Raw genomic sequence first — 144,179 nt, 5'->3', positions numbered from 1 at the left:
GCTCAGTGTATATTTGATACTGGAAATATGTGTTGAATGACCAAATGTTTTAGGAGGAAATGACAGGTAGTAAGCACCAGACAGAGGCAGGTACAAATTCTGGTTGTACTTCTTACTATAGGCAAGTTAATTATGCTATCTGACCTTCAGTTTTCCCATCTGTATAATGGTACCAATCTTACAGTGTTGTGAAGATTAAATGCAAGAGTATTTACAGCATGCTGATATGGTCTCTGGGGTATAAAAGGCATCCAATAAATGATAAACATTGTTAGATTGTAAAGCATCACACCTCCAGGGTGTTTGCAATTGAACAGAGCGTTTTAAAAGGAAATAATTCTACTCTTGGTGTTGAAGGAAATGAGGTATGAGGAAAGGGCTGTGAGTTGGAAGAGAGTTAAATGTGGAGCTTGAATTGGGTTAGAGCAGATAGTTTGGGACCAAGAAAGTGAATTCCAAGGTGAAATTGGAGTCCTGCTCTGAAGCAGTGGGATGTGCCTACAGTTAAACAAGCTATGTAGAATCAAGGAGGATGGCTCTGGGATAGTCTTTTAAGCTAACAGAATCTTGGTTTCTTCACCTAAAAGTGAGGGAGTTGGATTGTTATGTTCAGTTCAGTTCAGTCGCTCAGTCGTGTCTGACTCTTTGCGACCCCATGAACCACAGCATGCCAGGCCTCCCTGTCCATCATCAACTCCCGGAGTCCACCCAAACCCATGTCCATTGAGTCGGTGATGCCATCCAACCATCTCATCCTCTGTCATCCCCTTCTCCTCCTGCCCTCAATCTTTCCCAGCATCAGGGTCTTTTCAAATGAGTCAGCTCTTCGCATCAGGTGGCCAAAGTATTGGAGTTTCAGCTTCAACATCAGTCCTACCAATGAACACCTAGGACTGATCTCCTTTAGGATGGCCTGGTTGGATCTCCTTGCAGTCCAAGGACAATCAAGAGTCTTCTCCAACACCACAGTTCAAAAGCATCAGTTCTTTGACACTCAGCTTTCTTTATGATCGAACTCTCATGTCCATACATGACCACTAGAAAAACCATAGCCTTGACTAGACGGACCTTTGTTGGCAAAGTAATGTCTCTGCTTTTTAATCTGTTGTCTAGGTTGGTCCTAACTTTCCTTCCAAGGAGTAAGGGTCTTTTAATTTCATGGTTGCATCACCATCTGCAGTGATTTTGGAGCCCTCCAAATAAAGTCTGACACTGTTTCCACTGTTTCCCCATCTATTTCCCATGAAGTGATGGGACTGGATGCCATGATCTTCATTTTCTGAATGTTGAGCTTTAAGCCAACTTTTTCACTCTCTTCTTTCACTTTCATCAAGAGGCTCTTTAGTTCCTCGTCACTTTCTGCCATAAGGATGGTGTCATCTGCATATCTGAAGTTATTGATATTTGTCCCAGCAATCTTGATTCCAGCTTGTGCTTCTTCCAGCCCAGCATTTCTCATGATATACTCTGCATAGAAGTTAAATAAGCAGGGTGACAATATACAGCCTTGACGTACTCCTTTTCCTATTTGGAACCAATCTGTTGTCCCATGTCCAGTTCTAACTGTTGCTTCCTGACCTGCATACAGGATTATTATGTAGTCTCTATCATCTCATGGTTCTTAGATAAACTTACATTGAGATAGATTTTAGAGGTTATATTAATAAGTCTAACAGATCAATGACAGGACTAGAATTGGAATTCTGTCTTCACACCCTCAGAACTAGTACTGGAGGCAAAGGATATTTCATTCCTTGTGCAGTGTTCACATAATTAGCTTGAAAGTGTTTGGGGGAAGATGTGGTGTGAGCTAAGAATCCTTTTCTCTTAACTAACTTGCTGCTTTCCACGACACGTATTACCATTAGATTGATGGAAAAAATATTGCTTCTGCCCTTATGGTCCTCAGGCTCAGAAATTCACTGGAATTCAGTCTTGAGAAAGACAATGCCCCGTGGTTTGTATGCCATCACATATAGGAAATAATACAATCATTAAAAAATAATCATCTTGAATTTTTGATGGCTCTCTACTTGTTTGCAATTTTATTATTCATAGGTGTTAGCTTTGCAATTACAAAACATGTTGTTGGTATTTTGGAGCAAATTCTGACATCAAATTTGGTTTGCCAATAGATGGGATGAACATGTCAAGAAAAATAGAGGGCGATGACAAGGGATAAAATCCCATTTGGTTTCTATAGCTAATAATCTTGTTCACAGCACAAGATATTTGAACACCATAATATGATTTCCACATTAAAAGCACGTTCCAGTCTATTCAAAAATTAAGTAAATAGAACAGAGGCATACAGTTCTTCTAATCCACCAATGTCACAAATTTAATGATTTTAGCAGCTTAAGGAAAACAGGGATTGTTGTAAAACTTCACATTTGAATGTGTTATTGCCTCTAACAATGATTGCTTGTCATTTATCTGACACTAAAGGTGTGAACTGCACATTACAGGAGTCAAAGGTTTTGCATAAAACAAAACAAAGCCTCTTTTGCCAAGGCTTACACACTGAGAGTGTGCAAGTGACTCATAGGAATGTGTCAAAAAACCAATGAGACACAAGGGGCTAATATCTCTAGAGCTGGCCTTGAAAAGGATGCATTTTCCATAAAGGCTAATCAGGAGTGTATATCTGTGAACTACTGAAGCTTCTCTAAGATAAAAATAAATTGTAGAAAAATCTGGAATCTTTTTTGTCCACCAATCATTCATGGTACAAAATTGTCTCTGACATCTATTCATTTCTGCACAGTTCCTTCCAGCAGCTTGCAAAGCTTTGGAGGAAAAATGGAAAGGCACACATTTTAATCTCTAATTTATCTGTGGAAAAATTAGGCTTTCAAGCATATTTCTTTGTAAGTTAGTAAAGAGTTTGTGATAAATCTTACATTCAGCACTGTAGGATTAGAGCTAATAATATGTAATAAAATTTGTTCAGGATATCAAAAAATAAAACCGTTATTTTGATTGGGTTTGATTACTAATTTGCAACAGCAGTAGAATCAGTACCCTTCATTTCTGGTACTTGTCTCTCTCTCTCTCTTTTGTGTGTATTGTTTGGGTGCACCACATATATATATGTGGTATATGAAGCAGACTTGCAGTCCCGCAGTCAGTAAAGTTTTAGCGATGAGGTTTAAAGCATGGGGTCTTCATTAGCTGCTTTTCTATTAACACTGGTTATATTCCTATTCCTGTTGGCTACTGTATTAACACTTGTGATGCTAGAAATTTGGTAAATTCCTGTTTTGCAAATATGCCTGCCTTCTATGGCTGTGTGACAATGGAGGAGGACAGTCTTCATACTGAGAATTATCTCATACTGGCTTGTCCACTGTGCTGAAATCATTGGCCTTACGTATATTTGTTTTTCAGTTGTTATAGAAATAAAGCATGGTAACAGAAAGTGCACAGATCAGAAGAATTGCAAGTCTGTATCTGTTAGTCACCGCAACAGAATTTAAGTTTCTTCAGTTCTCTCCTACTTAAAATGGGATGGTTAACATTTCGTGAGCTGTCATAGGTTTAAATAATGAATGTAAAGCATCTTTACATTCAGCAAAGAGCCAAGTCATTGGAAAAGACCCTGATGCTGGGAAAGATTGAAGGCAGGAGGAGAAGGGGATGACAGAGGATGAGATGGTTGTATGGTATCATCAACTCAATGGACATGAGTTTGAGCAAACTCCAGGAGATGTGAAGGACAGTGAAGCCTGGTGTTGTGCAGTCCATGGGGTCGCAAAGAGTCAGACATGACTGAGCGACTGAACAACAACAAATGCATCTTATTTAGGACTTAGTATTTAGTAGATATTTAGTAATTGGTCTCACTTTATGTCCATTTCTGTTTGGCCTTCATATAGATACTGAAAAGTAAAGGAGAGTTCTGAGAAGTGATATTCTGGGTTCTCCCCTGCCCCCAGACAAGGTTAATCTCTATTTTCCAGATAGATTCCAGCTTCATTTAAAATGCAGGTGTATATATGACCCAGCCATCCCACTACTGGGCATATAGCCTGAGAAAAGCATATTTGAAAAAGATATATGCACCCCAGTGTTCATTGTAGCACTATTTACAATAGCCAGGACATGGAAGGAACCTAAATGTCCATCAACAGATGAATGGATAAAGAAGATGTTGTCCATATATGCAATGGAATATTACTCCGCCATAAAAAGGAAAGAATTTGAGTCAGATCTGGTGGCTTAGATGATGAAGAGTCTGCCTGCACTGCAGGAGACCCAGGTTTGATCTGTGGGTCAGAAAGATTCCCTGGAAGGAAATGGCAACACACTCCAGTATCCTTGCCGGGAAAATTCCATGTATGGAAGAGCCTGGCAGGCTACAGTCAGTCTGTGGGGTCACAGAGAGTCAGGCACAACTGAGCGATGTCCCTTTTTTTCTTTTCTAGTGAAGTGGATGAACCTAGAGCCTGTTATATAGAGTGAAGTAAGTCAGAGAAAAATAAATAGCATATATTAACACATATATATGGAATTTAGAAAAATGGCCCTGATGAACCTATTTGCAGGGCAGAAGTAGAGACTCAGACATAGAGAATAGACTTATGGAGACAGTGGGGAAAGGAGAAGGTGGAATGAGTTGAGAAGAGTAGCATTGGTGTGTATCCATTACCATGTGTAAAATGATAGCTCGTGGGAAGTTACTGCATAGCACACGGAGCTCAGTCTGGTGCTCTGTGACAACCGAGAGGGGTGGGATGTGAGGGGGGAGGGAGGCTCAAGGGGGAAGGGACATGTGTATACCTATGGCTGATTCATGTTGATGTATGGCAGAAACCAACACAACATTGTAAAGCAATTTGTTATTCAGTCGCTCATTCATGTCTGAGTCTTTGAAACCCATGGACTGCAGCTTGCCAGGCTTTACTGTCCTTCACTGTCTCCTGCTCAGATTCATGTTCATTGAGTTGGTAATACTATCTAAAGTAAAGCAATTATCCTTCAATTAAAAATAAATTATGAAATAAAAAACAAAGCGGAGGTAAAGTTTGTGATAAAATGATAAAGAAATGATTGTTTTATGTCAATTATACCTCAATAATAGTGGATAAAAAGGAAATAATTACAAGTGTGAAAAAATGGACGCATATATTGTTAACTAAAAGTAAGTGCAATATGTGGAGAAGGCAATGGCACCCCACTCCAGTACTCTTGCCTGGAAAATCCCATGGACTGAGGAGCCTGGTGGGCTGCAGTCCATGGGGTCGCTAAGAGTCGGACACGACTGAGTGACTTCACTTTCACTTTTCACTTTCATGCATTGAAGAAGGAAATGGCAACCCACTCCAGTATTCTTGCCTAGAGAATCCCAGGGATGGGGGAGCCTGGCGGGCTGCCGTCTATGGGGTCACACAGAGTCGGACACGACTGAAGTGACTTAGCAGCAGCAGCAAGTGCAATATGTAGTTATGGCTATACTGTCTATTTTTGCGGTGGTCTGACTAATTCCACAGACCATTATGAGAATTGTTTGCATTGGACAAGGACATTGGGAACCTCATTTTCCTCTGGCTCCCAGGGAAAGATTTCTGGTTCACTTTGAAATGTATGTATTCAGACGTCACACCTCAAACTCTTAGCTGTTAAGAACGATGATTTCCCAACAGTTGTTCTTTTAACTTGCAGGTACTGCTCCCAGTTTTCTTCTTTCTTTTCCTTCTTGAGCCCCTCTCATGGTTGAATTAGCAAATAGAAAACCAACAGAAACAGAGAAAGGAAGAGATACAATAATATAGAAAATAGTGCCCATTCCATTCCATTAAAGATGATTATTAATTGAAAACATCACAAGCTCCTGATAGCAAAGAGAATTTTTTTTTATAGTACTTCAGGTTTTCTTTTTAATAAAAAATTTAAGAGTATTTGGCCTGGAGATAAAGGCATAGTTTGAAACTCAAGTGTCATTGGTTGAAGCTTCCACAGCCACCTCAGCAAAATGAATATGATACATGGGCTGCTTTGCTTCAGAAAGCACATGAGTTGAGAATACTTCCATGTTTATATGAATATACTCTACATGAATTTATACCTCTTGAATTCTGTATACATGGTACTTTGGAGATAGACTTCAGACTTTGTGTCTAAAATCATAGCAGCAGCTAGAACACCAAGAAAAAACCCTGGTGTTTATTTTTCCGTGATCTTGACACACAGGATTATGAGTAGACGTGAAAGCATGGACCCAGCCGTAGACCACCACAGGCAGCCTTTGAAAAACAACCTAGCAGAAGTTTCATTAGTGACTTGGGTGAGTGACATAGTCGAATTCTCAGTTGGATTGGAGGTTAATGAAAACTGAAATATGTGCCTTTAGTTTCCTTTAAAAGAAAGAAGTGGAAGTGAACATTTGCATACCCCCTACCCACATCACCAACTCAATGGACATGAATTTGAGCAAACTGTGGGAGACAGTGAAGGACAGAGAAGCCTGGCATGCTGTGGTCCATGAAGTTGCAGAGTTGGACATGACTTAGCGATTGGGCAGATCACGTACATCCCACTCCCAACTTCTGCCGTCCAATGTGATGCTGTTAGTCTCCCTCCATGAGGGAACCCAGGACAGCAGTGGGTGAGCTGCTGGCACCTGGTTTTAAGACTAAGAACTTTAGAGCCAGAGGATCCCTCTAGCCACCTGCTAGCTCTGACAGAGTTATTTAACCTGATTTTGTGCCTCACTTTTCTCATTTCTAAAATGGTGCTTAAAAAAATCCCAGCTACCTCACAGGGCTCTTGTAGAGGGTTAAGTAAATAAAATACATACAAAATGCTTAAGTTAGTGCTGGGCATATAGTAAGTGCTATTTAAGTATTAGCATTGCTATTATTAGGAGACTGTGATGAAGGTTTTGTACTAAAAGATAATCGAGCTGAGGGGAATATTAAGGCTTTGTGCTTGAGAGTCAGTCTGATTAGACCAGCTTAGGCCACAGCACATCTCTGAAACACTCAGTTTGCATAGATCTTAGCTCAAATCATGATACTCCTCAAGCTGGGGGTGAAACTGCATTCCCTGGAACCACATGAATAATGAGCTTCAGTGAAGAAGGAAGGGAGGAATGGGTACTGGAGAACCAGTAACAGTGTCTGTAATAGGAGATCTTCGTGCCTGGCCTTAGGTAGCACTTGCTGAAGTTTTTGACTCCATTCTGAAAGAAGAGGAAGGATCATGATGTATGATACGGGGACTTTACTGGGAGACGTTCTTGCTCAGCTCCACCAACACAAAGATACCCCTCCACGTGAGCCCCCACCTCTGGAGTAACTGGGGGAGCAGGTGAGGGTGTTAGGAACACCTGTTTACTTGCCTCATTCCTGGTAGCCTGAGTAATTTTTTGGAATATTCTTCTAATAAATATAAAAAAACCTAAAAGAACACATGAAAAAGCCAGGAAACTTGGGTGGAAATATCTGGGAGTAGAATTCTCAACGAAGATTCTGGAGAGGTAAGAGAAACAGGAATGAGAGAAGTAGGACCCAACCTGGAACCCCAGCTCCTTCATGCAGCAATGTGATCCTGGACCAGCCACTAATTCTTTCTGAGCCTTGTTCTCTCATTCATGAGATAGGAGTAATAGCCGTATCTTCTTAATAGGATTGTTATGAAAATTAAATGAGATGATGTAATAGATACCTTGCTGCACAGAATAAATGCTTAGTTAATGTTAACTATTATCATCATTGTGGTTATTATTGTTATTCTGTTGGCTGCAAATACAGTAGGGGCTTTGGGATCCAAGGCAAGGAGATGTCCTGGCCCTTTGGAGATAGGAAGTGAAGCCCAGAGACATTGGGTACAGGCTTGAGACTCAGAAATTACTTTGAATTTCTTTATTTTCTGTACTGAGTTACAATATGTTACATTGTTTTCTATCAGGGAAACCTCCCCCACCCCCCATTCTAGGTTGAGTAATTCCACTTGAGTAGGAATTCTTAGAAATCAATCTTAAGAAAATGATCATAGGCTTGCATAGGGATTTAGCAACAGGGATATTCCTTGCACTGTTTTGTTTGGTGGGGGTCACCAAAAAGTTGAAAATCACTTAAAAAACTCCCAACAGTCCAGGACTGATTAAATTGAACAATATTTTAAGAAGTACCAGTTTTGACACTTTTGGCTGCAAATAGAATATCCTCCCCTCTTCTGCTCCTTTAAAAGGGTGTACAAGAATCCTCCTGTCAATGCAGGAGATGCAAGAGACACCGCCTTGATCCCTGGGTTAGGTAGATCCACTGGTTTAGGAAAGGCAACTTGCTCCAGTATTCTTGCCTGGAAAAATCCATGGGCAGAGGAGCCTGGTGGGCTACAGTCCATGGCATTGCAAAGGGTCAGACACAGCTGAGTGACTGAGCATGTGTGCCTATGCATGTGTGTGCACACGTGCACACACACACACACACACCCCTGAAGACATTATCTAAATAACAAGTGCAGAGGTAGGGCTGGTCCCAACTGTGTTATTTCAAGGTGTGGTTTAATTTCTCTTGATTTAATTTCTCTTGTGGTTTAATTCCTCTTTAAGCTACGCTGTGTTGGCTTCACACTTAGACTGGTAGCCAGATGGCTGTACCATTTCCAGCATCCCTTCTAGAGAGAACAACCTCCAGGGAAAGGAGAATCCCCTCTTCTTTTTTGGAAGCATCCAGCTGATCCTCCCTCTCCTGTACGATATACACAATGAAAGGAAAAGCAGATATAAAACTAAAGGGCAATTTTCCTTGTCTCTTTTTCAAGAAATATTTGCCCATTCTTTTCTTCCAGATGAACTTTAGAATTAGTTTATCAGTTTTCATAAAATATCCTCTTTGATTTTGACTTGATTATTTTGGATTTACAGATTCATCTGGGGGAGAAATGGCCCTACGTGTTATTTTAATTTAGAAAACACAAAAGTGGTAGCATTATTTATAATCTCGAAAAGTGGGAAAGAGTTTCCTATCTATCAACAGGAAAAAGGATGAATAAAACATGGTATAGTCATACACTAGAATATCATATATCAGTTAAAAGGAATGAACTGGCAACATAGGATAGTGCTTAAAGATATGATATCATGATGTGAATTACAAAAAGCGCACAGTACAAAACTCTCTGTGGTTCACAAATACATGCATATGTATGTAAAAACCATAAAAAGGTGTTAGAAGGATGCGTCAAATTCATGATAATGGTTGCCTCTAGGGAGCATTGAAGGAGAATGCAGAAAAGGAGACTTCAGCTGTATCTATAATGTTTTATTTCTTGCATTTAAAAATATTCAAAATGTAGTAGCCTCTGGGGGCAGAGAACTGGATATCTGGGCAACAGTGGATAGGAGATGCATACTCTCTTACCTTTTATGTTTTGAAGCCATGTGAATGTCTTACCAACTCAGCATAAAAAAACAAACAACCAAACAAAAAGACTCTAAAACACATGACAATAGGCTAACAGTGATCTATTTTCACTGGGACTTTTATTCTCTATGTTTTTCATATTTTAAAGATTTCTTTAAAAAGAGAAAAGATAGTAACTTGCACCGAGGTGATGGAGCTGGAGGAGGTGAAGGTGGTGGCTGGTGGCAGCTGAGGAAGAGGTGGAGGTGTGGAGGGTTGGTGCTTTGTGTCCAGTGTGATATATGTTCTCACATGCCCTCTGCATGAACTTTGCATGTATAATAAGCTTTCCCCTGTTGTCCCCCAATCCAGACACTTGTGTGTGAGTTTTGAAACTTGAGGAGGGACATATTTTAGAAGCATGCTTTGTACTCAACTGTGTCCTTAGAGTGGTTGATACTTTGGGATCCAGTCTCACTGGTTTCCTCTCTATACACTGGCAACATCTCATTCTTGCTAGGATACTTAGTCCTGGGTCATATTGGACAATGATGTGAAAACCACAGTTTATTTCACTTGCTTTCTTGACTTTCCTCCCCTTTTTCTTCCAAAAAAAGAAACTCTAGGTGTATTCTCAAGAGAAGAACAGAAGCCTAGAAAAAGGACTACTTCCCTGGGGTCTAGTGGGAGACAGAAATGCCAGCAGCTTGTTGTTTTTTTAAAATTTACTTTATTGAAGTATAGTTGATTTACAATATGTTAATTTCTGCTGTGCAGCAAAGTGTTGAATTATGCCTTTAAATACATTCTTTTTCATATTCTTTTCTATTATGATTTACCGCAGGATACTGAATATAGTTCCCCGCACTATACAGTAGGACCTTGCTGTTTATCCATTCTATATGAGTGTTCATCTGCTAGCCCCAAACTTCCAATCCATTCCCCTTCTGTCCCCCGCCCCCTTGGTAACCACACATCTCATCTCTATGCCTGAGTCTGTTTCTGTTTCATAGATGAGGTCATTTGTGTCGTATTTTAGATTCCACATATAAGTGATATTGTATTTATTTTTCTGACTAATTGATACTTCGCTTAGTATGATAATGTTTATGTTCATCCATGTTTCTGCAAATGGCATTATTTCATCTTCTTTAAAATGGCTAAGTAGTATTCCATTGTATATATTGATATGTTCTTGTTTAGTCGCTAAGTCATGTCTGACTCTTTTGCAACCCATGGACTGTAGCACACCAGGCTCCTCTGTCCATAGGATTCCCCAGTCAAGAATACTGGAGTGGGTTTCCATTTCCTTCTCCAGGGGATCTTCCTGACCCAGGGATTGAACCCACGTGTCCTGTGTCTCGTGCACTGGCAAGTGGATTCTTTACCACTGCGCCACCAGGGAAACATACTGATATATACCACATCTTTATCCATTCATCTGGCATAGATTGTTTCTGTGTCTTGTCTATGTGAATAAAGGGCACGAGTATCTTTATGAATTATAGTTTTGTCTGGATATATTCTCAAGAGTGGAATGCTGGATCTTATGCAGCAACTCTGTTTTTAGGTTTTTGAGGAACCTCCATGCTTATTTCCATAGTGGCTACACCAATTTACGTTCCCACTAACAGGGTAGAAGTGTTCCCTTTTTTGCAAACCCTCTTTGGCATTTGTTACTTGTGGGCTTTTTAATGATGGCCATTCTGTGAGGTGGTACCTCATTGGAGTTTGTTGTTTTTTCTTTTTTTTTAAATTTTATTTTTTTTATTTTTTAAATTTTAAAATCTTTTAATTCCCAAACATGAACCCCCCTCCCACCTCCCTCCCCACAACATCTCTCTGGGTCATCCCCATGCACCAGCCCCAAGCAAGCTGCACCCTACGTCAGACATGGACTGGCGATTCAATTCTTACATGACAGTATACATGTTAGAATTCCCATTCTCCCAAATCATCCCACCCTCTCCCTCTCCCTCTGAGTCCAAAAGTCCATTATACACATCTGTGTCTTTTTTCCTGTCTTGCATACAGGGTCGTCATTGCCATCTTCCTAAATTCCATATATATGTGTTAGTATACTGTATTGGTGTTTTTCTTTCTGGCTTACTTCACTCTGTATAATTGGCTCCAGTTTCATCCATCTCATCAGAACTGATTCAAATGAATTCTTTTTAACGGCTGAGTAATACTCCATTGTGTATATGTACCACAGCTTTCTTATCCATTCATCTGCTGATGGACATCTAGGTTGTTTCCATGTCCTGGCTATTATAAACAGTGCTGCGATGAACATTGGGGTTCATGTGTCTCTTTCAATTCTGGTTTCCTCAGTGTGTATGCCCAGCAGTGGGATTGCTGGGTCATAAGGTAGTTCTATTTGCAATTTTTTAAGGAATCTCCACACTGTTCTCCATAGTGGCTGTACTAGTTTGCATTCCCACCAACAGTGTAGGAGGGTTCCCTTTCCTCCACACCCTCTCCAGCATTTATTGCTTGCAGATTTTTGGATCGCAGCCATTCTGACTGGTGTGAAGTGGTACCTCATTGTGGTTTTGATTTGCATTTCTCTAATAATGAGTGATGTTGAGCATCTTTTCATGTGTTTGTTAGCCATCCGTATGTCTTCTTTGGAGAAATGTCTATTTAGTTCTTTGGCCCATTTTTTGATTGGGTCGTTTATTTTTCTGGAATTGAGCTGCAGAAGTTGCTTGTATATTTTTGAGATTAGTTGTTTGTCAGTTGCTTCATTTGCTATTATTTTCTCCCATTCAGAAGGCTGTCTTTTCACCTTGCTTATAGTTTCCTTTGTTGTACAGAAGCTTTTAATTTTAATTAGATCCCATTTGTTTATTTTTGCTTTTATTTCCAGAATTCTGGGAGGTGGATCATAGAGGATCCTGCTGTGATTTATGTCTGAGAGTGTTTTGCCTATGTTCTCCTCTAGGAGTTTTATAGTTTCTGATCTTACATTTAGATCTTTAATCCATTTTGAGTTTATTTTTACATTTTTCTAATAGTTAGTGATGTTGAGCATCTTTTTGTGCCTGTTGGTTATCCCAACAGCTTGTTTCTTGAGGCCAAGGAGGAAAGAGTCCACTGAGGCAGCAGGTTGGTAGGAAAAGTGATAAAGATGAGAAAGAGAGTTATCTTTTGGGAAAGTAGAACAAGGTACTCACTCCTGGGAGTTTTAATTAGTTCCTGAGGATATCTTTTAATATTTGAAGGAGGCAAAGGTGAAGATTAGAAACCCCTGGGCTTTGCTTCTTTAAACACAATTCAGCTCCGAGGCTGTGATGTAGGGTTTTATATCTGTTATGATAGTAATTGGTTGACTGTACAGAGCAAGAAGTGGCTTTTTTTGGATCTCATTACAGATGTAATTTCAGAGCTGTGGAACTCTGAGGATCCTTGTGCCAGGGTTTCAGGTGCACTTCCATATATATTCACAGTATGACTTACAGCCTCTTCTATCTTCATCTATTCAGAGGTGGCAGTCTCTATAAAACTGTGGGGGTGAGACACGAGCAGGAAGAAACACAGATGTAGCAAGAAGCCATGTCCTTTGTCTCTGCACCCTCTCCAGCATTTATTGTTTGTAGATTTTTTTGATAATGGCCATTCTGACCAGTGTGAGGTGATCCTGCCTTGTGGTTTTGATTTGCATTTCTCTAATTATTAGTGATGTTGAGCCTCTTCTCGTGTGCCTCTTGGCCATCTGTATGTCTTCTTTGGAGAAATGTCTGTTTAGGTCTTCTGCTCATTTTTTGATTGAGCTTTTGTTTTATATTGAGCTGCATGAGCTGTTTGTATATTTTGGAGATTACTACTTACACTGTTGGGAGAATGTAAATTGATACAGTCACTATGGAGACCAACATGGAGGTTCATTGAAAAACTAAAAATAGAACCATGATATGACCCAGCAGTCCCACTCCTGGGCATCTACCCAGAGAAACTAATAATTCCAAAAGATACACGCACCCTTGCAGCACTATTTACAGTAGCCAGGACATGGAAACAACCAAAATGCCCATCAACAGAGGAAAGTATAAAGAAGATTATGGTACATATACACAATGGAATATTATTCAGCATTTAAAAGGAATGATATTGTGCCATCTGCAAAGATGTTGATGGACCCAGGGACTGTCATACAGAGTGAAGTTAAGTCAGAAAGAGAAAAACAGATTTGTGTATTAGCACATATATGTGGAATCTAGAAAAACGGTACAGATTAAACTATTTGCAAAGCAGAAATAGAGACACAGATGTGGAAAACAAATGTATGAACATCAGGTGAGGAAAGGGGAGGTGGGGTGAATTGGAATTGACATATATACACTGCACTGTGGCACTGGTGGTGAAGAACCTGCCTGCCGATGCAGGAGACATTAGAGATGCGGGTTCAGTTCCCAGTTTGGGAAGATCCCCTGGGGAAGGGCAAGGCAATCCACTCCAGTATTCTTGCCTGGATAATCCCACGGACAGAGGGGCATGGTGGGCTATAGTCCATAGGGTTGCAAAGAGTCGAACACAACTGAAGTGACTTAACACACACTTATTGTTGTTCAGTCACCTAGTTGTGTCTGACTCTTTGTGACCCCATGTACTGCAGCCCGCCAGGCCTCCCTGTCCCTTACCATCTCACCGAGTTTGCCCAAGTTCATGTCCGTCCAACCATCTCATCCTCTGTTGCCTACTTCTGCTTTTCTGCCTTCAATCTTTCCCAGCATCAGCGTCTTTTCCAATGAGTCAGCTGTTTGCATCAGGTGGCCAAAGTATTTATACACACATGTATAAAACAGATAACTGAGAACCTCCAAAGAAAAGAAAAGCCATGTCTTTTGTGAAACAAAGACAGCAGATTACTGGTGGATAGCATGAGGAGGAAAGATGAAAAGGGAGAAAGTGGGTGCCACAGACTAAATGACCCTGATGCTGGGAAAGACTGAAGGTGGGAGGGAAAGGGGACAAGACAATGAGATGGTTGGATGGCATCACTGACGCAATGGACATGAGTTTGAGTAGGCTCCAGGAGTTGCTAAAGGACAGGGAAACCTGGTGTAGTGCAGTCCATGGGGTTGCAAAGAGTCGGACATGACTGAGTGACTGAACTGAACTGAACAGACTAATGTGTCCCCCCAGCCAAGTTCATATGTTGTAACCTAATGCCAAATGTGATGGTATTAAGGGAGTGGTGGTCTGATTAAGGATGGTGAATAGCTCATGACGTTGGAGCCTTCATGAATGGTATTCAGTTCAGTTCAGTTCAGTCGCTCAGTCATGTCCGACTCTTTGTGACCCCACGAATCCCAGCACGCCAGGCCTCCCTGTCCATCACCAACTCCCGGAGTTCACTCAGACTCACGTCCATCAAGTCAGTGATGCCATCCAGCCATCTCATCCTCTGTTGTCCCCTTCTCCTCCTGCCCCCAATCCCTCCCAGCATCAAAGTCTTTTCCAATGAGTCAACTCTTTGCATGAGGTGGCCAAAGTACTGGAGTTTCAGCTTCAGCATCATTCCCTCCAAAGAAATCCCAGGGCAGATTTCCTTCAGAATGGACTGGTTGGATCTCCTTGCAGTCCAAGGGACTCTCAAGAGTCTTCTCCAACACCACACTTCAAAAGCAGCAATTCTTCTGCGCTCAGCCTTCTTCACAGTCCAACTCTCACATCCATACATGACCACAGGAAAAACCATGGCCTTGACTAGACAGACCTTAGTCGGCAAAGTAATGTCTCTGCTTTTGACTATACTATCTAGGTTGGTCATAACTTTTCTTCCAAGGAGTAAGCGTCTTTTAATTTCATGGCTGCAGTCACCATCTGCAGTGATTTTGGAGCCCCCCAAAATAAAGTCTGACACTGTTTCCACTGTTTCCCCATCTATTTCCCATGAAGTGATGGGACCAGATGCCATGATCTTCGTTTTCTGAATGTTGAGCTTTAAGCCAACTTTTTCACTCTCCTCTTTCACTTTCATCAAGAGGCTTTTTAGTTCCTCTTCACTTTCTGCCATAAGGGTGGTGTCATCTCCATATCTGAGGTTATTGGTATTTCTCCCAGCAATCTTGATTCCAGCTTGTGTTTCTTCCAGTGCAACGTTTCTCATGATGTACTCTGCATATAAGTTAAATAAGCACAAAGACAATATACAGCCTTGATGTACTCCTTTTCCTATTTGGAACCAGTCTGTTGTTCCATGTCCAGTTCTAAATGTTGCTTCCTGACCTGCATACAGATTTCTCAAGAGGCAGGTCAGGTGGTCTGGTATTCCCATCTCTCTCAGAATTTTCCACAGTTTATTGTGATCCACACAGTCAGTGCCCTTATAAAGGAAGCCCCAGAGAGCTCTTTCCCTTCCCATCATGAAAAGACAGCCATCTATGAACCACGAAATGGGCCCTCAGCAGTCAGGCCCTAAGACCCTGCTGGGGCCTTGATCTTGGACAGCCAACCTCCAGTACTGTGAGCAAGAAATGTTGAAGCCACTCAGTCTATAATATTTTGTCATAGGACCTGGCACTGCCTAAGACAGTGTGTCTCTCTGTTCTTTATTGTTTGTTTTGGCTCTTTTTATAGTACTAGGAAATGTGTTTTTCTGAGGTGCATTCTTCCCACCATAATTCAGATGGACGTTGCTGCCATGTTTGAAAACAACTTGAAATGATAATTGGTGTTGTTCTGCAAACACTTACTAAGAATGACGAAACTATTTACATGTTGGGGATACTGTGCCAGAAAAATTACTAAATAAATTATATTCTTTCCCTTCCACAAAATCAGAGTTACAGAGAGCAATTTATTAGCCATTTTCTTTGGCAAGGAACTTGAGAGACAATGCCTTATTTCTTTAAAATTCAAATTAATGATCTTAGACATTAAGTTTCCAAGGGAAAGACTCTTTGAAATGTCTGTATAGTATCTGGGTGTTTTTGTGTTGAATTTACTTTAAGTATAATCTTTACAATTTGATTTCAATAATGTAAAATGTATAGAATGGGAAGGCTGTGGGGACAAACACTAAAATGTTTTTCATTAGTTTTCTTTGAACATAGATGTTCTGGTTGATTTTATATTTTCATGCTTCTATTTTTTCAAGTATTTTGCAATTTGTATTATAACTTGAAAAATAAAAATAGCTGTTAACAATCACTCTGTAAGCTTTTGTTTGCCATATGATTGCAAAAGTTTAAAATATTTATGAAGCAAAGAGACTGCAAATTGAAAACTCCAAAATGTTAACAGTGATTCTTTTTTTTCTTTCTGAAGTAGAAAAGGATAGCTTTATTGCTTTGCCAGGCAAAGGACTCCCACCTTGAAAAACTATGTGTCCCAACCCAGGAGAGCTTGATGAGTTTTATAACAATACTTCAAGGGTGGGGTGACAGTGGTTCTTTTTGAGATATAAATCTTTCTTTATTTTAATTATTCCATAATGAACAGAAACTACTTTCATAATAGAAAAAATTTATTTTAAGAATGAATTTATTAGACTTGATCCAAAGAAATGCCAAAAGGGTCAGGACAGCTTAGCATTTTCTCTCTCACAGTGGCATTCTGGAATCTTTTTTGAAAGGACATGTTTTTCCCTGATATCAATCTCAGGAGGTTGAAGGACATACCCTAAACACCTCTGGCTTTCTTTAATAACTGATTTGAATGTATTATCCTCATATTTTTAGAAATTCTTCTTGATTCTCACTGTGACTCAACTTGAAGAAAAAAATGCATTTGTGCCTAATTTTAATAAAAAGTCTTAAGGGAAATATGGCTGAATTAATTTCCAGTTCCTTGTTACTGGAGTGCTTTTGTAGGGATACTGGTCATATGTATTTACCCTGAGGTCTAGTCTCAACTAGAATGGAAAAAGTGTCAGTTTCTTGCGGGGCCTGGAGGCTGACCACCACTGGAGGGAGCAAAGAGTGAGAATGCAGATTTTTGCTGAAAAGGGAGGTAAGTTCAATGTTCAGAAAGCAGTGTTAGTGTCAGCTCCAAGAGGGAAATTAGAAAAGAAGAAATGTTAGAATACAGGGTTTAAACCAGTAAACCTTATCCCAAATTTAGTTATGCCATGTATATAGCTTTGGGCAGGGCACTTAATTTTTTTGACCTTCTGTTTCCCCATCTATAAAATAGTTGTGACCCAGGTATTAGCTGAGGTTATCCAATTTTTGGCCCTAAATAAGTTTGGCTTCTGGATAAAGTCCAATGCCCTCTCTTAGCAGTTAGAATTAGAGACTTGAAACTATTAGCTCAAAAAATGGAAAATTTTTTTTCTTTCCCAATGAAGTCCAGTGATGGACAATAAAGAGCTGGCATGCTGTCTCTAACACCTCAGATTCAGGCTGCTTCCAGGTTTTCCCTCTACTCTTTCTTGGGTTCCCTGTCCTCATGGCCCCAGATGGAATCCCAGCCGTCACACCAAGCTTCAAGCAGCATAGAGGAGGAAAAGAGGAATAAGAACATGGGGAAAAGGATGTATACTATCTATCTGTTAGGGGAGTGGCCATTACACAAGGCAGTCCCCTCCAAAAGAGGTCCTGTGATGCCAACTGGTTAAAAGAATCCTTTATTCATTCTTCCTCATTGGAATAATAATCATATTCCTCTTACAGTGTGACTGTAGCATATAATTCAGGGCTCTGCACAATATCACATAGCAGAAAATCAAGATTTTTATTAATAACTATATTCAATTCAGTTCAGTCGCTCAGTCATGTCCGACTCTTTGCAACCCCATGGACTGCAGCATGCCAGGCTTCCCTCTCCATCACCAACTCCCAGAGCTTGCTCAAACTCATGTCCACTGAGTCAGTGATGCCATCCACTGTCATCCCCTTCTCCTGCCTTCAATCTTTCCCAGCATCAGGGTCTTTTCCAGTGAGTCAGTTCTTCACATCAGGTGGCCAAAGGATTGGAGCTTCAGCTTTGGAATAACTCCTTCCAATGAATATTCAGGACTGATTTCCTTTAGGATGGACTGGTTGGATCTCCTTGCAGTCCAAGGGACTCTCAGGGGTCTTCTCCAATACCACAGTTCAAAAGCATCAATTGTTCGGCACTCAGCTTTCTTTATGGTTCAACTCTTACATCCATACATGACTACTGGAAAAACCATACCTTTGACTAGATGGACCTTTGTTGGCAAAGTAATGAATCTGCTTTTTAATATGCTGTCTAGGTTGGTCATAGCTTTTCTTCCAAGGGGCAAGCATCTTTTAATTTCATGGCTGCAGTCACCATCTACAGTCATTTTGGATGTGTTAGTCATTCAGTCATGTCCAACTCTTTGCGACCCCATGGACTATAGCCTGCCAGTCTCCTCTGTAAATTCTCCAGACAAGAATATTGGAGTGGGTTGCTGTTCCCATCTCCAAGGGGTCTTCCCCCTGGGATCAGACCTGGGTTTCCTGCATTGCAGGCAGATTCTTTACTGTCTGCGCTATCAGGGAAGCCCCAGTGATTTTGAAGTCCAAGAGAATAAAGTCTGTCACTGTTTCCATTGTTTCCCCATCTATTTGCTATGAAGTGATGTGACTGGATGCCATGATCTCAGTTTTTTGAATGTTGAGTTTTAAGTCAGCTTTTTCACTCTCCTCTTTCACTTTCATCAAGAGGCTCTTTAGTTCTTTTTCACTTTCTGCCATAGGGGTGGTGTCATCTGCATATCTGAGGTTATTGATATTTCTCCTGGTGATTTAGATTCCAGCTTGTGTTTCATCTAACCCAGCATTTTGCATGATATACTCTACATATATGTTAAATAAGTAGAGTGACAATATACAGCCTTGACGTACTCCTTTCCCAATTTTGAACCAGTCCATTGTCCCATGTCCAGTTGTAACTGTTGCTTCTCGACTTGCATGCAGATTTCTCAGGAGGCAGGTAAGGTGGTCTGGTATTCCCATCTCTTTCAGAATTTTCCACAGTTTGTTGTTATCCACACAGTCAAAGGCTTTAGGGTAGTTAATGAAGCAGTAGATATTTTTCTGGAATTCTCCTGCTTTTTCTATTATCCAATGAATGTTGGCAATTTGATCTCTGGTTCCTTTGTCTTTTTAAAATCCAGCTTGTATATCTGGAATTTCTCAGTTCATGAACTGTTGAAGCCTAGCTTGGAGGATTTTGAGCATGACCTTGCTAGCATGTGAAATGAATACAATTGTGTGGCAACTTGAACATTCTTTAGCATTGACCTTCTTTGGGATTGGAATGAAAACTGGCCTTGTCCAGTCTTGTGGCCACTGCTGAATTTTCTAAATTTGCTGGCATATTGAATGCAGCACCTTCACAGCATCGTCTTTTAGGATTTGTAATAACTCAGCTGGAATTCCATCACTTCCACTAGCTTTGTTCGTAGAGATGCTTCCTAAGGCCCACTTGACTTCACATTTTAGGATGTCAGGCTCTAGAGTGATCACACCATCATGATTATCTGAGTCATTAAGATCTTTTTTTGTATAGTTCTTCTGTGTATTCTTGCCACATCTTCTTTATATCTTCTGCTTCTCTTAGGTCCATACTGTTTCTTTCCTTTATTGTGCCCATCTTTGCATGATATGTTCCCTTCATATCTCTAATTTTCTTGAGGAGATATCTATAATAACATTATATAAATAGCTACATTAGTTGCATTATTATTAAATTCACATTAGTAGATTAATGCTAAACTATAACTCTCATTGTTGTAAAATTCAGAACAGGCTGGGAATAATCTCAAATGGCCATAGATGTGCTCTTTTTGGGTTCTGGATGCGTGGCATGGGGGCCAGGCCAGCTGGCCAAATCAAATGTTCAAGTCCAAACCTGGCAAACATGGCTTTAAGTGACTCCCTATTCTTTGTCTCATTTAGTTTATTTAAGGGGTCTAAAATATCATTCATGTAGATATTTCTTTTACGGGCAATTAACAATAATTGCTCAGAAAATCAGATTTGCTGAGAGTTAAATCTGGGCTGGGAACTGAGCTAAGCAGTTTCTAAGTGCTGTTGTATTGAATTCTCACAATCCTTGGAGAGAAATGCAGTTAGTCAAGTCTCATATGTGGAATGGAGGGTTAGAGAGAGGAAGTCATGTTTTCAAGGTCACAAAGCTAGAAGGTCAAAGAGATCAAGAGCAAATCTTCATCTCTTAACCACTCTACTATATACCCATCTGTCATTGTCCTCAACAGGGATCATATCTGGTTTGTGGGTCTAAGGACACCATTAAATGTCATTGTTCCCAAATATAGACTGAGTTTAACTTTGGAAGGCCCAGGTTCTCCTGAGTATTGATGTGCTGGGTGTCCCCAGGCAGGTTCTTAGTACAGACACCAAGTTTAGTCACAACCTGAACTTTTTGTTCATTTGTACCACACTGTCATTTTTGAGTGGTTCAAAAAGTCTTATGTTGCTATTATTATTTACTCCAAGTACATTGCTTATTTCCAGTTATCAATTAGGTCTAGCATATTCTATGCATTTAACACAATTTCCCCTATTATCCCTTAAGCTACAGTTTTCAAAGAACATCTTGGAGGTGGGAACATCTTCGATGTATTTATTGGTAAAGATGATTCTTTATAATCTCTTTATTTTGAGGCTGCCTACCCGCTCATCTCCTAACCCCCAGCAAATCACTGATCCTTTAGCTGGTATCCTTTCTTTACTAAATATAAAACCAGAAAAAAACCCATGAAAAGATTACTAGCAAATAAACATGATATAAAACTACAAATAAACATGGAAAATAGTCTATCTGCCTGTAATCAAATAAACACTCTTTTGAAAATATAAAGAGGTAACTTGCCTATTATATCAGCAAAATGATTTTAAAATGATAATATCTAATACTTGTAACACTGGTGAAACTAGTATTCTTCACTCCAGTGAAAATGGCATAACCTTCTAGAAAACAGCATTTCACTATATGTGTGCAAGCTCAGTTGCTTAAGTCATGTCTGACTCTTTGTGACCCTATGGACTGTAGCCAGCCAGGCTCCTCTGTCCAGGGAATTTTTTAGGCAAGAATACCAGAGTGGGTTGCCATTTCATCCTCTGGGGAATCTTCCTGACCCACGGATAGAACCCAAGTCTCCTGCATCTCCTGCATTGGCAGGCAGATTCTTTACCACTGAGCCCATCTGGGAAGCCCCTTACTATGTACAAAGGGCCCTAAAGATGTTCACAGCTGTTGATCTAATAGTTCCATATCTAGGAATCTTTCACAAGAAATTAGTATAAAAGGGGAAATTTATATGCACTGGTATGTTACTTTCAGTATTATTTATTAAAAAAACCCTAAATATCCCATTATAAGAGGATGACTAAATAAATGTGATGTCATTAATTGTGAAATATTGAGCAGTTGTTAAATATATGCAGTTACATGCTTACAAACAAATATGTTAAAGAAAGGAAAAAAGTTTGTAGGAATACCATAATTATAACTCTGTGTAAAGATTAGGATAAATTGTTAAAGAAACTGACAAGAAAACATTCAGTTATACATAAAAGTTTATCACAACTTCATTTCCATAAGATGTTCCAGGATGCTAAATAAAGATATTTGTGAAATATGGCTTGTCATATTTGTTGATTATGACTCATCTTTGGGCATTAGTGTCATTCCTTGGAATTGGAGGCAAAGAACTGGGACTGTCTGCACAAAAATATGGCCATGGCCTGGAAGAACCACAGTGTGATGACAATAAATAAGTGTGTCAGAACTTGGACCCTATCCAAATTCTAGAGTTTTACTGACGCCAAAAGTTTTCACCAAGCTGGGATATTGCTTTGTGAAGGAATATAATGCTCTTGATAGACTGAAGCCTGACAGCCAGGTCAGTTCAATTCAGTTGCTCAGTTGTGTCCGACTCTTTGCGACCCCATGGACTGCAGCAGGCCATGCTTCCCTGTCCATCCCAACTCCCGGAGTTTACTCAGACTCATGTCCACTGAGTCGGTGATACCATCCAACCATCTCATCCTCTGTCGTCTCCTTCTCCTTCTGTCTTCAATCTTTCCCAGCATCAGGGTCTTTTCCAACGAGTCAGTTCTTTGCATCAGGGTGGGCAGAGTATTGGAGTTTCAGCTTCAGCATCAGTCTTTCCAATGAATATTCAAGGCTGATTTCCTTTAGGATGTTCTGGTTTGATCTCCTTGCAGTCCAAGGGACTCTCAAGAGTCTTCTCCAACACCACAGTTCAAAAGCATCAATTCTTCTGCACTTAGCTTTCTTTATAGTCCAACCCTCACATCCATACATAACTACTGGAAAAACCATAGCTTTGACTAGACAGACCTTTGTTGGCAAAGTAATGTCTCTGCTTTTTAATATACTGTCTAGGTTGGTTATAGCTTTTCTTCCAAGGAGCATCTTTTAATTTCAAGGCTGCAGTCACCATTTGCAGTGATTTTGGAGCCCCCCAAAATAAAGTCTGTCAGTGTTTCCATTGTTTCCCCATCTATTTGCCATGAAGTGATGGGACCAGATGCCATGATCTTAGTTTTCTGAATGTTGAGTTTTAAGTCAACTTTTTCACTCTCCTCTTTCACTTTCATCAAGAGGCTCTTTTTGGAATTGGCTTAAAGTAGAGAATGCTTTCACTCAAAGTTTCACCAAATATGCACCATGTCCTTGTGTTGACAGATCTAGTTAAGCCCCCCATTTAGGTTCTTGGTTTTTACACTTCTGAATCACACCTTCTAAGTCTTCTAACTCTTGAATTTTCCTACCACTGTCTTCTTACTCCTGATTTATTTCAGAGGAAGCAGAGAGATATATGAATGGCAATTTTATTGGCACACATTCTGGAAGCTGCAATCAGCATATATATATATATATATATATATGTATGTATGTATGTATGTATATATATATGACTCATGGCCAGAGATATTTTATAAATGATTCCAGTTGATACCAGATATTTATTTTCAGTTCAAGTCTCACATTGCAAACTTGTAACAAGAAACACATCTCATCTTGGAAAAGAGCTTTTGTAGCACATTAGAAAAACACATGCATTTGAGGAAAAAAGGAATCGAATACACCAGAATGACAATTGAGTTATGGTTGTGAGTTTGATGGTAAAACACTTTATTTTAATCATCTAAACTATACTTATGTTATTTTCTTTGGTCTAAGCATTAAAATAATTCTGGTTGATTCTGGAGAAATGAAAATACACCCTAATGTCTTCTAGTTTAAAAAAAACAAACATTTTTCGAAGTATGAAGGGTTGCTGTTACTGAGGACAATCCAAAATCTGTGCTATAGATTTTTTTTGTGTGTGTGTGTGCTATAGATTAAGAAACCAATTCTTAAAAGCATTTCCCCAAATTTTTTTGGAAGAAGGCAGCACCAAAAGAATGAATGGATCATTTCCAAAGGGGAAAATTTCATGAATCTGACTGTTTTCTGTGTGTGTGTTTCAAAAGCAATCATGCTTTCTCATAGGCTTATTTATGCATGTAATTATCTGATTTTCTTTTAAAAGAGTGTTCTGGACATGTACATACTACTATTTTAAAAATAGATAACCAAAAGGACCTCCTGTATAGCACAGGGAGCTTTGCTCAATGTTGTGTGGCAGCCTGGATGGGAGGGGAGTTTGGGGGAGAGTGGATACATATATATGTAAGGCAGAGTCCCTTTGCTGTACACCTGAAACAATCACAACGTTGTCAATTGGCTATACCCCAATACAAAATGCTGCTGCTGCTGCTAAGTCACTTCAGTCATGTCCGACTCTCTGCGACCCTGTAGACGGCAGCCCACCAGGCTCCACTGTCCCTGGGGTTCTCCAGGCAAGAACACTGGAATGGGTTGCCATTTCCTTCTCCAATGCAGGAAAGTGAAAAGTGAAAGTGAAGTCGCTCAGTCGTGTCCGACTCTTAGTGACCCCATGGACTGCAGCCTACCAGGCTCCTCTGTCCATGGGATTTTCCAGGCAAGAGTACTGGAGTGGGGTGCCATTGCCTTCTCCTCCAATACAAAATAAAAAGTAAAAAAAGAGAGTGTTCCAGTTAACTATTGTTACATCAATGCAGCATAAAATCTCAGTAGCATACAACAGTAAGCTCATGAATGAGTAGATTAGGTGGAGGTCGGCTCATGTGCGCTGGTCTCAGCTGAGTGTCACCTGTCAGGCTGCAGTGGCTGGAGTGGCTTTCTTCTCACTGAAGGTCTAGGCTAGATGGGTTTCACCTGCCTCTCATCCTCCCTGGAGCCATCCAGCTCCAGTTCTTCTCATGGCGACAGCAGAGGAACAAGATGGCCATCAGAAAAATTCATGGCTAGGCTTTGGGCTCTCTCTTCCTCTGCCACTGATGAAAGCAAGCCACATAGTAGAGCCCGACATGAAGGGCAGGAAATACATCAGGCCATTGTGAGGCCTTGGCAAGGGAAAAGTGGAGAAGCAGAACCCATCTTTCAATCTACCTCAAAGAAGGAGAAAGATGAAAGATAGTGCCATGAAAATAGAAAATGATCAAATGGTACACTAGGAACCATTTCTTTTCACCATATCACTAGGGTGATAAAAGAAGCAATCATTCTGCTGACTTTTCTTAGCCTAACTGGTTGTGTTAACTCTTTGCCCACTTTTTGCTCAACTTAGAAATTTAAGGCAGCAAATTACAGAGAACAGAGTGTATGTCTCATACTGAATCTTTCAGTCATTTTGACCAAAGCAGCAGAAATAAGAAGGCTTCTGAACACTGCCCCAAGTACAACTTTTAGAAAGACATATTGATTTCTTTTTTTCTAGTCTAAAGCAAGTCCAGCCTATGCCAGCCTCAGAGTACTTGAAGGATCTCGGTATGCCAACATAAGAATTGCAGACAATTGTCTGCTCTCAGATCAATGCTAGTGAAGGGAAGAGTGTCTGTGCCCTGTAGCTAGGGAATATGAACAAAAGGGCTTCATTGGCCTTCTCCATCACTGGATTTGACATTGATTTCCAATTTTTAAAAAAGGAACCCAAAGTTAGTTGACTCCCCATGGAGTCAAATATGAGAATGGAACAGCTGCTACCATAGCACAGACGGCAGTTTTTCAGAGGGTTTATGAAGGAAGTAGAAGACCTTTCCTCCCTGAGTGAACTGCTCGTTTAGGGTCTTTTCAGCAGTTTCTACTCCAGTCAAGAAGCTGCTAATACTTGAATTGCTTAAAACTCCAGGTTTAACAACAACTTAAATGAAATAAAAAAGGGAATAAATATCCCCAAATGCTAAGACAGACGTACATTTAACAAGTATCATAAATCTTCTTATTCTAAGAAAAGTGGATTTCAAATTCTGGTTGTGGTGCCGAGAGACTCATTGACTTAGGGAAGTATTTTAGCTTCTCTTCGCTTCATCCTTATCTGTTTCCTTATCTGTAAAGTGAGGCAGGGTACAATGTCACCGAAGAAGCTGGCTTCCTCCTGGCAGCATGAGGCTTACCAGCAATCTGGAGCTAGTCCTCTGTTTTGCAAGTAGAGAAACTTTGAAAAGAAAAGCCCACACAAGATTCCTTAAAAAAACTGGAAATAGAACTGCCATATGACCCAGCAATCCCACTACTGGGCACACACACCAAGGAAACCAGAATTGAAAGAGACACGTGTACCCCAATGTTCATCACAGCATTGTTTACAATAGCCAGGACATGGAAGCAACCTAGACGTCCATCAGCAGACGAATGGATAAGAAAGCTGTGGTACATATACACAATGGAGTATTACTCAGCCATTAAAAAGAATACATTTGAATCAGTTCTAATGAGGTGGATGAAACTGGAGCCTATTATACAGAGCGAAATAAGTTAGAAGAACACCAATATAGTATACTAATGCATATATATGGAATTTAGAAAGATGGTAACAATAACCCTGTATGCAAGACAGCAAAAGAGACACAGATGTATAGAACAGTCTTTTGGACTCTGTGGGAAAAGGCGAGGGTGGGATGATTTGAGAGAATAGCACTGAAACATGTATATTATCATATGTGAAATAGATCACCAGTCCAGGTTCAGTGCATGAGACAGGGTGCTCAGGGCTGGTGTACTGGAATGACCCTGAGGGATGGGATGGGAGGGGGATGGGATGGGAGGGGAGTTCAGGATGGGGAACACATGTACACCCATGGCTGATTCATGTGAATGTATAGCGAAAACCACCACAATATTGTAAAGTAATTAGCCTCCAATTAAAATAAATAAATTAATTAAAAAAAATAAAGACTGCACCTTAAAAAAAAAAGCACACACATAGTTTAGAAGGCAATCTCTGGAGTCTAGCTTGATGAAAATCCAACCCTGTCACTGGTTATATTGTGATCTTGGGCAAGTCGTGTGGACCCTCTGTGCTTCAATTTTTGCACTTGTTATGTGGGCAAAAATACTGCCTGTCTTATTGGTTGTTACATAACATTTGCAAAATGGTTAACCCAGTGGTTTGTAGTAAATAGTCAAGGGATGTTAGCATATATTTGTCTTCTTTCCTAGCATTCATTCCTATTCCCTTTCTTTAAAAGTGTATTAATTTTGGGACTTTTCTGGTGGTCCAGTGGTTAAGAATCTGCCTTCCAATGCAGGGACATGGGTTCAATCCCTGGTCTGGGAACTAAGATCTCACATGCCACAAAACAGCTGAGCCCTTGTGCCACAGCTAGAGAAAGGCTGTACACTGCAATAAAGACCCAGCACAGCCAAAGTTAAAAAAGAGAGTATGCTAATTTTGTTCTTGTGTCCACCCTGCCCTTCTCTTGACTTCAGCTTTTGGGTGTTTCTGATTATTTGAACCCAGGAATTTTCGAATTCTTATGCCATCAAAATGACTGGAGGGCTTGTTTTTTTTTTTTTTAAAGCACAGACTGCTGGTTCCACCTTATAGTTTCTGATTCAGTAAGTCTGGGGCAGGGTTGAGAAATTTTATTTCTAGCAAGTTCTCAAGTGGTGCAGCTGTAGCTGGTCTGTTTAACATTGCCTATGTGATTGGCAATGTGCTAACCTCTTTGTACATATCATACTATTTAAACTTCAGAGTAACCCAGTGAAGCAAGTATTCTTGTTATGTCCATTTCGAGGATGAAGAAATGGAGGCCCAGGTTAACTTGCCCAAAAGTAACCCAGCACTGAGAGAGTAGGATTTGAGCTCAGGGGTTTCTGGATTCTAATCCAAAGGCCAAATCATAGTGGCTTTGTCACACTCTCAATGGCAGGGATCTTCCTTTCCAGTGAGTGCTTTCCAGTCTATCCACAGCAGAGTGTTAGCCTACCAGGGAAGCTAGATTAATTCCAGAGGTGGCTGACTACACATGGTGTTGAGAAAAGTGTTGTTGTTCAGTTGCTCAGTCATATCTGACTCTTTGTGACCCCATGGACAGCACCACACCAGGCTTCCCTGTCCTTCACCATCTCCTGGAGTTTGCTCAAACTCATGTACATTGAGTCGGTGATGTCATCCAATCATGTCATCCTTTGTCATCCCCTTCTGCTCCTGCCCTCAATCTTTCCCAGCATCAGGGTCTATTCAAATGAGCTGGCTCTTGACAACAGGTGGCCAAAGTATTGGAGCTTCAGTTTCAGCATCAGTCCTTCCAATGAATATTCAGAGTTGATTTCCTTTAGGATTGACTGGTTGGATCTCCTTGCAGTCCAAGGGACTCTCAAGAGTCTTCTCCAACACCAGAGTTCCAAAGCGTAGATTCTTCTACACTCAGCCTTCTTTATGCTCCAACTTTTACATCCATACATGACTGCTGGAAAAATCATAGCTTTGACCATATGGACTTTTGTCAGCAAAGTAATGTCTCTGCCTTTTAATACACTGTCTAGGCTTGTCATAACTTTTCTTCTAAGGAGCAAGCATCTTTTAATTTCTTGGCTGCAGTCACTATCTGCAGTGATTTTGGAGCCCAAGAAAATAAAGTCTATCACTGTTTGCATTGTTCCCCCATCTATTTTCCATGAAGTGATGGGACCAGAAGCTCAAGCTGGAATCAAGATTGACAGGAGAAATATCAACAATGTCAGATGTGCACATGATGCTACTCTAATGGCAGAAAGTGAAGAGGAAATAAGAGACTCTTGATGACGGTGAGAGAGGAGATTGAAAAAGCTGGCTGAAAACAACATTCAAAAAACTAAGATCATGGCATCTGGTCCCATCACTTCATGGCAAACAGATGGTGAAACAATGGAAACAATGAGAGAATTTATTTTCTTGGGCTCCAAAATCACTCCAGATGGTGACTACAGCCATGAAACTAAAAGATCCTTGTTCCTTGGAAGAAAAGCTATGACAAACCTAGACAGCCTCTTAAAAGGCAAATACATCACTTTGCCTGCAAAGATCTGTATAGTCAGAGCAGTGGTTTTTCCAGTAGTCATGTACAGATGTGAGAGTTGGACCATAAGCAAGGCTGAGAGCCAAAGAATTGATGCTTATGAATTGTGGTACTGTAGAAGACTCTTGTGGAGAAGGCGATGGCACCCCACTCTAGTACTCTCGCCTGGAAAATCCCATGGATGGAGGAGCCTGGTAGGCTGCAGTCCATGGGGTCGCTAAGAGTCAGACATGACTGAGCAACTTCACTTTTGCTTTTCACTTTCATGCATTGGAGAAGGAAATGGCAACCCACTCCAGTGTTCTTGCCTGGAGAATCCCAGGGACAGGGGAGCCTGGTGGGCTGCTGTCTATGGGGTTGCACAGAGTCGGACACGACTGAAGTGACTTAGCAGCAGCAGCAGCAGCAGAAGACTCTTGAGAGTTCCTTGGACAGCACGAAGATCAAACCAGTCAATCCTAATATTCAACTCTGAATGTTCATTGGAAGGACTGATGCTGAAACTGAAGCTCCAATACTTTGGCCACCTGATGTCAAGAGCCAACTCATTGGAGAGGACTCTGATGCTGGGAAAGATTGAGGGCAGGAGCAGAAGGGGGTGACAGAGGGTGAGATGGCTGGATGGCATCACCAAATCAATGGACATGAGTTTGAGCAAACTCCAGGAGATAGGGAAGGACAGGGAAGCCTGGTGTGGTGCTCTCCATGGGGTCACAAAGAATCGGACATGACTGAGCAACTGAACAACAACATTCTGTGAATAAGTTGAATAAACAGGCTGACAATATACAGCTTTGTTGTACTCCTTTCCCAATTTTGAACCAATCATTTGTTCCATGTAAGGTTCTGATTGTTAGTTTTAAGGACTGTTTCGTCACATACTAAGTTCCAGTACATAAGCCTGGGTCTGTTTCAAGGCTCTTGCTCTGTTCCAACTGTCCACTCTCTCCCCTAACTCCGATGGCTCAGCGGGTGAAGAATTCACAACGCAGGAGATGCAGGAGACACAGAAGACTCGGGTTTGATTCCTGGGTTGGGAAGATCCCCTGGAGGAGGAAATGGCAACCCACTCCAGTATTCTTGCCTGGGAAATCCCATGGACAGAGGAGCCTGGTGGGCTACAGTCCAAAGGGTCACAAACAGTCAGTCATGACTGGGTGACCAGGCACAAACACAGTCACCTTGCTCTGTGATCTGACTGACGTCATTATCTCCTACAATGGGAGATATTATATCTCCCCTTTCATTTACTTCCTTCAAAATTTTCCTGGTTCTTCTTTGCCCTTACTTGTTCTATGTGACTTTTAGTATTGGCTTGCTGAGGTCTATGAAGAAACTTCTAGGAAGTTTTGACTGGAATGTATTGACTTTATGGATTAATTTGGAGAGAATTGCTATCTTTAAAATAGTGAATCTTTCTTACCCATGAATTTGCTGCATTTTTCACTTCTTTTTCCAGGTTTTAAAAATTTATATCCTTCAATAAAATTTTATACACTTTCTATAATATTAATTAATATATTTTATTAGCTTTGTGCTGACATACCTTATAAATAGAAGATATTGTTGCTACTGTGACCAATGTGATTTTTATATTTTTAAATTGGATGTTGCTGGTGTATAGAGATATTATTGATTTTGGTATATTATTTTGTATCCACCAAGCTCTTATTGCTTTTAATAGTTTTAAAATATAATCTCATGGATTTTTTTTCCATGTAGACAATTATATCACCTGTGGGTAATGACAGTTTTGATACTTCCTGCCCAATCATTAAGTCTTTTTTTTTCCCCCTGGTCTTTTTGCTTTAGCTAGGACCTTCGGGAAAATGCTGAATATAATCAGTCCTAAATGGCATTCTTATTCCTTAAAATGGAACACTTTCAGCATTGCACTACTCAGCACAATATTTGTTGACGTTTTGGGGTAGATACCCTTAATCAAGTAAAGAAAGTTCTCTCCCCGTCCTGGTTGCTAAGAGTTTTTACTTGAGTCAATATAATTTCATCTGTTCTTTTTCTGCATCTTTGGAGATTATCATATGGGTTGTCTCTTTTTTTCTATTAGGGTTGTTTATTACTTTTATTGATTTTCTAATACTAAATCCTCATTGCATTCTTGAAATAAGCCTTACTTGGTCATGGGGTATTTGTTTTTAAATACTTCACTGCATTTGATTGCTAAAAATTTATTTAAGGCTTTGACATCTGTGTTCGCAAGTGAGCCTGACCTGTAATTTTCACTTTTTGTGTCATCCTCCTCCATTTTGGGCGCTAAGTGTTACAGAGCTGTATATAATGAGTTGGGGAGCTTTTCCTTTCTAAATACTTGGAAACATTTACATGAATTAGAAAATATTTGTTCTTTGTAAGTTTGATATCTATCTGTACAATCATTGTGGCCCCCCTTTTTTTGGAGGAGGGAGAGAGCATAGGTTTTTAAATCACAGATTCAGCTTTAACAAGCATAAATCTGTTCAGGTTTTCCATATTTTTTTTATGAGAAAGTTTGGTGATTCAAGCCTTTTTTTCTTTCTAAATGCATGACTTTCTAAGTTTCAAATTTATTGGCATCAAGTTGTTCAAGCATTCTCTTAAGATGCTTTAAATTTTTATTGTATCTGTAATTATATAGGGGCTTCCCTGGTGTCTCAGCTGGTGAAGAATCCGCCTGCAATGCAGGAGACCAGGGTTAGATTCCTGGGTTGGGAAAATCCCATGGAGAAGGGAATGGCTACTCATTCCAGTATTCTGGTCTGGAGAATTCCATGGACTGTATAATTCATGGGGTCACAAAGAGTTGGACTCGACTGAGAAACTTTGATTTCACTTCAATTATCAGTCAGTTCAGTTGCTCAGTTGTGTCTGACTCTTTGCTGCCCCATGGACTGTAGCACACTAGGCCTCCCTGTCCATCACCAACTCCCGAACTTGCTTAAACTCATGTCCATTGGGCCAGTGATGCCATCCAACCATCTTATCCTCTGTCGTCCCCTTCTCCTCCTGCCTTCAATCTTGCCCAGCATCAGGGTCTTTTCCAATGAGTCAGTTCTTTGTATCAGGTTGCCAAAGTATTGGAGCTTCAGCATCAGTCCTTCCAATTTCCTTTAGGATTGACTGGATCTGATCTCCTTGCACTCCAAGGGACTCTCAAGAGTCTTCTCCAACACCACACTTCAAAAGCATCAATTCTTCAGTGCTCAGCTTTCTTTGTGGTCCAACTATCACATCTATACACGACCACTGAAAAAACCACAGCTTTGACTAGATGGACCTTTGTTGGCAAAGTAATGCATCTGCTTTTTAATATGCTGTCTAGGTTGGTCATAGCTTTTCTTCCAAGGAGCAAGCGTCTTTTAATTTCATGGCTGCAGTCACCATCTGCAGTGATTTTGGAGCCCAAGAAAATAAAGTCTCTCACTGTTTCCCCTTCTATTTGCCATGAAGTGATGAGACCAGATGCAATTATACCTTTTCTAATGTCTGAAAGTGAAAGTCGCTCAGTTGTGTCCAACTCTTTGCAACCACCTAGACTATACAGTCCATGGAGTTCTCTGGGCCAGGATACTGGAGTGGGTATCTGTTCCCTTCTCCAGGGGATCTTCCCAACCCAGGAATCAAACCAAGATCTCCCACATTGTGGGTGGATTCTTTACCACCTGAGCCACCAGGGAAGCCCTTTTTATGTCTCAGTTTAGTCAGTTCAGTTCAGTTGCTCAGTTGTGTCTGACTCTTTGCGACTGCATGGACTGTAGCATGCCAGGCCTCCCTGTCCATCACCAACTCCTGGAGTTTACTCAAACTCATGTCCATTGAGTTGGTGATGCCATCCACCCATCTCATCCTCTGTCCTCCTCTTCTCCACGCGCCCTCCCCCTCCCCCGCCACCACCCACCTTCCGTCTTTCCTAGCATCAGAGTCTGTTCTAATGAGTCAGTTCTTCACATCAGGTGGCCAAAGTATTGGTTTCAGCTTCAACATCAGTCCTTCTAATGAATATTCAGGACTGATTTCCTTTAGGATGGATTGGTTGGATGGAGTTTTTATGTCTAGTAAGGCTAATTTGTACCTTGCCAGAGGACTGGCTTATTTTCTGTCTTTGCAAAGGCTTTGGTTCTGCTGACCCTCTTTATTTTGTTTGTTTGTTTTTTTTTTGTTTCTACATGATAAATTTCTAGTTTATGTTTCCTTTCTACTGCTCCTTCATACAGGTTTACTATTTTTCATTTTTTAATCTTTTGACTTAGATGCTAAAGTCATAACTTTTTATTTTTTTTCTAATATATACATTTAAGACTTCAATTGACCCTAAGTACTGAGTATTGCTATTTGCATACGTCAGTTTTGATATGTCGTACTTTTATTGCCTCAGGTTTGAATGGTGATAATTTTCTTTCTGACTTATCCCTGGGCTTATAGGTGATTTATGAGATACTTTAGGACTTCCCTGGTGGCTCAGATGATAAAGCGTCTCCCTACAATGCAGGAGACCTGGGTTCGATCCCTGGGTTGGGAAGATCTCCTGGAGAAGGAAATGGCAACCCACTCCAGTACTCTTGCCTGGAGAATCCCATGGATGGAGGAGCCTGGTGGGCTAAAGTCCATGGGGTCACAAAGAGTCGGACACGACTGAGCGACCTCTATTTCACTTTCGCTTTTACTTCACTTTAGGATTTTTGAACGGTTGATTTCTAATATTTTAGTACTTTTGTCACAAAATGTGGTCTGTATGCTATAGAAAGTTTTGAATTTATTGAATCTTGCTTTGTAAGCAAGTACTTAGTAAAATTTTGGTAATTCATCCATGTGCAATTGAAAATAAACTTTTTTGTTAAAATAAATTAATTTTTTTGTGCTAAATCATTCTTTAATTTTTGGTGTAGTGCATACATTGCAGTGCATTTGAGAAAGTTTATTAACTTTTTATACAGCAGTTAGTGCAATATATTAAAATCTTTCCCTAATGATTGTGAATTTATTCATTTCTCCCTGTGAGTTTTTTGTTTTGGTTTATATATTTTGAAGCTATGTTATTATACAGGTTCAGTATTATTATATATTTCAGAAAAATTATTCACTTCGTCACTACATAATAACATTTTTCATCATATGTTTTCTCCTGTGAATCTATTTTTGTCTGATTTAATATGACTACATTGATTTTACTTTTATTAGTATTTGCCCATTGTATAATTTTCCACCTCTCTTCTTTTAATCTTTTTGGTATTATGTTTAGGTGGAAGCAGTATGTAATTGGAGATTGCACATGTTTAAAAACCAGTATAACACTGATGAGTGTATTGTATGTATGTTTTTTGTCATTACTGATGTTTTCATTTCCACCATTTTATTTTGTACTTTATGATTACAATATTTCTTTGATTTTTCATTCTCTCACTCATTTATGTGTTTGTGTGTGTGTATGTACGTGTGTGTATTTGCATATGTGTTTGGTTGTGTCTATTAGATTCATTGAGCATTCTTTATCTCTGTGTACCTTTCTATAGGACTTCCCTGGTGGCTCAGATGGTGAAGAATCTGCCTGCAATGTAGGAGTCCTGGGTTCAATCCCTGGTCAGGAAGATCCCCTGGAGAAGGGCATGGCTACTCACTCCGGTATTCTTGCCTGGAGAATTCCATGGACAGAGGAACCTGGTGGGCTATAGTCTATGGGTCACAAAGAGTCGGACATGACTGAGTGACTACCACTTTCACTTTTTTACTTCAGCTTTCTACATTGCCTTCCACTCCACAAGTTGTATATTGTGATACCATTTTAGGTGCCATTATTCCTTTTTGCATGGATACTTGACCTAAAGAGTCTCAATTTAATCAATATTTCTGCTCTTTTCATGAAAAAAGCAGTAGCTTCTGCCTTTCATGTTATTATCGTATAGTGTTTGTGCATGCTAAATCAGTTTAGTTATGTCCGACTTTCTGTGATCCCATGGATTGTAGCCAACCAGGCTCCTCTGTCTGTGGGATTCTCCAGGCAAGAATATTGGAGGGGTTGTCATGCTCTCCTCCAGGAGATCTTCCCCACCTGGGGATTGAACCCATGTCTCTTACGTCTCCTGTGTTGGCAGGCAGGTTCTTTACCACTAGCGCTGCCTGGGTAGCCCTGTATAGTGTTTAATTCTGCCTTTTGAAATACAAACACACAAGATTAGTGAATATTTTTGGCATCTTTTATACAGTTGATGCACCCCCAGTTTCTTTGTTTTTTTGCTCTCATTTTTCATTATTTCATTAATTTTCTCTTTCACGAGGAGCATCTTTTAGTACATTTTTCAAAGAGGGCCTCTGAATGGTAAACTCTCATTGTTAATCTGAAATGTGTTTATTTTGCTTTCACTATGTTGTTCTTAAGTGATAATTAAGATACAGTAAAACAATCACATAGTTCAGTTCAATGAATTTTGGTAAATCACCACCAAAATAAGATGTAGAACATTTCCATCCCTCCCCAAGTGGCCTCTTCCTGTCAATCCCTGCCCTTCCACCCCGTCACAGAGCCAAATCACTGTTTGGTTTTCTGTCATCATTAGATTAGTTTATCTCTTCTAGAACTTCATAAAAATGGAATCATTCAGGGTATACTTCTGTAATTGGCTTTCTTTGACTCATAGTGTTTTTTTATTGTGTGTTTAGTACTTAATTATTTTTTAAATTGTGAGTAGTATCTCATTTTTTACATGAATAGGCCATCCTTTTGTTTATTCATTCTCCTGTTGATAGACAGTAGATGTTCCCATACACCAGCCCTATCCCCAGCCAGGTGTCTGTTCTGAGACCTTAAACAATCATTCAGGAATCCCAAACCCATTCTCTGACACTGTCTGATAATATCAGCTGCTCACTTCCTGGATTCTGTTTTCTCGTTTACTTTTCAAATTTCTTACCACTACTTGGGATAAAAACACTAATGCTACTGGTCATCCACTTCTTTTAATTTCTTGCTTGGTCCTTGAGTATCTCAAAATCTAAGACTTCTTATGATGGTGCAATTGTTTTCCAAATTTGTCAGTGGTTGGTGCTTTCATACATGATAATTAGTCATGATTTTAAAAACATTTACCATGTGTAATTTCATCAAATACTTATTTAATGAAGTATTTAATTTGGATGCTATTATTTAATTCTCCTCACAATCGTATGGTTACTTCCACTTTACAGGTAGGGACACTCAGGCTTAGTTAGATTAGCTCAGCAAGATGACACATTTGGTAAAATGGGGAGTTGGGATTGGAACTCAGGCCACCTCTATGTCTTGCATTCTTAAAAGTTGTTTTGCATTGCTGGACAGTAAACTCCACTTTTAGCCTTGTGAGGGCACCTCCATACATTTTGTCAGGGTAGTTACCCAGGATATCCTTCCTTTTCAGCCCAAGACACTAGTTACTGACAGATCATTCTTTCTGTTTCATGATTCATGGGCTGCTGAATCTTTTCCAGGGAATGTGGCTCCCTCTCTTGGGAGAGCCTGACTTTTGGTCAAAGCTCTTCTGTTCAGAGATCTTTTTCCTTCCCTTTCTTCTTAGGGTAACCAACTTTGCAGTAGACATGAAGGAAGCCAGAAGGGAGGAATTCAATCTCTATTTCTATAGGCAGGCCCAAGTGCTATTCTCTTGGCTTCTAGATGACCTTTTGGTTATTTAGTGATTATTTTCACAACAGTTGGGCATTCAGTTAGAGTGTCTTGGATTAATTAAGCAGTGGTAGTTAGCCAAGTCTTTGGCCTCAGTGGAGCAGTTGTAGCTGGTTATTTCCAAGTTACCATGATAATGACTTTAAATCTCTCCAGGAATCTCATACAATTTCTTCCTTGTACTCTGGGGGTAGCACAGCTAATTTCTTGGAGAATTTTGGTGCCATTTTTATATGAGTAAAGGTAATAAATATGAATGAAGTAGGTAAGCCAATGAGATTCCTGTAATTCAAGCTTTCCTAGTTTTTCCATAAACTCATGGACATATGAGAAAAAAGTGTAAGAGAAAAAAAAATCCAGAATATAGTGAATGGAGAAATATGTTGAGATTTGGTCTGTAGAGCAAGTGTGACATAGAAGGAAAATGCAGTTGTTGAAATAATTCAGGTCAAATCTAATATCAGAAAGAGACCAAAAGAAAAAGGGCAAAGTGGTGAAGGGAGAATGGAGAAAGATAAAGGAGAAAGCATATGAAAAGCTGGTTTGACTTTCAAAAGATGAAAGGTGATGATGAAATATACTAAGATCACATGGAAAGGGTGTGGATCAGGAAGATTTATCCTAGTTTGGAGAGTCAGGACTCTGGGTGACTACTGAAGAATTTAGATGATCTTAGAGTTTGATTTATGCCTGCAGAGAACAACTCAGAGTTTAAAGAGCTAGAAAGAATGAAAAGTCTCAGGGGCTAGAATTTGGGTCTTTTCTCCTGTCCAAACTCTTGTTCCATGAGGCAGATAAATGGAATCGTGTACAATTTCATCTTATAATACCTATTGGGAATCTGTCGCCTTTCTGGAAGCTTGAAGAAAACCCTGTCTGTATTGAGGCTTAATCATCATGAAGTATGTGGTGGATACAGGCACATGTCCAGAAGTGGCCTACCCACTATGGTCTATCAGATGACAGAGTCTTATGAAATGGAAAAGCTATTTCTCCTCAGGAGTAGTCACCAAAAGGAGAGAGAAACACAGGGTCCCCCTGGGTTGGGAGAGGAGCCAAAGTCCCCTTGGTCACTAGGTTTGAGGAAGTGACAGGGCAAGAAGGCAGGGTTCTCTTGATACCAATTTCCTTCAAGCCCTAGAGGGTGGGTTAGCCTCAAAACCTGGTCAGAGAAAAGTTGCATGATTGGGCTTCACAACTCACACCCTGAAGGTTTAGGTGATCCCTTCATTGAGGGAATTAGAATCCTGAGTGTTCAAGTCCACCTTTTAAAGCCATATACACTGTCCCATGAGGAAGGGAAAGCTGCTGGGGAAGTGTATTTACCCGGGAACTTCAAAGAAGCAGAAGCGATTGGAGAAACAGAAACAATAGAAATATATATAAAAACTGACTCACACAGTCATGGGAGTTGGAAAGTCTAAAATCTTCAGGACAGGCCAGCAGGCTGGAAATCCAGCCGGAGTTGATACTGCAGTCTTGATCTGAAGGCAGTGTGTAGGCAGAATTCCTTCCTCTTCGGGGGACCTCAGTCTGTTCCTCTGAAGGCCTTCAATTGTTTGGATGAGGACCACCTACATTATGGAGGGCAATCTGCTTTCCTCAAGGACTACTGATTCAAATGTTAATCTAAATAATACCCTTACAGCAACATCTAGACTGGTGTGTGAGCCAACAGCTGGGCACCATGGGCCAGTAAAGTTGATGCATAAAATTAACCATTAAAGGAGGGAGGAAAGATGCTCTCTCAAATTCCTTTTCTTCTTCCTCTCTTCTCTAGTAGCTAAGCAGGATATGAAACTTTATTGGTGATGGTGGTGGTGGGTCAGGGTTATCCCAGGGGATGTTAGTGTTCAAGGCTGGGCATTGGTGGCTGCAACAAAGGAGTGAAATCAGAAACTGTGATAGTGCAACTGGAAGTCATAGGGAACCCATGATGAAGGAGAGAGTGTCTCCTGCACACCCACTACAGAGGAGGGGTAAAGCCAGAGCATGGGTGGGGAACAGGTAAAGACTGGGCAGAATCAGAGTTTCAGAAATAAGCTAAATCCTCTGAGGTGGTGATATGGGCTTTGATTTTCTCCATGGTGGGCCTGCCCCCAGAGACACAGGTCTTGTGGCAGGCCAGAGGATTTTCATAGGTCTTTTTTAAAGTGTTACAATGAAAAGATTTTGGAAATATCCATGGGAAATGCATTAATTCTACTCCAGGACCTTAGCCTCCTTACTCAGCTGCAATATACTGAAACAGAATTCTGAGCCACAACAATGGGATCAACTGATTTTGTTGTTAAGTAGCTTCTAAGAGCATTTTGAAGTCTCAAAAATGCCACCGAGGAAAAGCTTTTCTAATCCCTTTCTCCCCTTTCCAACTTCCCCTCTCTATTGGCTGCAGAAATAGATTAACATTTGTTATACCTCCATTGTAAGCAGTCGAGCAAGCAATCGGTATTTTATCTTTGGTATTTGATTGAAGGTAGAAGGCATTTTTCATTTATATTTTTGCCTGAAGGGAAAGGGGAAGCAGATAAAAAGAAGAAAAGGCATTGCTGTGATGTACTTCTCCTGTATATAAAAGTTGTAATCTAATGTCGTTCTCTAGCCCTTTTCAATTCGATGAATATTCCTCCGTTATCTGACAGAACATTCAGTGCAGGGAAATGGTTGCCTGATACGTAGGGGAACATTGCAGTGGGAATAAAGTTGTGTCAAAAGTCCTCTAAAATATTTATAAATTTGTCTTCGTGCTGTATTTTTTACCTTTAAAAATAATTTAGATTTATGCATTTGCTATTCTAAAATCTGCTTTGAAAAATAACTTGGATTATAAGTAAACAATTAGGAAAGACTGCTATTCATTTATTCCAGGTTAAAAATGTAGATGCAAATCTTTATTATTTCAGTACTAAAGGCAATCAATAACAAATGCATTATTCTGAAGGATGATATTAAAATAAATAGAAGTTGGTACACAAGTAACAACTTCTAGAAAACTCATGTATATTAAGTACAAATGAATATTAGATATAATAACAACTTGTATTTATTTAGAGCCTTAGTTTTTTTTTTTTTGCCTTTTTATGGTTTATTAATATATACAGGCAAGTGATTGACAACCTTGTTAGCCCTTGATATTATAGTACATCATGTACTATAGTACATCAGGATAATTGTTTTAATATCATTTTCACCAAGATTTGCTTGTTATTTATTGCAGAGGACCAGTGGCTTATTGTACAAACACATATTGATACCACAATAAACTACTTTACCTACTCACTAGAATTGCTGTGGAACAATGGACACTCAAATACTGCTGATGGAAAACTGTCAGTTTCTTCATTAAAAAATTAAAGTATAGTTGATTTATAAGATATATACTAGTTTCAGGTGTATAACATACTAATTTGATATTTTTACATATTACACTCTAGAGAAAGATCTGTGTACCCCTATGTTCATAGCAGCAATCCTTACAATGGCCAGGAAATGGGAGCAACCTAAGTACACATCAACAAGTCAGTGGAGAAAGAAGCTGTGGTATGTGGACATGGGGGAACATTACTCAACCATAAACATAATGGAAAATCTGCCATCGGTGACAACCTGGATGGACCTGAAAGATATTATGCCTAGTGAAATAAATCAGACAGAGAAAGACAAATATTATATGTTTTTATTTATATGTGGAATCTAAATAACAAATGAATGATGAAAACAAACAGACTCACAGATATGGAGAAGAAACTACTGGTTGTCAGTGGAGAAAAGATGTGGGGGAGGGACATAATAGGTGACAGGAATGAAGAGATTAAAAACTACTGGGTATAAAATACATAAGTTACAGGGATGTAGTGTACAGCACAGGTAATATAGCTGATATTTTACAATACCTTTGTATAAAGTCTTAGATTTTATAAGTACCCTCACCCACAATGCTCCTTTAGGGTCTTTTTTTCCAATAGAGCAATCTTCTCACTCTTGGGTTTTCATAGATGGAGAAAACCTTCTTATGTACTCTGAAGATTAAATTTCAGATCATGGAAATGAGATGAAAAAATGAAAATCAAAGAATTGTCTGCCAAATTTTTAACAATATTCTTCTTCGGACAGTTTATTGGAGGAAGTCAGGGAAAAGTATTTTCCTTGAATGGTTTCTGTATTTCCATTTTTTGACATTAACTAGCCATGGGAGGGATTGAGAGGACATTAATTAGATCTGCCTGAGGCACATTGATCTGGAGGCTGCTATGGTGTTTGACTGGGAAGGGAAACTTACAAGAAAATCTAGATTCCAAGGAGCTTTGCCAGTCAATGCCAAGTAGCATTTCTAAGGCAAAATTAAAGAGACACTTCTAATGTAAAAGGAAGATTGCCGCAGTTGCTGGGAGTGGCCAGAAAAGTGATAACCAAATGATTACGTATTCTACCTCCCCCATCTTAGAGTCAAAATAAGAAGACTTTGCAGGAATTCAAGAAAGACGCACGTGTATATTAAACATGAAAACATTTTTATTTTTATAAAAACAATCAATGTTTATTATGGAAAATCAAGAAACACAAATTAATCAAAAGAAAATTAAAAAATTCCTAAACCTGTTACTCAGAAATAATTTTGCTTTTTTCTTTTTATCTGTATATTATATATATAATAAGTGAGAGCAAATAGTTATTTTGAAGCTAGTGGTAGAATTTCTTTTATTGAGAGAATAATTTTTGCTTGAGGAAAGAATATAATGGTTTTGCCAGGTAGGAAAGAGGATGCCCAAGGATTGGGCTTTGCTATGCTCACCAGTATCCTATTTTTGCTTTCTGGATACCTTAGCAGTTAGGAAGGCCATGAGACTAATTTTGACCAATGGACTGTTAAGTAAAGTGAACTATGCATGAATAAAGTGTGTGTGTGTGTGTGAGAGAGAGAGAGAGAAAGAGAGACATGTGTCATTTCTAAAATGGTAAATAGAGAGTGAGATCTCCATCTACTTTTTTTTCAGTGATGTGTTGAAGCTGATATGTGTTGTTGTTCCATCGCTAAGTCTGACTCTTTGTGACACCATGGACTGCAGCTTGTCAGGCTCCTCCGTTCTACAAATCTCCTGGAGTTTGCTCAAATTCATGTCCATTGAATCTGTGGTGCTATCTAACCATCTCATCCTCTGACTTCCCTTTTTGTCTTCAGTCTTTCCCAGCATCAGAGTCTTTTCCAATGAGTTCTCTCTTTGCATCAGGTGGCCAAAGTATTAGAGCTTCAGCTTCAGCATCAGTCCTTCCAATAAATATTCAGGGTTGATTTCCTTTAGGATTGACTGGTTTGATCTCCTTCCAGTCCAGGGGACTCTCAAGAGTCGCTTCCAACACCACAGTTCTAAAGCATCAGTTCTTTGGCACTCAGCCTTCTTTATAAGGTCCTACTCTCACAGAGGTGCATGACCACTAGAAAAGCCATAGCTTTGACTAGATGGGCTGTTGTTGGCAAAGTGACGTTTTGCTTTTTAATATACTGTCTGAAAGTGAAAGTGAAGTCTCTCAGTCGTGTCCGACTCTTTGCAACCCCATTGACTGTAGCCTACCAGGTTCCTCCATCCATGGGGTTTTCCAGGCAAGAAAACTGGAGTGGGTTGCCATTTCCTTCTCCAGGAGATCTTCCTGACCCAGGGATTGAACCCGGGTCTCTCGTGTTGTAGGCAGACACTTTACCGTCTGAGCCACCAGGGAAGTCCACATACTGTTTAGGTTTGTCATGACTTTCCTTCCAAGAAGGAAGCGTCTTCTAATTTCATGGCTGCAGTCACCATCTGCAGTGATTTTGGAGCCCAAAAAATAAAGTCTGTCACTGCTTCCACTTTTCCTCCTATTTGCCATGAAGTGATGGACCAGATGCCATGATCTTACTTTTTGGAATGTTGAGTTTTAAGCCAGCTTTTCCACTCTCCTCTTTCACCATCATCAAGAGGCTCTTTAGTTCCTCTTTGCTTTCTGCCATTGGGGTGGTGTCATCTTCATATCTGAAGTTATTGATATTTTTCCCAGAAATCTTGATTCCAGCTTGAGCTTCATCTAGCCCAGTATTTCACATGATATACTCTGCAAAGAAATAAGCAGGGTGACAATATACAGCCTTGACATACTCCTTTCCCAGTTTTGAACCAATCTGTTGTTCCATGTCCAGTTCTAACTGTTGCTTCTTGACCAGCATACAGGTTTCTCAGGAGGCAGATAGGTGGTTTGGTATTCCCATCTCTTTAAGTGCGGAGGTAGAGAAATGGTATATAATGTGTTTGTGTCTATAAGCTAAAACTACAGTACTTCAAGAATAGGTGCTGAATGATATCACCCGATTTTAAAGCAAATTATCTTTTGTTTCTCTTGACTTTAGTAATGGCACCATCTTGGGGGCGAGGGTAAAACTCAACTCCTTGAAATGGGAAAGAACATAGAAGCATCAACCGTTTTTATTCCAGGGCTGTATGTAATGAGTTAGCCTGGTACCTAAAGCTCTCCAAAGGTTCCCCCCTTGCTCGTGGTTCAGTCTTGTCTTTGCCCCAACCTACCGCACACTCTATACTCCACCCATACTGAGTTGTTTGAAGTTCCCCAAAACATGGTTTTTCTCTTGAGTCTTGACCTTTGCAGTATGCTTTTCCCTTTGCCTAGAATCTCCTTCCTCTCTGTTTTCACTACCTGTGCTTATTTCAACTTAGATGTAAACTTCTTTCAAAGCTCTGAGTCCTCTGAGTAAGGTAGATGCTTCCCTCCTATGCTTGTATCATGTTTGGTGTTTGTCACACAATATTGGGCTTCCTGGGTGTCAGTAGTGGTAGATGTGGTTTTGATCCCTGGGACAGGAAGATCTCCTGGAGTAGGAAATAGCAACCTACGCCAGTATTCTTGCCTGGAAAAATTCTGTGGACAGAGGAGCCTGGCGGGCTGCAGTCCTTTGGGTTGCAAAACATCAGATGTGACTGAGCGTGCACACACACACACTATTAAGATTTCTTGTCTCCTTATTTGTTTCTCACACTGGACTGGGAGCTGCTGCAGGGTGAAGATCGAGCTTGGTTTTTTCTCTAATCACTTTTGAGTGACGTTTGGTGGGCTCTCGGCAAGTCTAAGTGCACATGCAATTTAAAAATAACAAATAAACATAAGTCTTGTGAGTCTTTGGGTTAACCATACAAGTTCATGTCAATTAGAACATACTTTCGGAGGGCCTGCTCTGTGCCTAGAACTTTACTGAGTGTCCTGAAAGATATAAAAATGAATACATTTTAGGTCTTAAGAGGTTTACCTTCCACTGAGAAGTTTACAAGCAATGATTCTGGTGCTAATCCAGTCTCCTAAACAGTTGAACAATTGCAGGAGAGGAAGTGGCAAATATTTGGAAAGTGTTTTTTTTTTTTTTTTTTTTTCTTCTTTAGATTCCAGGAGCTAAATAAAGGCCACAGAAATAGCAAAAGTTCTAAATCTAAAGTTGTAGGTAAAGAGGGATCTGACTATTTAAAATATAATTATTCAAGTCCAAGTAACTGACACATAGATAATTGTGTGGTTTGTCCTTGTGAAGGTATCTAGGCTTTTAAATGGTCATAAAATTACAATTTAACTTTCCCAACAAAATCTGTTATCAGTTCCTGTTTCATGTTAGTTTTCTGTGTTTGCAAAATTCAATAGAATCTGTCTTAAATGTTTTCTTCCTTATTAAACAGTTTCTAAAATCCATAATTCAGTGAGGCAGTAAGTAGTTTCATTTATTTCTATACAATTAAGCTCTGCAAAGCTGACTGTGAATTCAGCAGGGCATTCTTGTGCTAGCCAGTTTTGTTATCAGCTACACAACATGAAAGGAGATTGTTTTTCTCAGCTAATGGAAGAAACTGAAAGAGAATAAAGACCCTAAGTATTTTAAAACACTGGTTTGAATTGCAGCCTTGAGGTCTAGAGGTGAAGAACAGTGCAAGTTCTGTGATAGATGCATCAGTTCCTTATTTGTAGCAAAAGGATCTTGTTTTCCTTTTGCAGTGAATAAAATTACTCAATTCTATTTATGTACTGCTCAAAACATTTAGGTCTTAAAGAAAGTTCCTTTCCTTATCAAACTGTATTCTTCTGTTTCTTCACCTCTCACATTTTTAAGTACAATAAGGACCACATTTTGAACTTTAATTTCAGACTCTGCAAAATATGTCATTAGGAAGTTCTTTTGTTTTAAGAGATCTGAGGATAAAAAGAGGCTTTCTATTTCAGAGGGGTCCTCCAATGGCAGGATCTTCAGTTCAGCTCCTCCAAAGACAATGAGTTCGAAATGTATGATTTGATCTGAAGCAGAGATGAAACAAGTCACAGGTGCAATATGATTTTCTATGCTATTTTTATGTGTTTTGACATTCTTTAACATTAGTCTGTAAATGAATTTTGCTAACAAAGGGCATTGAAAAACGTTGTACAGGTGATTTTATTTTATGTCCTAAAAAATTGTTTTCTAGAGTCCTGTGACTTTTTGATCCAGAGTGCCTTTCATGTGGCAATAAGCATAAACTATAACAGCTGGAAAAGCCCAAACAAACATAGCAAAACTATTCCAGCAAAATCTACCTTTTTTCCACTTTCATGCTTTGGAAGAAGTTGATAGAGGTCAAATCCCATTAAAGTGAATGGAGATTTGAATTGTGATGATATTTGTCAAAACAGAATTTGACATATCTCTAACCAATCTGATATCAATGGAATTATTCTCTTTTGACTCAACTGATAGGAAATTAGTTCCAAATGCTTTTCAGAATATTGGATGTTTTTCCCTGGGCTAACTGCATTCTTCAGAAGTTTTTCTTTAATTGCCTTCAAGAATCTCATTTTCAAATTACATGCAAATTCACCTACATAAGGACCATGAGAAATATTCCAAGAAGCAGTATCAGTTAAGCTCATTTCTACAGTATAAGCTGAAACAGTGATGGTGTGGAAGAAATGACCAGTATAACTTGACTTTTAATGACAAGCCCATCATTATTCATATTTATTTTAAAGGAAATTGTATATAATGTTTCAGTGCTTTAAAGTCTCAAATTGTTGAGAAGTGGCTTGATGTATTGGAGTTAGCTAGAGCTGGGTTCAAATTTTAGCCCTAAATGTTGGGTGTGTTACCTTGGGCAACTTAATTAAACTCTCTGAGCCTTTTTTTCCCGTGAGGAGAATGGGTATAATAACAACCGCATCACCTAATTGCCATGAAATTAACTTTGATTGCATATGGAAAATACCCAACCCTGTAGCTGGCACATATAAGTGATCAATAAATACTAATTCTCCCTCTTTATCCCCTACCTCACTCTTTCCTCTTCTGGCCCTTCTTGGTTAAACTGGAACCCTGTCTGTTTTCCAAAGTATAGAATGAGAATGCTGAGAGTTAAAGGACTGTTAAAGTCTTCCCTGTCCCCAGTACCTGCCTGACATAGTCTCCGAATTTTCTGATTTTAGAAATGAATTTTTGAGGAGAGAGTTAAAGCCTTAGTCCTCTGCTCACATACACAGGAAGGTTAAAATGTTAGCTGGCACACATAATTGGAAACATTCACCATATGCCCACAGTTCTAGTTTTGTCCTTATCCGATTATTAATAACATCCCTTTTCACCCTCAAAAGTGTCCTCATTTGGCTGATACATTATGCAGTCACCCAAGTTCCATGACAAGAAGTCCATTTCTTGTTCACCGCTATATCTGCAGCGTTTAGCATAAAGCCAGGTATGTGGTTGACACTCACTATATTTGTTGTATAAATGATGCTACATTTGTTTTCTTAATACTTAATGCAAAAGTATTGATTATAAAGTAGGATATATTACTTCTGGGAAATTTGGAAACTTCTGAAAAGAAAATAAAAAAAACCCAAAATGATTATTAATATCACAAGATCAATTGCTTTATCACATAATTAATTTTTTCTTAGAAAACAGAGTATTTCAAGGATATTTATGGCAAGGAGGGGCTGGCATGGAAAACATGCTCATCACAGTGTCTTCCAGGCTCAGAGCCCTCTCTAAATGGACAGGCCTCAGTTGCTGTGTTTTATACTATGGGACTCTGCCCTAATGGCTGGGGCTGGCTGTATAAGGAATGGGTTTTGATCCAAGAATAGTCAGACCAGAGACTGGCCAGTCCATCATTCTATTCCCTCTTTTGAAGATGTACTAGAAAATGAAATTACTGGTGATGCAGAAGGAATCTATAAAGAGAAGCTGTGAGGTAAGATAGGGCCGTGAAGGGTCCCAGCAGGCTGGAGCAGGCTTTATAAAGCAAAAGCTACTAGGGAGCAGAATCTTTGAAGCAGAGGAAAGTTATGCAGAGTGGAGGGAAAGAGACCAGTTGGTATAGAGAGGAAAACGGAGCAGGACACAGACTGAGAGAGACTCAGAGAGACAGAGAGCTTCTGACCCCTAGTCTGTCTTGGTTCTCAGAAGTTTCTGTGGTTCTGGACATGTTCATGGGTATCTTTATGGCAATTCACTGTTTCTTAGGGTGGCCTGAGTGTGTTCTTTGCCATCCAATGAATCTGTTTGGAGCTAAGCTCCCATTACAACAGTGGGGTGTAGGCTGAATGTGGGGCACCATGCAGGATCAAGGCTTTTGGTTAGATTATGAGGATGCAGGAAATCTCAGAGAACCAGAGTGAAGACATTACCTCTAGACTTCTTAGGAGCGGGAAAGTTACTTGACAGCATAGTCACTTTCCCCATTTCTCTTTCCCTCTAGGATCACATGCTCTCTCACATTTGCTATTGTCTGCATATCTTTGTTCTTTCCCACACCAGCTTCCTTCAAAGGCTCCCCTGAAACTGGCTTGCACATGACTCTAGGTTGTTGTGGTGTTGATTCTGGCCCCAGTTCTCTATGATGTTAGAGGTTTAGTGCTCAGCACTATCTAACCAGCTGTAATCAGTGTATCTTTTATTTTAAATTCTCAAGAGAGAGAATCAGATGGTTGCTACTCAGCTGCTTGATTGGCTGTGTTTGAGTCTGATGTTCGTCTGAGATCCAGTTGTCTGTGGCAGAGGCGTGCGAGACTGCATAGCTTACTGCCTCATCAGTTGGGTCTGTGGGTTTTGACTTTCTGATTACTGGGGAAGGGGCTGGGCAAACTGAGCAACGCATGTGCTGCATCTGGGTTCTGCCCTACCATTTACCTTGGATCTTTATTCCTAATGCACACCCACTGTTAGACTGCTCAGTGAGTTTCAGACCCCACATATCACGACTTCTAGTTTCTAGGGGCACTTCCTCATTTCTGCCATTGCTTTGACTCACCTCCTTCCAGATGCTTGTTCTGTCTACTCCTGGAGCTGTCCACACTCTCAGTTCTGACAGTCTGTCTTCTTACCAGTTTTACCCCAGGAGTCAGCCTTTGAACCCACACCTCTGGTGGCCAATCTTTGCTTTGCTTAGAACTTGCAGTGCTATAAATACCTACTATGTCAGTGTGGAGAGAAGGCTGTACTCCACAGAGGGTAGAATGAAGAAATAGCTAAAAAAAAATTACTCAGTCTTGAATACTGACAGATTCAGCACTACTTGCCTGAGGGCGCCAATCGTGTAAATTCTTCCCATAGCAGTGTGACAATCTCTTAGCAACTCTGAGATCCTCTGGTTTTAGTTAAACAGCAACAGGGCAGCTGACCACAGGGGAACTCATTTCATCCCACACAGTGTGTTCACCAAAGCCATCTCGGCTTAGCTGTCTGTCTGAATCAGCATATCCTGATGAAGGGCGATTTGGACCTCTTTTCAAAAGGTCTCAGGGGGAGAGACAAGAGAGATGTGTGAATGAACAGCCTTTGGGAACTACCCACATGACCGGTTGAGGCTCTGGGCTGCACTCTGTCCACAGAGGCTGATGTCATTTGATGCCGGTCTGGCATCTTGGTCATTCCTCCTCAGGAAGAGAGAACTTCACGTCCATCACCTCTGTGATGCCTGTGCGTTTGCATTCACGCTGTTTTTTTTTTTTTTTAATATCTGACATCACAGATTCTGTGGCTGTCATCCTCTCACGACTGTGTGGCCAAAACAGATTATATCTGATAAGTTGAAAGCTCCAGGGAGCCATCTCCATGAAAGAGAAAAAAATTCAGATAAAAAACCCAAAGGCTTCCTATTTGTTGTTGTTGTTTGGTCACTAACTGTGTCCGACTCTTTGTGACCCCACAGACTGCAGCACGCCAGGCTTCCCTGTCCTTTACTATCTCCTAAAGTTTGCTCAGATTCGGGTCCATTGGGTGGGTGATGCTGTCTAACCATCTCACCTCTGCTGCCTTCTTTTCCTTGTTTACATCCATCTATTTCACGTATGGTGACGTGTATGTTTCAGTGCTCCTCTCTCAGTTAGTCCCACCCTCTCTTTCCCCTGCTGTGTCCAAAGTCTGTTCTCTATGTTTCCATCTCTCTTCCTGCCCTGCAAATCAGTACCATTCTTTTTATTTCATATATATGCATTAATATATGATAATTGTGTTTTGTTTTCTGACTTATTTCACTCTGTATAACAGGCTCTAGGTTCATCTACCTCAGTTCATCTGACTCAAATGTACTCCTTTTTATGGCTGAGGTCTCTGTGAGGAGTGGGATGGGGTAGGGGAGTGGGAGGGAGGTTCAGAAGGGAGGGGACATATGTATACTTAACGGTTGATTCACGTTGTCTGGCAGAAGCCAACACAACGTTGTAAAGCAATTATCCTCCAATTAAAAATAGATTTAAAAAAATCAAAGGCTTATCTTTCACATAGTGGATGCAGGTTCTATTTTATTTAGTGAACAAAAGGTAAGCACTGGAGTGGGACTAGAGGGAAAGGGGGCGGGTATGTATAGTATGTGTTTTTTTCATGACTCTGTCCCATATGACTACATACTCGGTCTTTAGAACAAATTGTTGGCATTTATATTTTCCCATTCCTCAAGTAGTATTAGAAAATAATCAGGAACAACAGGAATTCTATAATTTTTTTTTTTTTTTTTTGGCTTCCAGATCTTCTTAGTAGATGGGCCACTGCATGAGAGCAAGGCGGGCACTTTCTGAAGCTGGGTAACTTTTTCAGGCAACTGAGGGGCCATTTAATAAATTAGTCCTTGGAATGATGCCCATAGAAGTAGTTGGTTAGGGTGAAATGTACCAAAATCACCCCCTGGTGACCTGAAAGGGCTATTGAGTGCTTAAAGGATTCTTAGAGAACTTCTTAAGTGAAAAATAGATATAGCTCCCCAAACATCAATTCTGTAGTACGTATTGTGTAGGAGCAAGAGGCAGGCAGGGTTCTCAATTACACAAGGGGGCTTCTGATCCTGGAGCACTGCAGCAAAATGATGATTCCAGTGATGGGGTTCTGACAAGTGTTTCCTCCTACAGAATTCAGCAAAGAATGATTGGAATCACCTATGTAGTCAATCAAATGGAGACCAAATGGTCTGCAAAAGTGAGCTGGAGTCTTGGTGATTAGTGTAGATACCAATGTAAAGATTGTCTTTTAAAAAATGATACTGCTGTAAACCACCATTTGGAGAGCTAAAGGGAAGGATTTTAAATTCTAGTTTGGTGCGAAAGGAACTGTAAAGTCATTAGCAACCTATGACAGTCATTTTTTAAGATTCCTCTATTTATTGGAGAAATCAAGTATTTTTCTAGACAAGAGACTACTAAATACCTACTATCTCTCCCTTTTGGTGGCTATAAAACCTTGATTTTATAAGCACAGCATCATGCTTCACTGAAATATGCTAGATTTCTCATCCTACCTGGAAGGTGGGAGGGGTTTATGACTGAATTCTAGCTAGTGAGATATAAGAGGAAGTTATTGGATGAGTCTTCTGGTAAAACTGCTTAAAAAGGGACAATGCCTCATCTGATATGCTCCCTTTGTTCCTTGTCTTTTTCCTTCTTCCTACGTGGAATGAGAAAATGCTGGCTGGAATTCTAGTAGCCACTTTATGAATATGCTGCTAAGTCACTTCAGTCGTGTCCGACGCTGTGTGACCCCATTCTCCAGGCAAGAACACTGGAGTGGGTTGCCATTTCCTTCTCCAATGAATGAAAGTGAAAAATGAAAGTGAAGTCGCTCAGTCATGTCCGACCCTCAGCGACCCCATGGACTGCAGCCTTCCAGGCTCCTCCGTCCATGGGATTTTCCAGGCAAGAGTACTGGAGTGGGGTGTCATTGAGGCAGCCTTATATTGTAACAGGAAGGAAGTCACAGATCAGAGAAGATAAAAGGCAAAGAAGAGAGAGAAAAGGTCTATAATTAGGTAATAGAGCCATTGTATCACTCCTAATTTGTTTAAACTCAGATTTTCTGCTCAGTTCTCTGTTGCTCACAGTTGAACATATTTCCTAACTGATACAATATGCAAGACTGGAATCCCACGTCTTTTCCTCTTAAACAGAAGTTATTCTGTTCACACAACAGGAACATCAATAGGGAATAAGAGTCTAAAACCCAGCCAACCCTTCCATATGGATGGTCACCATATGGCCTTTCCTTTCTGCCAAAGCAAGTCTAGCTAACAGACACAGAGAAGAAATGGCAAGTGCAAAGTCATCCTAATGACATTCTAGAATGCATGAAATGGAGACAATCTGGGCAACTCTGAGACAACATAGAAGTATTGTTTCTGAAGTATTAAAAAGAAAAATATAGTACATATCAACCAGTATGAAGAGAGCAACTTCAAAGTCTCACACTGGTCAACTGCTTTCATTTTTGTCTGCATTATTCATCAAATCCATTGTATAGTAGATGACTTTGGTTAATTTATGTCCATTTTTATCCTCAGTGTATGCAAGTTGTACATGTACATACTCAGAGATTGCAGGTGGATTCTTTACCAGCTGAGCTACAAGGAAAGCCTTAATAATGATAGAATTGGGATTCAAACCCAGTCTGTGTAACCAAAATACATTATTTAAACTACTCTATTCTTTCCACAAACATTTGTAGAGCACTGTGTGCTAGGAATACTTCAAGCCTTAAGGATAAAAAGTAAAGAGGAATTGCAATAATTCTCTGCCCTTCTGAAGATTCTTTTCTTTAAAAAAAAAAAGGTTCTGGTGGGGAATTAAAACAATAAACATGACAAGTAAATTATGTGCTATAAGTGGGGCTTCGCTAATAGGTCAGTTGGTAAAGAATCTGCCTGCAATGCAGGATTCCCTGGTTTGATTCCTGGGTTGGGAAGATCCCCTGGAGAAAGGAAAGGCTACCCCCTCCAGTATTCTGGCCTGGAGAATCCCCATGGACAGAGGAGCCTGGTGGGCTACAGTCCATGGGGTTGCAAAGAGTCAGACACGACTGAGTGACTAAGCACATGGCAGAAACCAACACAACATTGTAAAGCAATTATCCTCCAATTCAAAAAGAAAAGAAAAAAAAGAGGGTGGTGGAGCAGAGTAAGAGAGGGCAGCCACACAGTTGGGACAAACAGGGACAAGGTGTCAGTATTTGATACGAAGGTCACAGAAGGCTTCCCTGACAAGGTGGTGCTTGAGCAAAACTTTGAAGGTGATGGTGTGAGCCATGTGACTGTCTGCTAAGAGGAGAACATTCCTGGCTGAAGGAACAGCTGCTGCACAGACCCTGGTGTGGGAGCACGCTTATAGTGTTTGAAAGACAGCAGGGAGGTGAGAGTAGGGACCAGCGGTGGGGAGAGCAATTGGAAATAAGGTCTGAGAGGAATGCAAAGCCAGACATGCAGTATTGAAGACTGGTTTCCAGTTTGAGGGAAATAGGGGCCATTTTAACTTAATAGGGGCCAACTTTAACTGAGCAGTGTGTGATCTGACTTAATGTTTCAAAGGATCATCCTGGCTGCTGTGTCGAGAATAGACTAAGGTGAAAATGCAGGAACTTCAGTTAAGAGGCTTCTATACTATGTTCTCTTGCTCGGTAAGTTTTCCAGGGTATCGTCTGCAGAAAGATTTCCGCTCTTCTTGTCTTTATGTGTGTGTGTGTGTGTGTGTTTTAGTCACTCAGTCCTGTCCGACTCTTTGTGACCCATGGACTGTAACCAGCCAGGCTCCTCTGTCCATGGAATTCTTCAGGCAAAAACAGTGGAGTGAGTTGCGATTTCTTGCTCCAGGCGATCTTCCTGGCTCAGAGATAAAATCTGGGTCTCTTGCATTGCAGGCAGATTCTTTACCATCTGAGCCACAAGGGAAGCCCTCTTGTCTTTATAGTCCCTTTCAACTAAAGAGGGTAAGTAACAGGATGGTGAGAATAGTCGCAGACAAAGGCCTCAGCACTGGCAGGTGGGCTATCGGTGGGTGGGATTCTAGCTGCCTCCCCATCTTCTTTTCCCTCCTGAGGGAATGTGCAGACAGAGACAGGCACTGTTGTAATAAATGTCTTTGGAAGTCCTATAAGAGAAACATCCTGGGACCTAAATTCTCAGAACTTCTTTTTCTCTAATTAACTTCATTAAGTTGAAAGTACTTGTGCAGTCATTGTATAGCTTAAATTAGTGGGGAAAACAGACAATAATTCTTAAGCTTCATAAATATGCAAATTACATGTGTTGGATTATGACAAAAATTAAAGAAAAAAATGTAGGACAAGGTTAGTGGGAGTTCCAGGGACAGGATGGGGTTGATGGAGGTGGGGGGCAGCTTTCAGTATTAATGGAGTGGTCAGGGTAGGCTTCATTGAGAAAGTATTTGCGTTTGGTGGCCAACAGGCCTTGATAATTTCATAATATCATTAACTGGAGGTAACTGGTGTCCCATCACGTTTCTTTTTATGCTGTACCTTCCATTGCTAAAGAAGAGAAGTCAGCTGACATCAGTTCCTTCTCTCAACCTGAACAAAGAGGGCTACTGGTGCTTTGTGCTTGTGTTCTTCACTGTCAGCACCTCAATCCTGTTTACTTCTTTAATCCTTAAAGGAAAATCAAGACAAGCTCCTTCTCGAAAATGTGAGCAACTCCTGTTCCAGCCAGATTGATTTTCTGGGAAAACTACTGCTTCCTGTCATTTATTTATGTTGTTTCCATGTCATTGAAGGGACTCCTGAGACTGGGTTTACATTGGCTGGTTCTATGTGATAGGATGGTAAAATATGATATATAGAGAATGAAAACATTCACTGATTAATTTGTTCTTCTCCCTTTCCTTTTTATACATAAATTCCTGATAATGAAGCAATTGATCACATTGTCAAAAGTTCTTTAAATCTGGTCTTAAGATGACGGAAAAAAGGAAATCTGGAGTGTTATGGTTGATTCAGCTGTGTAATGGCCATTACGTCTAATTAGTCATTTTTTGACTAAATGGAGTGATTTAATAATTTTGAACAGATGTTGTGACTAAAGCATTAATTCTACATAATATTTACAATAATAGCCTAGTGTAGATATCATCTGAGTCTAATTCAGAACTTAAAAATTATATTTATTTATTTTTAATTGATTGATGATTGCTTTACAATATTAGTTTGATTTCTGCCATACAGCAACATGAATTAGCCATAGATGTACAGATGTCCCCTCCCTCTGGAACCTCCCTCCTACCTCCCACCCTTTGCAACCCCTGTAGGTTGTTACAAAGCCCTGATGTGAGTTCTCTGAGTCATACAGCAAATTTCCATTGGTTGTCTATTTTACACACTGTAGTATATATGCTTCCATGCTTCTCTCTCCATTCATCTCATCCTCTCCTCCCTCTTAATTCAGAACATATTGAAGTATATCCTGTGGGACAGTTGGCCCTACTGTTAATGTCTTCAAAAAAATAAAAAGGGATTCAGTGGTCAAATAATTTTGGGAAATGCTCTATGCTACCCTTCTTTCTTGGAGATTCTTGGTGTGTATTGGTCTTTTAATAGCTGTGAGAACTTTTCAATAAACAAACATTTTATTTTTGTTTAACTCAGTGTTTCCCAAACTTATTTGATTATAGAATGTCACATAACTGTCAATTAAATTCTACAGAACTACCAATTTATAGGATATGCTCTGGGAAAAGCTGATGTGGCTGATGTTAAATTTCTTAGAAGAATGAACTTGTTAATGTTTCTTAGAAGAATTGCTTGTTAATGTTTCTTGAGTGGGCTTGAGGGTGCCACATTTGAACTTATTTTAATTACTGATCTTTACTGTGATTATAGTAAAAAGTTTTTATATATTCTTCATAAATCCAAACATTAGGAAGTTCTCCTGGGTTCATGTTGATATAATTTTGGGTTTGGCATGTGGTGGTAAAAGAGATGGGATCTCAGTTCCGTTCAGTTCAGTCACTCAGTTGTGTCAGACTCTTTGCGACCCCATGAATCCCAGCACGCCAGGCCTCCCTGTCCATCATCAACTCCCGGAGTTCACTCAGACTCACGTCCATCGAGTCCGTGATGCCATCCAGCCATCTCATCCTCGGTCGTCCCCTTCTCCTCCTGCCCCCAATCCCTAGCAGCATCAGAGTCTTTTCCAATGAGTCAGCTCTTCTCATGAGGTGGCCAAAGTACTGGAGTTTCAGCTTTAGCATCATTCCTTCCAAAGAAATCCCTGGGCCAATCTCCTTTAGAATGGACTGGTTGGATCTCCTTGCAGTCCAAGGGACTCTCAAGAGTCTTCTCCAACACCACAGTTCAAAAGCATCAATTCTTCGGTGCTCAGCCTTCTTCACAGTCCAACTCTCACATCCATACATGACCACAGGAAAAACCATAGCCTTGACTAGACGGACCTTTGTTGACAAAGTAATGTCTCTGCTTTTAAATATGCTGTCTAGGTTGGTGATAACTTTTCTTCCAAGGAGCAAGCGTCTTTTAATTTCGTGGCTGCAGCACCGTCTCAGTGGTCAGCAAACATATAGAGCCACTTGTGTGTGCTGTGTGCTTAGATACTCACTCGTATCTGACTCTTTTCGAACCCATGGACTATAGCCTGCCAGGGTCATCTGTCCATGGGGATTCTCCAGGCAAGTATACTGGAGTCAGTTGCCATGCTCTCCTCCAGGGGATCTTCCCAACCCAGGGATCGAACCCAGGTCTGCCATATTGCAGGCAGATTCTTTACCATCTGAGCAACCAGGGAAGCCCAGCAAAGTATTATTGACATTTAAATAAACCAGGAATATGGCTTCATGTGACTTCTAATTTGTGACCTTGTTCTAATAATCACATCAAGTAACTACAGTGATAAAATTTACTTCCTTGAATAAAAGCAAAAAAGGTCAGTCTCAAATACTGACAATTTGTTCTACAGGCTGAAGATTTCTTAAATACTGTCCATAACACCAAAACATTTTTAAGACTTAAAATGAATACACTCATCTGTCTGAAACCTCTTAAGATTTTTGAAGTACAAATCATAAGGGTGCCTGAGGTGGCTTTCGGAGAAGGCAATGGCACCCCAGTCCAGTACTCTTGCCTGGAAAATCCTATGGACGGAGGAGCCTGGTAGGCTGCAGTCCATGGGGTCGCTAAGAGTCGGACACGACTGAGCGACTTCACTTTCACTTTTCACTTTCATGCATTGGAGAAGGAAATGGCAACCCACTCCAGTGTTCTTGCCTGGAGAATCCCAGGGATGGGGGAGCCTGGTGGGCTGCCATCTATGGGGTCGCACAGAGTCGGACACGACTGAAGCGACTTAGCAGCAGCAGAGGTGGCTTTTGATTTTGGCGGTGTTAAATTGTCAAAATTAGTTTAAATTTCAAATTTTAGCTTCTACCTCTTAAGCATATTTTTCATCCCTTATATGTAATGAATTGGAAATGTAAGCTTCTTCTGGTGAAATGCCCATAGAAGACTTCTTTGAAAAATTTCTTTCCATAGATGATCACATTCTTTAAGGCTTCCTGTTACAGCGGACATTCTATGTGCCCTTACTCCTGTTGAAAGTCAGAGGACAATTTAATTCTGTAATTTTGTACCAAAATTTTTTTCAGGTTCAAGTCAATATGTTTAATTTATCTGGAATTTTCTAAAGTAAGAGTCACTTTTTCTCTTCAGTGAAAAAACAGGACCAACTTTGCCTTGGAAAGCAAATAGTATATTGAAGTGATTCCTCAATTTTATAGAAAATATTGGCATGGTCACTGTGATGTATTGTATGACTGCTTACCATATATTTTGATGCCCCTCCTGTGGTTCATTCTTTGGGAGGATTACACAGTTTTTTTCTTGTTAAGGGAGGCTTGGTCATGTGACTTGCTCTGGCCAATGAAATAAGAGTGGAAGTGATGTGAGGTACTTCTAATAGAAACTTATGTAACCATCTCACAGTTTGCCTTATCTTTTTATTTTTCTCTCTACTATGAAGATCTATGTTGCCTCAGGGAGTTTTCAGGTCCTACAGTGAAGATGACATGGAGCAGATCCATGGCCAACCAGCAATGGATATATAGTACAAAGAAGAAATAAACCCTTGTTTTTATTGGGATTTTCGACGTTCATTATTGCTAATAACCATTATATTTTGACTTATATAAATACCTTCTTGATTGTATTCTTTATTTTAAAAAACTTGATGTAAAGGCAGAGAATTCAGCTGACCTATCATCTATTGTTTAATAAGCAAATAGAAGAAATTGCCAGTGAGTTGATACAAAGCTAAACTTCAACATCAACAATGTAAACGGTAGAATCTTTAACCACTGTAATATACATAATAACTGCTATTTAGTTTTAAGTAATGGAGCAAATAAAAATATAGACCCCATTACAATGCTTCTGTTTAATGGACCAATTACAATGATTCTTGAATGTGAACATACTTAATCTAAATAATTTTCCATTCAGACCTTAATAACTGTCTTTGTGAGTTGCAATTTAGTCTCTCAAAAGCACTAAATAAAAAAGCGAAGTTAAGTTTTTAGCTCTTGTTTTCAAGTAAAAATGATTATTTGAGACAACAGTGGCTAGTTAGTGCAATAAATCCTTAAAATATCATTTTGTAGATGGACTTTTTTCCCCTCAAATGAATGTAGACTCTGCAGTTGACTTCCAAGTTAATTCCTTTGTTATAAGGCAGCATGGAGCCTGATAATTATTTATTCATAAATTATGGTTAACATCAATTGTCTATGGATTTTTCTCCCAGGAAGAATGAAGGGATACTTGAGAAGGTTTCTAGGAGAATATACAAGATACTATTTCTGAGGAGTTTTTAGGACTTTCAGTTCTTGTGGAAAATATTTTTAATTTGTAAAGTATGTGAAATTATGGAGATGATTTATCTACTTTGATGGAGATTTTAGAGCTCATAGAAACTCAAAGAAACAAATATTAATCTTGGGAACTGAATGTCAAAATTAATTCTGCATGAACTGGGTCACAAACAGGTAACTTTTCTCAGTTCTAGATCAAAGTCATTGTCTGAATTTCTAGAAAAATGGTAGTTACTTGTAATGAAAGGAAAGAATATTTGAAAAACACCTTTAAAGTGATTTATATTAATCTCATTTGAGAAGGATGAAACCTTATTGTTTGAAACTTTATGAAAAGAAAATCTTAATTATCTTTTTCCCACTCATAAAAACACAACTATGGCATAATCCTTTCTCTCTTATGCTATTTGGTTAATCTCCCCCTTCGTTTTCCTGAAAAAAAAAAAAAAAAAAAAAAGGCAAGAATCTTAGAATGTTTTAGTTTTCCTCTGAACCCATCCTATCTTCCGTTGTTACTGTTAGTCTCATACTTTAGCTCCACTGTGGTTTTAGATCATCCCTCAAATTAGTTACTTTATTATTATTTTATAGTCTATATTTATTTAGATATGAAAGTGAAAACCAAATTCTATCTTTGCTTTTTGGTCAGGTTTGGTTTTTAGTGGTTCTTTCAGTGGTGGGCAGAGTAGTCTGTAAGTAGCGAACTCCTTTATTCTTTGTATGTCTGAAAATGCCTTTATTTTACTCTCGCTCTTTTGGATGTTAGTTTCACTGGGCAGCTGATTCAAGGTTGACAGTTATTTTACTCAGAACACTGAGTGTGTTTCTCTTTTGATTTCTGGAACCTGTTTTCGTGGGTGACAAGCCTGTTGTCAGTCTGATTGTTGTTTATTTGCAAGTAAACAGTCATGTCTTCCAGCTAGCTCTATTATCTCTATGTTAGATTTTCTAAAGTTTCACTATGATTTGTGATTTTAAAGAAATTCTGCAAAGGGAATTTCCTGGTGGTACAGTGGTTAGGACTCTGCACTCTCACTGCCAAGGGCCCTGGTTCAGTCTCTGGTTGGGGAACTAAAACCCCACAAGCTGCACAGCAAGGCCAAAAAAATAAAAAATAAAAATTCTGCCGAGAACTCACTATGTTCTTTAAAATCTAATGACTCAATTCTTACATGACAGTATACATGTTAGAATTCCCATTCTCCCAAATCATCCCACCCTCTCCCTCTCCCTCTGAGTCCAAAAGTCTGGTATACACATCTGTGTCTTTTTTCCTGTCTTGCATACAGGGTCGTCATTGCCATCTTCCTAAATTCCATATATATGTGTTAGTATACTGTATTGGTGTTTTTCTTTCTGGCTTACTTCACTCTGTATAATTGGCTCCAGTTTCACCCATCTCATCAGAACTGATTCAAATGAATTCTTTTTAATGGCTGAGTAATACTCCATTGTGTATATGTACCACAGCTTTCTTATCCATTCATCTGCTGATGGACATCTAGGTTGTTTCCATGTCCTGGCTATTATAAACAGTGCTGCGATGAACATTGGGGTACATGTGTCTCTTTCAATTCTGGTTTCCTCGGTGTGTATGCCCAGAAGTGGGATTGCTGGGTCATAAGGTAGTTCTATTTGCAATTTTTTAAGGAATCTCCACACTGTTCTCCATAGTGGCTGTGCTAGTTTGCATTCCCACCAACAGTGTAGGAGGGTTCCCTTTTCTCCACACCCTCTCCTGAATCGCCAGTCCATGTCTGACGTAGGGTGCAGCTTGCTTGGGGCTGGTGCATGGGGATGACCCAGAGAGATGCTGTGGGGAGGGAGGTGGGAGGGGGGTTCATGTTTGGGAACGCATGTAAGAATTAAAGATTTTAAAATTTAAAAAAAAAATAAAAAATTAAAAAAAAAATAAATAAATAAAATAAAATGAGTTGTTGCTTAAAAAAAAAAAAAATCTAATGACTCATGCCTTTTTTCTTTCCTGGAAACATCTTCACTATTATCCCCTTCAGTATTGCTTCTTTCCTATAACCTTTTACTTCTTTCTGAAACTGCTATAATATGTGTACTAAAACTTCTTCTTCTCTCTTTTGTGTATCTTAAATTTTTTTCATGTTCTGGGTGCCTTAGTTCTTTGCCTTCCAGCTCACTAATTTCTTTTTCAGTTATGTCTAGTCTTTTGTTTAAGCCATCAATTGACTATTTCAATGACTATGATTTTCATTTCTAGAAAAATTTTTTCTTTTCTTAATCTGCCTGTTATTTTTAAAAACATTTTGGTTTTGTCTTGTTGATACTTTTTTCCTTCCTTTACCTTGTAGAACATTATTAACATACTTAATTTTTAACGACTTAATTTTATTACTGTGTTTTTTGGTCAATGCTCAACCAGACCATGGTGGGAATATTAAATAATGTGCCATTAAAAAAAAAAGACTTTATTTTAGATTGTTCTATTGCCTGAATTCTTCCAGCTATAAATTCCCCCATTTATTGTGTTTGCTTTCTCTCTAAGGGCTGTGAGTGTCCATATGTTTCACAATTTTGGGTTATGAACTTATCTTCAGTTGGAGTTGTCTCTTGGGGAAGTCTTATTTGAGCTTTGAGTTGAGGAGGCACCTATATGGGGTATTTTACCCCATCTTTGCTAGGGGCCTATGTTTTTCAGTGATTCTAGACTAGTTTATTGGAGAAGGCAATGGCACCCCACTCCAGTACTCTTGCCTGGAAAATCCCATGGATGGAGGAGCCTGGTAGGCTGTAGTCCATGGGGTTGCGAAGAGTCAGACACAACTGAGTGACTTCACTTTCACTTTTCACTTTCCTGCATTGGAGAAGGAAACGGCAACCCACTCCAGTGTTCTTGCCTGGAGAATCCCAGGGATGGGGGAGCCTGGTGGGCTGCCATCTGTGGGGTCACACAGAGTCAGACACAACTTTAGAGACTTAGCAGCAGCAGCAGCAGACTAGATTATAGGTCAATTTCTTGACTACAAATTTTTACACCACTTAAATAATTTTTAAGTTCAGGTCCCACACTCAATACTATAGATAGGAAAAATTAAGGAATTAAGCCATAGAGTTGCTTTGACAGTCTTTGACACAAATGGGAACATGAAATTTTCTATCTGGAAGGTGACAGAACTTGTTTAGGAATCTATCAATATATTATAGTTGGATTTGCAACATGCACAACAAAAACAATACTTCTTTCTTTTTTTTTTTAACTAGATATCCATGTTTATTTGGAGTAGCTTGAGTACAAGTTGATAAAAATTTGACATGGTGTTTATGTTGAATTAAATTTCCTGAAGGAATCAACCCTGAGTATTCACTGGAAGGACAGATGCTGACGGTGAAGCTCCAATACTTAGGCAACCTGATAGGAAGAGCCAACACGTTGGAAAAGACCCTGATGCTGGGAAAGATTGAGGGCAAGAAGAGAAGGGGGTGACAGAGAATGAGATGGTTGGATGGCATCGCTGACTCAATGGACACGCGTTAGAGTAAACTCGGGAGATAGTGAAGGACAGGGAAGCCTAGCATGCTGAGTCCATGGCGTTGCAGAGTCAGACATGAATTAGCGATTGAACAATAACAAAATAGTGAGAATAGTGTTTTTACTTATAACATGTGTTTACTTGGAAAAGATTGAGAACTACTGACAGATAACGTGGAAAGAAAATGATCTTAAGCTTCTGCTTGTAGTTAAAGCTAGATATCCAGTCTGGATTTATATAAAGGCCCCTACCAGCCATAATGCCTTTTTGGAGAGGTGGTGGGAGGGAACTCTTCATAACTTAATAATTAGAACATATGCATTTGGATTAAATTTAAAAAGAGCTAAATAATATTTGAGTTTATTGCAAATTGTAACACAGTTGGCCTAATCAAGTGTGAGGCATTAGATTGCTTAACATTGCAGAAAATAAGTAAATCAATTAAAATATTTAAGTCTCCAAATTTAGTTAGATATGACCCTGAGTTTTAGCCTCAGATAAAGCCAACATGAGGAGATTTAAATTGAAAACTAAAGAAGATTTTATTAACTTGGACTGAATGAGTTCTTATTATAGTCTTTCCCTGACCAGTGGTATGTCTAACTGCAAACCTTAGGGACTCCAGAGCTGAGGCAAATTAAGAGAAGAATACTGCTATTCCTGGGATGGTATCTGGAGAATGTAAAATGATACTGGATCCAGGAGGGCTTTGTCTTGATGGATGGCCTAAAAGTCAGGGAGATTAAAAATAAAGAAATAAAAATAAAAAAATAAAGAAACCATTATAGATGGTTCAGTGATTAGCTTTAGAAGAAACCAAGTGGCCTGGCTTGAGCTTAGGAGAGAGGAGGCATAGCATTTGGTACCACATATGCCTGACTTTTTGAAAGTAAGGAATTCACCCTAAGGATGTGTGAAGGTATCCCTCATTGATAACCTGACCAAAATGCATGGGCGGGAGATGGAACACTAGTAACGTGCAATAGCCAACCCCTTTAGAGTTTCTGTTTCCATCAGAAATATGGATAGAACAGTTTCTATTCTTTTAAAAATAAAAAGGATATATTATTAAAACAGATAAATGGGGACAGTATCTCACTGTGGCTATATGTATGAACAAGGTCTTTGGAGGTAGACTGCTTAGTCACTTCCTCCTGCTCTGCTACTTCCTGGAGGTGGAAGATGACAAGTTGCCTAATGTCTCTCTGTGCATCATTTTTCTCATCTATAAAATGGGGAGACTTGAGTTGGTATAGGAAACAGGCTTCATTAGTGTGCTGTCCTGCCCCATAGAAGTCTATGGCATTCCTATGGGAAATTATTGCTGAAAAACGGGGACTTAAAATCATAAGAGGTTCTTTTGAATGCCTCCCTCACATAAAATTAAAATCCCTTCCACGCTTATGTGAATTTTTCTGGGGAGCAGACATGAGCCATATCTCCCTTTGAGTTTTCAAAATTCAAATTTCCTCAAAAGTAAATCACCACTGCCCTAAAATTTCCACAAGGGGACAGGACAGTCCTGATTTGTGTGCTGTATCATGGAGTACAAAGCATGATGGAGTTGAAGATATAGTTTTCAGTTTAGCAAGGTGAGTGTTGGAGCACATTGAAATATTGGAGCAAGCATCAGAACAAATTGAGGCAGAGGTGTGTTCCCTGGCATCCAGAGTCTTCCCTAAAAGATTCAAAAACACAAGCCCATAAGGACTTTTATTGGGACCACGTGTGAATTAACCTTTAGAAACTTCCTCTTTTGTAGGAAGTATTTGATTAAAGCCACGGTCTCCCTAATTCTGTGGGTATTTAGTGGTTAATCCAAAGAGGGAACTACTGGCATTTAGTTTCTACTTTAATTTTGCTGTAACCCTGTGTCTATGGTTAAGAATTTAATTATCTACTCCTACGTGTTCTCAACTGGAGCATCTGATTCTCAACGACTTCTTAACTTTGTTATATTACAAAGACTGGTAGCTTAATTCACAAGTGAGATGGTTATTTAGGTTATCTCTTAGAATTTGCTATTTGTTTTTTCTTTGTTCTTTGAGAAACTCAAAGTTAGTGAGGGGTAGCTGGGCTTCCCTGGTGGCTCAGCGGTAAAGAATCTACCTGCAGTGCAGGAGCCTCAGGAGAAAGGCATTCAGTCTCTGGATGGGGAAGATCCCCTGGAGGAGGGCATGGCAATCCACTCCAGTATTCTCACCTGGAGAATCCCCATGGACAGAGGAGCCTGGCGGGTTACAGTCCATAGGATTGCAAAGAGTCAGACATGACTGAGGCGACTTAATGCACATACACCCTCTAGGTAATACCAACATTTTCTACTCAAACTTGAAATGTCAGCTGAGATTTAGAGATTACTCAGAAAACGAGGGTAAAGAACACTGGGCTCTTTGGCTGTATCATAGGAATTCTGATGCAGTGCAACACACATAATGCAGTCACACATGTGTTTAAGGTGGCACAATCCGTGATCCTAGTCAAGGTAGTTTCATACAAGTCTCCTTAGCCAGGTATGTTGTTTTCTACCTTCTGGCATAGACTCTGTACAGTTGTCAGATCAGTCCTTTATATTCCTCTGCCAGATGCATGCCTATCTCTACTTCTGATTTTACTTATACTGTATTATTTCTTGGGATGGCTCTTCGGGTTCATCCTCAAGTTTACTCATTTTTAAAGTTTCTCCTTAGAAATTAAAGTCTCTAGTATTCTGACTATTACAGTCTCTAATATTTCTCCCTTTTTACAGATGGATAAACTTCATTTGTCTCATTTGTCTTCCTCTTTGAATTATAGGCAACTTAAGGATGGGATGGTGGCAGAGATTGGCTGTTTAACAAGTCCATTTCCCTCCTTTTGGTTGTATTGCCAGATTGTATTCTCAGCTTGCCTTGTAGTTATGTGCCGACTGAGATCAAGCCAAAGGGATCTAGGAAGAAGTGATGAGAACTACTTCCAGGTCTGACTTATTAAAACATTGTACATTGGTCTTCCATGCTCTTTCCATGTATGTTATCTGAATGCAGAGGATTGTAGGATTCTAGGAGAAGGTAATATGAAAGAAGTGTAGGTCCCCAAAGTATTATGTGGAAACATTTGAGCAACCAGAAATAGCCACACTATACTGTCAGATGGTAAGCAACTAACTTACCAGTTTATCATATATTAAGCTACTGGTATCTTGGGATTTATCTTTTGTAGCAGCTAGTATTACACTAACAAATATAGGGGTAAATCTTCTTCTATTTCTTTGTTCCCTTCACATTACCAAGAATAACGTAGAGAGGGGATCCATCAATGCCGACTGCCTCACAAAAACATGGTCATTTACCGCCCAGTGCCTTCCATAGCCAAGAGAAGAAGGATGCTGTCTCTTTAGGTCTAGAGGGTGTGAAGTAGAAGGGAGACGTTAGCAGTGAGCGGCCCTGTCTTAATGTACGTAGGGTGTGTAAAGCACATGGATTTGGTCTTCTTCTTTGATCAATGTCATCAAACAAACAAATAGTATTGTTATTGATTATTACATTAAGTAAATATCAGGAAAGGTATTGGTATTGATTATTATATTAGATAAATGTACAGAGTGGTGATGTTATTGATTTTTATATTCAACAAATATATGTATGAACAAAATTCATACTCCAACCAACCTATCTCAAAATGACTTAAGGTTTTTGAGCATGATTCTTGGACAGAGAGTTATTTTATGATGAATGTTTTAGAAAATCTGAGAACTTTCCTCATCACATTTCCATTAGAAAAGAAAAGCAAGTAGGGACATATATGTGTTTGACTATAAACCAGACATAGAGATGGCAACATTGTTGTCGGCAACAAAGGCCCATAGGAACATCAAATACCAAATGTTGGACCCAGCATCTTTAAGATATAGGGCTAATTAAAGATATTAAACTGAAAGACAGAACACCATTGCAAAGAGCAGGAAAATTTTAATGATGTGCAAAATGTAAGTTATGTATAATTGAAGGCCTACAGTTTTGCACTTCTGAGGTTGGATGGACTTAACTTCATTGTTTGAACATTTGGACTAGCCTGTACTTGAAGTCAGACTCCTGGACTTGTCAGTTAGGCAAATCAAAGAGGCTCCTCCTTTGTTTAAGCCATTTTGATATTTAGAAAAATATAATCTAATTAACTTATGTTTGGTTGTCCTCATCTTCATTGCTGTGTAGGCTTTTCTGCTGCTTCCAGAGACCGGGGCTGCTCGTTGTGTGTGGGCGTCTCGTTTTGGTGGCTTCACTTGTGGAGCACAGGCTCTAGAGCACATGGGCTCCGTAGCTGCGGCCTTGGGCTCTAAAGCAGAAGCTCAATAGCTGTGGCCCATGGGTTTATTTGCTCCTCAGCATGTGGGATCTTCCAGGATCAGGAATCAAACCTGTGTCTCCTACAATGGCAGGAAAATTCTTTACCACTGAGCCACCAGGGACGTCCCTGTTTTGAGATTTCTGAGTTGACTTTCAGCTCAGATGGTAAAGAATCTGCCTGAAATACAGGAGACCCAGGTTTGATTCCTGGTCAGGAAGATCCTCTGAAGTAGGAAATGGCAGCCCACTCCAGTATTCTTGCCTGGAGAATTCCATGGGCAGAGGAGCCTGGTGGGCTACAGTCCACGGGATCGCAGAGTCGGACATGACTGAGCGACTAACACATGCAAGTTTCTGCTCTTAGCAACAGAAAGCATGAGCTTCCTTGATGGCTCAGATGGTGAAGAATCTGCCTGTAATGTAGGAGACCAGGTTTGATCCCTAAGTCAGGAAGATACTCTGGAGAAGGCTACCCTCACTTTTCTTGCCTGGTGAATCCCATGGAGGGCTACTGTCTATGGGGTTTCAAAGAGTTGGACCCAACTGAGTGTCTAACACTTTTGCTTTCACACCTAAGGTAGTCCTGGAATATTATACTCAGTATTTGTTGACTGATATACTGAGTGCATGAAAATATGAATAACTTTCACCTGCCAAAGTGTATGTTAATTAATGGTTAATCCAGTATGAAAATCCGACATTGGCTGGCACCTAATTTATGACTGGTTTCATGACCTACCTGATGTGTACTCTTGTGTCCCATATCCCATGTGCATACTGCCAACATAGCACTTGCTGTGTTATGTTCAAATTTTCTGTCTGTCTTTTCCACTAGACTGAGCCTTTTGAGAACAGAAATGGAAGTTTTTACCTCCGTATTCTCAGGCTCTACTGAACAGAGGCTCAGTGAATGAAGGATGGATTGTCTTCCTGTTCCAATTGGAGTGAACCAGCCTGGGTCTCATTTCCAGCTCAGGCCTTGGCGCTTGCTGTTGCCCCCACCTGGATGACTCTTACCCAGATTCTATGTGATTGACTCTTGTCATTTAGATCTCCGCTTTGGTCTCTACTGATACCCACATCTGCTGTTGCTCCATTAGCCACTGGCTTCACATTGTCATATTGAATTTTCTTCAAAGCCTTCACTGCTTTTGAAGTTTTCTAATGTTAATATATTCATGTGTTTGCTGTTCATTTTCCGCAACAGTAGAGAACTCATCTGACTGGCTCATTACTATACACCAGCACTCAGAATAGTGCCTAGCACAGAGGAGGCACTCAATAGATTTTGTAGAATAGACAAGCCAGGTACACATTCCTCTTAGAAAAGATGCTTCTGAATCAGAATAAGGTGAAAGAGAAGCTTATAAATGCATCTAAAAACTTTATGTGACTAAGGAGAGGGCCTTCAGAAAATATTATTATCTTGCTTCTGCCTTGTAAACAGTAACTAAGGTCTTCAGACTCTGAAATTCTTGATTGCTTTATTGCTCATTTTATACATTTCCCTTATTGATATTTGTAAGAGTAATATTTATGAGGAAAACACATTTTTTTTGGTCACTTGTATAAAGCCCTTTACCATCCCAGGAAATCCTCTGCTTGGGCTAAGGATAAAGTGACCCAAATGAGTGGCAGGTGGTGAATTAATAGTGTGATTTGCATTTTTGAGGTTGTGTGTATGTGTGTGTATCTGTGTGAAGAGTTTTGTTTATACTGGCTTAGAGTTCTTTGTGCTAAAATTTGCTTATATTTAAAGAAATATAAAGCCAAGATTTCAGCCTGCTTTTGTCATGGTTGTAGCATAATCCACCATGAAAATCATAATATAATTTCATTTTCCCCTTGCTTTAATGCCACTAAAGGAGTCAGCTCTAAGTCTGAGAAAACAAATCTGCTTCTTAGCATACCTGCATGCAAATAGGCTATAGAAGTGGCTTATACTTTTACATAATAAATTAGAGAGTTCTCTTTTTCAGTGGAATAGATATATAGATTAATATACCAAGATGAGGCATATGGATACGTGGAATCAGTGTAAGCTTGGTTAGAGATGACAAAGAGCTTCATGCTCAAGTGCTTTGCAGCCTAATTCAATAAAACAAAATGAAAGGCAAATGCTTGAGGAGCCAAAGAGAGGATCTTTATGAAAATATTAAAACCTTCATACAGTCACACATTCTCCTTTGAGTTTGCTCCTAGCATTGCAATGTAATGAATGGGCCTCATTTGAGGGGAAAGGAGCTTTGTGATTTTTAACAAAGCAACCAAAAGGAACCATTTTGAGTGTAGAAACCTGCTCTTTGGTCTTTAACTGAAAAGTTAAACATACTGAAATAAAACTATTTTTTTCCCATCAATTTGCAAAACTGAAGTATAATTTAAACTGAAATGGCAACAGCGTGAAAAGCTATTCACGGGTCTGCAGCCATCTCTGATTCCATCAATTTGTTTTCCAGTCTTTGTTGTTATTCTGTGTCTCTCAAGGATCTCCAGAGACCATTTTCAGTTTGAGGAGAGAATATCAATAGCCCACATGTCCTCCAGGAGGCTTCCCTGTGACAATCACAATGTTTCCACAGATCAGATCTTCTGTTTCTTTTAATGGCTGTGGTAGAACAACAAAAAATTATTCATTTTGGGAAACATGAAAATCAACAAAGCAATAATGTCTGAGTATGGGTATAATTTTGCTCCCATCTTGTGCAGTAAGCTCAAAGGCAAAAAGTAAAAATCAATTGGTATCTTTCGGGTATTCCATAAATCCATAATTGTATCACATGCATTATAAAAATGAGGCAAAGAGCTAAATAAATTGAACAGAAAACTTGTGAAGTAGAGATGGTGCACTGCAGTGAAATAAGTACTGGACTTTCTTACTGGATCTGGATCGCTTAGTTTCTGATCTTAATCTTATCCGGAAAAGGTGGATCATCTCTGATAAAGTCCCCCTGCATTTCTAAGGAGGATTGTTTTCTATCTCACTTGCTGTACTGTGAACATCTTGAGAGTGGACTCTATGTTTAATCACTTTTTAATTCCCAAGGCTTACCACAATGTTTTTACATAGTAAGCACTCAAATTTTGTTGTATTAGTGATTGCAGGTGCTATCAGATACATATGTAAGTACAAATGTTCCTATTCCAATGAAGGGTCAGGGACGAAAATAGATGTATCTATTGCCATAGTAAACTGGGGCTTCCCAGGTGGTGGTAGTGGTAAACAACCTGACTGCCAATGCGAGAGACACGAGAGATGTGGGTCGGGAAGATCCCCTAGAGAAGGAAATGGCAACCCACTCCAGTATGCTTGCCTGGAGAATCCCATGGACAGAGGAGCCTGCCAGGTTATAGTCCATAGGGTCGCAGACTCAGACACAACTGAGGTGACTTAGCATGCACACCCACATAATAAACTGAGTTTATTTTCTGTAGAAACTGTGGTAGGCAGAATGTTTCCTCTAAACTCCATGTTCCAATCCTAGGATCCTGTGAATATGTCACATAGCATGGCAAAAGGGATTTTGCAGACATATTTAAGGTACAGTTCAGTTCAGTTCAGTTTAGTTGCTCAGTCATGTCCGACTCTTTGCGACCCCATGAATCACAGCATACCAGGCCTACCTGTGCATCACCAACTCCCGGAGTTCACTCAGACTCACGTCCATCGAGTCTGTGATGCCATCCAGCCATCTCATCCTCTGTCGATCCCTTCTCCTCCTGCCCCCAATCCCTCCCAGAATCAGAGAGAGTCTTCCAATGAGTTAACTCTTCACATGAGGTGGCCAAAGTACTGGAGTTTCAGCTTCAGCATCATTCCTTCCAAAGAAATCCCAGGGCTGATCTCCTTCAGAATGGACTGGTTGGATCTCCTTGCAGTCCAAGGAACTCTCAAGAGTCTTCTCCAACACCACAGTTCAAAAGCATCAATTCTTCGGTGCTCAGCTTTCTTCACAGTCCAACTCTCACATCCATACATGACCACTGAAAAACCATAGCCTTGACTAGATGGACCTTTGTTGGCAAAGTAATCTCTCTGCTTTTGAATATGCTATCTAGGTTGGTCATAACTTTTCTTCCAAGGAGTAAGCTTGGAATTTCATGGCTACAGTCACCATCTGCAGTGATTTTGGAGCCCCCCAAAATAAAGTCTGTCACTGTTTCCACTGTTTCCCCATCTATTTCCCATGAAGTGATGGGACTGGATGCCATGAGCTTTAAGCCAACTTTTTCACTCTCCTCTTTCACTTTCATCAAGAGGCTTTTTAGTTCCTCATTACTTTCTGCCGTAAGGGTGGTGTCATCTGCATAGCTGAGGTAATTGATATTTCTCCTGACAATCTTGATTCCAACTTGTGCTTCTTCCAGTGCAGCGTTTCTCATGATGTACTCTGAATAGAAGTTAAATAAGCAGGGTGACAATATACAGCCTTGACGTACTCCTTTTCCTATTTGGAACCATTCTGTTGTTCCATGTCCAGTTCTAACTGTTGTTTCCTGACCTGCATATAGGTTTCTCAAGAGGCAGGTCAGGTGGTCTGGTATTCCCATCTCTTTCAGAATTTTCCACAGTTTATTGTGATCCACACAGTCAAAGGCTTTGGCATAGTCAATAAAGCAGAAATAGATGTTTTTCAGGAACTCTCTTGCTTTTTCGATGATCCAGAGGATGTTGGCAATATGATTTCTGGTTCCTCTGCCTTTTCTAAAACCAGCTTGAACGTCTATGAGTTCATGGTTCACATATTGCTGAAGCCTGGCTTGGAGAATTTTGAGCATTACTTTACTAGCATGTGAGATGACTGCAATTGTGCGGTAGTTTGAGCATTCTTTGGCATTGCCTTTCTTTGGGATTAGAATGAAAACTGACCTTTTCCAGTCCTGTGGCCACTGCTGAGTTTTCCATATTTGCTGTTATATTGAGTGCAGCACTTTCACAGCATCATCTTTCAGGGTTTCAAACAGCTCAACTGGAATTCCATCACCTCCACTAGCTTTGTTTGTAGTGATGCTTTCTAAGGCCCACTTGACTTCACATTCCAGGATGTCTGGCTCTAGGTGAGTGATCACACCATCGTGATTATCTGGGTCATGAAGATCTTTTTTGTATAGTTCTGTGTATTCTTGCCACCTCTTTTTTTTTTTTTTACTTTATTTTACTTTACAATACTGTATTGGTTTTGCCATACATTGACATGAATCCACCATGGGTGTACATGAGTTCCCAAACATGAACCCCCCTCCCACCTCCCACCTCATATCATCTCTCTGGATCATCCCCATGCACCATCCCCAAGCATCCTGTATCCTGCATCGAACATAGCCTGGTGATTCGATTCTTACATGATAGTATACATGTTTCAATGCCATTCTCCCAAATCATCCCACCCTCTCTCTCTCCCTCAGAGTCCAAAAGCCCGCTATACACATCTGTGTCTCTTTTGCTGTCTTGCATACAGGGTCATCATTACCATCTTTCTAAATTCCATATATATGTGTTAGTATACTGTATTTGTGTTTTTCTTTCTGGCTTACTTCACTCTGTATAATCTGCTCTAGTTTCATCCATCTCATTAGGACAGATTCAAATGTATTCTTTTTAATGGCTGAGTAATACTCCATTGTGTATATGTACCACAGCTTTCTTATCCATTCATCTGCTGATGGACATCTAGGTTGTTTCCATGTCCTGGCTATTATAAACAGTGCTGCGATGAACGTTGGGGTGCATGTGTCTCTTTCAGTTCTGGTTCCCTCGGTGTGTATGCCCAGCAGTGGGATTGCTGGGTCATAGGGCAGTTCTATTTGCAATTTTTAAAGGAATCTCCGCACTGTTCTCCATAGGCCACCTCTTCTTAATATCTTGTGCTTCTGTTAGGTCCATACCATTTCTGTCCCTTACTGAGCCCATCTTTGCATGAAATGTTCCCTTGGTATCTCTAATTTTCTTGAAGAGATCTCTAGTCTTTCCCATTCTGTTGTTTTCCTCTATTTCTTTGCATTGATCACTGAGGAAGGCTTTCTTATCTCTTCTTGCTATTCTTTGGAACTCTGCATTCAGATGATTATATCTTTCCTTTTCTCCTTTGCTTTTTGCCTCTCTTCTTTTCACAGCTATTTGTAAGGCTTCCCTAGACAGCCATTTTGCTTTTTTGCATTTCTATTCCATGGGGATGGTCTTGATACCTGTCTCCTGTACAATGTCACGAACCTGCATCCATAGTTCATCAGGCACTCTATCTATCAGATCTAGGCCCTTAAATCTATTTCTCACTTCCACTGTATAATCATAAGGGATTTGATTTAGGTCATACCTGAATGGTCTAGTGGTTTTCCCTACTTTCTTTAAGTGTGAATTTGGTAATAAGGAGTTCATGATCTGAGCTACAGTCAGCTCCTGGTCTTGTTTTTGTTGACTGTATAGAGCTTCTCCATCTTTGGCTGCAAAGAATATAATCAATCTGATTTTGGTGTTGATGATCTGGTGATGTCCATGTGTAGAGTCTTCTCTTGTGTTGTTGGAAGAGGTGTTTGCTATGACCAGTGCATTTTCTTGGCAAAACTTTATTAGTCTTTGCCCTGCTTCATTCCACATTCCAAGGACAAATTTACCTATTACTCCAGGTGTTTCTTGACTTCCTCCTTTTTCATTCCAGTCCCCTATAATGAAAAGGATATCTTTTGGGGGTGTTAGTTCTAAAAGGTCTTGTAGATCTTCATAGAACCATTCAACTTCAGCTTCTTCAGCATTACTGGTTGGGGCATAGACTTGGAATACTGTGATATTGAATGGTTTGCCTTGGAAACGAACAGAGATCATTCTGTCGTTTATGAGATTGCATCCAAGTACTGCATTTTGGACTCTTTTGTTGACCATGATGGCTATTCCATTTCTTCTGAGGGATTCCTGCCTGCAGTAGTAGATATAATGGTAATCTGAGTTAAATTCACCCATTCCAGTCCATTTTAGTTCGCTGATTCCTAGAATTTTGACGTTCACTCTTGCCATCTCCTGTTTGACCACTTCCAATTTGATTCATGGACCTGACATTCCAGGTTCCTATGCAATATGGCTCTTTACAGCATTGGGCCTTGCTTCTATCACCAGTCACATCCACAGCTGGGTATTGTTTTTGCTTTGGCTCCATCCCTTCATTCTTTCTGGAGTTATTTCTCCACTGATATCCAGTAGCTTATTGGGCACCCACTGACCTGGGGAGTTCTTCTTTCAGTATCCTATCATTTTGCCTTTTCATACTTTTCATGGGGTTCTCAAGGCAAGAATACTGAAATGGTTTGCCATTCCCTTTTCCAGGGTCTGACCACATTGTGTCAGACCTCTACCATGCCTGCCCGTGTCTGGTGGCCCCACAGGGCATGGCTTAGTTTCATTGAGTTAGACAAGGCTGTGGTCCTAGTGTGATTAGTGTGTATTTAAGATTCAGTTCAGTTCAGTACAGTTCAGTTCAGTCGCTCAGTCGTGTCCAACTCTTTGTGACCCCATGAATCACAGCACGCCAGGCCTCCCTGTCCATCACCAACTCCCGGAGTTCACTCAGACTCACGTCCATCAAGTCAGTGATGCCCTCCAGCCATCTCATCCTCTGTCGTCCCCTTCTCCTCCTGCCCCCAATCCCTCCCAGCATCAGAGTCTTTGCCAATGAGTCAACTCTTTGCATGTGGTGGCCAAAGTACTGGAGTTTCAGCTTTAGCATCATTCCTTCCAAAGAAATCCCAGGGCTGATCTCCTTCAGAATGGACTGGTTGGATCTCCTTGCAGTCCAAGGGACTCTCAAGAGTCTTCTCCAACACCACACTTCAAAAGCATCAATTCTTCGGCGTTCAGCTTTCTTCACAGTCCAACTCTCACATCCATACATGACCACAGGAAAAACCACAGCCTTGACTAGACAGACCTTAGTCGGCAAAGTAATGTCTCTGCTTTTGAATATACTGTCTAGGTTGGTCATAACTTTTCTCCCAAGGAGTAAGCGTCTTTTAATTTCATGGCTGCAGTCACCATCTGCAGTGATTTTGGAGCCCCCCAAAAATGAAGTCTGACACTGTTTCCACTGTTTCTCCATCTATTTCCCATGAAGTGATGGGACCAGATGCCGTGATCTTTGTTTTCTGAATGTTGAGCTTTAAGCCAACTTTTTCACTCTCCTCTTTCACTTTCATCACGAGGCCTTTTAGTTCCTCTCCACTTTCTGCCATCAGGGTGGTGTCATCTGCATATCTGAGGTTATTGATATTTCTCCCGGCAATCTTGATTCCAGCTTGTGTTTCTTCCAGCCCAGCATTTCTCATGATGTACTCTGCATATAAGTTAAATAAGCAGGGTGACAATATACAGCCTTGACGTACTCCTTTTCCTATTTGGAACCAGTCTGTTGTTCCATATCCAGTTCTAACTGTTGCTTCCTGACCTACAGATTTCTCAAGAGGCAGGTCAGGTGGTCTGGTATTCCCATCTCTCTCAGAATTTTCCACAGTTTATTGTGATCCACACAGTCAAAGGCTTTGGCATAGTCAATAAATCAGAAATAGAAATTTTTCTGGAACTCGCTTGCTTTTTCCAGGATCCATATTACAGACCTTAAAATAGTTGTTCATCTTGGACTATCTGGATGGGCCCAATCTAATCACAAGAGCTCTTAAAAGCAGAGAACTTTCTTGGGCTGGAGATGCAAAAGGAGATGCCAGTGAGATTCTGAGTATAAGAAGGACTTGATGTGCCATTTCTGGCCTTGAGATGTAGAAGGCTGTATGCACAGAATCAAGGGAGACCTCTAGGAAGTGAGAGAGGTTTCTGGCTGACAGTCTATAAGAAAACCCTTGACACTACCTCCACAAGGAACTGAATTCTACCAACAATGGGAATGTGTCTGGGAGCAGCTTCTCCCTCAGAGCCACCAGAGAAGAGCTCAGGTTAGACTACCTTGATTACAGCCTCTGAGGCTAGTAGCAGAGAAATCAGTCTAGTCTACCCAGCCTTCCAACCTACAGAACTGTGAGATAATAAACTTGTGTTATTATGTACCGTTAAATTAGTGGTAATTGTTACAGAAGCCAAAAGAAAACAAATATAGAATTAATTTACTAGCTTCAACAGATCAGATTTTGGAAACCTACCATAAAGATGGAATAGTCTGGGTCTGCAACAAATGATAAAAATTTCCATAGAGAGAGCCATGGGAAAGTTGTCCAGGTTGGAGTCCCTGGAATGGTGACAGCAGCTATGGTGGGATTATAGTGTTATCCATGGCTGCCACCTCGGTCAAGTACAGTGCAGGCCAGTCCACAGGCCCCTGGGAATTTGCTAAATTTCTTCTGGATTTGAAGCTGGTTGCAAGTTAGATTGGGTAGGGCAGGGCAGAGCAGGATAGATGGGCGAGTTAGTCAAAGCTGGTTTAGAATCTTTTTACCTAAGAATTATGAAGATATTTCTCCCTAGTCTACTAACTTCTAGGGTTCCTCTTGAGAAATCTAATGTTGTTTTGATTTCTAATTCTTTGGACATATTTTTTTGTCCTCTTCAAAGTTTTTTTTTTTTTTTTAGTTTTTTATTTTTTTAATTTTAAAATCTTTAATTCTTACATGCGTTGCCAAACATGAACCCCCCTCCCACCTCCCTCCCCATAACATCTCTCTGGGTCATCCCCATGCACCAGCCCCAAGCATGCTGTATCCTGCGTCAGACATAGACTAGCGATTCAATTCTTACATGATAGTATACATGTTAGAATGCCATTCTCGCAAATCATCCCACCCTCTCCCTCTCCCTCTGAGTCCAAAAGTCCGTTATACACATCTGTGTCTTTTTTCCTGTCTTGCATACAGGGTCGTCATTGCCATCTTTCTAAATTCCATATATATGTGTTAGTATACTGTATTGGTGTTTTTCTTTCTGGCTTACTTCACTCTGTATAATCGGCTCCAGTTTCATCCATCTCATCAGAACTGATTCAAATGAATTCTTTTTAATGGCTGAGTAATACTCCATTGTGTATATGTACCACAGCTTTCTTCAAAGTTTTTTGGAACTTCTCTTTATTTCTGATTTTCTGAAAGTAATAGTGTACTGTAGAGCTGTTTTGTTGTTCATTGTGTTGGACACACAATATGCCTTTCACTTTTTTCATTTCTGAGAAACTTTCTTGAATAATTTCTTTGGTAATTTTCTCCCCTCCCTTTTCTCTGTTTTTTTTTTTTTTTTTTTTGTAAAACTCCTATTAATAAGATATTGAATCATAGATTGATTATATATATAGTTTTCTTATGTATTTTCTAATTTCAACTTCTGATTTTTCTATTTAGGATTTTAAATTTAAAAAATTCTGTAAAAAATAATATTCTGTACTTGTTCCTTGGATCAGTACTTTTTCCTATTTCTCTGAAGACATTTTAGTTTCTTTTTTATTTTTCTGAATTCCATTTTCCAGTTTTCTTTGGTTCCTCTTTTCCACATTAGAGAATTTCCTCAAATATATAGTGTCCTTGGCTGCCTGTTCTTATGCAATTGTAACATTCTAAGGAGTTGAATAAAAGCTTTGGGTGCTTGGTGGATCAGGCTGATGGGTGACTTGGATCTGGCAGGACCTGTAGGTCTTTTCTCTGTGGTTCTTTAAATTCTTTAAAACCTGTTTCATCATCTGTAAAATAAGGGCTCTAGTAATACCTATTTTATAGAATATAGGTTTCCCCTGCTATCCAAAAGTAGAGTGTTCTTATGAAACCTTCCATAAGCTGAAACAGTGTAAAGAGAAGAAGCAATTATCAATACCTTAGGAAAACATCTTGCTAATGAGCACACAAAATAAATGGAGATAAAGCACCAGACTCATAGACACAGTTCAAAGCTCTGGTGGCTTGTGCTGAGATGCTGAGTGTGGTACCTGGGGAAGGAGCTTGGTGGTGCCAAACTCACTGCCCAGAGTGCCAGATGCCTCTGTAGTGGTTCAGCCCAAGCGGTTTGAGGCAGATAAACACTATTTCTGCACTTTGTCTTTTTTTGTAAAAGTGAAAATTCTCTTTGAGTTCTTTCAGTTAGTGAAAACGATACTGATTTAGGTCTTTAATAAAATTGAAGTGGTGTAAATTGAACTTTTGAAAAGTGGGGGAGACCTGTAGTTTTTAGGGTTGATGAATCAAGGCCTATAGAGTGGCTACAGTGTTTTAAACATCATGTGTGTGTGCATGCGTGCTTAGTAGTGTCTGACTCTTTGGACACGATGGACTGTAGCCCTACAAACTTCTCTGTCTATGAAATTTCTTAGGCAAGAATATTGGAGTGGGTTGCCATTTCCTCCTTCAGGGGATCTTACTGACCTAGGGATCAAACCCATGTCTCCTCCATATCCTGCATTGGCAGGTGGATTCTTTACAACTGAGCCATCTGGGAAGCCCTTTAAACATCATGAATGTGAAATAGCAACCCACTCCAGTATTCTTGCCTGGAGAGTTCCATGGGCAGAGAAGCCTGGTGGGCTACAATCCATGGGGTTGCAAAGCATTGGACATGACTTAGTGCGCGTGTGCGTGCACATACACACACACTTAAACTATCGTCATCATCATCATTATTAATTCAGCATAATTCCCCCATTGTGTCTCATCCTTCCCTCCCTCTGTTGCCCTAGCATGGAGCTTCTCTGGTTCAGTGTCTAGAGTGAAAACCTTCCCACTTTTTGCCCAAAATGGATGAACAATCTCTTGGCTAAGTAGATTTGGGAAGGTGACCTAAGATTTACTGGCTCCTTATCCTGACTTTCAACCAGTTCTCTGGATCTTTATTTTCATCCTTCAACCATTCAGAGGAACTTGGTGTCACCAATTCCCACGCCTCTCTGCAGTTTAGAGACAAAAGTAGGTTTTCTCACCATTGGATTGTCTGTCTGGAGCCACCCAGTTTCCAGATTTCTCTGACTGCTTAGTGTGACCACCACTCATCCACTCCCCTGTGGTCTCCTGTCTGCTATGTATGTCTTCTCCTGTTCTCTTTTGACCAGTGGGTTTATGCCTTTCATATAGTCAAATTGGGATTGCAGAGGAAATGAAAATCAACTTATTCATGCAACTGGCCATGCTAACTACAAGGCCATTGGCCTCATTTCTTTATCTATGAAGTGAGAGGTTACAGTGATACATTTTTTAGGTCTTTCCCCCAACTAAAAATCTTTGTTTCCATGTATGGTTTAGATTTAATGTAATTCCCAGCCGATCACAGCTAGATTTCCTATCACTTATCTCACTCTCAGAAGAGTAGTGATTATTTTTGCTTTTGTTGTTTTGAAACTCTTTGAGCAAGAGACCTGCAGTGTATCAAATTATATTTTGTGTACAAATGAGAGTAAACTGAAAAACACAGGTGACTTTTATTCCCTTCTGCATCAAGACCTTTTCAATACACCTGATTGATTGTAAAGGGAACTCCATAAGCAGATGTGAGCGATTGGGTTGCTGCTGATGGTAATTTTGGGTGAAGATTTATCATGCTGTGCTATTTGGCAACCAAGAAGGAAGCCTTTAAACTTTCTACTCTTTCAAAAAAAATCCTAAATGATGATACAAAAGTTTAAATTGGAAAGAAGTTTCCTTTCTGTGGAGATTCACAGAGAATGTTCGGATGAGTCAACAAAACTCCTGTTTTGCTTAAGATAGTTTAAAAGGTCAGATTTTTGTCACTTGCACCTAGAAGAGTCTTTGATTTATTAAGAGCAATGGAGATGAAAATGGTTTGTTGTCTTTCTCTGGGGATCTATACTACATGTCCTGACACTTCGTACTTATAGCTTTGGTGTCTATCATGGTTTGCTGTGGTCATTAGTGTTAATGATCAGCTCTTCTGTGTTCTAGCTTGGTATCCAGGAGAGAAATTTCCACAAGGTAATGGGATATTTCTAAGAGGGTGGCTTATATAGCATTCCAAATAAATAACAACTTCCTAGAGTTTGGTGTGATCAATTGCGTATGGTTTTTGTTTGTGTCATGGCATCAGAATATCCTGAAAAGTTCCAATTAAGACAGGAATCCTAAATAATTGGAAGGAAGACATTGCCAATTTTTATCTTTAGTATTTCCAATAACTTTGGATTCAAAATACAATCAAAGATCTGTAGGAAAAAGAGATTAACACACCAACATTGACAATTTTGGGTTAATCTGTGACCCAGTCTTAAAAACATTCCTTTTGATTGGAATTTGTTCCCCATTTGCAATAATTCTCATTGCATTCAGAATGGCATTTTTTAAATGATAGTAAGTATGGTATATACTGTTGGTTGACTACCCAGCAGACACTCCTTCCTTTGTCCTTTCTAATAGAACTCGTTTCGTTCAGGCAAGGAGTGGTCCTGTTCTTCAAGGATTTTGGGTTCTTTTGGGATTCTGGTGTCCCAGCTCCAAGAACTGAATCCTGGTTAGTCTTGCACAGTTGTGGTTATTCCGTTTCCCTTGCATTGGTTTAGGACTGAGCAGGTAATGTGGGTTTGGCTAGTGAAATGTGAGCTAAAGTCTACAGAGTGGCTTCTGGGAAGGTTATCTTTGTTCCTGATGAAGGGCTCAGAGAAGGGCTTTGTTGTGTGGAACATGATGTCTGATGTGGCTACAGCTGTTTTGCAGTTATAAGATGTCTTAAGGACCTCACTGAGGATGGCAGAGTCGAAATCTGAAAAGAACCTGAATATCAATTGTTGCCAAGCTACAAAATTGATTAGCCCTAGGACAACTGTTAGGGACCAAACGACGGTCTCTAGGACCTGAGTCATGTTTACCAGGAAGAGACAGGATATGCGCTCATCCTGCCTAGCCAATCATGTAATGCCAGCTACTCCTGTAACTGAGACAAAGAACTGCCTGTATATAAGCCGCCATACTTCTTTGTTCGGGGCTCTTGTCAGATTCCCTTGTGTGGGATGAGACTTGGGCCCTAGCACGCTAGGAATAAACAAACTCCCTTCTTGCGTTTGCAATACTGTGGTGGCCTTGCTCTCTCAGTCGGTTCGGAGATACGGGCTCGGAGCATAACATCTGGGGGCTCGTCCGGGATCTCCGTCCCGCCGGGGAGGACAACTCTCCTGGTAGAAGGGAGTAACCTCGTTAGAAGATAAGAGCTCTGAGCACCAGTGCTAACGTTGCAGAAGCCCAGATTAAGTCCGAGGCCTAGTATCTTACTGGGGAGGCATCTGGCTGTAAAGTGCAGAGGTAAGCCAGCGTAAGGCCGGGGCCTAGCTTCGTGCTGGGGAGGCAGCTGGCTCTGATACTGGATTAAGTCAGCGTAAGGCCGGGGCCTAGCTTCGTGCTGGGGAGGCAGCTGGCTCTGATACTGGATTAAGTCAGCGTAAGGCCGGGGCCTAGCTTCGTGCTGGGGAGGCAGCTGGCTCTGATACTGGATTAAGTCAGCGTAAGGCCGGGGCCTAGCTTCGTGCTGGGGAGGCAGCTGGCTCTGTGAACACCCTGCAGGTAAGACTGAGTGCATTGTCGGTGGCCACCTTGTGTTTGTTATCTGTTTGTCTATTTGTGGTGTCTGCGCTGCTCTTTGTGTGCTCTGTTGGCTCCCAGTGTACTTTTCTGTGATCATGGGACAAACAACTTCTACTCCTTTATCTCTTATGATTAACCACTTCTCTGATTTCAAGTCTAGAGCTCAGAATCTTTGGTTACTGGTAAAGAAGAGCAAACTGGTGACTTTCTGTTCTGTCGAGTGGCCCACCTTTGACGTCGGATGGCCACAAGAGGGAACCTTCAATCCCCAAATTATCCAGGCAGTTAAAGAGAGGGTGCTTACTCCTAGTCCTGCCAGGCACCCAGATCAGACTCCCTACATTCTGGTCTGGCAGGATCTAGTGAGGAACCCACCAGAATGGCTTAAACCCTTTGTTCTCACTCCTCCTAAACCTCCCCATCCCTCTTCCCCAACTCCAACCTCACCAAGCCCACAGGTGTTAGTAATGAAGGCTTCCGAAGAAAAAGAAGAAAAAAAGGACGAAAATCGACCAAAGCCGGTATTCCAGGAATCTTCTCTGTATCCTAATCTGATAGATCTGGAGACCGAATTGTTCCCACCCCCGTATGCGGATCCACATCCGCCCTTGCTTTCACAGGTTTCATCGGGAGAAGTCAGGAGGAGAACCGAGCCTTCAGCTCATCCCAGAGAAGGGGGCCCTGCCCAGGGAACTCGGGGAAAAACAAGAGAAATGACCAATGTAGCGGAAGAAGACCCGGAAGTCCCCTCCTCCACTGTTCACGCATTTCCGGTCCGGGCGGGACCAGCCAGAGAGGGTGGAGAGTGGACATATCAGTATTGGCCCTTTTCCATTAGTGATTTGTACAGTTGGAAAACCCAGACTCCCTCCTTCTCTGAAAAACCGCAGGGTCTTATTGATCTGTTAGAGTCTATCCTTTTTACTCATAATCCCACTTGGGATGATTGTCAGCAACTGTTACAGGTGCTTTTCACTACAGAAGAGTGTGAGCGGATCCTGTCAGAAGCTCGAAAGAATGTGCCAGGGGTGGATGGGAGGCCCACAATACAGCCTAACCTCATTGAGGAGGGGTTCCCCTTGGTGTGACCCAACTGGGACTTCGAACGCGTTGAAGGTAGGGAGCGTCTCCGGGTATACCGTCAGACTCTTATGGCCGGCCTTAGAGCGGCCGCCAGAAAGCCGACTAATTTGGCCAAAATAAATTCAGTGAGGCAGGAACCAAATGAGAGCCCAGCAGCCTTCCTTGAAAGGATAATGGAAGCTTTTAGACAGTATACCCCTATGGACCCACAGGCAGATGAGTCACGAGCGGCAGTTATGTTAGCATTTGTAAATCAAGCAGCCTCCGATATTAGAAAAAAATTACAAAAGATAGAGAGGTTAAATGAACAATCCTTGCAAGATCTAGTGAGGGCAGCTGAGAGAGTTTTTAATCATAGAGAGACCCCAGAAGAGAGAGAGGACCGCATTAGAAGAGAAGAAAGAGAATTTAGAGCTGAAGAAAACTGTAAAAATCAAAAAGAGCTGGCCCAGATATTTTTTGCTGGGGTTGAAAACAAAAACAGGTTCCAGAAAGGAAAAAAATTGGACTCAAAAACTGAAGAAAAAACGACAAGGCATAAGCTTGAGAAAAACCAATGTGCGTTTTGTAAAGAGTTTGGACATTGGAAAGATAAATGCCCCAAGAAAAATCTAAAAGAGGAGCCCAGGAACCCCAAAAACGAGACTCCCTTTCCAGACAGTCATATCCTCTACGCGGGTGAGGATAGCGACTAGGGGGTTCAGGGCTCGAAGCCCCTTCCCGAGTCCTGGGTAACTATAAATGTGGAGGGGAAACCGGTTGGCTTCATGGTGGACATGGGAGCCCAATACTCAGTCTTAAACCAAAAAGATGGACCAATGTCTAAGAAAAGTAGCTGGGTGCAGGGAGCAACCAGGACTAAATGATATGGATGGACTACAAAACGGCATGTGAACTTGGGGGCCCACCAGGTGACCCATTCTTTTCTGGTGATACCTGAGTGTCCAGCGCCCTTGTTGGGAAGGGATTTACTGTCTAAAGTAAATGCCCAAATTCATTTCTACCACGGACAAGTGTCGGTTTTAGATGGGACTGGGCATCCTCTTCAGGTCTTGTCTCTGGCATTAAAAGATGAATACAGACTCTACTTGCCAGAGGCCCCAGCGACAATAAGCCCCGAAGTACAACCATGGGTTCAAAGATACCCTCAGGCCTGGGCTGAAACTGCAGGAATGGGACTAGCCAAACAGAGGCCCCCTATCATTGTGGAACTGAAAGCCAGTGCTTCCCCGGTGAGGGTACGACAGTATCCCATGAGTCAGGAGGCTTGACAAGGAATTACTCCTCATATACAACACCTTATAGACGCTGGGGTCCTGAAAAGGTGCCGGTCCCCATGGAACACTCCCCTGCTGCCTGTGAAAAAGCCTGGGGGAACTGATTTTAGACGGGTTCAAAATCTACGAGAAGTCAACAAACGGGTGAATGATATTCATCCTATGGTTCCTAACCCTTATACATTGCTAAGCAACGTGCCTCCAAACTACATTTGGTACACTGTTGTAGATTTAAAAGATGCCTGTTTTAGTTTGCCTCTTGCCCCCGCAAGCCAAGAGATCTTTGCCTTCGAATGGCAGGAAGACGGTGGTCAGACCCCTGTGCAGCTGACATGGACTCGCTTACCACAGGGTTTCAAAAACTCGCCCACGTTATTTAATGAGGCCCTGGACAAAGACCTCCCTGAGTATCGGGTTGAACACCCTACCATTGTTTTATTACAATATGTTGATGACCTTATGCTGGCGGCGGCTACAGAAAAAGAGTGCCAAGAGGCAACAGGTGACCTTCTCCAAACCTTGGGGACTTTAGGTTACCGGGCTAGTGCCAAAAAGGCCCAGATTGCCAAGCAAGAGGTTACATACCTCGGTTATAAGATAAAACAGGGCCAGAGATGGCTAACACAGGCTATGAAAGAAACCATCCTCCAGATCCCTGAGCCGGCTAACCCTAGACAAGTGAGAAAATTTCTGGGAACGGTGGGATATTGCCGGTTATGGATCTTGGGGTTTGCAGAAAAGGCCAGGCCCCTATATGAGGGGACCAAAGAAAACAAGGACTGGAAATGGACTAAGCCAATGAAAGAGGCCTTCCAAGAGCTCAGGCGAGCCTTGCTAGAAGCTCCTGCCCTTGCCCTCCCTGATCCATCTAAGCCTTTCCAATTATTTGTAGATGAAAAGCGGGGGATAGGAAAAGGGGTACTAACACAGAGATGGGGACCATGGAAGCGACCTGTAGCTTACCTTTCCAAGAGACTGGACCCAGTGGCAGCCGGATGGCCACCTTGCCTCCGTATCATCGCGGCCACCGCGCTCTTAGTCCACGATGCTGATAAACTGACTTACGGAGAGAGACTCTTGGTCTACACTCCTCATGCCATAGAGAGAGTTTTAAAGCAACCCCCAGGAAAATGGATTTCTAATGCCCGCTTGATGCACTACCAGGCCTTGCTACTTGACACCCCACGGATTCATTTCCAAATGCCCTGCACTCTAAATCCGGCCACTCTTTTGCCCAATCCGGGGGAAAATAGCCCCCTCCATGATTGTGATGAGATACTGGCCGGGGTAACAGCAATGCGAAAGGACTTAACCGATACTCCACTGGATAACAGTGAGCTAAGATGGTTCACAGACAGCAGCAGTTATGTAAAAGATGGACAGAGACGGGCGGGAGCCGCAGTAGTAGATGACTCTGGACGGATGATATGGGCAGAGGCCCTTCCCCCGGATACCTCAGCACAAAAGGCAGAGTTAATTGCCCTGATTCAAGCGTTAGAGAGAGCCAAAGGAAAAAAATAACTATTTTCACTGACAGTCGCTATGCTTTTGGCACGGTACACATCCAGGGCCCGATATATCGGGAACGGGGGTTTTTGACAGCTGAAGGAAAAGAAATTAAAAACTTGCCTAAAATCAGTAGACTTTCAGAGGCTGTACAGATGCCTTGGGCTGTGTCAATAGTACACGTACCTGGACATCAGAAGAGTGACAGCCCCACGGCACGAGGGAATCGTGCCGCAGACCTGGCAGCTCGAAAAGTAGCTGATAAAGATTTCATCACCCCTATGTTGGCGATCGGACTTCCACCTCCAGGTATGGGAACTCTGCCCCCAACCCCTGAGTATTCATCCACAGACTTTGCTTGGATCCAAAAACACACCAACCTTCAAAAAGATAAAGATGGATGGTACCGAGACTCAGACAGCTACTTGATACTCCCTGCTCAGTTGGGACGGCAACTATGTGAGCGTTTGCACTTGTCTACTCATCTGGGAGAAAAGAAGACTCTGATGCTCTTTCAAACTGCGCGCCTGCGATTTCCCCGGCACCAGACAACTGTAAAGAACATAGTGCATGCTTGTAAGGCGTGTCAACAGATGAGGCCAGGAAAAGGACAACATGCAGGACTGAGGTATCGGGGAGAAGGACCAGGGCAACACTGGGAAATAGATTTCACCGAGGTAAGGCCAGGCAAGTATGGTTACCGGTACTTGTTAGTGTTGGTGGATACCTTCTTAGGGTGGGTGGAAGCTTTTCCTACAAAGGGAGAAACCGCGATGATAGTGGCAAAAAAGATTTTAGAAGAAATAGTTCCCAGGTTTGGCCTGCCAGTGACCATCGGCTCTGATAATGGACCTGCCTTTGTGAGTCAAATAGTTCAGAGCCTTGCCCTAGCCCTGGGGACTAAATGGAAGTTACATTGTGAATACAGTCCACAGAGCTCAGGGCAAGTAAAAAGAATGAATCGGACTCTAAAAGAAACTTTAACTAAATTGGCTATAGAGACTGGCGGGGACTGGGTGACCCTCCTTCCCTTCGCCCTCTTCCGTGTGCGTAATACTCCTTATCAACTTAATCTGACCCCATTTGAGATTCTGTATGGGAGACCTCCCCCTCTATGTCCAATATTTGAAGGGAAGAAACTACCGCCTCCCACGTTGGGGCAACTCCAAGAGTCCTTGATGGCCTTAAGCAAGGTGCACTCTCGTGTCTGGAAACTGCTCTGGGAAATACATGTGGGTCAAAATAAGGGAACTATTCCCTCACATGACATTGGCCCAGGAGACTGGGTGTGGGTCAAAAGGCACCAAACCAAGGCACTAGAACCCAAATGGAAGGGTCCTTATGTTGTTCTTCTTACCACCCCAACTGCCCTAAAGGTTGACGGTATCGGGCCTTGGGTGCATTGCAACCGCGTACGCCCAGCTGCTTCAGCAGAGCAAGAAGACGCTAAGAAAGAATGGGAAGCATCTCTGCACCCGTCCAACCCCTTGAGGCTAAAGCTTCGAAGGCGCCAACAGGACCAGGACAACTCGGCTGGGCCCTCTTGTGGATGACCCAGTTACTCTGCTCTGGAGTTGCCAGCGTGAACCCACATCAACCCGTCAAAATCACCTGGAAGCTGCAAAATGGACTAACACGAGAGGTGCTAAACTCCACCACTGCAATACATCCACCAAACACATGGTGGCCAGACTTGTACTTTGACCTCAAGCCGATGGTAAATGTGCCTTGGGCTAGGGGTTACCTCGGAGAACAAGGGTTCTGGGCATGCCCAGGCGCACCCAGGCATGACTGGAAGACCTGTTGCGGGGCACAAGACTGTTATTGTAAAACTTGAGATTGTGTTACTTCTAATGATGGACCTCGGCGCCGGGAAGTAGGAAATCGAGATTTACTTAATTTTTCATTCGCCAAGCCCCTCCCTAGGGTCCTCGGAGATCCAACTTTTAGCTGTGAAAGTTGCAATTATGCACAAGTCAGAATAAGGTTCAATCCAAAAAAAAGCAAAAAAGAGGGGACCTGGATCTCTGGCCTATCTTGGGGACTACAGACGAGGGAATCAAGAGGGTTGGGGGTTGATGGGAAAGGGATTATAGTAGTGAGCCAGGTCTTAGAGCCAATTCTTGTACACAGTATCGGGCCCAACAAAGTAGAAGAGCTGGCTGTAACCCCCCGCCTAACGACTTCCATGCCAACATCTTTGGCAGTGAGTCCCGAAGCAGAAGCGCTCGCTGAAATAGATCCCCTATGGAAGCTGATTAGGGCAGCTTATGCCACCCTGAATCAGACCCATCCTGAGGCAACTAAATCTTGTTGGTTATGTTACAACTTAATTCCCCCTTATTACAAAGCAGTAGGCCTCAATGCCTCTTATGATTTGGCCAACAGCACCGATCCTCCTCAATGTCATTGGGGGGACCGAAAGGTGGGTCTGACGATGAAAGAGGTGTGGGGAAAGGGCTTATGCATGGGCACGGTGTTACCAGTAAAGTCTCCACTTTGTGTGCATGTCGTTGAGCCTGATGATTTGCCTGTAGCTAAATGGTTAATACCTCAAATGGGGGGATGGTGGGTCTGTTCACACACGGGGCTAACTCCATGCCTGCATAGCTCAATCTTTGACCCCAGAAAAGAACTCTGTGTTATGGTGGCTGTCATGCCAAAGATTCTGTACCGACCAGAGAAAGCAATATATAATTATTGGGCCCAGAAATTAACTCTAAATCCTCCAAAAAGAACTTATAAAGTTAAGAGGGAACCTCTTACCGTCATAACCATAGCAACTATGTTCAGTCTTGGAATAGCCAGGGCTGGGACAGGAATAACAGCTCTGTCCCTGCAAGGCCAAGGATTTAACTCCCTGAGAGCGGCCATAGATGAAGACATTACCCGTATAGAGCAATCTATTAGTCATTTAGAATCGTCTCTAACTTCTCTATCTGAAGTAGTTCTGCAAAACAGGAGGGGATTAGATCTGCTCTTTCTGAAACAAGGGGGACTCTGTGCTGCCCTAGGAGAAGAGTGCTGTTTCTATGCGGATCATACAGGAATAGTTAGAGAATCTATGGCCAAAGTGAGAGAAGGACTAGCCCAATGTAAGCGAGAACGTGAGGCTCAACAGGGATGGTTTGAATCTTGGTTTCAACAATCCCCTTGGCTGACTACCTTAATCTCCACCTTGCTAGGACCCCTGCTAGTACTTTTACTAATGCTTACCTTTGGCCCATGCATTATCAATAGACTTGTAGCCTTTGTAAAAGAACGCATAAATACCGTACAGCTGTTTGTGCTTCGACAACAATATCAAACTATGTCTCAGGACCGAGAGGAAGATTTCTCTATATGATCTAAGGACAGGGGGGAATGTTAGGGACCAAACGACGGTCTCTAGGACCTGAGTCATGTTTACCAGAAAGAGACAGGATATGCGCTCATCCTGCCTGGCCAATCATGTAACGCCAGCTACTCCTGTAACTGAGACAAAAAACTGCCTGTATATAAGCCGCCATACTTCTTTGTTCGGGGCTCTTGTCAGATTCCCTTGTGTGGGATGAGACTTGGGCCCTAGCGCGCTAGGAATAAACAAACTCCCTTCTTGCGTTTGCAATACTGTGGTGGCCTTGCTCTCTCGGTCGGTTCGGAGATACGGGCTCGGAGCATAACACAACCTCATATTTGAACTTCATATTCTGTGAAATAATACATTTCTTTGTCACTTAAGTTATTTTGAGTTGGTTCTTCAGTTATTCATAGCTGAAGTAATTCTGATACAGTAATAAGTATATACATTTAATGCTTTAACTCTTTTGACTAAAATATTTCTTCTACATGTCCTCCAAATGTGAGAGAAGTATGGTAAAAAAAAATTAGGTTGTTTCTGCTTTCACTCAGTCATGTCTGACTCTGTGACCTTTTGGACTGGAGAGGAGCCCACTAGGCTCCTCTCTCCATGAAATTCTTCAGGCAAGAATGCTGGAGTGGGTTGCCATTTTCCTCCCCCAGGGGGGTCTTCCCAACCTGGGATCGAACATGAGTCTCTTATGTCTCCTGCTTTGCAGGTGGATTCTTTATCTGCTGAGCCATCGAGGGAGCTCCAAAAATAGGTGAAAGAATTGCAAATATTAAATAATTACAGAATGTCAGTACTGAACAGGATATTAGTAAGTTATTAAAAATATTTGTTGAGATAACTAGATACTAGATACAGCAGAGAGTAAGACAGACACTATCCTTGCTCTTTTGGAACTTATAGTCTAGTGGGTCTTAGTGAGTATTGGTCTAATCTTATTACACAGAAAGGGACAAATTTTATATCTCTCAGCATTGGCATAATTCTTTTTGTCACTTAATAAAGGAGGCTCAATCCTATTAGGGAAAAGACTATAAATATGTCGTTCTTTTTGCTTTTAACATACAACCAGCTCTTTTTCTCCTCTGAGTAGCTGAAATTTTTAGCAATCCAAGGTTGGTTCTAGAGTTGAATTTGGATATAAGGGTTGGAGAGAACTGTATTTCTGTGCATAACAAGGTGAAAGGAATTTGGAATTCCTTGGACAATTTTTGCATGCACGCACGTGTGTGTCTGTGTCTATGGGTGTGTGCTCACACACAGCAGCAACAAGATGGTCAATGACAAGGTGCTAATTGGAGTAGGGAGACCATTGTGAAATCCCCTGTCATGGATGTGGACCATTTCTTAAAATGTCTATTGAATTTGCTGCAATATTTCTTCTGTTTTATGTTTTGGCTGCTTTTTGGGCCACGAGGCTTAGTTCCGTGATCTTAGTGGGATCCTAGTTCCATGACCAGGGACCAAACCCCTGTCCCTTGCATTGGAAGGCAAAGTCTTAACTACTGTACCACCAGCAAAGTCTCTGAAGGGACTTTTAAGATGAGGTGACTAACGTGCTGTTTTAAGTTATTTGCTGTGTCACGCAGGAATGTAACTCTTTTGCAATGACCTAGAAAACTTCAGCGAAAGTTTGCTACACATCGCAGGCTTTGTTCCCTTGTTGCTTGAGTAGGGAATCAGAGAGAAAAAGGATTGACCTCCAGGCACAGAACAGAGAACAAGAATTCAGCAGAGGCAGGAAAAGAGGGAGATTTCAGCTGAGACAGGAAAATATATCTCACCCTCCCCATCTTCTTCTCTTTGGGAATTTTGTGACTTCTCCAAGAGGGCTCCAGACATAATCACTGGATATGGGATGCTCTAATTTACACCCAGGGACATCTGGATTAGAGACATACCCTGCTGGTGGCTGTAGGACCCATCCTACTTAATTATTGAGAATTGCTGCCCTCTGTAGACTAAGCTGCTTGAGAGCAGGGACCATATCTGCTTTATCAGTAAGGTTAATACTGAGTAGTGTATAGCCCATAAAAGAAGTATTCAACTAATATTTGTTAAAAAGTTCCCTCCAAATAGGGCAAGAATATCATTTAAATGTTCACAGCATTTCCCCTCCTTGGTTTGCTGAGGAGAAGCAGCCTGCAGCCCCTCCTGCCTCCCTGCCCTCGTGTCTTGCCAGGTGGGCTCTTGGGCCAATCACTGACTGATTGTGGGAGAGGTCAGCCAGGTTTCCACTGGAATTATCGGAGTACTGCTGACCAGGGAAAAGTGTTACCTATGGACACAGGGAAGGCAAACAGAGAAGAAATCTTGTGGGAGTCTGACTTTGAAGAGATCTTGGAGAAGAGAGCTTCCAGGTGCAATGCACAGAAATGCACATACCAAATAATATATTATGTAGATAAAGTGACAAAAAGATGGTTTCAGTCAGTTTTGCTGTGTGTTCTGAGTGGGATCTCTTTGGAGGAATTTTAATAGATTTCAATACAGATATAAATTGCTTCTTGGTTATTTTTTAGCTCATTTTTTGGATAGATTCCAGGATAAGGTTGACTTCTAGGTGAGAAAAGGCCAGCTTGACTTTCTGTGGGTTGCAACTCTGTGTAGTTAATTGAGTTTCATACTTTGGTCTCCTCCACTGTGACCCCAAGCACTCAGTAGGGACACAAAATATTTGTTGCACAGTATGGAAACAGTGATAACCTAAGGATTATATGCCAGTAAATCTGGTAGCTTCTAAATATGTGCAGAATTAGGACTAAGGGCTAAAATGAGGGCCATTCTTACGTTTTGTTGCTTTTTTAGGAGATTGAAAGAATGATGTTATAAAAATGCATTGTAATATATACACTATTAATAAATATTAATATTATTTATACTATGTATGAAATAGATAACTAATGAGAATCTACTGTGTACCACAGGGAATGCTACTCAGTGCTCCACGGTGACCTAAATGGGAAGGAAATCCAAAAAAGAGGGGATATATGAATATGTAGAGCTGATTTACTTTATTGTACAGTAGAAAAAAACACAACCTTATAAAGCAACTATACTCCACTAGAAATTAAAACAACAACAACAATAGTAACTCCTCTCAAAACAATGAAATGCATTGTGAGAAAAGGACATTTTGAGACTATTCTAGAAATAGGCACGGGGGTCAGTTAATCTGTGGCAAGGAAGTCACCACTCCCTGTTACCAACTAGATCCTCCTAAGGATCTCAAAATATCCAAATTGAATTTTTGACAAATCCCTGAGACTCACAGAAAAGTTACATTCTAGGCCCCACTCTAAGTGAAACGTCTCTGTTGGAACTCAGTTAAAGCAATGGCTTTCCTTCTTCTTCAAAACACATCCCCATGGTCTCTGTTGCAGCTGAATTAACTGGGTTTAATCTAAATGGAATCTTAGATAAAGTTTCATTCCTGAGAGGTGGTTTCATTCTGTGGCCAGGAGAGAAGACTCCTATCTCAGTCTGATGATAGGCGGGGACTTCCTGAGAGAGGCACGGGTCCTAGAGTTGGCAGAGGTTGTAAAGTTCAGTGAGGAGTTCATGGGCAGGGGTCTGCTGGGTTCTTACAGAGCCCCTCAGAGGCTCTCAGAGGACAGATGCTCCATGAAGAACGCAGGGTGGGCACCCCTGTGAGAGGTCCAGCCCTCTTCCTCAGCTGCCCGTTTCTACCTCTCTTACACTCACACTGCTAGGAGTCCAACATAAAACAATGTCTGTGGCCATGTTAAAGTAGAAGGAGGTTGCAACTCTTCCTTTCTGTTCTTGGAGGGATTTTAAAAGTTCTAGGCCTAAGGCTACCCGTCAGGAAGCACACGCTCTGACATGTCTCGCAAATGTAGCTGGGAGGAGGTGTTATGCCCATTGGTGACCTGACAGGAGGTGTGAGCCCTTCAGAAGCTTCCAGACCCTGCCTTCCTTACAGGGCTGAGGTGTTGAGTGTCAAGCAGATGAGCTTGACAGGGTATTCATGACTCTGTCAGGTTATTCAGAGGAACAAAACCACAACAAACTGGCTGGGACCCTGTATGTCTGAGAAAAGTTCACTGCATTTGTGTCAGCCAGAGGCCGCCTGCCCATGTTTTGTCTGCCTAAAAGGAAAGACATGTAGAACTCATAATTCCAAGGGAATGACTTAATGCTGGAGGCTGCTTGGGAGTATGAGACCCCCACACAAAAAACAAGGAACTAAAAAGTGCCTGGGTATGTATTTGGAGAAGTGTTTATACTGCCTCAATGTGGAGAGGATCTGCTGAAAGGTTAATGATGTGGTGTGGGGTTGTGTCTTCAGCGTTAAGCTAGACAACATTCAAGGGACCCATTCATCACATACAGTCTCCAACCCTTGCAGCCGTGGGAGTATGGGTGCCTCTGGGGTTATGAGCTTCTGGTCAGCAGCCAGGGTTTGCAGAGTGGGGAGTGGATTATTCCTGTAGTGAGGTGAAAGTCGCTCAGTCATGTCCCACTCTTTGTAACCCCATGGACTATACAGTCCCTAGAATTCTCCAGGCCAGAATACTGGAGTGGGTAGCCATTCCCTTCTCCAGGGGATCTTCCCAACCCAGGGATCAAACCCAGGTCTCCCACACTGCAGGGGGATTCTTTACTAGTTGAGCCACAAGGGAAGCCTTACTCCTGCCTATCATCAGAGAGTCAGAAGTCCTATGAATAGTCTGAAGTTGTTTTTTTTTCTTCTGTTGTTGTTGTTTGGTTGGTTTTGTTTTTTACAGGTGAAATCATAACTTGATATTAAAAGACCTGAATAACAACATATGTTGTTACTGCTTTAACTTTTAAATTTCGTATTGGGGTATAGCCGATTAACAATGTTATGATAGTTTCAGGTGGACAATGAAGGGACCAGAAGCCTTTTTGAAACTCAAAAATATTGCATACACATTCACACACACATGCACACACACACTTCCCCCAGGGGCAGTGTGATTTAGTTATTTGCTTTCCTTCTCTCAAGAAGGGGAGAGAATATCATGTAGGTGGGAGAAATTAAATGGGATTATTTTGAAATGCACCCCCTTTCCCATTCTACAGGGGACTGAGGAGGATTATGTGCAGCTTTCGTGAAATGTCTCATGCTCCTCTCTGGGAAGGGAACTGTAAATGTCAAGTCTTCAGTCTCTGTGATAACAGTTCACAAAGGTATGGCAGACGCAGGAAGTGGGGAGCGTGGCCGGCACATGCACCAGCAGCACCTGCAGGTATGGAGACCAAGGCCCTAGCATCTAGTGTAGAGAACGGAGAGGTGAAGGCAGTTAGAGATGGAGAAGGGGTGCGGGGCCTGGAGGTAGCCCAGAGGTATGACCCCCACGCAGAGGGTGTGGCACAGCAGAAGCAGCAGGCTTAGCAGGTGCAGCCCCTTGATTCTCCAAGCAAAACCCCAGGTGCTTTTGAATGCACTTTCTGTTAACAGAGCGTCTCAAGCCTTGATGTGCAGGAGAGCCACTTGGAAATCTTTTTAAAATGAATTTTCCAACTGGGCAGGTCAGGGGATGGGGCTTGAGATGCTATGTGCAAGTGAAAGTAGCTCAGTCGTGTCCAACTCTTTGTGAGCCCACGGACTATACAGTCAATGGAATTCTCCAGACCAGAATACTGGAGTGGGTAGCCTTTCCCTTCTCCAGGGGATCTTCCCAACACAGGGATCAAACCCATGTCTCATGTAGTGCAGGCAGATTCTTTACCACTGAGCCACCGGGGCTATGTATCAGGTGACGCTGATACCTCTGGCAGGGGCACCATGCTCTGACTAGTGAAGTGTTAACAGAATCTCAGGTCACAGGTGTGGTGTCAGATAGCAGAGCTTTGATAGAAAGGAGAATTACGTATGAAGATATACAAATGCATTCAACTCATATTTACCCTCATTAGTGTTAGGAGGAAATTATCCCTGCATCTTTTGGATCTGGAATGCCTTGTCTGATTAAAAAAACAACCCCAAAACTCCCACTTTTATAGCTGGTAACTTATGTGGAGCTGTTCAGATCTGTATTATGATGGCTTAGCAATTCCTGAGCATGTATCAGTGGAGGGAAGGACCATGCTGAGTGGGAGGGGGAGGCGAGCATGGCATGCATATCGGCCAAAGACCATTTGTAAAGTGCACAGTCCACAGCGCATAGTTGAGAGCTGGGTTTTGTAATGGATAGTCCTCTGGTCGAGCTAGAGAAAGGAAGTTAGCACAGAGCTCTTAAGGGTCCCTGCACTGCCTGCTCCTCCACACCCCAACCTTCTGTGCTGTGCTGCTGTGCTTAGCTGCCCAGTCGTGTCCTACTCTATGCGACCCAGTGGACTATAGCCCACCAGGGTCCTCTGTGCCTGGGATTTTCCAGGCCAGAATACCTTCTTCTGGAGTTCCCCGAAAGGAGGGAAATCGAGTAAGTAGGAAGAAATAGAAAATGACAACAGGAGAATGAAAGTCAAGAGACTGTTTGGGTTTCTATTTTTATTTTTGGAAGGATAGAAAATAAACTACCTAAGATGAATCAAGGAGAAAAACATTAAAAAATAAAAGAGATGAGTGATGAAGAGAGGAAGGAAATCTCTTTGGTAGATAAAACAGATTTGCCAAATATATTACATTCATTAAGATTTTTCTCTGCTTATAATGTGTGCTTTTCAGAGGCTTTTCTTAGCATTAACGGACGCTCTGGGAGAGAAGAAAGTTGGCAGAGAGAAGCCTAGCAAATATATAAATAAGCTTTGGAGCTTTCAGAAGTTTCATTTCCCATAATAGAACGTTCTCCAGCCTGGGCAAACTTTTTCTTACTTAAACAAATGCTTTGAAAGACAAAGATTTCATATTGTCAGTGGAACATTCAGACTAATAATTGCCTCTGTTCTTTCTGCCTTGAAGTCTCAACAGCCAGCAGATTTATGATTCGCTTTTGGCAATAAGCTCCTTCAAATAAATATCACTTTCCCAGGCTGCAAATTGGGTTTCTGAAACACACAGAGATCAACTCCACTAAGATTAGCAACTAAGTTTTCTTGGTGTGTGTGTATGTGTGCGTATATGACTAAGAAACACCGTGTCTGCTACCCCCTGACCACTTCCTTGGGAAAATTGATCACAAAACTTTATTTCACAAAATAGCCATTTTTAACAGTTGATTTACTACCTGGTGAGATTCTGTAGACACGTTTGTTGGGGGAGCAGGGAGTGGAGATAGGAAGGAGAGAGAAGACAGTTTGGCTTTTCTCTTAGGTTTGTGGACCTCAGAAATTTTATGCAATCTAAAGTTGAGGACTTAAAACCAGTTTACTTTGTAGTTGGCCCAAGATAATTCCAAAATTTTTAAAGCAAAGAATAATAATAATGCAAGTGAGTATAGACATGAAGAAATACATTGAGGGCCATAACCCCAAGTTTTGGAATCGAGACCTGTCAGTGCTGCTAACTCAGTGAATTTACTGGATCCCTTTACTATGCCAGGCTCTAGGGGCACCAAGGGAGATGAGACATGGTGTTGATACCTGCATAAATACTTCTAAGCTGAAGACAAGACTGAGGAAACATAATGAGCTGTGGGAGCACAAAGGATGCCCAACCTTAGGCGTGGGGGAGGCTGTCATGTCCCCAAAGTCTTGACTCTTAGGGATGTGACAGTCACCTAGGTCTGTGTACACATGCATTCAGCAGGGTGGAAGGTAACCAAGCCTCTTTCAGTAGCCTGTGACACCATTTCCCTGACCCGGTCCCAGGACACTGCTCCAGTCAATCTGGATTCCACTTTGTCCCTGCCCCTGTTTGAACTCTGTGTGGGGATTCCTGACTTAATGGTAATAATCCTTTGCTGCTGCTAAGTCGCTTCAGTCGTGTCCGACTCTATGTGACCCCATAGACGGCAGCCCACCAGGCTCCGCCGTCCCTGGGATTCTCCAGGCAAGAACACTGGAGTGGGTTGCCATTTCCTTTATGGAGAACTTAATAGGGGCCGGGCATCATGATGCTACATTTTTATTTGTTATTTTCCCAACACTGGTATTATTGCCTCATTATAGATGAGGAAACTGAGGTTTACAAAATTTAACTAATTTGCCCAAGGTCACAAAAACTAATAGGAGCTAGAACACTGATTTCAATTCAATTCTGACTACAAAGCCTATAATTTCAGCCATTACTAACAACAATAATAACAATAGCAGCTGTTAACATTTGTTAAGCACTTAACTATGTGCTAGGCAAACAGTTCTAATTATTATTTCATTTAAGCCTCACATCACTCTTAGGAAGGCATCAGGGTATTTGCTTGGCAAATGAGGAAATGAGCTCATCAGTGGCCACACAGCTGGTGAGGGATGGAGCCTCCAGCCAAGTTCAGGTAGGCTCCTGGCACCAGAGCCTGCAGCCCTAACCACTATGCTCAGTCACCTGCTTGCCAAGAGCCTATGTTGATCTGTGCTCTTCTCTAGGTTCTGGACACAAGACTGTGGCTCTCCCACTTGGACATTTCAACCTGACTGCTTGCTTTGATGCCAGACCCGTCATCATGTCCACTCTCTTTGTCCAAGTGTCCTTTTTGTTTATTCTCTCTTCCCTAAAGATTTACTGAGCACCTATGGGTCCTGGGCACTGTCCTGAGCAATTGGGAGGGCCAGATTAGTACTCAGAAGTGCTTATTTAGAGGAATAATGCACCCTGTCCTGAAGCTAGTTAAAATCCAGTGAGGAGGCAGACCAATCAACAGACTATTCCAGTGCCAGGTAACAAGTGGTGTGCTGGAGGAGAGTTCAGGTGACTTGAAGAGGAAACCAGCTCTGTGTGAGGCAGTATTTACAAAGTATCTTTAAAAAGCAGGAATGCACAAGACTAAGAAGGGAGGGGAAACAGATCTCACTTTAAGTGCAAGTTTTTTTTTTTTTTACCTTCTCACACTTAGAGTTGGGAAAGTTGATGGGTTGTTTGTACTTCAGGAATCAACCATGCATAAAAGATTGCATCATAAAAGTAGTGTTTGTGAAGAATCTTCAATAGGTCAAGCCAACCTCTGAAGCCTTATGTGCCTAGTATAGTCTAATCCTCACACTCACACTGTGACATAATGTTATTTTTACTCCCAGTTTCCATGTAAGATTCATGAGGGCCTAGGCAAGGAGGAATTTTCTTTCTTTTTAAAAAATATATATTTATTTGTCTGTGCCGGGTCTTAGTGGAAGCATGCAGGATCTTTAGTTGGAGCATATGGAATCTAGTTTCCTGTGTGTGTGTATGTGTGTGTGTTTGTGTGTGTGTTTGTGTGTGTGTATGTGTGAAATCTCAGTCTTGTCCAAGACTCTTTGTGACCCCATGGACTGTAGCCTGCCAGGCTCCTCTGTCCATGGAATTTTCCAGGCAAGAATACTGGAGTGGGCTGCCATTTCCTACTGCATGGGATCAGATTCCTGATCCAGGAATCGAACCTGCATCTCCTGCATTGAGAGGGGAATTCTTTACCGCTGGCCCCACCTGGGAAGCTCCCTGGTTCCCTGACTAGGGATCAAACCCAGGCCCCTTGCATTAGTGATTTTCTTCAGCTCACACCTGGTGTTGGTGGTTGTAATAAGAGATTGGCATGTTCTAACACAAAGGGTACTTTTTCCCCACGTCCCTCTCCTATGGGAGGCAGAACATACAGTAAAGACTATAGATGAGAAGAAAGTGTATTTCTCAGTGGTGGAGACCAGTAGTGTTCCTTTCAAACATAGTCAGTTTCTTTTGTCCTACTGGTCCTAGAGGTTAAGGATTTTGAGATCATATAATATGCAGCAAAGATGGGCTAAGTGAATGTATGCAGTTCAATGATATCAAGAACCCTCACACTGTTACCACAATTATTAAAAAATAAGTTACAAAATGGGCTAAATCAATCAAATCTCCATTTTCTCATAGTTCATGTGGCTGAGCTCTTGACAATGCCAAACTTTTACAATTATAAACCTTCAATGCAAGTGAAGAGTTGGGATGTGGTATAAAGGCACAAAGGATTAACAAAAGATTATAAAATTCTCTGCATCTCTTCCTTTTCCAAAGCACCATGTGGAAACAGGTGCATGAGATGAGTTCTTTGATGACTATTTAAGTGCAATTTTCACCACTATATTCAGGTTTCCAATAACCATTCATGTAAGAACAGGATCTTAATTCCTAACAGATTTTGCTTGTATTCAAAGACTGACTTTGAATCTAATTTATACAGGGGAAGAAATTTGGAGGAACATAGTATGGGATGCCAAATGTAAGAATATGCTTTATTTGTTAATGTTCATCCATCTGTTTAGTACTGACTATAAAATCACAATGAGATAAACAATAATAGATGAACAAAATAGGGGCTTGTATTCAATCATTCTGTCTAGCATGAGATCAAATAAGCATAATTTACTTTGCAGGATGGTTGTCAGGTTAAAATGCTGTGCCTACTGTGGAAGAGCTTTGAAAAGTGTAGGTGGGTAGTTTTCGTCTGGGACAGAGAGAGACTAAAGAATGGAAGAGAAACCATTTTGCAATAATAAGGAATTGATTTTACAACCACTTATTTAAAGGGTATCTGTTGCATACCAGTAGACTGTACTATACTTGAAATAATGTGTTGAGCAAATGGGCATAGCTTCAATCGTACTGGAATTCAGTCCTCAAGAGAGAGGAAATTAATCCAAGGATTATAATAAAGTTTGATAATGGCTATGTTAGAAAAAATATCATTGCTGTGTAACAAACTGCCCTAAATTTAGTGACTTAAAGACAGAAATCATTTGTCATTTCTCAGGTACCGTTAGGTTGGCTCACCCAGGCTAAATGAGTAGCAGATCTTTTCTGGACTCATGCATTTATCCGTGTGTTACCTGGGGAGCAGCTGATCTAGTCTGGGCTTGGTTGATGAGCTTTTTCTGGGTGACTCTGTTCTATACATCTTTCATCTTCCTCTTGGGATCAGCAGGATACTCCAAATATGTTCTTCTCATGCTATAGCAGAATCAAAGAAGGCAAGTAGAAATATATGAGACATCTTAGAGCATTATGATCATAACTGGCACATTGTTACTTCTGCCTCAATCTATCAGTCGAAGAAAGTCATGTGGCTGAACCTAGAATTGAGGAGTGGGAAAATAATCTATCAGTGGGAGAAACTGAAATGGTGGCTCAGTCAGTAAAGAATCCACCTGCAATGCAGGAGACCTGGGTTCAATCCCTGGGTCAGGAAGATCCCCTGGAGAAGGAAATGGCAACCCATTTTACCCTTCTTGCATGGGAAATCCCATGGATAGAGGAGTCTGGTGGGTACAGTGCATGGAGTTGCAAGAGCCGGACACAATTTAGAGACTAAATTGTCACCACCATCCATTAGTGGGAGAAACTGTAAAGTCACAGGACAAATGGTATGAATACACTAAGTTCAGATTAGTTCAGTTCAGTCATTCAGTCATGTCCAGCTCTTTGTGACCCCATGGACTGCAGCACACCAGTCCTCCCTGTCCATCACCACCTCCCAGAGTTTACTTAAATTCATGTCTATTGAGTTGGTGATTCTATCCAACCATCTCATCCTCTGTCGTCCCCTTCACCTCCCACCTTCAATCTTTTCCAGCATCAGGGTCTTTTCCAATGAATCCGTTCTTTGCATCAGGTGGCCAAAGTATTGGAGTTTCAGCTTCAGCATCAGTCCTTCCAATGAATATTCAGGACTGATTTCTTTTCGGATTGACTGGTTGGATCTCCTTGAAGTCCAAGGGACTCTCAAGATTCTTCTCCAACACCATAGTTCAAAAGCATCAATTCTTCAGCACTCAGCTTTTTTTATAGTCCAGCCCTCACATCCATGCATGACTAATGCAAAAACTGTAGCTTTGACTAGATGGACCTTTGTTGGCAAGGTAATGTCTCTGCTTTTTAACATGCTGTCTAGGTTGGTCATAACTTTTCTTCCAAGGAATAAGTGTCTTTTAATTTCATGGCTGCAGTCACCATCTGCAGTGATTTTGGAGACCCCCAAAATAAAGTCTGACACTGTTTCTACTGTTTCCCCATCTATTTCCCATGAAGTGATGGGACCAGATGCCATGATTGTTGTTTTCTGAATGTTGAATTTTAAGCCAACTTTTTCATTTTCCTCTTTCACTTTCATCAAGAAGCTCTTTAGTTCTTCTTCACTTCTGCCATAAAGGGTGGTGTCATCTGCATATCTGAGGTTATTGATATTTCTCCTGGCAATCTTGACTCCAGCTTGTGCCTCGTGCAGCCCAGCATTTCTCATGATGCTTTTGAACTGTGGTGTTGGAGAAGACTCTTGAGAGTTCTTTGGACTGCAAGGAGATCCAACCAGTCCATTCTGAAGGAGATCAGCCCTGGGATTTCTTTGGAAGGAATGATGCTAAAGCTGAAGCTCCAGTACTTTGGCCACCTCATGCGAAGAGCTGACTCATTGGAAAAGACTCTGATGCTGGGCGGGATTGGGGGCAGGAGGAGAAGGGGACAGCAGAGGATGAGATGGCTGGATGGCATCACTGACTCGATGGACGTGAGTCTGAGTGAACTCCGGGAGATGGTGATGGACAGGGGAGGCCTGGCGTGCTGGGATTCATGGGGTCGCAGTGTCGGACATGACTGAGCGACTGAACTGAACTGAACTGAACTGAAGTCTGCATAGAAGTTAAATAAGCAGGGTGACAATATACAGCCTTGACGTACTCCTTTTCCTATTTGGAACCAGTCTGTTGTTCCATGTCCAGTTCTAACTGTTGCTTCCTGACATGCATACAGATTTCTCAGGAGGCAGGTCAGTGGTTTGGTATTCTTATTTCTTTAAGAATTTTCCACAGTTTGTTGTGATCCACACAGTCAGAGGCTTTGGCATAGTCAATAAAGCAGAAGTAGATGTTTTTCTGGAACTCTCTTGCTTTTTCCATGATCGAGCAGATGTTGGCAATTTGATCTCAGGTTCCTCTGCATTTTCTGCATCCAGCTTGAACATTTGGAAGTTCATAGTTCACATACTGTTGAAGCTTGGAGAATTTCGAGAATTACTTTGCTAGTGTGTGAGATGAATGCAGTTGTGCGGCAGTTTGAGCATTCTTTGGCATTGCCTTTCTTTGGGATTGAAATGAAAACTGACCTTTTCCAGTCCTGTGGCCACTGCTGAGTTTTCCAGATTTGCTGGCATATTGAATGCAGCGCTTTCATAGAATCATCTTTCAGGATTTGAAATAGCTCACCTGGAATTCCATCACCTCCACTAGCTTTGCTCGTAGTGATGCTTCCTAAGGCCCACTTGACTTCACATTCCAGGATGTCTGGCTCTAGGTGAGTGATCACACTATCGTGATTTTCTTGGTCATGAAGATCTTTTTTGTATAGTTCTTCTTTGTATTTTTGCCACCTCTTCTTAATATCTTCTGCTTATATTAGGTCCATACCATTTCTGTCCATTATTGTACCCATCTTTGCATGAAATGTTCCCTTGGTATCTCTAATTTTCTTGAAGAGATCTCTAGTCTTTCCTATTCTATTGTCTTCCTCTATTTTTTTGTATTGATCAATGAGGAAGGCTTTCTTATCTCTCCTTGCTATTCTCTGGAACTCTGCATTCAAATGGGTATATCTTTCCTTTTCTCCTTTGCCTTTTGCTTCTCTTCTTTTCTCGGCTATTTCTAAGGCCTCCTCAGACAACCATTTTGCCTTTTTGCATTTCTTTTTCTTGGGGATGGTCTTGATCTCTGCCTCCTGTACAGTGTCATGAACCTCCATCCATAGTTCTTCAGGCACTCTGTCTATCTGATTGAATCCCTTGAATCTATTTTTCATTTCCACTGTATAATCGTAAGGGATTTGATTTAGGTCACACCGAAATGGTCTTGTGGTTTTCCCTGCTTTCTTAAATTTAAGTCTGAATTTGGCAATAAGGAGTTCATGATCTGAGCCAGAGTCAGCTCCTGGTCTTGTTTTTGCTGACTGTATAGAGCTTTTCCATCTTTGGCTGAAAAGAATATAATCAATCTGATTTCGGTATTGACCATCTGGTGATGTCTATGTGTAGAGTCTTCTAATACTATACACTAAATACACTAAAGGGTGAAGAATTGGGAAGAGTGAGGCAACCTTTCTACACAGAGCATGACACCCAGTGAGACCTAGAGGATGAGTAGGGTTTATTGAGATGAAAGGAAGTGGGTGGGATAGTCAGAGGAGGAAGTGTTCTAGGCAGGAGACACAGGTTGACAGTTCTAGAGGCATAGTGACTCTGAGAAAGTGAAAGAAGGCTAGTGTGGATGGATAGAAGAAAACAATGGTGGAAATAGATGAGCTGGGTGGGATCAGATTAGGAAGAGCCTTATCTCCATGTTAGTAATTGACCTTACAGTTTCTCTTATGGACATTCTGAGCCATTTAGCATTTTAATATTATGGTCAGTATTGGCAAGTCATCATAAAACTTGTGGTCTAGATTTAAGGGAGCTTGTCCTTGCTCCAGTTTGTAATCTCATAAGCAAAAAAGTGCACTTTCCTCAATATTTTGATCAGAGTTTCACATTATTTGTCCAATGTATTCCCATTCCCTCGGGCCTTCTGATTAATGTCTTTGCAGAATCCCATTTTGACCTTTAGTAATTAGTGCAAATATTTTAAGTTCAGCATATTAATTCCTCTTGCAGGAAAAGCATTTTCTTTGAGAATCACCATAAATCATTAAAAAATTAATTGGCCTGTGAAAGAAGAAGGTGTTTTCCAGCAAATACTGGCAATCTCTCTCATTATGGGCTAAGGCTCTAGATGTTGGAAGCAGTTTCTGACCTTCTCAGACCTTTGACCCTTTCAAAGCAAAGAAATAACTTTCTTCTACTGTCATTCCTCTGGGTCTGTAATTCTTTAAAGTATTTCAAGGCAGCATGGCAGAGCTAGAAGGACTGGATTTTATTCCCAGTCTACCATTGATTGCTTGAGTGACCTCAGATGATGCATTTATTCCCACTGGGCTTCACTGTTTTTGTCCATAAAGACTGGTATAAATGCTTCTTCAGAAGCTTTCAGCTCCAAAATTCTCTGCTTTTTGGATTATGCTCTGAACATCATGGTAATTTCACAAATGGTGATTTGTAGTTTTCACTTCCAGAAAATGCTTGAAGTACTTTTGCTATTGTACAAAGTTAAGAGTTGAGAAGATTCTTAAAGATTAGGCAGAGGAAAGTCAAGAAAAGGAAATTTTTTAGTCTTTTTAAAAAATGTCTTGGCCCAATTTATTTATTTAGTTTTATTTTTTGTGTGTTGTTTACTTTTTGGCCTCGTGGCATGTGGGATCTTAGTTCCCCGACCAGGAACTGAACTCACACCCTAGCAGTGGAAGCATGGAGAGTTAACCTCGGACAGCCAGGGAAGTCCCAGGAAAAGCGTATTTGTATGTATGCTTCCCAGGTGGCGCTAGTGGTAAAGAACCTGCCTGCTGATGCAGGAGACTTAAGAGATGCAGATTGAGTCCCTGGGTTGGGAAGATCCTCTAGACGAGGGCATGGCTACTTACTCCATTATTCTTGCCTGGAGAATCCCACAGAGCAAGGAGCCTGGTGGACTACAGTCCATAGGGTCACAAAGAGTCAGACACAACTGAAGTAACAGTGTGAAACCAATAAATGAATTAGTTATGAGTTAAGACATTTGCCAAGAGGCATTGGTGGGAACGGCAGTGGCTGTTGGATCACCCATGTGCCAGAGGAAGGGCAATATTAAACCGTGAGCTCTGTACCAGAATTATGTGAAGGATCTTGTGGTTTTTATTTATTTTTGTTTTACTTTTCTGTATGTATCTTTTACATTAACTCTTGAGATTCATAACTATGTAATTGTACTTGAATACTTTCTATATCCAGTGATTTTTTTGAATAGCTAGTACAGCAAACCTCCCCTGCCCCTCCCACCCCCGGCCCTGCAACCCCCGCTGACCCCACCACCCCTAGCCAAGAGCCATCAGTGTAGAGGCCTATTGTGAGTCAAATTCAATTTCAGAATTTAAATTTGTATTGAGGCTGAACTCATTTGGTCTCCTGGACAGAGGCTGAATCAGGTAGGCTCTTAGCTCAGTATTTGATGTGTTTGTAATTGCTATTTACTTACCATCTCTTAGGCATAAGAATTTTCTCAGAACAGAGTGTGAAAGGGAAGCAGAGCTCACTTCTCTGTTGTCTTTCCAACATTCCCCAGCACACTGACTGGGGCATCTACAACTCAAATAGTTAGAATTTCCCAGAGCAACACAAGCACTCAATCCCAAAGATAAATCTCAAGCATTCTAAAGGTATCCTAGCACTTCAGAAGCCAAGTTCGTTATTTCCCAGGGAAGGGCTTGGCTGGTGGTGATTATAGAAATAAATCTGCACTTCATTTTTAGCCCAGTGGCCCATTACAGCTCGCTTCAGAGTCTAAGCTCCAAGAATAACGAGAGTCATTTTATGGGAATGAGAGATTATCAATCACTGACTTTGTCAGTTCAGCATTTCCCTCCAGTGTTCTCTTCTCTGCCGAGTTGTACAGACAGCTGCCCCTGAGACCACCCCTGTGAGGAGCTTCACCTGTTCTTTGTTTGCTTTTGACTGAGGCCTCAAGTTGGCTCTGGCTGCATCCCAGGGCCACCTGTTAGACTTAAACGGAGAAGTGATTGGGAAAATATTCATTTTGAATGCATCAGAAGGTTTGACTCTTGTTTTCTAAGTTTTACTCCAAACTTATTGAAACAGAATTGCATCAGAATACAAATCTCAGGGAAACAAGGGATTACATAAAAACTGTGCTGTGTTCATAGAACTCTGACCAAATGGAGTATGTCCAAGTGTTTATTCACAAGACATCTTCCAAAGAGACATGTTGGACCACTTGGGATCTGCGAAATGCTCATGAAAGGGATTGGCTTATCTGGGTCTGTTGTCTCCAACATGTGAAAAGGTAAAAAAAAAAGGAGAAATATCTGTTCACATTTTATCTCCTTTTGGTGGTTGGTGATTCAGTTGCTAAGTCGTGTCCGACTCTTGCAACCCCATAGACTACAGTCCCCATAGACCACAGCTTGCTGGGCTCCTCTGCCATGGGATTCTGCAGGCAAGAATACTGGAATGGGTTGCCATTTCCTTCTCCAGAGGATCTTCCTGACCCAGGAATCAAACCCGAGTCTCCTGCATTGCAGGCAGGTTCTTTACCGACTGAACTATGTTCAGTTTAAAATGCTACAGTATAGGGACTTCCGTGTTGTTCCAGTGCTTATGACTCTGCACTCCCAGTGCAGGGGCCCTGGATTCAATCCCTGGTTGGGGAACTAAGATCCTGCATGCTGCATGGCTCTGCCCCCACCAAAAAAGACACCAATTTAAAAAAATAGCTCCAGTATATAAAGTCCTGTATATATAGAACTTATTTATATATATGATGTGTGCTTTAAATTTTTAAATACCCATAGGGTGGGTGATCCCCAGATTTGGAAGCAACTAATTAGTGCTGTGTCATCTTTTTAGTGAGAACTAGTTAACAAGATTCACTCTTATTGCATGTCCTCATTTTAGCCATCTGTTTTATTTCTGTAATCCTAAATATCATTTTACCAGCCAAACAAACCAAAAAGCTTGGAGGGATAGAAAGTAGGTGTGAGGGAGGGAGGCTGAGAGCATGGAAACAGGAGGCAGAGAGAGGTAAAGAGGTGAAGAGGTCAGGGTAGAGTCCAGGACACCTAAGTTCCCTCTCAGCCTCAAGATTTAGTGACCTCAGGTTGCATCTCTTTTCGTCAGCCATCAGTAAGTGCAGGTGTGGAAGAGCTAAAATAACTGGAAGATATTTTATACTCCTTCAAAAGGTATAGGCAGAGTTAAGTGACAAACTACCATTAGCCTCTGAAAAATGGAAAGTTGGCAGTATAAAGTAAGGCGAGGATGGCAATTATTAATGAATAATCACTTAATACAGGCAGATGCGAAAGTGATAAACACATCAATTAGAGACCGGTTTAAAGACAGTTCACAGGCCTATTCATCAACCTGAACAATTATCCCCACTTTACCCTCCCTCCCTACTTGGGTGGGCCATGAGTTGGGGGTGGGTCAGCTGCCGAAGGCAATCTCTCCCTCGATTCACTGAAATATAAGCAAAGTCAACATTTTCCATCTCAATTTATCATAGCATATCAGAGAGACATAATGAGTTGAAGTTATTATTATTACTTTTTTGGCTTCTCGCTTCTGCTGTTGATTTACATACCAAACAAATTATACTGGGTGTTGAGAGGTGAAATTAGCATTCTTCTGTGGTTACCAATAGAAGGCAGATGTTGGATCACTCATTTTAAAGATTTGACTGGTGCTGAAATGAACATGTATTAATATGGCAAGAATAGGGGATAAGTGTATTATACCATTGGGATGGCATGACAATTCATTTATCACCATTTATGAACTATGGGTGCATACACTGTCACAAATGAAGATGGATGTTTTATCTCTTGAGGTCTCCTGACACACAGAAGTAATGTGTGTGGGCATATGTGATTTTAATATATATTAACTTGCAAATAACTCTGTGATGCATGCAAGCCATTGCAAGTGACAGGAAAGAGTGCTTATTAGTCAATACACGACTTAGATGGAAGAGACCTAGCAGGAATCAGATGCTGACTGATCAAGGCTTTTTATCAACCTGTTACCTTCATCCTTCTTTTAAAAATTTTTTCAGGGCTTTCTATTTGGATAAGGAAAAAAAAAAAAAGGAAATACTATGTTTAATGTAAAACAATGCCTTGTGAGTGAAGAAACTTGTTTGGTGATCCTGGCCCTAGAAATGACCCACTCTTATTGGTTTTAGTTGTTGTTTAGTCTTACTGGTTATTGGTTTTTGTTGTTTAGTCACTAAGTTGTGTCCTTTTCTTTTCTAACCCCATGCACTATAGCCTGCCAGGCTTCCCTGTCCATGGGATTTCCCAGGCAAGAATACTGAAATGAGTTGCCATTTCCTTCTCCAGGGGATCTTCCCAACTCAGGGATCAAACCTGAGTCTCCTGCATTACAGATGGATTCTTTACCACTGAGCCACCAGGGAAGCCCATTAGTTTTTGTAACTATGTTCGAAGAACAAGATGATTTTGACTATGAGGAATAGCAGAGAGAGGCTGTTCCCTTTATTCCAATGATGCTGTCTTTGATCATTTGGACCAGTACTTACTTATAATTTGGAATTCCCACATAAAACAAAGCCTTATTCAGACAGCATTCTACAAGGAGGCTACTTCCATGCTTTTACCCATTCTGGGTCCCTGAGTGATGACTGTGACGTATAGATAAGGTCCCCTTACTTTAAATTCTCTATTGATTTCTGAACGGGTCTTGAACTAGGAACTTTCAGGAGAAGACCAAAGGACTAACTGAGGATGACTAAGTTACATTAAGTAAGGGGAATGATTGCATAGCCTAATGTGTGTGATGTGTTATGATAATAGAATTATTAATTAAAATATACCTCTTTATAATAAAAGGACTTCCCTGTAGCTCAATCGGTAAAGAATCTGCCTGCAATGCAGGAGACCAGGGTTTGAACCCTGGGTTGGGAAGATCCCCTGGAGAAGGGAATGGCAATCCGTTCCAGTATTCTTGCCTGCAGTATTCTGTGGACAGAGAAGCCTTGTGGGCTACAGTTGGTGTGGTCGCGAAGAGTCGGATACGACTGAGCGACTAACACACACACACACACACACACACACAATAATAATAGAATTATTAATTAAAATATACCTCTTTATAATAAAAATATTGAGCCTTCACTGTGTTCTAAGTCCTCTGGTAAGCACTTGGTCCTTTTATCTCATGTAAACCACAGTTGTCCTGTGAGGAAGCTAAAATTATTATTTTCACTTTATAGATGAAGCTTTATAGAGATAAATTCACTTGGCAAGGTGTTATAGCAGAGGTAAGGTTCTGACTCAGAGTGTCTCTGCCTCCAGATCATTCTGATGGTTACCTCTGCCTGCTCACTAAAGGACTAGCAATAATCCTGAACTTATGTGGCTTAGCAAACCATCCTAGGGCTGGTCTGATGGGGACTATCTTCTATTATTCCATGTGTCCATGCTGCTCAGGGGATCTCTTGCTACAGAAAATTTGTTGATCCATGTTGGTCTCATCTTTGTTTATGTGCTTTCCTGACATGTAGTCTTGGGGGGGAGGGCACCAGGCTTGTTAGCCAAGGATGATTGACAGTGCTTTGTGCTGAAGGACCCACAGCCAGCTCCTGAGAGCATCTTCTTTATCTGAGTGATGTCTATATGGGAGATTTCTGGCATCTTTGCCCAGCTGTAGCTGTCCCTACTTAGAATCTGAACTGAAAACGGGCATTATTGTAAATGCCCTTCTCCCACAGAATAATCAGACTGTACTTAAGGTCATTCTTGTGTAATCACTCACACACAATATCATGTAGATTCCCTTATATCATGACTGACTGTATGTTTCCATATTTGTTAGGTAGATGTTTATATTTTTATGTTTATAAAACATAGAATGTTGTGGCTGTGGAGGCTATTTTCCAAACCAAAAAGCCAGGATGTCACTTGGTCTTGTTTAAAAGTGAAACAGATTATCTGAAATTAAGACTACCCAGAAAATTCAGATTTTATGATCATACAAGAAAAGGAGCACTGGATTTGAGGATCTATTTTCCAGTCCTCATGGCATCACTAGCTTACTCTATGTTCTTGGTTGAGTCACTTAATGTCCCTCCGCTGTATATTTTCTTCTGTAAAGTGAGGATAATACATGCTTAAACTCCCTCCAGGTTGTTGTGGCTCAGCTGGGAAGGTGCAGTAAGTCACAAATAGGTCAGTGACTAAATGAGTATCTTTTCTGTGCCAAATGCTGTGGTAGATTCTGGAGATATAAAGGTAAGTAAGGTATGTTCCCATTTCCTCATCTCATGGATGTCTTCAGTTCATCTTCACAAGAAGCTTGCAGTCTTGGGCACATGAGATTACGTACCTTAGAAAAGCACATTGTGAACTCTAAAACTCTTGATCAAGGTGATCTGGGAAGAAAGAGTTCTGTGGTCCAATAAGCTTATCCTTGGAAAATTTTTGGAAATTCACAGTGCAAATCTTTGGAAATTTATCCTTGGGAATTCATGATGAACATTAGATATTAAAAACTCTGATAAGTTACACAGCAAAGAAACCTCTTGAACTCAGTTTAACATAGTCCGTCCTAGGACTTAGGAAACACACCTGGAGTAACACCTTACTTGAGAAACTCCTTTAGTGAATAAAGAGTGACTCTTTAGTTGTCCCTATGAAGGGCATATACTACCTTGAACATGACTCTGTTATTACACTCATCCACTGGGTTGTATTGCTCACATATTGTCTATGTCCTTGACTAATCCATTAGCTTCTCAAATAGTGTCCCTGCCTGTACGTATTTGTATCTCCAGAACTTTGGTGGAAGGAGTGTCCCTTGACCATTAGTAGGTACTCAACAAATGTTTGTTGAGTGTATGAAATTGTACATTGACACTATGCAAATGTGAGTGATTTGCCTGAAATTGTAAGATCCCAGAATGCAAAGATTAAATTTCTCTAATCTGCTCTGTACAATTTTCAATTTAACTGATTTCTATGACCTTAATTACTTTTTGAGATTATAAAGATAGAGGTTTAAAATTATAGCTTAATTTGGAAATAGGATCGCCTTCAATGACAAAACAATTATTTTCTACACTTAAAAATTGTTTATCAAGCTCTGATATTTAAAACAAACTTATCCATTCGTCTGCTGATGATCTGACATGAGTATTGCTACTCCTGCTTTCTTTTGGTCTCTATTTGTGTGGAATATCTTTTTCTAGCCCTTCACTTTCAGTCTGTATGTGTCCCTTGTTTTGAGGTGGGTCTCTTGTAGACAACATATATAGGGGTCTTGTTTTTGTATCCATTCAGCCAGTCTTTGTGTTTTGGTTGGAGCATTCAACCCATTTACGTTTAAGGTAATTATTGATAAGTATGATCCTGTTGCCATTTATTGTTTTGGGTTCAGGTTTATACACACTTTTTGTGTTTCCTGTCTAGAGAATATCCTTTAGCATTTGTTGGAGAGCTGGTTTGGTGGTGCTGAATTCTCTCAGCTTTTGCTTGTCTGTAAAGCTTTTGATTTCTCCTTCATATTTGAATGAGATCCTTGCTGGGTACATTAATCTGGGCTATAGGTTATTTTCTTTCATCACTCATCAGCAGACAAATGGATAAGAAAGCTGTGGTACATATACACAATGGAGTATTACTCAGCCATTAAAAAGAATACATTTGAATCAGTTCTAATGAGGTGGATGAAACTGGAGCTGATTATACAGAGTGAAGTAAGCCAGAAAGAAAAACACCAATACAGTATACTAACACATATATATGGAATTTAGAAAGATGGTAACGATAACCCTGTATGCGAGACAGCAAAAGAGACACAGATGTATAGAACAGACTTTTGGACTCTGTGGGAGAGGGAGAGGGTGGGATGATTTGGGTGAATGGCATTGAAACATGTATAATATCATGTAAGAAATGAATCACCAGTCTAGGTTCACTACAGGATAGAGGATGCTTGGGGCTGGTGTACTGGGATGACCCAGAGAGAATATGGGGAGGGTGGTGGGAGAGGGGTTCAGGATTGGGAACTCATGTAGACGCGTGGTGGATTCATGTCAATGTATGCCAAAACCGATACAGTATTGTAAGTAAAAATAAATAAATAAATAAATAAATAAAAATAAAGAGCACACACACACAAAAATAAAATAAAACAAACTTACCCAAGGAGAAAAGAGGCACCCTGCCTTTGAGAACCCCAAATGGATACAGCTAAGAAGTAATATAGATTTGCCCTGGAAATAGCATAGGGTTATGAAAAGATTGTAACCAGTAGATTAAGCATTTATTGGAATGGAAGTCAGGCTAGATGAATGAGTCTTTTGGTGGCAGAGTATTTCTGATATGGGACCATTGACATAGAAGAGAAGGTCACAGGGGCTCTATGTTGCTTGAATTCTAGTTTTAGCCAGTGAGAAAAGATAGAGGTGTTGGTACTGCTGAAACAGTTGTGAGGTAAAATTAAACAGTAAGTATAACAGTTTGAGTGATAAAGGCTTTCCACGCTTAGAGGCCAGCTACCAGTATGTCTCTTCCCTAGGGCTCTTGGTGGAGCCAGCAGGTAGAAATGGCAGGGCTATGGCTTCCCTCTTATGTTCCATCAATGAGGAAATAGGGTGCAATAAACCCAGATTGAGTGAAAGAACAATTGAGCACAGTTGGAGAAGTAGAAGTTAGTCCTTAGAAAGTTTTCTTTTCACTCTTAAAAGATAGTGCTTATCCTTATATATTCAGTGTACCAATTTTAGAGAATATTGACTAATAAAAAGAATTATTTTTATTAATTACACTCCCATTAATCAGAGCATTTATTGCCACTTTGAGTATATTTTACTTGTAATTATTTTGCATGTATTTACGTATGCACACATAACACATACTACTTTAATAGCCCTGTTTTTATACTTTGTATTGTTGTTTAGTTGCTAAATTGTCCAACTCTTTGTGATCCCATGGACTACAACCTGCCAGGCTCCTCTGTCCATGGGATTGTCCAGGCAAGAATAGTGAAGTGGGCTGCCATTTCCTCCTGCAGGGGATCTTCCCAACCCAGGGATCGAACCCAGGAACCACGTCTCCTGCATGGCAGGTAGATTGTTTACTGCTAAGTCAGTAAAAAGAAGCCCCATTTTTATACTTGAGTATGATATAAGCAAATTTCTAAATCTTTTCATATTTATCTGGATAGCTTATGACAAAAGAGATAATGATAACATGGTGTTCTATTTTATGTATGTATCATAATTTATTTCTACTGAATATCTAGGTTATTTTCAATTTTTACTGTTATAAATATTTACTATGCTATTCAATATAACAGTAATCCAAGTTTGTGCCCCAACCACTGATGCTGAAGAAGTTGAAGTTGAACAGTTCTATGAGGACTTACAAGACCTCCTAGAACTAACACCCCAAAAGGATGTCTTTTTCATTATAGGGGACTGGAATGCAAAAGTAGGAAGTCAAGAGATATCTGGAATAACAGGCAAGTTTGGCCTTGGAGTACAAAATGAAGCAAGACAAAGGCTAACAGAATTTTGACAAGAGAATGCACTGGTCATAGCAAACACCCTCTTCCAACAACACAAGATATGACTCTACACGTGGACATCACCAGATGGTCAATGCAGCCGAAGATGAAGAAGCTCTATACAGTCAGCAAAAACAAGATCAGGAGCCGACTGTGGCTCAGATCATGAACTCCTTATTGCAAAATTCAGACTTAAACTGAAGAAAATAGGGACAGGGAAGCCTGGCATGCTGCCCGTCCATGGGGTCACAAGGAGTCGGACATGACTGAGGGACTGATCTGAACTATTATAAACATCATTGGAATGAACTTTCTTCTGCCTAAATCTTTGTCAGTATTCATAATTATATCCTTTGGACTAATTCCAGAAAGTAGAATTATTGAAGCAAAGACAATGATGTTTATGCATATTGCCAAATTGACCTTCAGAAGTGTTGAACCAATTGTTACTACTGTTTCTAGAAAAAGTCACTGTTGTTGTTCAATTGCTAAGCTGTGGCCAAGTCTTTGTGACCCTATAGACTGCAGCATGCCTGGCTTCCCTATCTTTCACCCTCTCCCAGAGTTTGCTCAAACTCATGTCCATTGAGTTGGTGATGCCATCCAACCATCTCATCCTATTTATCACTGAAAACATTTGCCAATATGATAGATAAAAGTGGTATTTCCTTGTCTTAATTTGCATTCATTGATTATTACTGAGGTTGATTTTCAAGTGTGTAAAATGATTTTTATAATGTATGTTGGTCATTTATATTATTCTCAATTGATTTTGTGTCCTTTGCCCATTTTTCTATTGGAGTGTTCATCTTTTTATTGATCTGTAAGAACTATTTATAGATTATCATTGTCACATTATAAGCAATTCCTTAATTCTTTAAAATCTCTTTTGTTCTTAGTTAATTTTAGTTTATTTTAATAGGAAGAGTGACTATGTACTCTAGGCCTTCCTCCTTCAGTTTTTCATGTGGTTCACAGAAACTTGAGTGTCTGGCTTGCTAAGAAAGCAGCTTCAGTTGCTTGGTAGCAGCCCAAATGAGCAGAAAGCTTAGACTCTTCCGAGGTTCCCCCTGGTGATTATATGGTATGCTCTTCTGAGTCACCAAATTATTTATCTTTATCTAGGGACAGTGTTTTCACTCTACCAAATTCTTCCTTTGTTTATATTTTCAGACGAGGGCATGTTTCAGAGTTCAGATTATCCTTAGGAACTGATATGTTTCTTTTGGAATAAAGGCCAGGATAAATATCAAATTTTAAATATGGTGGTTTGGCTGACTCCATTCAGTATAGACTCTTGCCAAAAGTAAGGATAATTTACATAAGCCCCAGACAGGTGCTACTGGCTTTCTCCATGTTGAAACTGTAAGAAATATTAGTCAATCTGTTCCAGCACTGTAATTCAAGAACCCAGTTTTCCACAGGTGCTTTGTTTTCAGAATTTTGACAGTCGTAAACATTTCGCCAGTGTGTTTTACTAACTTCCCTACATTTCCCCTGGCATTTTAAAGCCATTTAAATTTTTTATTGGACTATAGTTGATTTACAGTGTTGTGTTACTTTCTATGACATAGCAAAGTGAATCAACTATAGACAGACACTTATCCACTCTTTTCTTAGATTCTTTTCCCATATAGGTCATTACAAGGTAGAATAGAGTTCCCTAAAGCATTTTTTTCTAAAGTACTCTTTGATGTGGACCATTTTCAAAGGCTGTATTGAATTTGTTACAACATCGCTTCTGTTTTATGTTTGAGTGTTTTGACCTAGAGGCATGTGGGTGGGATCTTAGCTCCCTGACCAGGGATTGAACCCACACCCCCTGCCTTGGAAGGCAAAGTCTTAACCACTGGACTGCCAGGGAAGTCCCTCCTTAAAGCATTTTAAAGCAAACCTCTGACCCCATTCTATTTCACCTGTAAATACTTTAGTATGCATCTCTAGGCCTTCCCTCGTGGCACAGTGGTAAAGAATCTGGCTGCAAAACAAAAGGCAGAGGAGACTGAGGTTTGATCCCTGGGTCAGGAAGATCCCCTGGAGGAGGAAATGGCAACCCACTCCAACATTCTTGCCTGGAGAATCCCATGGACAGAGGAGCCTGGTGGGCTACAATTCATGGGGTCGTGGAGTCAGACTCAACTGTGCGGGGAGGCCACATGCATCTCTAACTGCTTAGAATCTTTCAAAACACCAGCTAATATTATCAAACTGAACACAAATAATAATTTTGTATCATCTATTTCTCAGTTACATTAAATTTCTTCTGATTTTGTCAAAGATGTTGCTTTACATTGATTTGTTTGACTCAGAATCCAGAAAAGGTCTACTCATTGGATGTGACTGTTACATCTCTTAAGACTCTTTTATTATAAAGCAGCTCCCCTCCCTGCTTCCTTTCACACTATTGATTTGTGGGAGAAACTGGGTCATTTGTCTTTAAAAGGTCCCAATTTTTGGATTTTGCTTTTTTCAAAGCTACGTCCTCTCTTCCTTGTAGTTAGAACTAGAAGGTTGATTAGATTGAAGTTCAATCAATATTCCTAGGCAAGACTGTTTCATAGGTGATGGGTGTACTTCCCACTGCATTATATTATGAGGTGCCTCAGGTCTGATTGTCCCATCTTTAATGATGTTTTGATTGATTAGTGAGTTCAGATGTTGTCAACATAGTCTCTCCATTATTAAGTTCCCCACCAACATTTCACCTAATAGTTTTGGCATTCATTGATGTATGTTGTCTAGATCCATCATTTCATTAAGAGCTGAAAAGTGCTGATTTTTAATCTTACTATTTCTTCTGCAGTTACTATCTGGAATTATTTTTAAAAGCATTTTTTATCAGCAATTTTGTTGTATAGAAATGCAATTCATATAGGAAAGGCAAGACGTATGCTTCGTTCTTTCCTATTGTTTATTAAATTTTAGTAGTGAGTTTGTGGCCTTAGCAACTCCTAATAGAGTTCAATTTTTTTTTTTTTTTCTGATATCATTATGAGCTCTTGGACTTTTCTATTTTTGATGTATTTCAATCCATTGTCATAATTATTCCTTTTGATGTTCAAATTGTCCCATGTTAGGCCAGACAGAGCCCCTCAGTTTGACTCTTGTATCCTTTAGACATGATTCTGTTCTGAACTGAGTGACTGTTTTGCTCAGTTCAGTTCAGTCACTCAGTCGTGTCTGACTCTTTGTGACCCCATGAATCACAGCATGCCAGGCCTCCCTGTCCATCACCAACTCCCGGAGTTCACTCAGACTCACGTCCATCGAGTCCGTGATGCCATCCAGCCATCTCATCCTCTGTCGTCCCCTTCTCCTCTTACCCCCAATCCCTCCCAGCATCAGAGTCTTTTCCAATGAGTCAACTCTTCGCCAAAGTACTGAGGTGGCCAAAGTACTGGAGTTTCAGCTTTAGCATTATTCCCACCAAAGAAATCCCAGGGCTGATCTCCTTCAGAATGGGCTGGTTGGATCTCCTTGCAGTCCAAGGGACTTCTCCAACACCACAGTTCAAAAGCATCAGTTCTTCGGCGCTCAGCTTTCTTCACAGTCCAACTCTCACATCCATACATGACCACTGGAAAAACCATAGCCTTGACTAGATGGACCTTAGTTGGCAAAGTAATATCTCTGCTTTTGAATATGCTGTCTATGTTGGTCATAACTTTTCTTCCAAGGAGTAGGTGTCTTTTAATTTCATGGCTGCAGTCACCATCTGCAGTGATTTTGGAGCCCCCCCAAATAAAGTCTGACACTGTTTCCACTGTTTCCCCATCTATTTCCCATGAAGTGATGGGACCGGATGCCGTGATCTTTGTTTTCTGAATGTTGAGCTTTAAGCCAACTTTTTCACTCTCCTCTCACTTTCATCAAGAGGCTTTCAGTTCCTCTTCACTTTCTGCCATAAGGGTGGTGCCATCTGCATATCTGAGGTTATTGATATTTCTTCTGGCAATCTTGATTCCAGCTTGTGTTTCTTCCAGTCCAGTGTTTCTCATGATGTACTCTGCATATAGGTTAAATAAGCACAAAGACAATATACAGCCTTGATGTACTCCTTTTCCCATTTGGAACCAGTCTGTTGTTCCATGTCCAGTTCTAACTATTGCTTCCTGACCTGCATACAGATTTCTCAAGAGGCAGGTTAGGTGGTCTGGTATTCCCGTCTCTCTCAGAATTGTCCACAGTTTATTGTGATCCACACAGTCAAAGGCTTTGGCATAGTCAATAAAGCAGAAAAAGATGTTTTTCTGGAACTCTCTTGCTTTTTCCATGATCCAGCGGATGTTGGCAATTTGATCTCTGGTTCCTCTGGCTTTTCTAAAACCAGCTTGAACATCAGGAAGTTCATGGTTCACGTATTGCTGATGATTCTGTTTTCTTTGCTATTGTGTAAACATACACACACACACACGCACACACACGCACACACACACATATATATATGTGAAAGTGAAAGTGTTAGATACTCAGTTGTGTCCAACTCTTTGTGGCCCCAGGGACTGTAGCCTGCCAGGCTTCTCTGTCCATGGAATCCTTCTGGCATTTCCAGCATTGCAGCTGGATTCTTTACCATCTGAGCCAACAAGGAAACCCTATATATATAATATATATAGTATATATATAAAATATACATATATTTTAATTTTATTGAAGTATAGTTGATTTACAATTGTCAAGTTCTTCTATACAGCAAAGTGACTCAGTTATACATACATACATATATGTATGTTCTTTTACATATTGTTTTCCATTATGGTTTATCACAGGATATTGAGTATAATTTCCCAGGCTATACAGTAGGACCTTGCTGTTTATTCATTCTGTATATAGTAGTTTGCATCTGCTAAATCCCAAACTCCAAATCTTCCCTTCCTTACTCCCCCTCCCCCTTTGGAATCACAAATCTGTTCTCTATGTCTGTGAGTTTCATATATGTGTTCATTTGTGTTATATTTTAGACTTCACATATAAGTGATATCATTTATCACTTTTTCTGACTTTCTTCAGAAAGTATGATAATCTAGATAATCTAGCTAGTATGATAATCTCTAGGTCCATCCATGTTGCTACAAATGGCATTATTTCATCCTTCTTCTTATCTGTAATTTACCTATTTTTAGTTAGCTTCCCTGGTGGCTCAGACAGTAAAGAATCTGCCTTCAATACTGTAAAGCCAGGTTTGATCTCTGGGTCAGGAAGATACCCTGGAGAAGGGAATGGCAACCCACTCCAGTATTATAGCCTGGAGAATTCCATTGGCAGAGGAGTTTGGTGGGCTACAGTCCATGGGGTTGCAAAGAGTTGGACAAGATTGAGCAACCAATACTTTTACTTTCACTTTCAGAGAAGAATTGCTTAACAATATTGTGTTGATTTCTGCTGTACCACAACGTGAATCAGCCATAAGTATACATATATCTCCTCCCTCTTGCATCTCCATCCCACCCATCTAGGTTGTCACGATTGAATAATATTCCATGGGATATATGTACCATATCTTTATCCATTCACCTGTTGATGGACATTTAGATTGTTTCCATGTCTTGGTTACTGTGAATAGTTCTGTTATGAACATAGGGGTGCATGCATCTTTTTGAATTATAGTTTTGCCCAGGAGTTGGACTGCTGGATAGCTTGTATATTTTTAGCACAGTAGCCTCACTTCACCTAGCCAACACTCCCTAAAGCAAGAATTGAAGTTTCTCTACCTCACTGAGTCTGGACTCTTTAGAAGGCACGTTAAGCTTCACTATCTTTAGAATTTAATTCTTCTCAGACTCAAATGTTACACTGAAAAACAAATTCAGGTACCAAACAGGCACTCAATCAATGTGTATCATTATATTAAATTCTGTTCTGTAAAGCCACATATTTCACATGCTAATGTAAACAATGTGTGGACCCAGGATAATTTAGCTCATTTCCATGAACATCTCTAAGCCCACACATATTGTTGTGTCTTTATGAAAGAGCTTAAACACACATCTATCAAGCTTAAAAATATCTTTGTACAGTTGTTTCTGTCATTTGGTTTATTAGCATTCTCCTCACAGTGCTTTGCTTATCTAAATTTAACAAGATGAAAGGTTGATGCTGAGAGAAGCCTTTGGACAGATTCGTTACCTTAGCAACCTTGCCCCAGACTTCCTCGGCCTTGACCCAGCTACAAAGTCCTTCACTGGCTAACAAGATGCTCTTAATGACAGCTGGCTAGAACTTAGGTCCAGTGATAAAAATGACTTCTAATCTGGATAGTAACCTTTGGAAGAATATTATCTTTATCAGATTTCCCAAAGAATCCAAATACTAAATGTAGTTCCACTAATATCTATATTCATAAGGCCATCATGCTTAAGTACTTCTGGGAAGGCATTAGTAACAGGAAATTATTTCAGAATAATTGCTAACCTTGCTGCAGAAAGCAGAAGCTGGCTGCCCAGTGATTTTGTGTTGGTCACCATCATTAGATGCCACTGTCCTGCAATATTATAAAATTTTTGTATAAAGGAAATATTGTCATTGCCCCATTAGTTCCAACATTCAGTCATGTTGGGGACATCTGAATGCCTTTTGGAGGTTCAAATTACATATACAGATTTGTTAGTTAGGTGGTTTCAGTACTGAAAAAAAAAATCAATTTTTACCTCAGCAAAGACCTTAGATTATCATAAGAATGTTTATATAGCTGCTAATTCTAGAAATCTCTGTATGAATAAAATTACAATTAAGTAATTACTAACTTAATTATTCACCACCTATTGAGTACTTTGAGTTTTAAATCCATCATAACTCACAGATATTTCCCTGACACGCACCCAGATGGTTACAGCACTTGTTTACAGCTGATACCTTTTATGATTAGTCAGTGTCCATGCTGTGTCATTGACAAAAATTTGAAAATGGAGTCTACACAATGAAACATTAGATTCAAGAATGAGCTTTATTTCTAAGACACTTATTTAGATGCTTTTGCCCTGATTCAACAAATCTTATTTTGTAACTGAACCAAAGATCCATCATTAAAAAAAAATCTATAAGTGTAGGCAGACTTAAATAGTTCTAGTGCAAAAAAAGGAAATGTTTTTACATATCTGGAAGAGAAATTATAGATATTATAAGCTTCTTTTCAATATATGTTAAGGAAACTATGTACTTAGGAGAGTTTGGGTGGTTTAGATTCTTATCAGTGGTGCAAATTAGACCCTGTTATGTACTGTTCAAGTTAGATCCTGCTATGAACTGAATGTTTGTGTCCCCCCAACATTCATGAGTAGAAATGCTAACCCCAGTGTGATGGTATTAGGAGGTGGGGCCTTTGGAAGGTTGTTGGGTTTAGATGAGGTCATGAGGATGGAACCCCTGTGATAGGATTAGTGCCCTTATAGAAAAGGACAAGGCACCAGAGCTTTGTCTCTCCATCAGGTGAATTTACAGTGAGAAGGGAGCCAGGAAGAGTGCCATCTCCAAGAACTGGATTTGTGGGCACCTTGAATGTGTACTTCCCAGCCTCTGGTACTGTGAGAAATAAATGTCTGTTGTTTAAGTCACCAATCTATGGTATTTTGTTATAGCAACCGAAGCTGACTGAGACCCTGAAAATTTACGTGTCCTTAGTTTAAGTCAGTACCTCTCTCCGTCAGAAGTCATTCCACTGCATTACTTACTTCTGGTTAAGCACGCATTTGTGAAGCCCTGGCATGAGCCACTGTGCTAAGAACTTGGTTTCTGTAATGAGTCACAGGCCTTATCCTGGCAGAAAACCGAATCCAACAGAAAAGATGAATACATAAGCATAGCAAAGATGAGTAATACCATAAAAGGTTTTATTAAGAGTTAAAACAAGAAAAAATGGAAACTACATTCTTATTTTTTACAAAACTGTCAGAGGAAATATTGTATCTTATATTGAACAATATCCATGGAATAAAGGCAAAAAAAATTACTTCATTAAATTTTTGTTGGTATCTAGAAGAATTGGCACATGTAACTTTCCCTAAAAGATGTGAATCATGTAATTAACTCATATTTCTCATTTTTTTGAGTGTTAGGAAGCCCAGAGATAAAAACTCAAAGCTCAGTCTTGGGATAGTGAAGAACTCCAGCCTAAGTTTTTATCTTCACTAATTGCAAAATTCACGTCACCTTTGGAATTGCCCTTTGTCTTCATCGTTTGGGGATACTGTAACAGAATACTGTAGACTGGGAGGTTTAAACAACAGACATTTGTTTCTTGTAGTTCTGCAGGCTATGTGAAAGTCAGAGATCAGGTGCCAACAGGGTCCAGTTCTGGGTGAAGATCCTTTTCCTGGTTGATAGGTGGCTGCCTTTTTGATGTATCGTCACATGGTGGGGAAAGAGAGAGAGAGAGAGAGAGAGAGAGAGAGAGAGAGAGAGAGAGAGAGAGAGAGAGAGAGAGAGAGAGAGAGAGAACTGTAGACTTTTCCTCTTCTTTGTTGTCGTTTAGTTGCCAAGTTGTGTCTGACATTTTTGTGACCCCATGGACTGTAGTCCACCAGGCTCCTTTGTCCATGGGATTTCCCAAGCAAGAACACTGGAGTGGGTTACCGTTTCCTACTCCAGGGTATCTTCCTGACCCAGGGGTAGAACCCGTGTCTCCTGCAAGACTCCTGCATTGCAGGCAGATTCTTTAGCACAGAGCCACCATCTCATTATCAGGCTTTTACCCTCATGACCTCATCTAGACCTAATCACCTCATAAAGTTTCTAACTTCTAATACTATCTAATATTATATTGTTGATGGTTACACTTTCCATATGTGAATTGGGTGGGAGGACATAAACATCCAGTCCATAAGACACTTCCTTATCCAAAAAGAGGTTCAGAAACCCATCTTTAAAACTCAGTGATTCTGCCCTTCTGGAAGCTTTCCTGAGAAATTTCCCTAATTTCTTACCAGGATGCCTTCATCTTCTCTTCTTTCTACTAACCTGTCTGTATCTGCCCAGGAGATTCAAAGCATTCTCCCGTATGTAGCAGGTACAACCCCTAGTCCAGCATTTAGGTGGGCAAGAAATAAGACCCTTATTTTTGTTAGTCTCAACTTATTGTGCCCAGTTCCTGTTCTGCCAGGGTGGTACAAACTCAATATCCATCAATATAATATCACTGCCTAGCTTCCAAGGGACTTCATACAACTCCAGGGTATTTAGAGAGTATTTGGTCTCTAGTTTGATCTGTGCATAGCAGAATCCATGGAGAGGTCTGTTGTTCTGTGGGGACATGGGTCTACACCTTTGCTGCTGAATGTACCTGGTTCTTATCCATTTCGCTCGTTCAGGCTGGTCACTTTGTTACCTAGGAACTTGTTTTGGCCAAAATAGTTAATTGTACTTTTCCCAAGCTGTGTTAGATATGTGAATCTCTGGAGGATGTCCACAGCCCATGTGCCTATATTTACTCTGAACCCCTTTTCTCCTTTTAGAAAGATGGGCAAGGAAGAAGGCTGCTAGAAACATCACCTGATGTCTAGTAACTTCCTTAAGCAAGCGTTTCTTCCTTCAGGAAGCTTTTCTTGTCTCTTCAACTCAAGCTTGTTGATTTGTTTTTCATTTTCCAACAAAACTCTGCAGCATATACCATTTATTTGCTGATCAATGTTCAGTGGTTTTCCCCTAACCTCATGGCAGGAAAATTTATTTTCCTTTAAAAAGTTTGCTAATGTGGCTATATAGCCCATTAAATGAATTAATAAATTACATGAATCATGATTTGAATGGTTATGCCCATTTTCAAGCAAGGTCCTAATTCCAAAACTCTTTACAAGATTTGGAAATATTAATATGACTTTTGCAAGAATTAAAAAAATAAAAATTGTTTATGTCTACTCTTCTGGAGTTTTATTATAAATTTGTTTACTGGCACTGCTTAATCTTATTTGCTTTATTAGATCATTTGTTACTGCTCTATGAGATTTCAATAAACTCTTTAATAAACAGCAAAACTTGAGAGAGTTCATCATTCCCCGTTATCTCTCCACAAACACTTGTTAACCCCATCCTGCTATCACTTTTGTGCCAAACAGATCACCTAGACATTAATTTATGATTTGCTTTTTTTCTTTATGTAGGAAATAGACATTATGTGAAGAAACCAGTTTTAATGCAATTCAATACAGTGCCACTAATCAAATTATTCCTTCCAAAGACGGCAGCTGGGAATATTTACTATAGAAATATCTGTCTTAAGGATGATTTCTAAAATCAAATTGCTGTAAACATAACCAAGAATTATAAAGACTGTTTCTGTCAAGATACCTCTTGAGGTAGGAAAAGATAATTTTCCAGAAAAGAGAATTCTAGCCCTTTCTCAAGGCTAAATTATTCTTTAATTGTGTGGATGTGATATATTCTGGTCATAAACTATACCTGCCGAATGTGTCACTGGTCAGGTTAGATATAATTTTGTCAGCCTTAAGCATTCATAAATTCAGTTCGGGAATCTGTCCTAAGGCACCCCTGTTTATTACAATAGTGCTTCCTTCGTAGCTCAATTGGTAAAGAATCCGCCTGCAATGCAGGAGACCCTGGTTCAATCCCTGGGTCAGGAAGATCCCCTGGAGAACGGATAGGCTACCCACTCCAGTATTCTTGGGCTTCCCTTATGGCTCAGCTGGTAAAAATCCACGTGCAATGTGGGAGACCTGGGTTCGATCCCTGGGTTGGGAAGATCCCCAGGAGAAGGGAAAGGCTACCCATTTCAGTATTCTGGCCTGGAGAATTCCATGAACTATATAGTCCATGCGGTTGCAAAGAGCTGGACGCGACCTTCACTTTCCTTTGATTTAGAAAAAGACTGTGGCACTTGGGAACAAATACAAAGGAAAAATGGACATCTTTGATTCCTTTTTTTCCCTTCTACATTTTGTATCCAAATGATCACCAAGTCCTACTGATTTTACCTCCTAAAATATAGGTCCTGTTGCATCTTCTGTTGCCTTATTTAAGCTGACTTTCATCTTTTACTGGGATAACAGCAATGTAGCTTCCCAGCTAGTCACCCTACTTGGAGTTTGTCCCTCTCAAAGCCTGTATATATCCTGTTCTAGGATGATGAATCTAGAACTCAACTCAGCCCATCTCATTCTCTTGCTTAGAACCTTTAAAGGCACTCCAGGCCTGAGTTCTATAGTCTATACTACAAAGCTTTCAAAATTGTGTCCCAGCCGATCCTTCTTAGGACATATCCCTGCTGCAGACTTTGCACCCTTGCAACAGTTCACCATCCACTCCAAGCTGTTTCTCACTTCCAGCTTTGTCTTGATGCATAAAAGCTATCAAGGTATGATGGATGGTTGGAACCTAAAACAGAGGAATGCTATTGGTCCATGACTCTAGGCTCAAGTAGCAGCATGGTATGGACAGAGCATTGGGTTTTTGCTGTTCACTTATACCTGGCATCTGCATTTCTTATAGCCATATGGTCTTTTCACTTTGGGCAAGTATTCTGTCTTCTCATTGATTAAAATGAACATGCAGTTTAGCTTGTGTCTGGCACAAAGTAAAAATGTGGGAAATGTTAATTTCCTTTCTTTTCCTAAAATGCCATCAAATTCTTGAGTTTAAGAGAGCAGTCAAGTTTGCTTACAAGTGCTGAAGATCAGTTACAGCTGGTTTCTTTTCTGGGGCTGCCTCACCTGCCTGCAATTATGACAGAACATAGAAATAAGCATCTTGAAACTCACTCCATAGAAGATGAACAATGAAGTTTTTGTTGTCTATGCATAATATTTTAATGGATTTTCCTACTGGATTTCTCCTAGAAGTGAGGTAATGCAGACCTGGATGTGTACCTTTTGAAGGAGGGGAGTGAAAGGGATAAAACCAGAATTGTGTTGGTACCTCTTGCTGCTGCTGCTGCTGCTAAGTCGCTTCAGTCATGTCTGACTCTGTACGACCCCATAGATGGCAGCCCACCAGGCTCCCCTGTCCCTGGGATTCTCCAGGCAAGAACACTGGAGTGGGTTGCCATTTCCTTCTCCAGTGAATGAAAGTGAAAAGTGAAAGGGAAGTCGCTCAGTTGTGTCCGACTCTTTGTGACCCCATGGACTGCAGCCCACCAAGCTCCTCCATCCATGGGATTTTCCAGGCAAGAGTACTGGAGTGGGGTGCCATCGCCTTCTCCGGGCAATGAAGAAACATGTGACAAACATGAAGAAAATATGAAAGGTATGCGTGGCAGCATTCACATTTCTGACCTACTTTACCAATTTTCTCAGTGGCTGGCTTTTTCAGGTCGAGAGTCTGAAAGGCTAATGAACTTGTGTCAGTGGTTAAAAAACAGAAAATAAAGGGTGTCTGGCCAATGTCCTTAACTTCGAGCCAGGCATCCTGATGAGAAAGTAAGAAGGAAGAGAAGCAGATGGAAGAATCAAGAGCAGATGCAAGTTATTTAAAAGTAATACAATAATTCAGCAGGAATGGATTGGAAATTCAGCAACTTATTGGGTATGACATTTGGATAAATTAAACTGAACAGAACTAGGAAACACCAGATAGGAAAAGTAAAATGAGAGTGAAAGCCAGCAGATAAGGAAAGGAAAAGGAGTAAATGAAAAAAAGAGTTTCAGGCAAAGGCAAAGTCATTCACATTTTCCATATATGTTTAACATCCAGATTTTCATTTTTTTAAACAAAAAATTAATCATACATATTTATAAGTAACCAGTTATTTAATGCCAAATAAATAAAAAATGGTCTGATTTACTGATTTCCTCCTTGTTGCCTGTTTATGGCAAACTCACAGATATACATACACACACTTGCATACTCACACAAGACATATTTAGGAATACACATGTATATGCATCCAGTAATAGCCACACATGCAGACACATGCATCACATGCATCACTTGTAATGTTTTTGTGAGATGAAATTTTCAGATTTAGTTTAGTTCATTGCAAAGGCAATAAAAACTTGATGAAATACACATATTCCCTTTTAGCAGAGATCTGCCTCTTATTTTAACTGCTCATTTTTGATCTGTAGATGCTCCAGGGGTCATAGGGCAATAGGGGTAGAATTATAGATGGACTAAAGCATTAGGCGATACTGGTGGGAAGCCGGGCAGGTGAAAGATAAATCAAGCCAGAATGAGCTCCAAGAAAAGAGGACACATAAACAGCTAAATCCGAAACACAAAAATGTCTATTAAGTAGAGATAGAAAGAACTATTTTTCAAAATTTCTAATATTGATTGTTGATCTTTCTGCACTAGAATCATACTGTGGCCATTGTTACTGATTTATTAAATTGATATCTTGCTTTTAGACGTTAAGGAGCATGGCTTGCTTTGTCTAAATCAACATTAAGAAACTTCAAGCAGAATTCTGAATTTCACTTACTAGTGAGTTGGTTTCAAGACAGAGACTGAGTTCATTTGTCAACCTTGGCTTTGCAGGGTAATATTCTTGCTCGTGCCTTCAAAGTAAATTTGACTCAGCCTATTGGACATGGAAACACGTTTCTAAATAAAGGAAACTTTTCTCTGCAATTCTATGTTCGGCAAGTCACATTTTTATTTAGATGCTTGTGTAAATGTCATTATTTTTCACCTTCAAAGATATTATACCCTGAAGCCTGAAAAAATAATCAGGTCTTTATCCAGTCTTTCTCTTTCCTTTTTGTTTCTCCCCATCCTTTGCACCTGTCTGCCATTACCATTGCAGCATAGCTATGATACTTTCCCTATTAATTTCCTCACTGTTGGGTCAGGCCTCAGTGTAGAAACCTAGACAAAAACTCAGAGATGACAATAAAAGCTCCCATGGAAATAAAACAAAAGGGGGAAAATGTGAAAAGAACTTGAAAATAAAAGGATACAAAAGCATGGTGCATAAAGGACGCAGGAGTTGAGAAGATGATGGAATTAAGAAAAATGTGATAATGTCATTTTTAAAAAAGTGAAATGTTTTCAATAAAAGTCATAGGGAATTGGATTAAAAAGGAAAAACAAAAAGTGGAAAGGAGAATTCTTTTTGGAACGTCTCATCACCTAAGAGAAGGATTTTCAGGCAAACCTATTACATTTTGCCACAATTGTGTAACAAAATTTATTACTAAAGAGTGCACCATAAAAATAAACAATAAGGGAGAGAAAATATAGTTTCTCTTTCGCCTCATAAAGTGTGAGTTTGGAACTGGCCACAAACTCAGCTTTAGAGGATGCTGTATTTGTAAAGAATGCCAACCACTTAGAGACCTGAACCTGCTGTCTATTCCATAGAACAGAGCTGTCTTTCCAGAGCAGTATAAAAAATCAACATGAATCTGTATCTATAACAGCTGTGTGGGCTATGGAAAGTGAACCCCATTCTGCATTGTTTGAACTTGGGCAGGTTTTGAATCTATAAATTAGAGATGATGACATTTTCTCTACATACCTGGAATGAGCCACACTGTACATGTGATAGAATGTGATTAACTATAAAGAACCAGACATATGCAAAGTAGTGCTATGTTACAGTGCACGTATGTCCACTGGTAATTCCAATTTTAGGACATTGGATAGTAGAAAAGATGGTTATGAAAATCTGATGGTATTTGGTTCTGAGATGATAGTATCAGAATTGGAATGCTAAGCTTTTTTGGTCATTGGATTCCATTCTCTCCCCAAATTAAGGGAACATGTATATAGTTCAAAATCTAATGTATACAAAAGGATAGTTAGTGAAATATTTATCCCACCCACATACAAACAATATGTCCAATATACTACTGGAGATCGGTGGAGAAATAACTCCAGAAAGAATGAAGGGACAGAGCCAAAGCAAAAACAATACCCAGCTGTGGATGTGACTGGTGATAGGGGCAAGATCTGATGCTGTAAAGAGCAATATTGCATAGGAACCTGGAATGTCCATGAATCAAGGCAAATTGGAAGTGGTCAAACAAGAGATGGCAAGGGTGAACGCCGACATTCTAGGAATCAGCGAACTAAAATGAACTGGAATGGGTGAATTTAACTCAGATGATCCTTATATCTACTACTGCGGGCAGGAATCCCTCAGAAGAAATGGAGTAGCCATCATGGTCAATAAAAGAGTCTGAAATGCAGTACTTGGATGCAGTCTCAAAAACGGCAGAATGATCTCTGTTCATTTCCAAGGCAAACCATTCAATATCACAGTAATCCAAGCCTATGCCCCAACAAGTAGCAATGAAGAAACTGAAGTTGAACGGTTTTATGAAGACCTACAAGATCTTTTAGAACTAACACCCAAAAAATGTCCTTTTCATTATAGGGGACTGGAATGCAAAAGTAGGAAGTCAAGAAACACCTGGAGTAACAGGCAAATTTGGCCTTGGAATACGGAATGAAGCAGGGCAAAGACTAATAGAGTTTTGCCAAGAAAATGCACTGGTCATAGCAAACACCCTCTTCCAACAACACAAGAGAAGACTCTACACATGGACATCACCAGATGGCCAATATCGAAATCAGATTGATTATATTATTTGCAGCCAAAGATGGAGAAGCTCTATACAGTCAGCAAAAACAAGAGTGGGAGCTGACTCTGGCTCAGATCATGAACTCCTTATTGCCAAATTCAGACTTAAATTGAAGAAAGCAGGGAAAACCGGTAGACCATTCAGGTATGACCTAAATCAAATCCCTTATGATTATACAGTGGAAGTGAGAAATAGATTTAAGGGCCTAGATCTGATAGATAGAGTGCCTGATGAACTATGGAATGAGGTTTGTGACATTGTACAGGAGACAGGGATCAAGACCATCCCCATGGGAAAAAAAATGCAAAAAAGCAAAATGGCTGTCTGAGGAGGCCTTACAAATAGCTATGAAAAGAAGAGAGGCAAAAAGCAAAGGAGAAAAGGAAAGATATAAGCATCTGAATGCAGAGTTCCAAAGAATAGCAAGAAGAGATAAGAAAGCCTTCTTCAGCGATCAATGCAAAGAAATAGAGGAAAACAACAGAATGGGAAAGACTAGAGACCTCTTCAAGAAAATTAGAGACACCAAGGGAACATTTCACACAAAGATGGGCTTGATAAAGGACAGAAATGGTATGGACCTAACAGAAGCAGAAGATATTAAGAAGAGGTGGCAAGAATACACAGAAGAACTACACAAAAAAGATCTTCATGACCCAGACAATCATGATGGTGTGATCACTCATATAGAGCCAGACATCCTGGAATGTGAAGTCAAGTGGGCCTTAGAAAGCATCACTATGAACAAAGCTAGTGGAGGTGATGGAATTCCAGTTGAGCTTTTTCAAATCCTGAAAGATGATGCTGTGAAAGTGCTGCATTCAATATGCCAGCAAATCTGGAAAACTCAGCAGTGGCCACAGGACTGGAAAAGGTCAGTTTTCATTCCAATTCCAAAGAAAGGCAATGCAAAAGAATGCTCAAACTACCACACAATTGTACTCATCTCACATGCTAGTAAAGTAATGCTCAAAATTCTCCAAGCCAGGCTTCAGCAATATGTGAACCATGAACTTCCTGATGTTCAAGCTGGTTTTAGAAAAGCCAGAGGAACCAGAGATCAAATTGCCAACATCCACTGGATCATGGAAAAAGCAAGAGAGTTCCTGAAAAACATCTATTTCTTCTTTATTGACTATGCCAAAGCCTTTGACTGTGTGGATCACAATAAACTGTGGACAATTCTGAGAGAGATGGGAATACCAGACCACCTAACCTGCCTCTTGAGAAATCTGCATGCAGGTCAGGAAGCAACAGTTAGAACTGGACATGGAACAACAGACTGGTTCCAAACAGGAAAAGGAGTACGTCAAGGCTGTATATTGTCACCCTGCTTATTTAACTTCTATGCAGAGTACATCATGAGAAATGCTGGACTGGAAGAAATACAAGCTGGAATCAAGATTGCCGGGAGAAATATCAATAACCTCAGATATGCAGATGACACCACCCTTATGGCAGAAAGTGAAGAGGAACTAAAAAGCCTCTTGATGAAAGTGAACGTGGAGAGTGAAAAAGTTGGCTTAAAGCTCAACATTCAGAAAATGAAGATCATGGCATCTGGTCCCATCACTTCATGGGAAATAGATGGGAAACAGTAGAAACAGTGTCAGACTTTATTTTTGGGGCTCCAAAATCACTGCAGATGGTGACTGCAGCCATGAAATTAAAAGACGCTTACTCCTTGGAAGGAAAGTTATGACCAACCTAGACAGTATATTCAAAAGCAGAGACATTACTTTGCCGACTAAGGTCCATCTTGTCAAGGCTATGGTTTTTCCTGTGGTCATGTATGGATGTGAGAGTTGGACTGTGAAGAAGGCTGAGCACTGAAGAATTTATGCTTTTGAACTGTGGTGTTGGAGAAGACTCTTGAAAGTCCCTTGGACTGCAAGGAGATCCAACCAGTCCATTCTGAAGGAGATCAGCCTTGGGATTTCTTTGGAAGGAATGATGCTGAAGCTGAAGCTCCAGTACTTTGGCCACCTCATGCGAAGAGTTGACTCATTGGAAAAGACTCTGATGCTGGGAGGGACTGGGGGCAGGAGGAGAAGGGGACGACAGAGGATGAGATGGCTGCATGGCATCACTGACTCAATGGTCGTGAGTCTGAGTGAACTCCGGGAGTTGGTGATGGACAGGGAGGCCTGGCGTGCTGGGATTCATGGGGTCGCAAAGAGTCAGACACGACTGAGCGACTGAACTGAACTGAAATGAACTGAAATATTATACATATAAAATATTCAGAAAGTGTCACATTAATAAGTGTTTATAATTTCTTAAGTTTTTTCTACTATATGTAATGTTGCATAGACCCCTTCTCATAACATTTGTGGAGCTCAGGGCATTAATTCAAGTGGAACCTCCACACAATGTGTCTAAATATTTAAAAGTTATAAATCACAAGCTATTAACTAAAATATATTCTATCCCTATTACTTTGATGAATAACATGAAATAGAAAAACATGAATATAGTTATATTTCTTATATAACTGAAACTTGGAAAAATATAAAAACTGGAATTATTATTGCAATGTCACAGTGTTCTGGTGATACACTAATATTTGATTGATAATAAAAATAAAGAATATGATTCAATCTCTATGTACTCTATATAATTTATTTTCTTCTTTCATTTTAGCAAAATTACTTAAGATATTTTAATCAAGATTAGCAATAATAATATTGGTATTGAACATATAATTCAAAGAGTAAAAAATTTAAATATGTTTGCACAAAAATACAAATCAATAATACAAAATATAAATCAATTAATACAAGTATAAACTATTTATTAAAATTAATTTTTAGGTCCTTGAAAAGTTTTCTTTTAAAATAACCACTGAATGCAAAGGCAAAAGGAAAATTTGATGACCAAATGTGAAAAATAAAAACTTGAGTATAGATATATTTATTGTATATTTATTTTTTGAAATTAATTAATCTTATTTATTATTTTAATTATAAATGTAATTAATCAAGTGATAATTTTGTGTTAGTAAAATCGTTTAAATTTAATTTAATATAAAAATAAAGCTTTTTGGTTTTGGTGTTCAAAGTCCATCCAGTGGCCAAATTGTAAGGAATCTGTATCATGCCATGATTAGAAGAATTATTAGTTGTTTATACTGGGTAACGTTCCTCAACCAATTACTATTAGCAACTTCTGTGGATACCATCACAATTCAAACATTAAAATAAACAAAACAAAGCCCGGGAAGCAAGAAAATGTATGATCAACTTCATTGTAAAAAAGAATGCAGGAATCTACCTAAATCAAATCCCTTATGATTATACAGTGGAAGTGACAAATAGAGTCAAAGGATTAGATGTGATAGAGTGCCTGAAGAACTATGGAGGGAGGTTCATAATATTGTACATGAGGCAGTGATCAAAATCATCCCCAAGAAAATGATGCAAAAAGGCAAAATGGTTGTCTGAGGAGGCCTTACAAATAGCTGAGAAGAGAAGCAAAAGGAAAGATATATCCATCTGAATGCAGTGTACCAAAGAATAGCAAGGAGAGATAAGAAAGACTAGAGATCTCTTCAAGAAAATGAGATCTCAAGGGAACATTTCATGCAAAGATGGGCACAAAAATGGACAGAAATGGTATGGACCTAACAGACACAGAAGATATTCAGAAGAGGTAGCAAGAATACACAGAAGAATTATACAAAAAGATCTTAATGACCCAGATAACCACGATGGTGTGATCACTCACCTAGAGCCAGACATCCTCGAATCCAAATTCAAGTGGTCCTTAGGTAACGCCACTACTAACAAAGCTAGTGGAGGTGATGGAATTGCAGTTGAGCTGTTTCAAATCCTAAAAGATGATGCTGTGAAAGTGCTGCACTCAATATGCCAGCAAATTTGGAAAACTTGGCAGTGGTGACAGGACTGGAAAATGTCAGTATTCATTCCAATCCCATAAGAAAAGCAATACCAAGAATGTTTAAACTACCACACAATTGCACTCATTGCACATGCTAGCAAGGTCCTGCTCAAAATCCTCCAAGCTAGGCTTTAAGAGTATGTGAACTGAGAACTTCCAGATGTTCAAGCTGGATTTAGCAAAGGCAGAGGAACCAGAGATCAAACTGTTGGATCACAGAAAAAGAAAAAGTATTCTAGAAAAGCTTCAGCTTCTTGACTACCCTAAAGCCTTTGACTGTGTGGATCACAACAAACTGTGGAAAATTCTGAGAGAGATGGGAATACTAGATCACCTGACCTGCCTCCTGAGAAACTTGTATGCAGGTCAAGATGCAACAGTTAGAACCGGACGTGGAACAGTTGACAGGTTCCAAATTGGGAAAGGAGTACATCAAGGATGTATATTGTCACCCTGCTTATTTAACTTCTATGCATAGTACATCACGTGAAATGCTGGACTAGATGAAGCATATGCTGGAATCAAGATTGCTGGGAGAAATATCAATAACCTCAAATATGCAGACAACACCACCCTTATGGCAGAAAGAGGAACTAAAGAGCCTCTTGATGAAGGTGAAAGAGGAGAGTGAAAAAGCTGGCTAAAAACTCAACATTCAGAAAACAAAGATCATGGCATCTGATCACATCACTTCATGTCAAATAGATGGGAAAACAGTGGTAACTGACCGATTTTATTTTCTTGGGCTCCAAAATTATTGCAGATGGTGACTGCAGCCATGGAATTAAAAGATGCTTGCTCCTTGGAAGAAAAGTTATGACAAATCTAGAGAATGAATTAAGAAGCAGAAACATTACTTTGCTGACCAAGGTCCACATAGTCAAGGCTATGGTTTTTCCAGTAGTCATGTGTGGATGTGAGAGTTGGACCGTAAAGAAAGCTGAATGCCGAACAATTGATGCTTTTGAACTGTGGTGTTAGAGAAGACTCTTGAGAGTCCCTTGGACTGAGGAAGATCAAACCAATCAATCCTAAAGGAAATCAACCCTGAATATTCATTGGAAGGACAGATGTTGAAGCTTCAATACTCTGGCCACCTGATGCAAAGAGCTAACTCATTGGAAAAAACCTGATGCTGGGAAAGACTGAAGGCAGGAGGAGAAGGGGACGACAGAGGATGAGATGGTTGGATGGCATCACTGGCTTGATGGACATGAGTTTGAGCAAGCTCTGGGAGATTGTGAAGGACAGGGAAGCCTGGCGTCCTGCAGTCAATGGGGTCTCGAAGAGTTTGACACAGCAACAACTGCATTCTTGCCATCTGAGAGGAACATTTAAGTTATTAGTCTTTGCCCTTAGGAAATGCTTCTGTAGCCTATACCTTTCCTATCCCCCAAGGCAGTGGTCATTTCTGATGCTGGCAATGGCACAGCCCACAGATTTCTAGCATATTTGGATACAGTCACCTTTCATTTGAAGACATAGGGCAAAAAATGTGGAGATTTTCCTTGGGAACTGAATGGCATTAAGCATATGAACAGATGTTTAGAGGGACAATTTGCATTATCCTGGGCTGAGTGCCAGATGCTGTGTGACAAACGTGTTCCCGTACTCTTTAATAAATCCATTGTGTGGGTGTGATAAATAGAACCTTCAAACCATCAAAAGCGACCTTTTTTGCCCATGTCAAATATTTCATATTGAAGGGACTATCTCTGAATATATTTTATTTATAGAGTCTGCAGGACTAATTCCTTGGAAATCAACTTCATCAAAGGGTATAGTAGGCATTTTAATTGTTGACAAACAGTAGGCATTTTAATTGTTGACAGATATTGCCAAATTGCTCTTCTCAGTGATTGTGCAATTTGCAGCCTCATCAGAAACGTGAAAAATGGCTATTTCCCACATCCTCATTATCAGAGTATTTTAGCAAACTTTAGTGATCTTTGCCAATGTTAGGTGAAAAATAGTACCTAGTTGTAGTTTGAATTTGCATTTCTCTTATTATGGGTCAGGTGAACATATATTTACATTGCTATTCTATTTTCTATCTAGTAAAAACTCTTCATACCCATTGCCCATACTTCTACTGGGTTATTCATCTTTGCTTTTTGATTTGTAGATGCTTTTCATATATTAGAAAAATTATCCTTTTGTTTTGTTGTGAATTGCAATGTTTCCCCCAGGATTTTTCTTTTCTTCTTCTTCTTTTTTTTTTTTTTTTTGCTTTGTTTTTCTGCTATTACATATAGAGATTTAAGACATTCTTATGTAGTCAAATTTACTAATAATTTATTTATGACTGCTGGGATTAAAAAAAAATAATACTTTAAAGGCCTTTCCCACTTGAAAATAAAAAAATAAATATTCCTCACATCTTCTTTAATTTTTTTAAGGTTTTATTTTTACCTTTAAATCTTTTATCTATTTGGGATTTATTTTTGTGGATATTGTGAGGCAAGTCAATACTTTTCTCTGATGGATAGTCTGGTGTTCCAATAATATAACAATATTTTATCTTTAAAGTCAGATTTGAACTATCCAATTTGAAATATTATCTTCATTGTATTTAAATTTAAATATATATTTGAGTATTTTTAAGGGGCTTCTAGACTTTAATTTTATTTATTTGCATATTCATATTATGGCTTGTATCATATTATTTAATTATTGTAACTTTATTCTGCATTTTATTATTTTGTAGGGCTAATCTCACATTGGGCTTCCCTGGTGACTTAGTGGTAAAGAATATGCCTGCCAACGCAGGAGACGTGGGTTCAATCCTTTGGTTGGGAAGATCCCCTGGAAAAGGAAATGGCAGCCCACTCTGGATTCTTGCTTGGGAAATTCCATGGACAGATGAGCCTGGTCGGCTATGGTCCATGGGATTGCAAAGAGCTGGGCACGATTGAGTGACTAAACAACAACAATGACAATCTCACATTACAAATTTTTTCCACCAAACCCTTGTACTATTCTTGTTTTTTCCTTTTTCCTTTTATAGACTAGAATAAGTTATTTTAGTTCCAAAAGTAATCCCCTTGGTAGACTTTGGATTTGTGCAAATTGTTAAACTAATGAAAACTTACAGCTTTAAGATGATAAAACTTTCTGCAAAAATGTGGAATGTCTTTACATTAGCTTAAATAATTTTTTGTGGGACTTTATTCAGTTGCTCAGTTGTGTCCAACTCTTTGCGACCCCATGGACTGCAGCATGCCAGGTCTCCCTGTCTATCACCAACTCCCAGAGTTTAATCAGGCTCATGCCCATTGAGTTGGTGATGCCTTCTAACCATCTCATCCTCTGTCATCTCCTTCTCCTTGCTCCTCAATCTTTCCGAGCATCAGGGTCTTTTCAAATGAATCAGCTCTTTGCATCAGGTGGCCAAAGTACTGGAGTTTCAGCTTCAGCATCAGTCCTTCCAATGAATGTTCAGGACTGATTTCCTTTAGGATTGACTGGTTGGATCTCCTTGCAGTCCAAGGAACTCTCAAAAGTCTTCTCCAACACCACAGTTCAAAAGCATCAATTCTTTGGCACTCAGCTTTCTTTATAGTCCAACTCTCACATCCATACATGACTGCTGGAAAAATCATAGCCTTGACTAGATGGACCTTTGTTGGGAAAGTAATGCCTCTGCTTTTTAATATGCTGTCAAGGTTGGTCATAACTTTTCTTCCAAGGAGTAAGTGTCTTTAATTTCATGGCTGCAGTAACCATCTGCAGTGATTTTGGAGCCCCCCAAAATAAAGTCTGTCATTGTTTCTCCATCTATTTGCCAGGAAGTGATGGGACCAGATGCCATGATCTTCATTTTCTGAATGTTGAGTTTTAAGCCACCTTTTTCACTCTCCTCTTTCACTTTCATCAAGAGGCTCTTTAGTTCTTCTTCACTTTCTGCCATAAGGGTGGTGTCATCTGCATATCTGAGGTTATTGATATTTCTCCTGGCAATCTTGATTCCAACTTGTGCTTCATCTAGCCCAGTGTTTCTCATGATGTACTCTGCATATAAGTTAAATAAGCAGGGTGACAATATACAGCCTTGACGTACTCCTTTTCCTATTTGGAACCAGTCTGTTGTTCCATGTCCAGTTCTAAGTGTTGCTTCCTGACCTGCATACAGATTTCTCAAGAGGCAGGTCAGGTGGTCTGGTATTCCCATCTCTCTCAGAATTTTCCACAGTTTATTGTGATCCACACAGTCAAAGGCTTTGGCATAGTCAGTAAAGCAGAAATAGATGTTTTTCAGGAACTCTCTTGCTTTTTTGATGATCCAGTGGATGTTGGCAAATTGATCTCTGGTTCCTGTGCCTTTTCTAAAACCAGCTTGAACATTTGGAAGTTCATGGTTCATGTATTGTTGAAGCCTGGCTTGGAGAATTTTGAGTATTACTTTACTAGCATGTAATATTAGTGCAATTATGTGGTAGTTTGAGTATTCTTTGGTGTTGCCTTTCTTTGGGATTGGAATGAAAACTGACCTTTTCCAGCCCTTTGGCCACTGCTGAGTTTTCTAAATTTGCTGACATATTGAGCGCAGCACTTTAACTGTATCACCTTTTAGGATTTGAAATAGCTCAACTGGAATTCTATCACATCCACTAGCTTAGCTCGTAGTGATGCTTCCTAAGGCCCACTTGACTTCACATTCCAGGATATCTGGCTCTAGGTGAGTGATTACACCATTGTGATTATCTGGGTCATGAAGATATTTTGTTTTATAGTTCTTCTGTGTATTCTTGCCACCTCTTTTTAGTATCTTCTGCTTCTGTTAGATCCATACCATTCCTGTCCTTTATTGAGCCTATCTTTGCATGAAATGTTCCCTTGGTATCTCTTAATTTTCTTGAAGAGATCTCTAGCCTTTCCCATTCTATTGTTTTCCTCTATTTCTTTGCACTGATATTAAAGCATTTTAAAATTGTTTTGTATAGCTGCTGCACTTTTCTTGTTAAATTTATTCATATATATTTTACATTTTTTGGTACTCATGTAAATTAGTGTCTTTTATTTCTTCTAATTGTTACATGTATACATGAAGATTGTTTCTTTCCACATATTACTTTTTTTGAGCTAATACATTATTTAATTCTTTTTGTTACCAATACTAAGAAATTAGTTTCTCAGTTGATTTTATTGAGTTTCTAGGCCCTCATCCCTTTTAAAAATTATGAGTCATAACACTTTTACTTTCTCCTTATATGATTTTTCTCTCTTTTTTCAGGTACCAAATTTTATTAACTACCTAGATGCTCCACGGTAATATGAAATATTAGTGACACAAGTGAATTTGTTCCAGACTTTAATGGGAATCTTCTAGTATTTCCCCATTAATTATGATAACTTTTAGGTTGCTGCATATATTTATATATTTGCCATGTTAATGAAGTATCTATTCATACTTTATCATTTTTTCTTTAAAACTTAGAAATAGATATTAAATTTCATTAGATGACTTTAGTACCTCTAGAAATGGCAATGTATTTCTCTTTTTGTCCTTTAAGTAATTTTACTATTTATCTTTAAATTTTACTTTTTATCCTTTCTTTAAGTAATTTTATAAATAAATTTCCTGGTATTTAATCCTATAATTCTTTGCAATTGCAGGGTAAACTCTGAATTGTGTTATTTTATTCCTTTATTATGCTTCTGTATTGTTTCCCAATATATTATGGCATTTTTTGCTTTAATATTCATAGGAAAATTTTTGTTTGCATTTAAAAAATTATGGTATAAATATTATGTTGACTTTTCAAAGCTCTCCTTTTTCTATGATCTGGAAGAACTGTCCTCCTTTGCCATGTGTTTATCCTTTGTCTTGGGCACCATTGGAGTTTTGATTACATAGGATGGTATTTTGGAGGTTATGTGTGTTAAAGTACTGATTTGTCTAGAGTGACTCTGTAAGTCAAGTGTTTCCATATACAAAATTCTTAGCCCTCTAAAAATCCAGTGTCATATCTCAGCACAGCCCTGTTCACCCCATCTCTGTCAGCCAAAGTGGATGACATGGTGACTAATCCCTACTTGGCCTCCAGGGTCCTGTTCAAATGATACCGTCTTCACAAAGACTTCCCGATCCCTCCAACTTCAAAATGAGCTCTTCCTTTGAGGATTATTTTAGTTTTTTTCACTTATTTATTTATTTTTAATTAAAAAATTTTATTGGCATATAGTGGATTTATAATATTCTGTTAGTTTCTGATGTACACCATAGTAATTTAGCTTCTTTTCTTTAAACATTAAAAAGAAAAACCTTCTGACACACAGCAGCTTTCTGATGCATGTTATTCTACAGATTAATTAGATGTTTGTAGGCATTAGACAAAATGTTTTCACAATATTGCATTATTTAATCCTCACCACAACGCTGTGATTTGAACAGTTATAGATAAATGAATGTTAACCTAGAGAAAGAGTCAATAATTCTGTTTCAAGTCACAGAGCTAGTAGGCTACAAACTAGGAATTCAACGTAAGTCTATCTGATTCAAAACTATTTTTTCCACCAGATCATGTTGATGAAACAGCAGATCATTTTTGCTATTATTTTGTAAATCTTCCTCTCCCATACAAGATTCCAAGACACCTCAGGATCTGGTTGTGTGTTATTTCTCTTCAAATCCTCTATACCTTCTTGTACATGGGAGAAAGGAAACAAAAGCTAATTAGATTGGTAGAGATAAACAGAATGAGTATTTCAAATTTGATCCCAATAAAATTTCAAAATGAATTATAGAGTTTTACTCATGCTTTTAATCTCTATTTATATTTCATTAATCCACACATTTATAAGTTCTTGGCAGAAGAGTTTTTAGAAGGATTTCTGGAGCCATGGGATGTAGGGTTTGCTTTCATGGTTATCCGCTTATGGAGGCTGCTGGTGGATGTTTTCTGGGGCCAGGTCATTGGCAGAATTTCCAGTGTTAATTGGCTGCAGTTTATCTTGATACTGGGAAACTGTAGGGGTGCTGCTTACTCCTCACCTCCTGGGTGTCTGATTGCTTTTTGGGCAAGCCAGATCTTCATCAGAGCTTTATCTGGAAGTGATAGCTTCCTCTTTTCAAACCCTGTAGAACTCCATCTGTACCCCTCTTTTGTCATCTCTCACTTCCCACCTGGCATTACAATGATTTATGTACATAGGTAAAATCCCTTATTACTCGGTGAGCATCTTACGATCAGAGGCTATATTGCATTAATTCCCCACTGTGCTCACATGGTGCTTGGCACATAGTAGGAGCTCAATAGATTAAAAAAGTGATTAAAGTAGGTTCTAAATTCAGCAAATATTGCTCCCTCTATATGACTAGTGCTATTTCAGCATTTTTGCTTCTGCCCACTATTCATGTGGGTGGTATGAGCTGAAATTGCTGAAAAGGGATGTAATTTCCCTTGTTAATATAATTACTACCATATATTATCACAGCACTAAAGTCATAACATTCTCCTTTTCAGTGACCTATACACATCACCAAAATTTTCTTTGGACGAGAAATTTATCATGTTTGTTTTCAGTCTCAGAGTGAAATGTTGCCAAATCTGGTGAATATGTGCTCAGTCCCCTTTGACTGACAAGTGTGTGAGTAATGGGTAGGGGGAATATTTCGCCTCTTATGAAAAAAACGTGAGGCTCTTAACCAGATAATTTATTAACTGCTTAGATTCCTAATTCAGAGCAGGGTGGGTAGTGAGCATACTTTTCTCTCTGGTTTTTAATAATTTGGGAGAATAATGAATGAGGAACTGAAAATCTGAAGAGGCAGTAGGGGAGGGGATATTTTAATCCTGCATTATAAAGACTGCAGGCCCATCTGGGGCAGGTGAGTGGCCTTATCAGCTGCACTCAGGGTGGACAAGTACAGAAATTTGAATTGTGTGTGATCAGCCTGCAACAGTCATCAACAAAATCTAATATATGTTTATTTTTGCTTTTGGGGAAAGAGATCCTGGTTCTAGGAGTCTTGTCTCAGCCTAGAACTTAAAAGGACTTTACTTGAAGCAAGATAGATATGATCTTTGTCATGCTTGTGGGGTGGACAGAAGTGGGACAGCTGTCCTGCCTGCTAGGGCTGATGCTGGAAGGTCACTGTGGTGGGGAGGTCATGGCATCTGAGGACTGCTTCAACCTCTAACCAAGGCTTGCTGAAGATAGCAGCAAGGTCAGGGTCATGTTTCAGTAGTCATCAGGGCCTCATGTCAGGGAGTCTAGGAGGGTGGTCCTTGGGGGCAGAGTCAAGCTCAGGGTCCAGGGCCCAAGTATGGCTAGGATTTTTACAGATAAGCCAAGAGACAGCTCCTATAGAGAGGGGGAGTCTACAATGGAGGAGCTGAAGAACAGATTCTGAACTGGGACGCTTGCCACTTGGACACTAGAACTTTCAATTTCTAGTTAACTTTTAAACTTCTTGCTCAGTACCATCCATTTCCTTGTTGCTTCAACTCCAAAATGTCATTAGCCCTTTCTAGCAGTTTTCGTTGCAGTGGCTTTTTAAATTTAGTTTTGGCTGTGCGGATCTTCGTTGCTGCACTCAGGCTCTCTCTAGCTGCGGAGAGCAGGGGCTATTCTTTGTTGTGGTGTGGGCTTCTCATTGCGGTAGCTTCTCTAGGCACATGGGCTTCAGCAGTTGCGGCATGTGGGCTTAGTTGCCCCATGGTGTGTGGGTCTTCCTAGGTGATGCTAGTGGCAAAGAACCTGCTTGCCAGTGTAGGAGACATAAGAGACGTGGGTTTGATCCCTGGGTTGGGAAGATCTCCTAGAGGAGGGAATGGCAACCAACTCCAGTATTCTTGCCTGGAGAATTCCATGGACTGAGGAGCCTGGTGGGTTACATCCTATAGGGTTGCAGAGTCAGACACAATTGAAGTAAGTGATTTGGCAGGGTACTCACGTGTGGGATCTTAGTTCCCTGACCAGGGATCGAACCCGCTTGCCCTGCATTGGCAGGTGTAATCTTAACCAGCTGACAACCAAGGAAGTCCTTGCTGTGGCTTTTAACCTTGCTGTATATTAGTCACTTGGATGACTCTAAAACACATGTCCAGGCCCTGCCTTGGACTGTATTTATATATACACACATATGTAAGGATACATATGTATGCAGATGTGCACACATATGTATATCTAAATTAATACACATATGTATGCATGTGTGTATTTATAACCTGGAGATTTGAATGCAGTCAGGCTGATAACACTGACAACTCCATGGCAGGAGAGGCAGGGAGTGGAGGCTTGAGCAACCCCTAGAGGCCAGCAGGAACATTACCTGAACACAGAAGCACAGGCAGTAAGTTTGTGCCTTATAGCTGCTGTTTATGAAATATTCTGGCCAAACACTTTCTTTGTGAACTCATCGGGTCTTCACTTGATCTCACATGAGATTTGCTTAACTCTCTTTTACAGATAAGGACACTAAGGTTCATGATTCTTCAGAGGAACTGGACCTTGAATCTAGGTTAGAATGCAACCATTGCTTCGTAAGTCTGTCTAATAGAGCGGTTGTAGTAATTTCAGCCTAAATTATGAGGCATTGTAGTAATGAGATTAAGAACTAGGGGTGTGGAGTTGGACTTAAATTAAAATCTTGAATTTACTATATAAAGCTAGGTGATTTTAACAAGTTACTTAACTTCTCTGACCCTCCGTTTTCTTACCTGTAGAATAGGAGTAGCATGGTTGTGAGGCTTAAATGAGATAATTCTTGTAAAGCTCTTAGGATACTAGCTGGCACAGATTAAGCATCCAGGGAGCATGGCCTGTTATTACTGGAACTGGCTCTGAATAGAAAATGCAGGGTGATGAGCCCAGAAACCCAGTGATAAGGAATGGGAAAAGGCATTTCAGTGGAGAGGTGCAGTCTTATATGAATTTTCTGTGCCAGCCTCAAGCGGTTAAGGAATGGGAAAAATGAGGACATTGCAAATAAAATAAATCAATGATGCTCTCAGGTGCTTCCTTTCTCTGTGTCTTTATACTGAAACCCTCCCTGCATTGCTCCACTGTCTTCTACCCAGCGTGCTCTCTGCTAGCTGTGATCCAGCGCTCAGGCCCAGTCACAGGTGACAATGGCTTAAGAAGGTACCCATCCCAAGGTACTCACTTAACCTTTATTAAGAAACTCAATTAACCTTCAAGATCTGAGGGAATTAATCTTCAGTGGTGAACTATAAGGCCCTATGAGGGGTAATGAGGCGGGGGCTGTTCCTTTGCCACCCAAGGTGGATTGCTGCCACACCTGCTTGAGGCACCATCACCCACTAGATGGCTACCCCAACAGCCAAAGGGGACCACCTCCACTTTGCTTCTGTGTGCCCCGTGGTCTTGTGTATGGCCCCTGGGGACACAGTAAATTCTCAAAACCCTTTTGGTGAGCAGAATTTGAAGAACATATTTAATTGTCATCTTAATGTTCCTTCTGTCTAGGTATGTATGAATGCTTAATAAACTTTGTTGGAAGATTTTGAAAAATGTTACTACAGTAACTGATTATTTCATACACAATACAATTTATAATTTATATTAAAATTTAAACATTTAAAAAATTAAATCTAATTTATAAAATTGAAATACATTTAATTTTTTCCCATAAGTTCATTTGTTCATTCAGCAAACATATATTGAGTGTCTACTCTGTGGCCTGTTGCTAGAGAACCTTTTTGGGTTGAGGAAATTCTTTCAAGAACCCCTGAGCTACTCTCCTTTATAGTCTATGTGATTATGACCCATCTCTTCTTCAGGCAAATGCCTGATAATTTGAATCCTGAGCCCACATTCTTGAGCTTTTGACTCTTTCTCACTCATATTTAAGTGCTTTTTGAATGGGTGTTTAAATTCTATGTATTCCCAAGACTTCCCTGATGGTCCAGTGTTTAAGAATTTTCCTTGCAATGCCGGTGATGTGGGTTTGATCCCTGGTCAGGGAAATAAGATCTCACATGCTGCAGGGTAACTAACCCTACTTGCTGCAGCTACTGAGCCTTAGTGCTCAGGAGCATGTGTGCCACATTTAGAGAGCCTGCATGCCATAATTAGATAGTCCCTGTGCGCTGCATTGTGAGACCCCACATGATGCATCAAAGATCCTGCATGCCACAACGAAGACCTGATGCGGCCAAATAAAGAAGTATGTAAATGTGTATTCTAAAAAGGCAGTCAATTAAAAATATAGAAGAATCCTTCACCTCTCAGTTAGTGGTCAAGACTGACAGAGATTTCACCAAAAGACTTTGGCGTTCATCTCTCACTTTTATTACTTGGAACTTAGTCTTGCTCCAACTCTGTTGATGACTTTGAAGCTCCCATGTTGAGATTAACATCAGTTACTTCTTGGCTTGCAAGAGAGATTGCAGAAAGTCCCTGACTATTTTAGTGTGTGTTGAGGCCAGTACCAAATTTAGAATTAAGGCAGAAACATTTAGTCATAGAATCCTCACTGATAGCAGACTTGGGAACAGTGATTCTGCATTTCTGACTGTTGTCACATGTGGAGTTTTCACTATTGAGTTGCATCCTCATTTTGGTTTATTATTTCAATTTTGTATCTCAGATGAGTTTGACAGTTTTTGAGAAGGCAGAGACTCTGGGGACTGACTGTGTAAATGTTGAAATATGAAACGGGGAAGGAACAATTTCATGATAACGAGAGCAGAATGAGAGTAGTGGAGCCAACTCAGGAGGGTGTGGAGGATGGGTCAGGAAGGCAGAAGAGAGAACACAAGGGAAAATGTCCAGCATAAATATAGAGGCCTCTTCTCCTGGGGTCCAGGGAGCCATGAATGAACCTCCATGATGGCCTTTCTCTAGCAACACTATTCATTCAACATTTATCTATGGTGGTTGGGCTCTAATTGTTCTGTCCACATTACCCTGAGAACTAGATCCCATGGAAAGTAGCAACCCCTCTCTTAGCTATTTTCCTAATTCTTCCTTTGGACTGCTTTGTGAAGTGAGGCAGCAGGGGTAGCCTTTTTGTGCTAAGAATTAGTAGAGAGGATGGCAGAGGCACATACTATGGAGCTACCCAGACTTGGGTTTGAATCCCTCACTAGCTGTGCCACTAACTAGCTGTGTGGCTTAGGTTAAGTTGCTTCCCCTCTCTTATTCTTCAGTTCATAATCTGTAAAATGAAGCAGTAATAATAATACATGTCTTGTAGGGTTGTTGGTGAGGATTAGCATAGACTTATATGAAACACTTGCTCTGATGATTAATTCTGTGTGGCACAGTGATAAAGAAGCCACCTGCCAATGCCAGATATAGGTTCAATCCCTGGGTTAGGAAGATCCTCTGGAGGCAGAGGTGACAAACCACTCCAGTGTTCTTGCCTGAGAAATCCCATGAACAGAGGAACCTGGCAGGCTACAGTCCATGGGGTCACAAAGAGTTGGACATGATTGAGTGACTGAGTACGTACGCACAACTTGACTAAATCATAGATGCACAGGTATTTGATACAAATATTACTGGGTGTGCCTGTGAGTGTGTTTCTGGATCAGATTGACATTTGCACTGGGAAAGTAAGTAAGGGAGATGCCTTCCCCAGGTGGTTCTCTTCCAATCTGTTGAGAGCCTGAATAGAACAAGAAAGTGGAGGAAGGGGGAATTCACTCCCTCTTTCTGACAGCTTGAGCTGGACACTGGTCTTTTCCAGCCTTTGGACTGTGACTTACACCATGGACGCTCCTGATTCTCAGACCTCCAGGCTTGGACTGGAATTTATACCATTAGTTCTCCAGTTATCACGCCTTTGGACTCAGACTGGAACGATACCACTTGCATTCCTGGGTCTCCAGCTTACAGACAGCAGATCGTGGGGCTTCTCAGCCTCCATCACTGCATGAGTCAATTCGTTAAAATAAATCTCTTTAATTTGAGCAAATTCCAGGAGACAATGAAGGACAGAGGAGTCTGGTGTGCTGCAGTCCATGTGGTCACAAAGAACTGGGTACGACTTAGTGACAGAGCAACAACAACAACTCTCTTGGTTCTGTTTCTCTGGAGCACCCGCACTGGCTAATCTATATGGATGATAACTGATTGATAAACAGTAGCCAGGTTTTGGATGGTAGACATACAGAATAGAAGCAAGTTTAGTTTTCACTGATCTTGCTCTAATTATATTTGTATATGACTTGACAAAATTTATGGTCACTTATTTTTATATACCCTGCGCAGGCTCATTTTGAGGATAAATTCCATTCAACAAGAATTTCTTTAGTGCTTGTGGTATTATGAGCACAATGTATATAAAGATGGATTAAAACCCCAGGCTCACTGACTCTAAGCATCACAAAGATGCAAAGGAAACAGATCTGCATGTAATTGACCAATCAACCAGTCCAGCAACTAGCCAACATCATGACAAGTCTCAATTGGTGGGTAAAGTCAAAAGCTGATGACAGTGTGAAAATGGAGGAGAACAGCTTTGTGTGATTAGAAAAAGATAAAAAGTAAAGTAAAGTTTTACTGGATCAAACCTAGACTGGCGATTTTTTTCTTATATGATATTATACATGTTTCAATAAATAAATAAAAATAAATAAATAAAAAGTAAAAAAAAAATGTTTTGCTGGGATTAAAAAGGGTAGGTTATCTAGCCAGAGAGGACAATTTAAGAAAAGACTTGGAG

The 144,179-nt window shown here is 40.4% G+C and overlaps 1 protein-coding gene across 1 annotated transcript; it reads left to right on the top strand.

The window, feature by feature from the left end:
* Positions 80,484–84,745, top strand: LOC108636107 (the record flags this gene model as incomplete). The annotated part of the gene is given in 2 exon segments (XM_018049046.1): positions 80,484–83,643; positions 83,646–84,745. Coding segments are annotated over 2 exon segments (4,260 nt in total), but the record flags the coding sequence as incomplete, so codon positions are not given.

The sequence above is a fragment of the Capra hircus genome, chromosome 5, assembly GCF_001704415.2.
Source record: "Capra hircus breed San Clemente chromosome 5, ASM170441v1, whole genome shotgun sequence".
In the NCBI taxonomy this organism is placed as follows: Eukaryota; Metazoa; Chordata; class Mammalia; order Artiodactyla; family Bovidae; genus Capra; species Capra hircus.
Note: the sequence above shows the minus strand (reverse complement) of the source record. Positions and strands in the feature narration are given on the sequence as shown.